The sequence below is a fragment of the Chrysemys picta genome, chromosome 3 (genome assembly GCF_011386835.1).
Source record: "Chrysemys picta bellii isolate R12L10 chromosome 3, ASM1138683v2, whole genome shotgun sequence".
In the NCBI taxonomy this organism is placed as follows: domain Eukaryota; kingdom Metazoa; phylum Chordata; order Testudines; family Emydidae; genus Chrysemys; species Chrysemys picta.
Window position 1 is genome coordinate 94,402,905 of NC_088793.1, and position 144,179 is coordinate 94,547,083.

A 144,179-nucleotide genomic window follows, 5' to 3' on the forward strand; every position below is an offset into this window, starting at 1 on the left:
GGGGAGAAGGTGACCAGCCCTCTGTGGAGAAAGAAGTGGTTCAGGACTATTTAGAAAAACTGGACGAGCACAAGTCCATGGGTCTGGATGCACTGCATCCGAGGGTGCTAAAGGAGTTGGCGGATGTGACTGCAGAGCCATTGGCCATTATCTTTGAAAACTCATGGCGATTGGGGGAGGTCCCGGATGACTGGAAAAAGGCTAATGTAGTGCCCATCTTCAAAAAAGGGAAGGAGGAGGATCCGGGGAACTACAGGCCAGTCAGCCTCACCTCAGTTCCTGGAAAAATCATAGAGCAGGTCCTCAAGGAATCAATTCTGAAGCACTTCGAGGAGAGGAAAGTGATCAGAAACAGTCAGCATGGATTCACCAAGGGCAAGTCATGCCTGACTAACCTAATTGCCTTCTATGAGGAGATAACTGGGTCTGTGGATGAGGGGAAAGCAGTGGATGGGTTATTCCTTGAATTTAGCAAACCTTTTGATACGGTCTCCCACAGTATTCTTGCTGGCAAGTTAAAGACGTATGGGCTGGATGAATGGACTGTAAGGTGGATAGAAATCTGGCTAGATCGTTGGGCTCAACAAGGAGTGATCAATGGCTCCATATCTAGTTGGCAGCTGGTTTCAAGCGGAGTGCCCCAAGGATCGGTCCTGGGGCCTGTTTTGTTCAATATCTTCATTAATGATCTGGAGGATGGTGTGGACTGCACTCTCAGCAAGTTTGCAGATTACACTAAACTGGGAGAAGTGGTAGATACGCTGGAGGGTAGGGCATCGCTATAGCTGAAAATGCCACAACTTTAAATCTCGTATCTTATGACTCTGGAAGCTTAAGTCTGTGCTATTAGAAAGGGGACATTCCCAGCTTTCTTGATGTAGCACAGGAAGGTCCCAAAATAATGGACTTTAAAGTTGTAACATTTTTAGGTATTAGAAAAAGCTATTTTAAAGTTATTGTAGTAGGCTTTATGGTTCCCTCTTAGCCATCTACATTTGGATTAATCATCATAAAGACACTATTTACAAGTGGAAGGGTATGAAAAAAATGTGTCAAGAGAATTAGTAAAAATTCTCTAAAAAAACATTCCTACAATCAGGTATTAATAACCTGTGTTCCATATACAATTCTGTGGTGGGGTATGATATTTAGAACTTAATATTACAGTACCATAATCCAGTTTTGTCTTTGCCAGGTCTGAGCCGTGCAGGTCCAGCATCTACACAGGGGAAGGGGCAGAGACTAGGAAGGCCAGGGGGAAGAATAAGAGGGTTGGAAGTGGTTCTAGGTGGATCGGGGTGGGACTGGGTGAACACATCCCTCTTCCCACCCTGTTGAGGATCCCAGGGGAGGAAAAGAAATGATATGCTGGCTATAATCAGAGAAGCCCCACATACCACATTCAGACAAAGCTCCTATGGAAGGGTTTGCTCTGCACCAGAGAGACATCTTACTGTCCAAATAATTTTCAATTAAAAAAAATTGGGGGGAGGGTGTTTAATTACATCACTCAGTGATTATTTTGCAGTGCTAATCCTCTTTTATCAAGATTTTTAATCTGATAAAGCTAGTTCAGTTCTCATAATCTTTATCTTATGGTTCAGATTTGCTTAAGGTTATGAACTACACACAGCCAAAGCATTCCACAGCAAAGGAAAAATATCACCACAGTTATTTCATAATAGTCTCTTTTCCTGCTATGCCAGGTTATTAGAAAATAAACTGTTAAAGCGAATGTAGTAACATCAGCCAGTACATTCTGTTCACTTACCCTTTAATCCTTCTCTTGTAAAGCTAGTGCAATAATTGATACTAATTGTTTTCATAAGACAATAATTCTGTATGTTCTGGACAGAGCAGTTCAGTCAACAGGAAAGAAATATAACATACTGCTACTATTCTTTGGATTTGATCATTTTAAGGCAAAAGTCTTTCCATTCACTGAGATTTTTGCAAGACTAGATATATTTTACTGCACTAGTGGATAACAACCATCTCCAATGTTCTATTAGGGAGTCACAGTTTTATGCAAGAAGCTTTCCTTTGCAAAATACATATGCAAACCTAAAGGGACGCTGTCAGATTTGGTTAAAAGCCCCGACTCTGACTTGCCTGTCAGTCAGAGTCCATTCCCCAGTGATACTGTCTTCCCCTACAGCCGTCCAAGCCTTCTCCTTGTATCTCTTCCCCTACAGCCCAGTTTCTTGACCCCTTTCCAGGGACTGAGGTGAGGCTGACTGGCCTCCCCGGTCCACCTCCTCCTCTTCCACCCAGAAGCCTACCAATATAATAGCCATCCAGCCCTCTCCAGCTGGGTCTCATCCCAAAATTGGTCCTAACCCATCATCTAGATGCAACCGGATGCACTTATTGAGCTCTCCAGATCCTTTTAGCCCCTTCAGTGCTGATGTGGGGCTTACATCCCATCACAGAACACAGGAGCCCACATCCACCATTCTCAGGGTAGGACTGTGGCATTATGCTGGTGTAATTAAGAGGCGAATCCTGTTCATGATTTAACCCACCAATGTCCCCAGTTTAGCAAAACGCTTAAGCACATCTTTAACTTTGAGCAATGTATTTAAGTGCTGTGCTGAATCAGAGCCAATGTCCCTTAAAGGTAGAAGCTGTTCTTTCCATTGAGCTTTGAACTACCAGTATTTCCTTTAGTTACTCATGTTTGTATAAAATTTTCTAGAGAATAGGGGGCATGCTTCTCAGTTATACATAGGCCTTTTTCACGCCCATTTTAAGGCCTCTTCACATTGGTGGTGCCTGTTTCTCAATTATTTGTCCGTACATCAAAATGCATTCTTACAGGACAGTTTTCCATATTTTATTTCGATAACCACTTCCCTATTGATTCATGGCTACAGTTTCTGCACTGTGGCAGCACTCCAATGATATTCCAGCATTTCACTGAAAAAAAATGATCCACTTTTAACATCAAACTGAACATCTAGAGCATTCAGAAGCATTCCATATACATGGAAGAGCAATGGTGTGGAAATGCTGTGCACTGTTAAAAATCTTCCTTAACTAGTTACTTCCTTAACTCTTAGTCTTTTAAAACTAAGTTAACTGTTTAAATAAGAGTAACTATGATTAACTGGTTAAGCAAGGAGTGGCATTAAGATGAGCACTTTATTTGTTTTCACCTTGGAAAGCTCAACTTCTAGATGGGAAGGGATTTCCAGAAAAGAGTAAAAAAAAATATATTCTAATACTATCAGGATGGCTCAGAAATTCCTGCAAATTAATTTATTTACTCCTGGTAAATGCTCTGCCTAAAGCATGCCTCTTCCCCAGACTTGGTCCTCCCAGGACACATGCAGAGAACAAAAATGTGCAGACTTTCACAACAACTGGATGTGTTTCATAAGGGCTATTCTCACGTCTTAAGTACAGTGAAGTGCTTTCTTAAAGAAAGACTTTTTTCTGGAGTATATATAAAAGAAAAATCATGTATACACAAAGCAATGTGCTATTAACATTTAACCATTGACACTCTATTGTCCCTGTTATTATTTTGGATATTTGTGTTTAAGATCCTTCTCCCTGCATGCCCAGCTTCTCCCTTTTAATTCTGTGTATGTGACAGTGAATGTGATGTCACAGAGACAAAAATCAGAAATAACTTATCCCAAGTGACACAGAGGAAGGTCTATGGCTTGGGACATTTAAATCTGGACTGGATGGTTGTAGAAAACAATCCAACAATGGCAGAAAGATTGGTTAGATGATTAACGAATCTTTTTCTGCCTGTAACGAGGATACTAGAGATGGACCCACACCATGGAGTTTTGATCCAGGATCAGATCTGAATCCAAACTTGATAAATATGTTCAGTGTGATTAGGATTGACTGTTCGGGTTTGGCCCATTACAGGATAGAAATTAGGCACAAGCTCTGAGGTGGGCATCCAAATATGGATCAGATCCAAACATCCTCAAAGTCTGAAGATTTTTAGTTACAGTCTGGGCCTGCCTGGGTGATGTGCCTGCAAATATCAGTGTAAATTAAATAAAGCAGAGAATGTTATCACAGTATTGATAGAGACTCAATGAGCTCAATTGTAAAACATGGGCAAACTAAGGCAGGCAGGCAGAAAGGACTGCAACTGTACTCAGAGTATGTTCCTGTCACATCTCAAACTGAGCTAAGTCTGTGTCTAGCAGAAGACCATGAACAACTCAGGAAGAAGTATTGGAGAAATCATAGATAGCACTAATCCTTCTGGCTCTGAACTGGAGCAATATCTGAGAATGGGTTTAGAGGCATTGTGCTGTTGCTATTGCTGTCTAGTGGATGAGATATATAAAACTGAAGTCTTTACTGGCTGTGGTCATTAAAACATCCCATGACATTTTTATAAGGGTAGATCTGTAAGCTCTGTTGCCCTGGTGGAATTCCAATTTGGGTAATTACCATATATTCTGCCAACCTAAATCTGTTCCTGTAGTTTCATTTGGTGATGGTATTATTCATTCCTGTCCTGAGATGCTGTGTAGTGCTGCTGTGCACAATTGAGTATTTCCTCAGTAGCATCTTCAATTTAGCAGTGCACAGATTACCACCAATACATAGAATACTAACCTTAACACTAAGGATAAGGATCTGCTACCACAAATTCCCGTGCCCATGCAAAGCTGACACCACACAGGCACAGAACTCCACAATAGCGAATCTGATGTATGACTGGAGCCATAATCTGTAAAGTATCCTGTGAGCCTTCTGGATGATAAGTATTAAATGTAAGATCATTTTAATAAGGAGACTTGGTGCCCAGATGCTGACAAGGTTTTGGGTAGCCAAAATAAGCTAAATCTCTGCCAACACTAGATTTTTTTAAAAAAGAAGATCTCCCCTCATTATACTACCATCAGTGCAGCTCCACCAAGGGCTGCAATGGTGGGATTTTTAGTTGAGGACCTGGTCAGCTTTATTTTCACATCTAGTCTGTCTGCCACGCCACCCCCCAAAACACACACAGCAATTTTACAGAAGAAAGAAGAGAGACATTTGCTAATCAAAGGTAAACTTTTTGTTTAAGCAAACTGGTGGCAATTTGTAAATTGTTCCAGGTGTGCCATTTTACCATTTTTTTCCTCTTAAAAAAAATTGTGTAGAAACCAGACAGTACTACCACTAGTTAAATTCTCAGAAAGGCAGTTTTCACCACTGAAATTTCACAAAATGAAAATGGATAGTCTGTACAGCTTCCTAGTCTTCAAATATATAGGTATGTCTAAAGTTTCACAAAATAGATTAAGCGATACAAGCCTGCTTCTCCATACACACTAGTTTTACACCTGCACAACCTCATTGATTTCTGCTGAGTTGCTCATTTACAGCAGTGCAAGTGAATAGAGAATCAAGCCATCAATTTTTATCATAAAGAAAATATGCTTCAATAAGTGAAAATGTTGGCTATTAAAATTATTTTAAGTGTGTCACCTTTATACCAGACCAATACAGCTATAACAGAAAAAATCCAAAATTGAGAGATTACCTTTTCTTTTTAAACAACTCAGTTATTCTATTTTCACATTTTCTAGTGAGCTGAAATTGACCTTCATTGTCTCTTTAGTCAATCTATCTTAGAATCAAGGAGCAAGTTAATTATCATCATTTAAAAATTAACATTTGAAGCCTTTTGATGTAATATCACATTCATTTCTCATTAACTGTACATATGTCTTGCTGAGTTATCAAATAACTCTTGATATCTGTCAGCGTAAAACCTTAACAAAAGCACAGACACTTCAGGATAAAGATTAGACAATCGTTATACAAAGAAGGAACAGAAAGCATTACGGGACAGAGTGAGAAATCTCAACTCAACAGTTACTACTGCAGTTAGAGCTTTTTGAAACAAGGCTACTACTACATAGTGGCTTAGTGCCCTGAAATGCTCAGCTGTCAGTTTCATTTTTGTAAGTTAAAATTGCATAGAAGTAGCACTAGATGGGTCTTCTCAGGGCCCTTTAAGTCAGGTTTTAGTTTGGTATAAACTAGTTTTGTTTTTTTGTGGACATATACTGCCCTCTATCCTAGAGCTTGATCATCAAATCAATGGGAGTTTTTCCAGTGACTTCAATGAGCTGACAAGGCCTCAAAGAAACAACCCCTCCGATATCAACTGAACAGTGCAAACTTCCTACAGTGAAGTTTTTACATAGAACAGCTTCATTATGAGTGGAGCTTAATTTTGTAACTGGAATTGCAGTAAGCATTTTGCAATATACTAGAACAGTTTGGGACTTTAATTCTGCCTTCACCTTTAAAATGATGTTTCATTTTTTCTTAGTCCACCAAGGGACCCTTCTTCGGCTCCTTACTCTGAAGGGAATTCTTCTTGAATAAGGACTTCAGGACTGGGCCCTAGAATCAGCTTTCTCCACATCACATCCTTGATATGGTACTCAGGTTAAGTGGTAGTTCTCTTGAAATAAAACTGATAGAAATAACAAGTCATAATTTCTATCACCCTATGTGCTCTTTATTCTTTGAAAATCTTTGGCAGATCTGATGTAATGCAGAAAATGATGGAAGGTGTATGTGTATGCATATGCATATAACTAGACCAGGGGTCAGCAACGTTTGGCACGTGGCTCGCCAGGGTAAGCACCCTGGCGGGCTGGGCCAGTTTTATTTACCTGCTGACGCGGCAGGTTTGGCCGATCGCGGCCCCCACTGGCTGCAGTTTGCAGTCCCGGGCCAATGGGGGCGGCGAGAAGCCGCGGCCAGCACATCGCTTGCCCGCGCCACTTCCCACCGCCCCCATTGACCCGAGACGGTGAACCGCGGCCAGTGGGGACCGCGATCGGCCGAACCTGCCCCGTCAGCAGGTAAATAAAACTGGCCCGGCCCGCCAGGGTGCTTACCACGGTGAGCTGTGTGCCAAACGTTGCTGACCCCTGAACTAGACCATGTATCAGAAAATTAGACAAAATATAGAAGCACTGTGGGGTTGTTCTGTGAGGTAGCAAATGTTCCATTTATAAAGACTCATCACACATAGCAGCTTGATTCAATAATGGCAAAGCTAGTTTTCCTGTAGCTGTGGTGACCATTTTTAATTGCTCAGATAAATCCATTTAACTATAATGCCATGAAAAGCCTCTTCAAGCTTCTGAAGATATACTTCTTAACGCTGTTCTAATCAACAAAACTACATAAACAGAAAGGCAGAAAGATTGAATGGTTTCTACAGATTTGGGGGGTATATAGTGCAACCCAATCTATCTGAGAAGATCTGGGGATGTCCAAAACAGTAGTGACACAGAGGTTCGGATAATCCGATAAGTTACGTTTTACCAGTAAGTGATTTTTTGTTGGGGAACTAAACCAAGATTCAGATAAGAAGTTGTTTAAGAAATATAAGTAAATGACATATCGTTGACACCACTGGATCTTTGTCCACTTCGTTTCTCCAGGATTTCAAGCCTCCTATGGTAGGCCTTTAAGTGAATACAGGCAGACTGAGGGCTAGTCTACACTGGCAATGCTAAAGCGCTGCCATGGCAGCGCTTTAAGATGGCGTGTGTGGTTGTGGCAGAGCGCTGGGAGAGAGCTCTCCCAGCGCTCTAAGAAAAATCCACCTCCATGAGGGGCGTAGCTCCCAACACTGGTGCACTGTCTACGCCGCGCTTTACAGCGCTGAAACTTGCAGCACTCCAGGGTGTGTTTTTTCACACCCCTGAGCGAGAAAGTTGCAGCACTGTAAATTGTCAGTGTAGACAAGCCCTGAGTGATAGCCTCTGAGTGGAAAAGTTGGCTTGTCTTTTTCCTTCATAGCTTATGATTAGCGTATGACCATATTCATACAAAGTCAATGAAAAAGTACAAAAAGCCAGTTTAACCCAGAAGCTTAGTTGCTGTTTAAGGCAGGTGATGTTCTGGAGTTGCTGAGTTGACTTCAATTAAGTGCTGATGATTTACACCAGCTGAGGATCTGACCCTAAATTTCTTGAGTGCAGGAGTACCAGAAAAGGAAGTAGATGCTGAAGAAACAGAGGTTACTGTAGCATAAGAAATTGAAGGTCCTTTCCCTTTCCTGACACAGAACTGGCATAAAAAAAAAAAAAAAAAAAAGTAGTACATGTAGGCTGTGCTCCAGGAGATGGCTCACAGAGTAAGGGCAGCCTACGGCTGTGAATCAAGATGTTCGCTGTTGTGAGCTTTGTAGGTCTGCACATGTGCAGAACGGACTCCTGGCCTGAGTTACACAGGACTCAGAAGCTTGCTTATTGTTATTATTCACCCAACAACAGTTCTTGACTGGTTAATCAGGTTACCTAACAAAAGCTTAGGCTGCATACTGATTGGTTACACATTGTACATGTGTGTGTGTGTGTGTATATATATATATATGTTGTTACCAGTTCTTTGGAGCTCTCTGCTGGTCCGGTTAGGCCACCATGACTTTGCTTGAAGTAGAACTTCTTGCATCTTTAATTAAGAATTTGTTGAATACTTACCTGATTTTCAAGTAATCAGTACCCAGATGGACCAAGATGTAGCAGGCAGACCCCAAGAGCATTACCACGAAGAGGAAGGATAGGGAGGTTGCTAGACGGATAGCCCCCAATAGTATATATACCCAGCATGAGTCAGGAATTATATACCTGTGCAACACATGAATATCTTCTATCAGCCACTAAAGTCACAGTGCATCTGCTTATACCAGGGCTGAATTTGACCTAAAAAGGAAGAACTGCACTTGTCTGAACGTGTGTGTGTGTGTGTGTGTGTGTGTGTCAGAAAAACCATGAAAGATTCAATTCGCTATTCTATTATTCCAGACTGATGCCAGTGTAACTATTGAAAATAATGGAGTTACACAGCTGTAAGACAAGAATAACATGGTCAGTCAAGTCTAAAGTATGTGTCATGATGTATCCCATAAGGCTTTATGGAAATATGCTTATGAATATATATGACATAACTGGAATATATTCTGTGCTACATATGCCATGTAACATATCTATGTAAAGGTTATGATTTATTGAATCTATTAATCCTATTTGTATGCATGTATCATTTTTGTACTCAAAGTTATGAATATTGGCCATGTACTGGCTTGATTTCTAAATAACCTTAGAAGAGCATTTGGTCAGTTCCTGGAGAAAGGAATTTGCAAAGTTAAGTGCCCAATCAGGAAGCACTTAAGGAACAATGCATCTTGGAATGCACCAATCCACATAAGGAGTCTTCCTGGAGACATTCAAGATACCATGTGGGCAATGGCTTCTGCCTGTAAAAACTGAGTCATGCATGGACATGTGACTTGCCCAGGTGACTCCAGAACTCCATCTTGAAGCTGAACTTTGCATAGGAGAGAGCAGGGGGTCTCCACCCACAAGAGAAAGTCTATTTCAGCCTGTGGGAGACCCCTCCATTTGGTCTTCAGCTGGCTAAAGAGAAAGCCTTTCCACCCCCAAAGATACCTGAAAGAAACTGGAACAAAGGACAGTGACTGCATGGGGTGTGAGTGATTGCTGGACCCAGACTAAAAGGAGATTAGTCTGTAAAAGGAAGCATTCTGGAACTGGTGAGGATCTTACCTGTATTCAGTTTCTTACTGTATTAGACATAGATTTGCGTGTTTTGTTTTATTTTACTTAGTAATTCACTTTGTTCTGTCTGTTACTATTTGGAACCACTTAAATCCTACTTTCTGTATTTAATAAAATCACTTTTTACTTATTAATATATACTCTGGGTTAATTAATATCTGGGGGTGGGGAAAACAGCTGTGCATACCTCTCTATCAGTGTTATAGAGGGCGAACAATTCATGAGTTTACCCTGTATAAAGTTTATACAGGGTAAAACAGATTTATTTGGTTTTAGACCCCATTGGGAGTTGAGCATCTGAGTGTTAAAGACAAGAACACTTCTGTAAGCTACTTTCAGTTAAGTCTGCAGCTTTGGGGCAAGTAATTCAGACCCTGGGTCTGTGTTGGAGCAGACAGGCGTGTCTGGCTCAGTAAGACAGGGTGATGGGGTCCCGAGCTGGCAGGGAAAGCAGGAGCAGAGGTAGTTTTGGCACATCAGATGGCAGCTCCCAAGGGGGGTTCTGTGATCTAATCAGTCATAGTATGTTTTTCAGTTCAACCTCCCTGGCAAGCATTCACTTTATACCAAATAATGGGGTCTTTTATTGTACTAACTCAACAGGCACAATATTTGCTTCCACGTCATTAACTTTCAAGTCCCATTGAAAAATTGTGAACAAACTTACTATTGCCAATGTCTGGAAAGAATTAAACAGCAGTACATCTGTTTCATAGTTTTGTAGCCAGTTAGACTTAAAATAAAAAGCATATAGTTAACCACAAAAATTAGCTTTGTCCTCATAAAATCTTTCCAAAAACATTGAGGGGGAAATTATGTCACTGAAAATATTCTGCATTCAAATGTTTTTGTTCCTCATCATGGCCAGTCATCATAACAGCACTTTAGATTTATATAGTGTTTTTCATCTTGAATGAACATAAAAACACTTTCCAAACAGGAATCTGTTCACCACTGAAATGCAGCCAGTTAGACATGGAAGGAAAGAGCAAACCAAACAACTGGGACATTGTAAGGCTACACAATTGTGAGGTACAGAGGAATGTTGCCAAAATTTTGCAAACCTATACACCTGCAAAGTGTGGCAAAGGGACTTTAATTATCCTCAGAACACTGTTTTAGAGTTTCTGCCGAAAGAGACCCACACAATGGAATTAAGTTTGTGAAAGACACAGTGTTGGGATTTGAAGTGGTGGGTCCAAGGACACTAGATATTTGAAATCTGATGCTTTCATCCACTTTTGTGCTTCCTTGGACCAGTCAGAGTCCCTTTGGCCCTCAGTTGAAGGCAGAGCTGCCGTTCTCTCTCTTGCACCGAATATAACACCAGCCAGGGATGATCAGCATGCAGCACTGTTTTGGCCACTCCCCTAACACAGCCATGTCCTCAGAACACACCCTATGCCTGGTGACTGGATAGGATGGTGTTAGCTTCTCCTAGCCCCAGCTGGCCTGATCTGCAGGCTTATGGCTTTTTTCCACTCTTCCAGCACAAAGAAGCTGGAGCCATAACCCTGGCTGCTGGTCCACAACCTATTCACTTAGAGAAATATATGGGCTTCATTTGGATCTCACTTCCACCAGCTTTAGACTAGTGCCTTCAGTGGAATTGCTCCTGCTTTATATCAATAGGAAAGGAGAAGCAGGCGCATTACACACACAAGAGGGCTGGATACTCAAAACCCAATCACATCAGTGATTTGTGGTCAACTTACTGAGCAAATGAAGGCTGTAAACTCCTCTGCATGCTACCACATTACATTCTGTTGAAATATTCACAGCTGAAGCCAAAGGATCAGCAGCTTTCATGATCAGGAACTATCTGCACAGAAACAAGTTCTATGCAAAAAAAAAAACCGCAACAACGTATTATGAAAACCTAGATTGCGAGGATGGGGGATGTCATTTTGGATTTTCTGCCCTAATGGAGATGAATTTACCTAGATTATTCTTTATATTCAGTATAAGTTGCTAGCCAATGTGATTGAGAACCTAGAGAAAGAGAAATAGTTGAGTACTAAAGACCACTGTACTCCTTGAATGAAATCCTGGCCCCTTGAAGTCAGACATTTTGATATTGACTTCACTGGGCCCAGGATCTCACCCCGACTCCTGTTTCTGGGGGCCCCAGTTACAATGGTCAAATCCAGAAATAACTCCTCTGAAGTCAATGGAGTTATACCACTGCAAAACCAGCATGATAGGAGAATCAGCCATCATGTCTTCTCAACAATGAGCCAGGGCTTTTCAAAACCAGACAATGAAGTCAAATCACCCACCTGTGGTGCAGGGAGGTACAAACTGCCCCTCAGTGAGCCAGTAAATAATACTGTGACCCAGAGGGGATGCACCCCTGGGAGAGGGGTTTCTGCTCCATAAGGACAACTTTAATTAGCCACCGAGGCTCCACAAGAGTCCCTGCAGCAGGGACTGGCTGCTTTTGATAGGTCTCCTCTTCAGCCAGTCCTTTATACTTCTGAGACTGTATTGTCTAACTTCGGACCCACCAGTGGAAAGGAACTTGTGCCACAGCATCCCCTACTCTAGGCCAGGGCTGGCTCTAAGTGTTTAAAAGGGGCCAGGGGCATTAGCAGGCCCCGGCCCCATGCGCTGCCCTCCCCGCGGAGCCTTCCGCCCCCCGGCCCACCATGGGCATATGCGGCACGCGGTGGATCCGAGTGGGGGCAGTGCAGAGCGAGCAGGAGCCGGGTGGGCGGCAGGGGCCGAATCCCCTCTGCTGCCAGGGACGTCTGGTCACCCTACCTGCAAATTTGCCACCCCAAGCAACTGCTTGCTTTGCTCGTGCCTAGAGCCGGCCCTGCTCTAGGCAGGTGTTCCACTGCTCAAAGACCTGGGTTGAGTCAGAGAATGCTAACATAAACCAGGACGAATCAAGCTTGATGTCTTAACCTCAACAAATGAGAAAACTGCAGCATAATACAGAAGTTGTCCATTGTATTATCTTTGTTTTTCTAAAGGGATATAAAAAAGTTTACATCTGAGCTTCAAGATACCTCCAAAAAGGAAACAGTATGCATGAGTTACCAGTCAGCTTCTTTATTATTCCATCATTAACCTATAATCCTCTTTTCTGCTTCCTCTGTATCTGAGTGTCATACATACCAATTCAAGGTAAACTCTGTATAACACTAGTGCCCTCTGCAGTATGTATCTAAAATAATGACAATAAACCCCTAAAGAAAGACAATTTTCCCCAAACAAAATCACTGAAGAAGTTCAGATGTGGTTCTAACTTTTGAAGGTGATCACTAGGTCTATAAGGGGTGGAACCACACAACAGGCCTGAACTTTGCAGTTCTCACTTCTAAAAACAAACAGGATATTACAATTCCCTCCCCTGCATTTGAAGACTAATTAAAACAAACAGTTTTGTTGACAATTACATATTTCATCTTTGGCTCTTATTTGCATGTAACTGCCATGGACCTTGGAAGAGGAGAGCCTTTTGTTTCTACTCAATTAAACAGAGAATGTTGTTACAATTCTTATTTGTAGTGTCTAGAGACCCCAAACCAAAATCATGGCCCCATGTGGCTTGATATAGCAAGAGACAGTCCCTGCCTGGAAGAGCATACAGACAAGACAGATAGGGGAGAGGAAGAGGAAAAGAGGCACAGAAGGGTGACGTAACTTGTTCAAGTTCACACGGCAGGTCAGTGGCAAAGTTGAGAATAAAACCAGCAATTCTAGTGCCTTAGCTATTGGATCACATTGCCTTTCCCATTATGCCTCATATGTCTTATGTTGTTATTTTATGCAAGATAGAAGAAAGATTAGCAAACTGTTCTAATTAGTGCAAGGGCATCTTTTCTTGGTTAGTAAAAAACAAAGTCACTGATGTCCAGGAATGTTTGGACAAATCACTGTTGTGTTCCAGCTGCCACCACAAGCTGTAACTGATTGTTCTTCTGTGTGACGTGCTGGCTGCTTAGTTTTTATTTTTGAGTTTCCTGTTTCTTGTTCATTGTGCTACCTAAAATACATAAGAAATATATGTTGCTATTCAACCTTTTAAAGTTTTCTATTAAGGTAACTGTGTGACTCATGAAGACTTCTACTTTAGACGCACAGATGGCATGGGCCATGTCTATTTTGAGGAATTTTACAAAAAAAAATTCTCTCTGAACCAGTTAATATTAGTAGGAGCCATAATGTAGTCAAGGCTCTCATGGACAGAATAATTTTTACTGCTGTTATAGTTAACCTTACCAAACAACAACTAATGGCAATAGCAGCTTCAGCATTGCCTACAATACAGCTCTCACCTGAACCAGTGTTAAAACCCATAGGATTTTTTTTAAGTAAATTTACCCTGTGTAGATGGGGCCACAGACACTTAGTATCTTATTGTGATCTTAGTTACAATGGTGTAAGCATGCAGTAACTCCACTGTGGCACTGAGATCTCAGTCTAGCTACTGATGTAAATACACACACACCTATGGTACATACACAAATAGTAAAGGCATCAAATGACCACATATATACTCTAGCTCAACCAAAAGCAATGGGCTTGATGAAGGAATTACTGAGTGAAAGGCCAAGACTATAACAGGGTTCAAAAAAGAACTAGATAAATTCATGGAGGATAGGTCCATCAATGGCTATTAGCTAGGATGGACAAGGAATGGATCACTTGATGATTACCTGTTCTGTTCATTCCCTCTGGGGCACCTGGCATTGGCCACTGTCAGAAGACAGGATACTGTGCTAGATGGACCTTTGGTCTGACCCAGTATGGCCATTCTTATGTTCTTAAATGTTATGGCCTGTTATGCAGGAGGTCAGACCAGATGACTATAATGGTCCCTTCTGCCCTTAAAAATCTGTGATAAAGGCGACCAGCCCATGCCCTTCAGCACAGCATTCCACCAAATGTCCTGAACCCTGAAAGTTGGATGAGAACCTTAATTACATACTAGAGGTCAGAAATCATGACAGTGACATAGCTGCTCTGAAAATATTAGTAGTACTTCCCAGACAAAAGAAAAGAAAAATAATCAAGTTGATGAACCATTTAACACAGCACTCAACAAAAACTGTACCATAACATGGGCACACTGGATACTTCATCCCTACATTGTGTAGGATGAGGCTCATAGTAGAATACATTCAAAGATATCAAATGAACTCCACATTTCAGCCTGAGCAAATGAGGAAAATGTTTGCTAGCACTGGAAATGGATAATTACACCCTTCACAATTCAAGCTAGTAAGGAAGTCTTCAAGCTAACAAGGAATAATCACATGTATTCTAAATTGATAACTTTAAGCTTCTTTTCCTCCCAAAAAAGAATAAGAATGCAAGAACATAAGAATGGCCATACTAGGTCAGACCAAAGGTCCATTTAGCCCAGTATCCTGTCTTCTGATAGTGGCCAATGCCAGGTGCCCCAGAAGGAATGAATAGAACAGGTAATCAAGTGATCTATCCCGTCGCCCATTCCCAGCTACTGGCACACAGAGGCTAGGAACACCATCCTTGCCTATCCTGGCTAATAGCCATTGATGAACTAGATAATTTCATGGAGGATAAGTCCTTCTTTGAACCCTGTTATAGTCTTGGCCTTCGCAACATCCTCTGGCAAAGAGTTCCACAGGTTGATGGTGCGTTGTATGAAGAAATACTTCCTTTGTTTGTTGTAAACCTGCTGCCTATTAATTTCATTTGGAGAGCCCTAGTTCTTGTGTTATGAGAAGGAGTAAATAACACTTCCTTATTTACTTTTTCCACACCAATCATGATTTTATAGACCTCTATGATTACCCCACCCCCCGCAGTTGTCTCTTTTCCAAGCTGAAAAGTCCCATGGCAGCCATTCCATACCCCTAATCATTTTTGTCACCCTTTTCTGAACCTTTTCCAAGTCCTATATATCTTTTTTGAGATGGGACGAACACATCTGCATGAAGTATTCAAGGTATGGGCATACCATGGATTTACATAGAGGCAATATGATATTTTCTGTCTTATTATCTATCCCTTTCTTGATGATTCCCAACATTCTATTCGCTTTTTTGACTGCCCATGCACATTGATTGAATGTTTTCAGAGAACTATCCACAATTACTCCAAGATCTCTTTCTTGAGTGGTAACAGCTAATTTAGATCCCCATCATTTTATATGTACAATTCGGATTATATTTTCCAATGTGCATTATTTTGCATTTATCAACATTTAATTTCATCTGCCATTTTGTTGCCCAGTCACCCAGTTTTGAGAGATCCTTTTGTAGCTCTTTGCAGTCTGCCTGGGACTGAACTATCTTGAGTAGTTTTGTATCATCTGCAAATTTTGCCACCTCACTGTTTATCCCTTTTTCCAGATCATTTATGAATATGTTGAATAGGACTCGGTCCAGTACAGACCCCTAGGGCACACCACTATTTTCCTCTCTCCATTCTGAAAACTGACCATTTATTCTTATCCTTTGTTTCCTATCTTTTAACCAGTTACCAATCTACGAGAGAATCTTCCTTCCTGTAATGGGGTGCTATGCTGTATGATACTGTTCATTTAACAATGGTATTTTACACGCGGTGCCACGTAGGCTCAATCGCAGCCATACCTGGCAGAGCACTAAAGGATTTTATGATGAACATATCTGGTGTGTACAAGCAAACTCTGACCAGTCCATATCTGGTACAGAAGAACAAATGCAGAAAAGGGTCAAATATTTAGCCTAGCATTCACAATGAGCCCTTTCTGAACCCACAAAATGCAAATGCAAATAACTGTGGGTGCAAGTTTATGCCCAGTTTCCACCATCCACCTATGATGGAATCAAATTGTGAGTGAAATTTTGGTCTCATATTATATTTGGAAATTCCTCTGATACTAAATGGAAGACATGTAGTGTTCGATTCTGCATCTTTACTGAACAGTGGTTTCAAAATATGAACAAGTATTTTTGCAGTAAGATAACTTTTTCAATTTTTTCCCCTAAGATTAGTGATATTGACCAGATTGACTTTATAAAAAGCTGTTGGCACTCAGTGGACAATGTCAGAACTCAAATACATTTAGCATCACACTCATCAAGTCTCTGATGTACCCAAATTGGAATCTGGGTAGTACACACCCATTTCAAAACTGAAATTTGCCCCAGACGCTTTGGCTAATGTTACCAAATCCTGTTAAACCGCCTCAAAATATTTAGTGACCACAGAGGTCAGGAAGAATATTTTTTCCCCCGGATGGATCAGTGATCTGATGTAGCCCAACAAATCCCATTCTTGTCTGCCTCATCCCACTATAAAAGTTTTAGAAATGGGAATCTTTAGAAAGGAATCTTTCATCTTATGTGGTGTATCTATTGCCCCTGTCTAATTATTTATTGCCACACTCACCATTAGAGCATCTGGCAGTTTTAAAAGATAAATCCTCACATTTTTCATTTTGAGAGTGAGATTCTTGCTGAGTGAAAGAGTAAAACTATTATTTAAGCAATGGTGTATGCCATATACTGTAGTGCTATTCTAATATGTCTAAGATATTTTACTACACAAATCCAAGGCTAGGATTTTCAAAGCAGCTTGAGGGAGTTGGGTACCCAACTCGCACTGAATTTTAGTGGGATTTGGGTGTCCAACTCACTTAGTTTCTTTTGCAAACCTCCTCAGAAATACAACATTCAACTACAGTAGAACCTCAGTTATGAGCACCTTGGGAATGGAAGTTGTTTGTAACTCTGAACAAAACATTATGGTTGTTCTTTCAAAAGTTTACAAATGAACATTGATGTTAAGATAGGAAAAATTTGGAAAAAACTTCTTAAGATTAGTGATATTGACTTTATTGATTTTATTAAAAGCCATTAGCGCTCATTGGACAATGTCAGAACTCAACTACAGCTTTGAAACTTTACTATGTAGAAGAAAGATGCTGCTTTTAACCATCTTAATTTAAATGAAACAAGCACAGAAACAGTTACCTTACCAAATTTTTTTTTTAAACTTTCCATTTTTTTAGTAGTTTAACACTGTACTGTATTTGCCGCCTTTTTTGGGGGGGGGGGGGGGTCTCTGCTGCAACCTGATTACATACATCAGGTTCCAAATGAGGTATGTAGTTGACTGGTCAGTTCGTAACTCTGGTGTTCGTAACTCTGATGTTCTACTGTAGTCGTTTTGCCATTTTGAAGGGGAATACATTTTTTTTTTTAAATTCAAATAACTTCTATATTTATTGCCACTCATATGCCGTTACAAAGTTCCATACACATAGTGGGGGGGAGGGGCAGGGTGGGAAGAGAGAAGTCATTTAATAAACTAACTTAATTTATAATGATTTGCATTTATATAGTACTTTTCCATCCTGAAGGATCACAAAGTGCCTTAAAAATAATATGTACCCAAATCACTTTGCCTATCATTGAAATGCATCTCTATCTCGGTGGTAAGCCACTAACAGCTCAAACAATACACAGCCATGCAAAATCTTACCAAAGGAAATAAAGAAAAAAATCCAATTCAAGTTAAATTGCAAGTGGAGTAGGCAGAACACATAACTATGAGTACTGAGGAACACCTATGAATTTGGTTCAAAATGGATTTGTGGGGTATTGTTTGTTTGTTACTGAAGCTGATTTTGATAAATTAATAATCCCTGAAGTTCAAAAGTCTGGTTTGAAGTGCTAAAAGTTTGAGGCTGAAGAAAACTAGTTTTCCCCCAACTGACTGTTGTGAATTGCTAAGCAAGATTTTGGCCTGATGGATTTACACTCATTCACAGACGTTAGCTGGAACTAGACATGGTGGTCCAGAACTCAGGTCAGATTGTAGGGATATTAAAGAAGGTACTAACAGTGATTCCCCCAAGAGACAGTGACCCCCTCATAATTTGGCCCCCACACTTTAAAATCCAACAGTTTCACCAAGTACAAAAATCTCTTGGGTCTTCTGTTAAAACTTGTAAGCTACTGTCTGTAGAAACCATTGATTATATCTATCCTGTGACTACTATGTAAAACTTACAAACAAGTTAACTGACTTTGTTATACAATGTAAACAAACACTATAAGCTGTTAAGTGTCTTTCACTTCATTCAACTGCTCCTAGATCAGACCCCCACCCTCTGTGATTAAAGGGCCGGGAGTCTCAAATGAATTAGCACACACTCTGAAAGTGGTGGAGACAGTAAATTAAAATATGGTTAAGGGATGGAATGTATGCTGATGAATGCTTGATATACATGGATGGTTAGGGAGGTGCCAGCCTAGAAAAGGAGTATCCATCGGCCGAAGAATGTGTCAAGTGGATGACCAGAAACCCCCGGAGGGTAAACTGGGACCCACCCCATCACCTGGAAGGATGAGAAACACAAACTTTGGACAGTGTGGAGCCACCAGGAATGTGCCACTTTGGACAGAAATGTGCCATCTGCTGATTGAGTCAGCAACAGCAGGATGAAACAGCTCCCATAGACTAACATAGGAATTAATTCCTATAAGAAGGGACTCTAAAGACTGATGACTTTGAGTCTCTGGTTCTGCTGCCAGCCTCCAGGAGCATCAGGTGCACCTGACACAGACTCGGCTCCATCCTCATGACCAAGATACCTGGCCAGTAAGTTGGCATGAGCAACTTCTAGGCTGGTAACTATAACACCTATACAGAACTTGAATGAATGATTGTGTGAATGAATCTCTCTCTCTCTCTCTCTCTCTCTATATATATATATATATATATGTATGTGTGTATGTATAAGAAATAAGTAGTCAAACAACGTTGTTTACTTTTATCTTTTGCTTTATCAGTATATTTACAATAAATGTGGCATCTTTGCCTTATCCCTCTTAATAAGATCCTGCTGGTTTTTATTCTATTGGTATAACATTTTGGTGGAGAATTGCGAAAGGGGGGAATATTGGTAAAAAAGCCTCAGGTATTGTAAATATTGGTGTGCACACAGCCGGCTCTATAGAGAGCGGTTCTATTTTTGGTTAACCAAAGCCTACTGACCTCCGGTGGGTAGAGGCTTCATAAAAGAGCTCATAGAAACTTTAAGCTACAATTAATCTTATCCAAAGTGTTCACTGAGAAATCAGGGGTAACAAGAGCCTATAGGGCAAGGTAAAGCTGCTCGCTGAACGAGATCAGGGGTAGCAGGATAAGATCATTTAGGCTGTGTCACTCGCTGCAAGGGTTCAGGGGTGACAAAGGAAACTATACACGTGTTAAAAAAATGTTTAAGAAAAGACAAGGGAGAACAGTCTCAGAGACAGGAATGGAGTTTGAAGGAGCTCCAACCTCACCTTTTGTAAAAGAAATAACACCCTTTAAACAAATCCTTCAGAGATATGGGCACAGTCCTTGGACTGAACAAGCCCTTGCAGATGCTTGCTCTATTTCAGATCTAGAGGATAGATTGGCTCACTATATCCTCATATGTAAACCCCGAAATGCAGCAAAAAGAGACGCTGCAGGGATCTGGCTGCTGTGGGAGGCTTGTAATGACAGCTACCTCCGCCTAACAGCCTGTACAGAGGAAAACTTACTGTTTCTCGCTCTGATCCTGGGAAGGATTTTTATATTTGGTGGATGAACCCTCGGTGGTAAAAGCCCGAGCAATACAGAGGGAAGCTTAGCGTCTCTCCCTCTGGCCCAAAGTGGGTTAAAATCATAAGATACAAATCTTGTTCTGTTAAACCAAACTCTGAAGAATATAGGAGTTTGGGCAGTGTAGTGTGGTTTATGTTTGTTTGTTTGTTTTGCTTTGTTTTGTTTTTCTTGTGAGTGATATTGTGGTCATTTCACAATATTGAAAGAAATGTTTAAGGAAAGGGACCAGGAAGGGTGGGGGCTGGTTGAGAAGCCCACCCTCCTTGCTAAATTGGTAGTGGAACAAAGCTTGTGCCCATGGAAAGGAAAGGTTCTTTGGAAAAAGCAGGATCAGGCCCAGACAAGCAGGCAAGAAATTGGTTGGAAGCCTTAAGGGCATAGTGGCAGGAGTAAGAAAGCAATAAGTGCAGGCATGAATCCCTGGAACAATACTTAAAATGGTAAAATCTAATTGATAAAGGTGTCATTTTGGGAGATAAACAGTAATTTAAGGAAAGACCCTGAAAAGTTAACTCTACAGAGGCTGAACAGAATTAAGCAGTTAAACTTTGTGAAAATGCTAAAAAGTACCATGTTAAAGAGAAAAGGAATTCTTGGTTTCTTTGCAGCCATTCTGAAGGAAAAATGGGCCCTTTTCCAAAGGAATGTCTGTAAATAATCCAGGTATTTGAAATAATTTGACTATGAACAATTTAGTCAAATTTGTTAAAAACATGAGGGGATTCTATTGAAACTTAACTGACCCAAATGTATGAAGGGAATATAATCTATGTACAGCTATGTAAAAACAGCAATGTAGAAAAGATGTTAAGGGAAAGAAAATGTGTATGTATCTATTTGTCTGTGGAAATATGTAAAGTTCTAAGAACCTAAACCAACACATCTGGTTTGTAAAACTCCTGTTTTGTAGGTTTAAGATAAATTACTTTTGTTTTGTTTTTAATGTGTAACAAAATAGCAAATGAGAGCTGTAGTAAAAGAATAAGAAATTAACAGTGCCCCTCTGAAGCAACAGCAGGGGTGAGGTGCACAAAACAAAAAGAAGCACTGCTAGAAACACTGAGCCTTAAGATGGCTCTGTGTAATCAGACTGTCACTTTGACGAGGGTACATGAAAACTCTGTAAAAACAAAAGGAAGCAGCTGCAGTTTGGCTTCTATGGAAGACCTGTAACAAGGTATTCCTTCAATTGGCTACATGCAAAAATAAAAAACTGCACCAAGATTTACAAGCCTCTGCTGCAAAAGCAGAGAAATAAAATGTATGTCCAGCAGTCACACTAGAACAGAGGATAGCACAAGCCCAAGCACCCCCCCCCCCCGGAAGAATTGGATACCATGGGTCAGGAGAGACATATTTGGTACACCGATGGCAGTTCCATGGTGGTGCACGGTAAAAAGAGAATCAGATATGCAGCCATCATTTTAGAAGAGGAGGTACTAAAGGGGTATTTGGATCATGGCTCAGCACAACATGCTGAACTCCATGCCATATACCCAGTCCTAAACCAGTATGAAACAGAGAACTGCCCCAAGACTGTATACATTTATGCTGACAGCAATTACTGTGTAAATGGGGTGCAATATTGGATGTTTGATTGGCAGAGGAACAATTGGAAAGCTGCAGATGGGAAAAAAATAGCATATATAGATGAATGGAAATGGATTTATGCCTGGGTTACCTCTCATCCCAACCAGCTTAAAATCAAACATGTCAAGGCACATGGAAAAGGCTCTGCAGCTGAAACAGTATGAAATAACTGTGCTGATGCCATAGCCAGAGATTATGAAGGGATAGCAGCGGTGACCCGAAGGCAGGAAAAGAAGGTATTAGAAGCAGTCCACGTCCCAGGAAGGATTGAAAGGCAGGAACTGGTTATAGCTCATCAGTTCATGCATGAAGGAGTGGAAGGGACGCTGGGAAGGTTAAAGCAAGTGGCAGAATGGAAGGGGATGAGAGATGATGTGGATACATGGGTCAGGAATTGTATACAGTGTGCCAAAGATAAAGCTTGTCCTCCACACCAGCCTCAGATGCTACATCAAAGAAGGCTGGGACCCTGGCATAGAATCCAAATTGACTTCATTGATAAATTGCCAAGGAGTAAAGAAGGATTTCGATATCTACTTGTAATCACAGATTCCTTTTCAGGTTGGGTGGAAGCTTTCCCTACTAGGAACAATAGCGCCTGCACAGCCGCTAAGAAACTATTCTCTGAAGTGGTTTGCAGATATGGGACTCCCAAGATTATCGACTCAGACAAGGGAGGATCCTTTGTGGGAGACATATTTACTCTACTGCTTAAAGCATTAGGGGTTTCACACAAACTCCATGTCCCATACAGACCGCAGTCTTCAGGACAAGTATCTCCAGGCCATGGCAAAATGGCTGGAGATTTTAAAACAGAAATTTTTTTCTAGATGGAGTGTTAACGCCCTTTTACTGAGAGAAAGGGAGGATTTACACTCACAAGAAATGCACCACTTAATTAGCATTTGTGCAGCCCCAAATACCAAACACACTGTGGCAGAGACCAAGCAGGTTCTGCCAGGGTGAAAGCACTGTGCTAATTTGTTTCCAAGCTTCTATCTTTCAGGCTCTGAACCAGAACATCAGGAGAGCTGGTACCAGCTGAAGAGTTATAAAAGACCATGGTTATAGTGTCGCGACAAATTCTGTGTTCAGTGTTGCATGTTCTGTGTCTGTCTCTAGTGGTGTCCTGTGATAGCATTGGGTCCAGAGAAAAAGGGGATACTACACTAGACAAGACAAATGTCTTTTCTTCTACTTCCCCCATATCCATCCAACTTATCAATCACCACTTGTGTCCAAAAGACTTTGGTCCCCAGTGCATCAGGTTTATTTTTTGTTAGGTTCTCTGATAGTCATTTTGTTGTTAATTTTTGTTATTGATACATTTGTATTGTTAGTTACATTTGCTTGTACTGTTAATTCCACACTTTCCTCTATGCACTCTGTATTCTACTTCCCCAAGCCCTGAAGGGTAGTTCTTGGGCCCCCATAACCTGTAAAACCTTAGCCCATGATTGCAGGGCCCCATCTTTCAGGTCCCCAGAAACCTCTTAAGAACAACTGTTAGAAATAGGGGATTCTGCATTAAAAAGGTCCTAACCTCAGTAACTTTTATTGTTTGATGACTATTGCAGCATCAAACTTGGACCTCATTTTATTTGTCAATGTACCTAATTATTGTAATGGTTTCAGGTTTTATTGTATTCCCAATTATTATACTTAATTGTTTGCATTTCTGTTTATATTATATCTGGTGTTTGGTCAATTGTAATGATTTTAGTTATACTCACCTGCTTATAATTGTTTGGTTTGTTTACAACAGATCACCTGTGCCCTACAACGACAACTACTGTACTGTAATGATCATAGATCCAGGGGCGGAGTGTTGTAGGAGCAGCACTGATCTGTATGTACCAATATGACTGGATGCAGTATGTTTCCAGCACTGTGAAATCAGACTTGTTAATTGGGAAAATAATTGTAAAAATAGCACACCAACAGTCTCTGGAGGCAAAGGTATGGAAGGTTAGCCCACTCCCCATATTACACATGGGATCATTCTGGCTGCCTCGGACCTCGAGCCAGTGGGCTGGGGAGGGAGGAAAACTATTGGACACTAGAGGTTGTACCGAATGGACTCCTCAAAAGTAGGTATGCCTCACCTTACCTGTTGCCCCAGAGCCTTGTAGTAAAGATGTTTCATTGGAATCATGTATGTGGGATGAATTGGATAATGACACCAAAGTATTGTACAATGGACAATGTGTCTGTATCCACTCATGGGAGGAAGTATTTTGGGAGGATGGGAGTGTTAGCAACCCCCCCAGTAGATGAATGTAAATGATTCTCTGGATGGTCCCCGACTACCCCTGGCATCCTATCAGTAAAGCTACACCCCTTGATAGTAGTCTTGATATTAAATTGTATTTGTATAATTGGTATGTATGGCATGTGTTTTCAGATAAACAGAATGTATGCTAAATTGGAATCACAAACACATGTTGCCTCACAGTACCTTCTCTCAAACAGGTTAAAAAGAAAGTGACACTAACTATTATATAAATATCGTAGTGTCAAAAGGGGGATTATGTAGGGATATTAAAGAAGGTACTAACAGTGATTCCCCCAAGAGACAGTGACCCCCTCATAATTTGGCCCCCACACTTTAAAATCCAACAGTTTCACCAAGTACAAAAATCTCTTGGGTCTTCTGTTAAAACTTGTAAGCTACTGTCTGTAGAAACCATTGATTATATCTATCCTGTGACTACTATGTAAAACTTACAAACAAGTTAACTGACTTTGTTATACAATGTAAACAAACACTATAAGCTGTTAAGTGTCTTTCACTTCATTCAACTGCTCCTAGATCAGACCCCCACCCTCTGTGATTAAAGGGCCGGGAGTCTCAAATGAATTAGCACACACTCTGAAAGTGGTGGAGACAGTAAATTAAAATATGGTTAAGGGATGGAATGTATGCTGATGAATGCTTGATATACATGGATGGTTAGGGAGGTGCCAGCCTAGAAAAGGAGTATCCATCGGCCGAAGAATGTGTCAAGTGGATGACCAGAAACCCCCGGAGGGTAAACTGGGACCCACCCCATCACCTGGAAGGATGAGAAACACAAACTTTGGACAGTGTGGAGCCACCAGGAATGTGCCACTTTGGACAGAAATGTGCCATCTGCTGATTGAGTCAGCAACAGCAGGATGAAACAGCTCCCATAGACTAACATAGGAATTAATTCCTATAAGAAGGGACTCTAAAGACTGATGACTTTGAGTCTCTGGTTCTGCTGCCAGCCTCCAGGAGCATCAGGTGCACCTGACACAGACTCGGCTCCATCCTCATGACCAAGATACCTGGCCAGTAAGTTGGCATGAGCAACTTCTAGGCTGGTAACTATAACACCTATACAGAACTTGAATGAATGATTGTGTGAATGAATCTCTCTCTCTCTCTCTCTATATATATATATATATATATATATGTATGTGTGTATGTATAAGAAATAAGTAGTCAAACAACGTTGTTTACTTTTATCTTTTGCTTTATCAGTATATTTACAATAAATGTGGCATCTTTGCCTTATCCCTCTTAATAAGATCCTGCTGGTTTTTATTCTATTGGTATAACAAGATGCAACCACAGAACTTTGATGATAGGGAAACAAGTTTCACTATGTAAAAGAGGGATACAACTATGTGAGCCAAAATATAAATAAATAATAATAATGAAATAGCATGTGAAGACTCCCTTACTTTTGCAAAAAAATGCTATGGGATCTTTAAAGACCAGAAGTAATCAGGATCCCAGTTTTAATCTCATCTAAAATTTATTCTGGTACTAAAACCTAAATCAAGAAAAAGTATCTCAGTCTCAAAAGCATACTACTGATTTTTTACTTCATTTGGTGGGGTCTCTCTCGTTTTTTGAGATGACAGGTGGCATCCAAGTGGAAGGAAGGGCGGCTTAGGGTTTTTTGGCTTTTATCTCGTACATACAAAAACATCATGCTGGGATAGGCTGTGATCTGACAAAGTGAGGTACAGTTAAAAAAAAAAAAAAAAAAAAAAAAAAAACACAATGTTTCTTTCAGCTTCAATAATTCCTGACATTTCAGAAAACCACCACATGGCAAAATGATCTGTGAATAATTAGCAAGTTAATTACCCATAAACCATGGGTAATCTGGGTGACCTATGTGGTTAGCTCACCAGACCAGAATCCATGTTTCCCGCACATGTCCGACTTGCCTTGCAAATTAATCAATCAATCCACGGAGGCACTGCACATCCTCAATTCCCATTGATGCACAGCATCTCACAGGTTTGAGCCGTAAGGGACAACAGACATATTATGAACTACAGATTGCATACCCTAGGACAGTTTGCATTAGGGACACTGGGCAGTAAATCAGACACAGAGGTGTGGGGAAGGAGAAAGATTAAGTAACTAACCCTCACCAGACAGCAATAAACTAGTTCTGGGAGGGATAGCTCAGTGGTTTGAGCATTGGCCTACTAAACCCAGGGTTGTGAGCTCAATCCTTGAGGGGGCCATTTAGGGAACTGGGGTAAAAATCTGTCTGGGGATTGGTCCGCAGGGGGGTGGATTAGATGACCTCCTGAGGTCCCTTCCAAACCCTGATATTCTATGTTTAATGATAGTGACTTGTATTAACTTTCTATTCTGCTAAAACAGGACAAAATGACTCTAAGTGGTTAAATCCATTTTTGTATCTGGTCCCTTCAACAGAAAATTTGCAGTTTTCCCCTGAAGTAGAGATCTTCAGCTGAATTCAGTGGATGCAATCCTGGGAGTTTTGCCATTGTCTCCAATAGGACCAGGATTTCACCCACGGTCACTGTGTGTATGCAAGTCCTGTATATTACCACAGATGAGACTTGAATGGCAACAGATGTGATCCATACAGAATATCTCTACCAGGTGACAGAGCAGCCCACCCTCTGGGCCTAACCTCAGATGGACGTCTCTATCCTGCAAGACAGAAATGTTCTAGTCAGAAACAATGGCCCAGAGGAGAGCTGAGTTAAGATTTTTCCATATCTGAAAGCCAATACTGATCAACCGTGAGCAGCAGTGCCCATTGGTGCCCAAAATGAAGGAGGGTTGGGCAAGGAGGGGAACCCTTCCTGGAATATATCAAAAGTCCTATATGGCATACTATTTAAAAGCAGAGTGGATAAAGTAAACAACAGTTACTGGTAACTGTATAACAACAAGTAGAAAACACCGTTTCACACCTGATATGAAACAATGCCATTTCGCCAACTCTGTACTAACATCTATACACAAAAAGAACAGGAGTACTTGTGGCACCTTAGAGACTAACAAATTTATTAGAGCATAAGCTTTCGTGGACTACAGCCCACTTCTTCGGATGCAGCTATATGCATCCGAAGAAGTGGGCTGTAGTCCACGAAAGCTTATGCTCTAATAAATTTGTTAGTCTCTAAGGTGCCACAAGTACTCCTGTTCTTTTTGCGGATACAGATTAACACGGCTGCTACTCTGAAATCTATACACAAAGTTATTTTAATACAATAAATTCTGGTTTGTTTTGCTGACCAGGATAACCTCTTAAGAGAAAACATCTTGTTTCCAGGAGGGCATCAGGGAAACACCAGGTAAGCATAAATGCTTTGCATAGATAATAGTACAGAAACAGGCACATCACATACAACATGGTTTACATATGTGAAATATTTTTTGCACAATTCTATTATAAAAATAAGCTTTATGCATTTTTATATGATAGACTAATGGCTTGGAAAGAGGGAGCTCCAGCTAGTGGGTAGATTACATCCAACATGTGCCACAATCCTTATATTCAACATTTCCTTAAGCATAGCGTTTTAGCCCTAATTGTAACATACTGGCTCCTGTTCGTTTAAATCAAAACTTTAAGTGTTATGTGAACATAGATTTTGGGCTGGTTCACTCAATGGAAATTATAGTCATGAGGCCTTCTTGTATACAAACCATCAACATAAGGTATGTTGAATAAACCTGTCTCACTGTATTCAAAAACTACAAGCAGAATGTTTTTATCATCATTTGAAGCATTACTTACAACTATGATTTTGGACACTGGAATAACTCTAGCACCATCTAGAGGCAAATATTAAAACCAGACTTTTATTTTACCTACTGAAGAAATAAATTTGTAAGTTGTCATACATTATATCTTTTTAATTTTAATAATTATAATCAGGCTCCACTTTAGCATGTGGGGTTTGGAGGATCCTTCTGATATAAAAGTGCACCAACAGCTTCAAACAGGTATTTTTTAATTGCAATACAATACACTTCCTTTTGCATAAAAAAAACAGAAATCCTACTGATAGAAAGTCAATTGTAAGAAAACAAAAAGTTCTTCATTTCAGATATATAACTACAGTGGGCAAAGGGAGACTTCCCCTCAACAAGGTAAGATGAGACACAGAGCAAAGATAGCAACATCAATACCTTCTAAATAATTTTTAAGCATGTATATTGATTTCCTATTTAAAATAGCTCTTTCAGGCTTTTCTAGGAAATCGAACCGGACATTCACAATATTCCATTTTAGTAAGATTAAATACCATATTAACTATGAAGACTCCCTCAATTAAAATACGTTTGCCTTTTATTATTGCATCACTTTATCATATTAATAATTACTAGTCTAAAACTGTTAGTAATTTAAATACTTTGCTATTAAAAATGAAATTTGATCTGTAGTAAGAGTTATGCTCCTTAGTGAACGTGTGACTTCTAAGATGTGTGTCCAATATTGTGTCGTTGAAAATTACATTATCCACACTAACCTCAACTAGTTAAGATGTTTCTCTCCAGAGTTCTGCTCAAGATTCCATCAACCAAAAGAACAGTGAAGCTCAGCTGCCATTGTAAGGAAAGATTGACAAAAAATTGACCTAATTCCATCCCTAAAACCTCTAGCTGGAATTTTCTTCTCAAGCCTCCTTTACGCTCTCTCTCTCTCATTCTAGCCCATATGCCTTTTGACAGGTGAATACCCATTCAGACAATTAATTTGAGCTGACACTACAAAAAAATGTGGGGGAACTATCAAGTCTCCCTAGCCATCCTGAAAATGGGCAACTGGCTGGATGTCACAACACAGATCCATATGGTGATAACCATGCTGTAGCCAACCACCTATTAGCATAAGAACAAGGGGTCAAATACTTACTGTTGCACATGTCGTGTTAATGCAGAGACAAAAAAAATACTTGTGGCAGACCTCTTCAAGCCAGCACAGCTCAGCAGAATATTCTTTCTTCAGCTTAGGGGCTTTAATACAAACAGTTGCTGGTGGTTCTCACCCATTCAGTTAATGAGAGAGTCCTTTTGAATTATGCAGCTGCCCTACTCAATTGGCATTCAATAACAGCAGATTTTTTAAGAAAATGCTACCACCACACTCCTATGCTATCCAGGTGTTTGTTTCTATGTGTAGGGAGGGAACTACTTCTTCTGAGCCAGTGTCATTGCATTCTTTCACTACTATTTAACTAGATAGCAACATCCATCAGGTAGTTAACTCCCTAACTAGGCATAATCAGCAGTTCCCCATTTATTATGTGATGATTTTTGGCTTTGGAATTTGCTGTGGAACCCACAGCAGAATTGTGTTCCAGAATCTAAACTTCCATTTTTAAAAATATTTATTTCTAGACTTCATGGTTGCAAAGAACATCCTGAAAACAAAACAACTGTAAAGGATGCAGTGTTGTCTTACTGAGTCTGCAGACAATCTGAAGCATTACATTCTGAGAGCAAACTGCTCCATTCACCTCAACAGGTTAAGTCAGAAGCCTAAGCAAGACAATGTAAATGCCAACACTTTTATCTATATTACTGCTGATTATTTTATCAAGAAACACCCACTTAATTAGTTATGTCTCCGCTTGTCATAAAAACCCCACCTGTCCCAATACAGCTGACAAAATCTCTACCTTCATCCTCCGACAACTTCTACAGTGAAATTATGCATTGTCATGACAAATATCTATGGAATATTGAAAAGTGAAAATGTAGTGACAGAACTGTAAGATAAATATGAAATTAAAGACTTAGGGTTAACGTATGTCTGGCTAAGGAAATATGTGTTGTAAAGAAAAGCCTTGAAAATAGTGACTTATAATGCCACAAAGAATGAAGTAGGGAGAATGTCTGCTTCAAAGAATAACTAAGGAAATAAGGGAGGGTTTCTAAAATGAAGGCATCTGACCAATAGGGGTGACTGCAGATGGTTTTAAATAAGACAAAGAGATTCTGTCTTAATACCTTCTTGTATACAAGAAGAGATAAGGAAAAAAGGCTTTGGGTAGAAAGGAGATTGTAAATCTTATCTGGATCAAGACTGGAAATAAGGGTGAATTGTGTCAAATTGTTTTTTAGCTGAAGTTAGTAATTGGCAATGACATCACCTGTTTGTTAAAGTGTATACAAAATAAATGCTTAAAAGGTTCATTGCTAATATCTGCCTCACCATGGTAGAGCTAACCAATATGGATCTAAGCACCCTGAGTTTAGCCTGTTTGTAAGTATCTTGAGCCAATGTTTATAAATGTTTTGTTACTATTTGGATGTAGTAAATTGCTTATTATTTAGGCTTTTTAGGCATGTTTAGAGCAATTGTATAAATACTATTTGGCTTTTGGATTTAATAAAGGAATTTATTGTTAAATTAGGGTCATGATAATGCCCTGCATAATTATTCCAACAAGCACAAAATAAATTTAATATTAAAAATAAACAATTCAGGACCCTTTGGAATGATTGCATTATTCTTTTCATATTATGTCATTTAATTAAAAACAATCTAACATTTTAAATTAAGTTACTACTTCAGAATTTCCAGTCTGCTGCACAATCCAGGAACCCTGCAGCAGACATTAGTTCCAAGTTACCACAGAGTAAACAGAAACCTAATTGCAGGCACACCTATTCTAAAATATCTGATCCCAGGATACCAAAGCACATTTAATCACAGACCCAGCCACTATCCTATTTACTATCCTAGCCCATCTAGCAAACATTTTCCTAACTAATTTTACCTAACCTAATACCCACTTATCTTCACTCTACATGGAAAAACAAACAAAACATTTCTCAAAACAGACTATACCTCCCTCACAGCCCTGTATCTTTTAGCTACATCTGGCCCCTACCAGCCACAGCATGTCTCTGACTAGTTCCCAGTTTTCCAGGTCCAGTTCTCCCACGCTATGGGGCAGCTCCTCAATGAAGGGGCGAGACAAGGGAGCCCAGCCCCAAGCACCTTTGCTAGCAAACGATAGTAGTCTCTTGGGGGATGAGGAGGAGAGGTCCTGTCCAATCTCTCCAGTGGGAGGGAAGAGATCCCAGGTGTCCTCAGTACTTCCCAAGCCACCATCTCCTCCTAATGCTGCCTCCTCCATCCGTTCCACTTCCAGGCCTGCTTCAGAAGGAGAGAGGGCAGCTTGATGAGGACACAAGCGATGGGAATCCCATGCATTTGTGCGTGCCTCTCAGAATGCAACACACGCATAAAGTGGGATCCCACCCGTGAGAAATTTGGGAATGTAGCACATGCTGTGACATCTGCTCCTTGGCAGGTAAACTTGGTCCCCTCCTTAGGAAAATTCTGGCTGTACCCCTACTACTTGCTGTCTGGCCTTCCCTCCCCAGCTGACTCCCAGGCTGCTGCTCCTACTTACAGGCAGCCTCTGACTTCTTTCCTTAAACCAGTCCCCCTTCCATTTAGAGCAGTCTCTAGTCTGTTAATTGCACTTTCCTAACTCGCAAGGGTATTGTGGGGAATAAATATTAAAGACTGGGAGGTGCCCAGCTACTACAGTAATAGGAGACATATAAGCATCCTAAGATAGATAGAAAGTTCCTCCAGAAAGACTGTTAAGGAAACTAAGTAGTCATGAGAGAAAGAAGAGCTCTGTGTAAGCTCAAAAATTTGTCTCTCTCACTGACAGAAGTTGGTTCAGTAAAAGATAAGTTTGGTATACAGAGATTTTTAGCCTCCTTAGTACTATGACAAACACACTATTCAAATTAATTTAGCCTTTTATTACAGATACAGAAAAAGAAAGAAAAACAGTTAAAGCTTTTGAAGTGTAAAGTATTAAGGCTTTCATTTTAACAACATTCCTTGTTCCCTTTAGCTGTAGAGTGTTTATTTTTTTAAAAACTCTTGATTGATTTTTATCTAGTATTAGAGATGGCAATAACTGCCCTTTTTGCAGAAAAGAAAATAAGTTAGGTGAGCTGGGCAGGAGTTGTTGTTAAAGTGTGATCCCATTTCCTAGAAGACAAAACAAGACAAACCCACACAAGAAGAAAAAGAAAAGAACAGCGAAAATAGAAAATGCAATTCCTGTTTCTGGTGTTAACCCCGTGTGTTTCCTGCAAGCAAGGCATATGGTTATACTAGTCACTCAAAGACCTGACAACTTAGACAAGCATCAAGCTGTTTTGGGCATTGTTTTCAGCTGCCTTTCTCATCACAGGCTTACAGAAGTGTTGCAAAATATACAGTCGTGGCCAGATAAACCAGACTCTTATTAAACAGAAGAAATAAGGCAGGGAAGGAAAAGGACACATGGGGATTGGAGCAGCAGGGAACAACAAAGTCTCACATCCCAGGTGGTGCTTGGTTCTTAGCCAGAGCTGGCAGAAGTGGCAATGTCATATGGGTCCCTCTCTTTGGTTTGGTCTGGTCAGGACACCTCTCAGGATGAAGGCCCAATGGTGTCATAGTGGATTCTAGGGTACCAGGGAACAGTGGGGGGTGGCAGCCATGATGATGGTCCCTGCAGCAATTGCGGAGAAACAGCTTCTGCTTCCAATCAAAACTTATTGGATTCGCTTCCCAATTTCCCCTCAACAGTCTTTTCAAAATGGGGTAACGGGCAAAATCCAATACACCAGTTAAGATCCATCCATTTCTGGTTCCATGCTTCTCTTGTTTACCAGATATGTTCTGAACACAGGCCTTGACTTAGATCAATAGGCCTTCTTGTTTGTACTAATTCAGCTTTTCTGTCTTGCTTTTGCACCTTTTCCTATCAATATTTATTATTACAGGTTGTTGTGACATTTTATGAACTTTCACTCACTTCTTACAATTGAGCTTACAATTAGGGTAAATGTATAGGCCCGATCATTACACACGCCCTAACAAAGCTAGGTGAATAGGCGGTATGATGGCAGGTTAAATTCATTGTTGACCAATGAAAAATAATACTCAGCTGAAGAAATAATATGAACTACTCACACATCTTAATGAGTTCTAAATTAGTTTCATAGTGCCATAGATTATTAAGCCAGAAGGGACCACTGTGATTAAATAGTCTGACATCCTGCATAGCACAGGCCATAGAACTTCTCTGAATTAATTCCAGTTTGAACCGGAGCATATCTTTTAATAAAACATCCAATCCTGATTTAAGCATTGCCAGGGATGCTCCAATGGTTAATTACCCTCATGGCTAAAAATCTGCACCTTATTTCCAGTTTGAATTAGTCTAGCTTCAGCTTCCAGAAGTAACATTAAACACTCAGGAAAAAATATTTTGCCTTTATAGAGGGCTTACTGTGACTTCACAGTTAAGGTTGTGTTGAGTTTTATAAATTGGTCCATGTTACACCCTCACCTAGAACACTAGATTTAGTTCTGGTGACCCCATCTAAAGAGCTATTTCAAAAATAAGAAGGGTCCAGATTTAGGCAACAGAATGACAGTGGTCTGGAGAAATGTCTATAAAAATAGAGGTTGAAAAGATTGGGACTGCTTAATTCAGAAAAGAGGTAAATGAGAGGGGATATAAGATTTACCCAGAATAATGAATGATACAGAGAAGGTATGTTTGTTGGCACAGGGTTTACTTTCTCTCATGATATATGAATAAGTACATGCATTGAAATTGAAAGGCAACACATTTAAAACTGATAGGTCTGTTATGCATTATGCAAAGTAAAGACTATGGAACTCACTGCCAGAATATATCACTGGGTCCAAGAGCTTTGCAGGATTCAAAAAAAGATTGGGCATGTATGTGGATAATGAAAACATCCAGATTTACACTATATGGGATAAAAATATATAATGAGCATATACTGGACCTTCAAGCTTCTGGGTATAAGACAACCAAACAATACATATGATAATTGGTAGTTGGTTAAGAAAACATTACTATAGATGTCCAAAAATCACAATTCTGCAATCAAAAAAAGCCTTAGTCAGTTAAAAATCCATCCTGGTTAAGAAAAGAAAAGAAAGCAACAATTATATATATGGAAAAAAGGGAAAGTTAATAGCAATGACTATACATTAGCAGTCATGAAATGCAGACTATTAATAAGGAAAGCTAAAGGTATCAATGCAAAAATTATGGCCAGTAGAGTTAAGAACAACAACAAAGAATTCTTTAAATATGTCAGGCCATTTGCTGCTAGCCACTGCTAGGCGCAGGCCACTATTCTGCCCAGAACAGGACCAACACACACCTTGGCTCCCAGTCCCAGCCCGCTTGTGCGGCCAGAGGGAGACCATGAGACCAGGTCATGTGACTCTCTATTCACCCACTTGTCCGCCATCCTTACTAAGGGAAACGGGAATGGTAATGTATGTTGAGAAACACTTCCACCCTCATCAAAGATGGCTACCCCACCTCATTTTGTAGTGGCAGCAGAGTTTTTATAAGGGATCAAGAAGAGTCTGACCCCTGAACGGCACTCTAGCTGCTGCTCCGCTGTGTGTCTGTGGTGCTGGAGGCTGGTCTGGAGCACTGTCATTTTCCTGAGTGGGGATGGAGCCTTGATTTGTTTTGGGGCATGCTGAAAAGCCCAACTTTCCTTCTGAGCTTTTGATCAGAAGGTTGATTTAGAGAAAGTTGGAGATATCCAAATGCAGATGTGAGCAGGTAAAGGGAGATGGATGGGGTCTTTTATCTGGGGGTTTTTCCTCAATTTTTTTTTGCATTAGAAATTCAGTCTTGTTTACTGTGGAAGACTTTATCTTAACAGAAAAACTAGTAAAAGGATAACGTCATGAGTCCTTTCACTAGCTCAAGACAGTTCAGTACAGCAGTTCTTAGCCTAATGTAATTTTTGGTTGCTAGTTTAACTCTCTATAAAATGGAGAGGGTGAGGTGAGGAAAGGGGTTATTCTATATAATCTTGCAGGTGGCCAAATTTCAGTTACCAAAGCTGACACTTTGAAATCCCAAAAGTAAGTCTGGTGCTGAGATATGCTAACTGTTTCATTACACTGGTCTACAATTTTTGAGAAGTCGTCTGCTTCAGAGATAAAATGTGCTATTTATTATGTATTTTGATGTACTGAATTCAAATATGACAATTAAAACAACTGATTGGCTACTGTTTCTAAGATATTTAAGTTTTTACATTTTATGTCTATCTATATTTTGTAGATAATAGAGTTTTAATCATAAATTGTAAACCTAGGTCTTTTCATGTGTTTATGGTTGCTTTACATGATAATATGTCACCTGTCCTGTTTATATAACACTTTAAAAATCAGCAAAAGGGTTATATAAATAAAATTTATTATGACACAAAAGGCAAAAAACTATTATGTACATAGTTTAGTCCTATTCAGTGTCTACTCGGTGCTTCTTGGCTTGTCTCTTGTATTCATTAAATGGAGCATCTCTTGTCACTGTCCAGCAATAGTCTGCAAGCATTGATGGGCTCCATTTGCCCTGATAGCATTTCTCCATTGTTGCAATGTCCTGGTGAAATCGCTCGCCATGCTCGTCGCTCACTGCTCCGCAGTTTGGTGGAAAAAAATCTAGATGAGAGTGCAAAAAATGTATCTTTAGTGACATGTTGCAACCAAGGCTTTTGTATGCCTTGAGGAGGTTTTCCACCAACAACCTGTAGTTGTCTGCCTTGTTGTTTCCGAGAAAATTTATTGCCACTAACTGGAAGGCTTTCCATGCCGTTTTTTCCTTGCCACGCAGTGCATGGTCAAATGCATCATCTCGAAGAAGTTCACGAATCTGAGGACCAACAAAGACACCTTCCTTTATCTTAGCTTCACTTAACCTTGGAAATTTTCCACGGAGGTACTTGAAAGCTGCTTGTGTTTTGTCACTGGCCTTGACAAAGTTCTTCATCAGACCCAGCTTGATGTGTAAGGGTGGTAACAAAATCTTCCTTGATTCAACAAGTGGTGGATGCTGAACACTTTTCCTCCCAGGCTCCAATGACTGTCGGAGTGGCCAATCTTTCTTGATGTATTGGGAATCTCTTGCACGACTATCCCATTCGCAGAGAAAACAGCAGTACTTTGTGTATCCAGTCTGATGACCATGCAAGAGAGCAACAACCTTCAAATCGCCACAAAGCTGCCACTGATGTTGGTCATAGTTTATGCACCTCAAAAGTTGTTTCATGTTGTCATAGGTTTCCTTCACATGGACTGCATGACCAACTGGAATTGATGGCAAAACATTGCCATTATGCAGTAAAACAGCTTTAAGACTCGTCTTCGATGAATCAATGAACAGTCTCCACTCATCTGGATCGTGAACGATGTTGAGGGCTGCCATCACACCATCGATATTGTTGCAGGCTACAAGATCACCTTCCATGAAGAAGAATGGGACAAGATCCTTTTGACGGTCACGGAACATGGAAACCCTAACATCACCTGCCAGGAGATTCCACTGCTGTAGTCTGGAGCCCAACAGCTCTGCTGCACTCTTGGGTAGTTCCAAATCCCTGACAAGGTCATTCAGTTCACCTTGTGTTATGAGGTGTGGTTCAGAGGAGGATGGGAGAAAATGTGGGTCCTGTGACATTGATGGTTCAGACCCAGAAGTTTCATCCTCTTCCTCGTCTGACTCAAGTGAGAATGATTCTGGTGCATCAGGAACTGGCAGTCCTTCTCCGTGGGGTACTGGGCGTATAGCTGATGGAATGTTTGGATAATGCACAGTCCACTTTTTCTTCTTTGACACACCTTTCCCAACTGGTGGCACCATGCAGAAGTAACAATTGCTGGTATGATCTGTTGGCTCTCTCCAAATCATTGGCACTGCAAAAGGCATAGATTTCCTTTTCGTGTTCAACCACTGGCGAAGATTTGTTGCACAAGTGTTGCAGCATATATGTAGGGCCCACCTCTTGTCCTGATCTCCAATTTTGCAGCCAAAATAAAGGTGATAAGTTTTCTTAACCATAGTGGTTATACTGCGCTTTTGTGATGCAAAAGTCACTTCACCACAAACATAGCAGAAGTTATCTGCACTGTTCACACGAGGCATCTCTGCTCACTTTGGCTAAACAGAAACGTGTCCCTTTGCAAAATCAAACACTGACAAATAAGAGAGCATGACACTGTATGATTTCTAGAGCTGATCTCAGGCAATTTGTTCAGCAGAGTGATGTAAGCTTCGTTATGATTGCATCATCCATGACTTCTAGGAATAACATGATGCAATTCATACCATATATGACGCAATACCAGCTTCAGATTGTATCATTCATTGTTTTGCCTAAAAAGCAAGTACTGTCCAAACCCAGTCATAGATTTATTCATAGATCCAGTCAACGATGTATTTTAGTCATTTCTGGTTTAAATTGAGATCCCTTCCCTTTATAACTCACTTATCCTCCGCCATTCCCAAGTCAAGGGTTGTATATACTGACCCAATAGCATATCTTGAAAACTAGAGCCAATCAACAATTTTAAGCATCGTTTTTGTTCTCAGTGACCCAGAATTAGTAAAGTTTGACTACATTTATTTCAGAAGCATTTTGGCTGTAGAGCACTGTTATGGGGAAGAAAAGTTTCTACTCTTTATCAACCATCATGTATTATACAGCAGAACCCTGTTAATCTGATCCAACTGGGACCAGGGCCAGATCAGATAATCAAAAAATCAGATAAGCTAGAGAATGGGAAAGTGTGAGGCTGTAGTGCCATCTAGTAGCCACTGGAGAGATCACCCACTTCTGGACCTGTGTGTGCCGGTTATTTCATTAATATGGGCAGCTGGATAATGAAAAGTCAGATAATCAGGGTTACTCTAGCTCTATAAGTCTGCCACATTTACATTACAGCTTTTGTGTGTTGTGAAAACAGAGTCAAAAGTGACTGTGGTTGATTGATTTTTTTAAAGGCTGTTTTTTTTCTGAATTGCTGATGAAAACCACTCTGACCAAAGAGTTTTTCATGGATCACTGCCATTTCAGACTTTAAGAGGTATTTAATTTGAAAAGACTGTTCTGAGCATTAAAACACTTTTATGTAAATGTATGCAGGGTCTGAATGAATTCTTCCCTGACAGCTAGCTGGAAAGGGTAGAGACTTTGGAAAGGGTGTTTATGTAAATACAGTTTGCTCCTGCTCTGCTTAGATATCCAGCAGGGAGAGTAGTTTTTTGCTCAAAGTAATCAACTTTGGCTGGTGTTGGGTTACAAATCACTTTAGTACTGAATGCAGGGGTAGTGAAATGCTGTTACCAATGTTGTAATTATTGCAGGAATACAGGGAAGCAGGACTGTGCTTAACCTGTCCCAAATGATGGGGTCACCCTCAGCTGAAAGAACCTCGTTAAGCAGGGGCTCAAATGCCAGAGCCCTGTGAAAGTAAGAGGGGGTGAGCGACAGGTGTCTTAGCCAGGAGGTGTGAGCTATCCCCCAAGGGTCCTTCCTGGACTGGTTTAACCTTTCTTTCTCCCCCCCCCCCCAGTTCAAAGGAAGAGTTAAATAGGCTTTCTTAGGAGCCTCTTTATTATTTTAAATGTTCATTGAAAAGCTGAAACCTCTTGTGGTAAGAATGTATTTCTACCCTTCCTGCTAAGAGCTAAACAATCATTAAGAGCTGAAATCACTTGAAATGGGGCAGTGTTTCTGTCCAGCCTTCAACAAGCTGAAAATTGCTGTGACCTCTGCATGTAGAGAGGCAGGTGGCAGAAGGTAACTGATAGCTGGTGAACAAGTAGGTGGTGAGTAGCCAGTGGGGCGGCTGGCAGAGAGGCATGACAGGAATGGTGAGCAGGCGGCCGGTGGGAGCAGCCAGTGACTGGCCAGCAGGGAGTCTGGCAGAGAGGTGCAGCGATCGGGTAGCTAGCAGAGAGGGGAAGCGAGCGAACGTCCCAGTAGTGGAGCAAGTAAGGTGCCTCTTAACCCTCCCCTCCACCCAGGGTGGAAGTTGAATTCTGCATACGCATCTCTGAACCCTGGGTCTGCACTGACCAAGAACCACAACCATGAGTGTGGTGCAGAGAAGTATAGGGCATGTGAAAGGGACTTTTGGGTTGCTGGACTTAAGAACCTGAGGGGAAAAGGACACAGCCCAACTTACATGAGGGTGGTCTTTTGCTCATAATTTATGTTTATGAACCCTGTTTGAGGTGTTTTTCCAAACTAATTCTGAGTTACTTCTCTCCTTTTATTAAAAGTTTATTTTCTACACTCAGATTCTGTGCTTGTGAGTGGGGAAGTATTGCTTCTCAGAGGCACCCAGGGGTGGTGTGTAATTTTCCCAGGTTACTGGGTGGGGGCTGAAGTGGTCGTGTGTTGTATGGATGGGAAGGAACCCCTAGATATTGAACCCAGCAGCCCTGGTTGCTGTCGGCTCCACCTGGCAGAAGGGTTACATAAAGAACAGGCGCATTTGACTTTCTGAAAACTGAATTTTATTTCCTGGAACTCTAATAAATTGAAGGAATATCTCAGAAAAAGAATTGAATAAAAATAAAAAAAATTAAACTCTAACTTTAAAATGTTATTTGGGATTTTTCCACCACAAGAAGAACAAAGGAAATTAGAAGTGTTGCATATTCATTAAACAGACTCCATATTCAGAAGCTGAAGGTGTCACCTAAGCTAGCCTCCAACAGTATGGAGCCAGTGAAAAGTTGACAGTGACCAATTTTGAATCTAAACATTCCCAGGAATGGCCGAGCCATTACAGACATTGAATCATCTCCCCTTGTAAGTATTCTCACACTTCTTATCAAACTGTCTGTACTGGGCTATCTTGATTATCACTTCAAAAGTGTTTTTTTTCCTCTTACTTAATTGGCCTCTCAGAGTTGGTAAGACAACTCCCACCTGTTTATGCTCTCTGTATGTGTGTATATATATCTCCTCAATATTTATTCCACTCTATATGCATCCGAAGAAGTGAAAGCTTATGCTCTAATAAATTTGTTAGTCTCTAAGGTGCCACAAGTACTCCTGTTCTTTTTGCGGATACAGACTAACACGGCTGCTACTCTGAAACCACTTGTAATAATTTATTGAGATATGGAAATATTATTGTAGATTAAAACATTAACTGTTTCTCTTGTTAATCACCACATAGTTAGATCATGCGTTTCTGCAGAGGAGATGGGGGGTAAACTTTGGTAAACAAAGAAACAGTGTGATTTAATTGGATTCAAGAGTCTTAATGTTAGTGACTGGCCTATCACAAGACAGCCCTTTAAATGGCTTCTTTCTTCTAAGTAACTGATCAAAATGTTTTCTTCATTTTCATAGGATCTAGTTAAGATTGTTTACATTGCCCAATTCTGAACTGGTTACTAATAACTAGATGGGTTTCACCTGCCCTTAAATTATTTGCCCAAAAACATCTTAAGTATTGAACAAAATAATAAGCTGGGCTCACAATAAATTTGGGAAACAATATACTTTGGTCTTAACTTGTCCAACAAAGAATACCTCCAGAGACAGTCTACTCAAAATTGTAATCTCTACTGAAGTTCTCCACAGAGAGACATACAGCAGAGATTGTAACAGAAGTAATCAGTTAAGCAATAAGAACAGGAGTACTTGTGGCACCTTAGAGACTAACAAATTTATTTGAGCATAAGCTTTCATGGGCTGTCATTGGTGTTGTTTTGTTCAATGTTTTCTTTTCCTTTCTTTAATAAGATAGCCATGGTTGTTAATTCTGCTTGATTTTAATCAGGGCATCCCCTAAGGTGTGTAAGAAAACCCCTGTGACTAAAACAGTGGAGCCACATTCCTGAGTTGGCATTACAAGAAACAATTAGTAAGAGCTGGCCTACCATTTCCTGGTTCTCTAAACTAAATATTTTTTGTAATTTAAAATAAAATTACTTGCAATTCAGCAATTTAAATTGCAAACATGGGAGACCAGAATTGCATTCAGTATTCCACATGAGGTCTCACCAGTGCCTTGTACAATGGTAATAACACTTCCCTATCTCTACGGAAATCCCTTGCCTGATGCATCCAAGGGATTAAATTAGCCTTTTTCACAGCTGCATCTGCTGCATCACATGGGCAGCTCAGTCATCAACCAATACACCTAGGTCTTACTCCTCCTCTGTCACTTCCAACTGATAAGTCCCCATGACCTTTCACTTTGCACTAGGGCTGTCAATTAAGGATTAAATTCACAGCACAAGTAACATGTTAATTTTTTAAATGTATTAATCACACTCCAGAGGCAATGTGGGGATTGGAGCCCTGAGCCCCACACCCGCAGAGGGGCTGGAGCCCAGAGTCCTGTATCCCAAGTGGGGTGGAAGTCTGGAGCACTGGAGGTGGCAGGGGAACTGAAGAATTGAGTCCTGCGGAGGGCCGAAGGCTGCAGCCCCATGCCCCAAAGGGGGCTGAAGGTTGGAGCCCCACAAGGCTGAAAGTAGGGGATCATAGTTTTTTCTAGTGGGCAGGTCATGATTTTTTAAGTCCAAATGGAGTTGCCAGCATAAAAAGTTTGAGAAACACTGCTCTAAAGTTTTACATTGTGTAATTTTTGAGTGCAATTATGTAAAAAAAATTAACATTTGTAAGTTGTACTTTCACGATAAAGAGAATGCAATACAGTACTTGTATAAGGTGAATTGAAATACTTTGGTTTTTTTTACAGTGCAAATATTTGAAATAAAAATATAAAGCGAACATTGTACATTTGGTATTCTGTGTTGTAATTGTAATCAATACATTTGAAAATGTAGAAAACATAAAAAAAATTAAATAAATGGCATGCTATTATTTAAGTGATTAAAACTGTGATTAATAATTAATTTTTTTTAATCTCGTGATTAATTTTTTAAATCGCTTGACAGCCCTAATATAATTGTAACAATTTAGGTTTGCTGCTGGCAAAATGAAACTTGATTTTTCTATAAGTTGCTTTTTAAATGTAATTGTGTAAAATCTCACTGAATTATACCTGTGAAGAGGTGATTATACGTATAGAAAGTTCTCAGTAGTAGAGCCTGTGTAAATTGGTCCAATTTTGATTTATATTCCCAGTAGTGTGTTTGTTGGTGCAGTTACAGAAAAGGCTGGGGCAGCATGTCCACTGCAAAACACAGAATGGGGCTAGATTTCTCTTTTGGAGTGTGCATAGGAACAGGCACCAGTTAGAATTTCACAATTCAGATTAGAAGAGATATAGCATATAGGTTTTATTTGCTGGGTTTTGGACAGTATAATTTTCTGTTTCCTACTTTTCCCATATGTTTATCATGGCAACCCTGAAGTAACTATTTAAAAGCTGAAATTTCAATAAAGACAGATTTGGATGAGGGATGTTCTGTATTAAATAAAAAAGATTGGGAAGTTAATCCTCCTTTTGGAAAAAAAACATAAAAATAAGCACACTTTTCACATCAGTTATATCAACATGATTTTTCTCCAACAGAGCTTGTATTTTATGTGGTCTTTGTTTATAGGGTAATTTTAAAATTTTAATAGTTATTCACAAGACTCCATCCTTGGTGTCAACATAAGTAGCGAACAGGGTTTTGCTGTCAAAACAGCTATCTGCTGTACATTCAGCAAAGAAATAAGAGATTTTATGGAAGATCTCGATAAAGATTTAAAATGTCAAGTTTATTTTTGTGGTGAATTTAAAAATAGTATTTAGTTTCCAGGATGTTTTCCCATTTGTTTGAGTATTAAAGTTTCTCCTGAACTATCTGAGCCCTGATTTCAATTTTACATTTTTATATCATATCATCTGCTAAGATAAAGCTTTCATAATGTGAATTAAAAACTACAGTTTTGCACAGTGAACTAAAATCTATTTCAAATCACGTACAAGCAGAAAAAGCTCCCTGTATTGGACATGGCAAAATCCTGTTTCCCAAAGCCCTCTACACTGGACAATAGATTTTAATCTTTTAGGCCAATGCAGTGACCATCTGGCACAATCATTTCCAAGAAGTTAATGGATAGAAGCTTTGTATAATCAGCACAAAAATTAAAGTGATTACATTAGTAAAGGTTGCTTGTTTCACTGTGTTGGGGGCAAGTTGACAGTTTGGCTGCAAGTCTGTGATGCAGTGTTCTAAAAACAAAAATAATTCAGATGAATTTGAGAATAGACTACTTCAAAGTTATTTTAAAATGCATTGAGTTCATTAATTGTATCATTGATTTCTCACATTCCAATTTCAATCTAGTTCTTACCACAAAACAAAAGCCAGTAATATATGACATCTGTTTTTCTCTTAACGAAACCTTAATGACAGTAACCCCAGCACCTCAAGAGGGCATTAATTATAATAAATCTCTTTCTTGCGGCAATATTCTTCAGATTGAAACTAGGAGCTAGGTTAGCCTGGAAAACCAGACTAAAACTGAACACGGAGGGAAATTGAAATAAGAGGATAATCGTTGGTATCCAGAGAATGAAGGCTCATCTAGCAGGCTTCTACATGTAACCGTGGAAAAAGCAATGTACCATTTCCAAAATTCACAATCAAAATATGCAATTTTAGAGGGAGGGATAGCTCAGTGGTTTGAGCATTGGCCTACTAAACCCAGGGTTGTGAGTTCAATCCTTGAGGGGGCCACTTAGGGATCTGGGGCAAAATCAGTACTTGGTCCTGCTAGTGAAGGCAGGGGGCTGGACTCGATGACCTTTCAAGGTCCCTTCCAGTTCTAGGAGATGGGATATCTCCATTAATAAAAAAAAAGAGGAGAACAAAAACATAGCCATAAAGGGGCATTAAGTACAGTACCAGTATTTTATTGATTATTTGAAGGTGGAGGCCAGATTCCACTATTCTTATGTGTATGCTGTTGTCAAGGTTCCTTCCCCACTCTGAACTTTAGAGTACAGATATGGGGGCCTGCATGTGAACCCCTAAATTGAACTACCAGCTTAGATCTGGTTTTGCTGCCACCACTCCCAAGTGCTAACTCCCTTCCCTGGGTAGCCTAGAGAACTTCTTCACCAATTTCCTGTTGAACACCGATCCAAACCCTTGGATCTTAACACGAGAATTTAACCATCCCCCCTCCTTTCCCCCACCAATTCCTGGTGAGTCCAGATCCAATCCCCTTGGATCTTAACACAAGGAAAAATCAATCAGGTTCTTAAAAAGAAGGCTTTTAATTAAAGAAAGAAAAGTAAGAATCATCTCTGTAAAATCAGGATGGAAAATAACTTTACAGGGTAATCAGATTCAAAGAGCCCAGAGGAACCCCCTCTAGCCTTAGGTTCAACGTTACAGCAACCAGAGGTAAACCCTCTAGTAAAAGGAACATTTACAAGTTGAGAAAACAAAGACAAAACTAACACGCCTTGCCTGGCTATTACTTACAAGTTTGAAATATGAGAGACTTGTTCAGAAAGATTTGGAGAGCATGAATTGATGTCTGGTCCCTCTCAGTCCCAAGAGTGAACAACCCCCAAAACAAAGAGCACAAACAAAAGCCTTTCCCCCACTAAGATTTGAAAGTATCTTGTCCCCTTATTGGTCCTTTGGGTCAGGTGTCAGCCAGGTTACCTGAGCTGCTTAATCCTTTACAGGTAAAAAGATTTTGGTGTCTCTGGCCAGGAAGGATTTTATAGTATTGTACACAGGAGGGCTGTTACCCTTCCCTTTATAGTTATGACAGTTGTAAAATTGATAGTAGATTGTAAGGATACCAAAGAAAATGTAAATATGCCAAAATGTGCTGTTTCTCCTCTAAGTGATACTTAACTTTGAAGGACTGGAAGCCATTCATTACACCATCAAATTAGAAATTAATTACAGCATGGCATACTGCTGGAAATAAAGCTAGAATTATCCTGTCAGCAGCAATAGGGCAGCTAAATATGGTCAGTGGAGGTTACCCCATGATAGAGCTGATGGTAACTATTCTAAAAATATTTATCCTGCTAGACAGAGGGAGCAAGATGGAAGATGGCAGGGGAAGAAAGAGGGGATAGGAATTTTTAGGGGAAAATGGCAGGAAAGAACTAAAGATATAATTTGTTTGGCACTCCCCTTCTATGAAATTCTAGACATAGTCCCTGTATTCTCTTTAAACAGAGAAATCTTGTTAATCTGTTTGGTGTTTGCAATCAGTCTATTATACACCATGACATTCCCTACTCAGAACACTAAAAATGTATTTACATGCTGCACTGAAATTTTCCAGAGTCACCATGCCGGTCCATTGCATCAACCAATGATGTGCCCGTAACACCAGCTTTAAAAATATATATATATAGAAAAAAAACTGCAACTACTTTAGTTAACTAAACTGTAGGATAAATGCAGTAGATATCCCCAGTTGATGAGGCTAATGAACATCCACTAAATAATGAACTTGTTTTCTAAAGTAATTTATGAAATGTTATGTATATCAGTTACTGTAGCAAGTTGAGTCACGGATGACCTAATTTATTTGTAGAGAACTTTTAGTGTCAAATTTACTGATTTCAACTGATTGAATACAATAGACAATGCTAGCTGTCGGCCTTATATGCTGGTTGCTTTCTTACGGTCAGCTCATTAGCACAGATAATTAGCCTGGCTTAACCAATTAGTTTCCAGACATTACCATAATTGCTATTTCTCTCTATCTCTCCCCTCTTACATCATCCTATCTTTAGATAGCAAAGCTCCTCCCCTGATGCCATTTTGGGTAGAGCGCCTTCCTCTAACATCATATTTAGCCTTAGCTCCTCCCCTTGAGGTCTTGGGAGTAATGCTGAATCATTCCCTATTAGTTGACCGAATTTTCCATACCCTAATCCAATGTCTTTCATAGAGGATTATTGAGTTCACCATTTTGGATTTCTAACTCTAAACTATAACTAATTACTATTTATCTAAAGCCTTAATCTTAAAACTAACTGCTGTTTTATGCAAGTCAAAGTGTCCTGATATTGTCACCACCATAATTATATCAATTGGGAGAAGTGAAATTTTTACAATATTTAAACCCCTTTTTCAGTTTCTCTTCAAGGTTGCAAAGTCTTTTAGAGCATCTAAAAGCAAAATCCTTCATTACAATCCCTTCCTTGCTGGGTTCTAAACTTGTTTACAAATCAAACATTTCATAATTTGGTGAGTCCAAGGAGTGTGTGGTCTTGTCCAGTGCTGGCTCAAGGCTTTTCCCTTCAGGACACTGAGCCCACATTTCTTCATGCTGGCACAATTCCTCACTACTCGTGATTCTCACCTTGGTCACACCTGCCTGATGAGAGATCCCTCCTTGTTAACCCAGGCATCCTTGATGTCTTGGATAACCAACCAACCACTATATTCTTATTTAAGGGTCCCATAGACGTTCCCAAAGCCCTAACCCATTGAGGGGTATATGGTCTTTCTTCTACTCTTTCTTCTTGACCTCTCTGGTTTCCTTTCACAGTGGTTTTAGCTCCAATTATTACTGCCACAGTAACTAAGGGAGGTGGCCTCTGCAATTCTTCCAGCTCCTTGTTTAATGGTTTGTAGAGTTCCAGAAAGTGTTCTTTGGAGTAATCTTCATAACCAGGAGGACCTAAGTTCTCTTCATCCAATTCCTCCTCTTCATTATTTCCAGCTTTTATTGTAGCTATTATTCCTTTGCTTGCTCTTAATTCCTCCTTTAATGCGCAGTTCTGTCTTTTACAAACGGCATGATTTATTTATTTCTTTTCTTCTCTGTCTGAGAGTACCACTCTCATTGCAGCTTGTCTGTCCATCACTTTCTGCTTCCATTTTATAACTTCTTTCATTTATTTGTTTATTTTATTTAACTCATTTTGTGACTCAACAATCTGTACTTTTTGAGTCAACAGTTGCTCTTAATATATCAGCTTCTGCTTTTAAATTAGCTAATTCTTTGTTCTTCATCTTTTCCCCCCGTCTTTAGGTCTTGTATTTTGTTTATTAATCTATCTATTTCTTCATCAGTAGTACAGGCCACAAGCTGTAACCCTTGTAAAGCTGCTTGTTTTTAATTCTTTTTGCTTAGTTCTCCTGAGAAAAAAACATTTCTCTTGGGTTGAATCCATTGTTCCCATTGCCTGCACAGTTGCTGGTAAGCACCAGGCCCAACAAATGCATTCTCCTTCCAAGGATCATGTCCTACCTTTTTAACAAAATCTTCTAAGCTGTTTCCCAGCATTATTTCTAAACTATTATAATGCCTTGTTTTTCCTTTTGTCATCATGCTGACGCTACCCGCTTGGCCAGGTAATGCTCTCTAATGTATAATTACAACCCCGGTCCCCCGGGTTTGTAAGCTTCCTCAAAGCTCACAAACTGCTGCCAATCTTACCGACCAGGTAATGGTTTCCGGGTACAACTTTGGCCATACCTGAGTGGTAAGTTGTTCGCAAACTTACACACCACTCCCAGTCCTTCAAAACCTTACTTGCCAAGTAATGGTCTTGGGCATAGAATAATCCCGGCCACACCTGAATCGTAAGTTCTTTAACAAATTTACGTACTGCTGCAAGCGGCTAGCCAAATATTGACCCAAGTTCCTACCTTTTTCACTTACTACAATCGTAGTTAATCGGCAAGTTAGCTCTGCCTCTTAGGCACCAATCCTTACACAGGCTGTGATCGCCTGTTACTTGGACAACCACTTTTGGCCTCTTATACCACCAATCTTATCCTTGCTCAGGACTAGGACTCCAGTGATCTCAGCAATGAGTTTCTACAATTCCCTTGGAATAAAGTCTGCCTCCTTCCAGCTTCTGCTGTTGGTGCTTGACTTTATCTGAGTTTGTGGGATAAAGTCTGCCTCCCAAGACCTTCCTATCCTTGGTGCCTGACCCCAGAATCTGCCTCCCTTAGATCTTAGCTGCCCAATTTTGTCTCCTTTAGCTGAATTGTCATTCTTTTGGCCTAACTATCTTTATTCAAGCTACTCTGCCAGATGAAAATCTCGGTTGCGATCCTTGATTTGCACTTGCAATTTTATCTTTTACACTTAACCTACAACACTATACTGACCCTTCCACCAGCCCTAATTATTCTAAGCTCCCTGATTTATTGGGGTAATTTGCTCCAGCGTCAATTGCACTGCTGACCCTTCCATCAGCCTAAAACATTTACCTGGGCTTCCTAATACTATTAGGATTGCAGCGCCAGCATCAGTATAATCAACAACTATTCCTAATAGGTACCTTTCAAATCCTACAATAAAAGTCCTAAGCTTATCTTATAACTGTAGGAATGCATAGCTCCCAAATTGCCAGCCCATGGTTACGGCACACTGTTTCCATGGCTACAAGGCAGGAGTGGCCTTCACCCCAGCGTCTGTGTTTTGGGAAACTTCTTGGCTGGCCTGTTTGTCTCCCTCGCAGCTGGCTTTCACGTGCACAAGATATGGGTTTGCTATCTTATGTTGTTGTACACTGTATGCTTTTCCTATGCGCAAGAATGTAACTAGTTAGAAGTGTTGTAAGCAGAGAGGTAGAAAGAATAAAAACCCCAGGAAAGTTTTCCTGGGAGGTTTTTCGGCTTGAGGCTTTTAAGGCTTTCTGGCTACCACAGACCTGGCGTTCTGTTTCCTTTCCTCTGTCGTTGCCACATATAACTATATTCACTTACCTTCAATGTACTTCATCGAAAAACTGGTTGTTCTTAGAACAATCATGAAACAAACAACAGAGAAAAGAAAACAGAAAGAAAGGAAAGAAAGAAGAGAAAAAAAAATCCTGCTTGGTATCAATTTCCTCATATCCGATAGGGGGCACTGTAACCTCTAGACCTTAAAATAATGCTTTCAAGCCTTAGGGTTTTAAATAGTGCCTCAAGCCCACCAATTCAGGGATGCCAATTTGTTAGCTCTCAAACTGGCATGGGACAGTACAACTAGCTCCAGGATTCAAACAGTGCCTCGAGCCCACCCTTTCAGGGACACCAATTTGGTACCCCAGAATATGGACCTCAAGCACTCCAATAATGGTTTGCCTAAGACTATGCAATTTGCTTTATCCAAAGGGGTGATAAGATGGTGGTTCACCCTAGAAGAATTGCCAGGGTGTTACCAGGGGGCTTGTCTCCATCCCACAAAGGGCTCCCCAGAGCAAGCTAATCTTGCTAACCCTTGAAAGGACCTGGATACAGCCTTCTGCTCAAGGATGGACACACAAGCAGTAACTCTTTGAAAACAAAATAATATTTATTTAAAAGAAATCTGCTACTCAGCACGAACAACCCATTCAACCTTCTCTACCACAACTGCTTTGTTATAACCTTTATGAAGTTGGATTACACTATGCGTTACGCTATAAGGATACATTTGTCATTCCAGTAGTGACACTGAAAAGATATCCCATAAAACTGATGATAATCAGGACATCTCTTTTCACAAGGAAGCTAATGGCTGAAAAAGTGGTCTGCTAAAGAATTGTGTGGACTGCTGAAATTGCCTGCTATTTAAAGAGGGCAACTGCATGATACAGCTTGAAATCAATGTCCATTTCTTTAGCATAAAATTTGTGCAGTGGAAAGGAAACGATTTTTAAAGTAATAGATCTTAAATACTCTTTTCCATGGTATTGCCTTGTATATCAGATGGGTTTCAATCTTAGTGGAAATAGCATCAAGATGACCTTGTTAGTCTTTGTTTTAGGAAGACTGTAAAATTTGACTTTCTTTTTTCTGACACCTGTTGACTAAACAACCATCAATAGTAACATTGCCATTCGCTGATTTTGTTGGATCTGGGTATTGTGGCACTAAAATGTTACATGAAAATACCCAGACACATACATGGGTGAGTTAAACACAAAATAGCTTCTTAAACACCAATTTCATTGTAAATATCAGTTTTAAGTTCTCCTCTGTATTTTTTAAAGGTTTGTTTAATGTAGAGAAGGAAATGGGTTCTAGTAGAGCATTTCGTTATTCTTCAGACCAGTTGTTTAAGAAGGAACGAAGGATTTAGAAAACTAGCTTCTTTAAAGGTGATCTGAGAACAATAGTGTGTGGTGAAACTGGGGTTGTTGCTACAGTTGCCAACCCTTCAGGATTGGCCTGGTGTCTCCACGTATTAAAGATTAATCTTTAATTAAAGATTATGTCATGCAAAGAAACCTCTAGGAACACGTCCAACCAAATCTGGCAACCCTAGTCGTTGCTTTCTTTATGATGAAGTCTGAGTAAAAGCTGTTCAGCCTCTCCTTGAGATTCATTTCCAGTTTGACTTTTTTAATAGCTCCATTATTAAAGGTCTGAAGTTTAGAAGTTGCTATTTGACTAGGAAATAGATCTCCTTGACAGATGCATGACTTTGTTCTGGAGAAAATTGGCTTCAATATAATCAAGGTATGCATGTTTTAAAACTGAATACTGATTACACTTAGAGGAGAGGGTTTTTTTTTTTTTTTTTTTTTTTTTTTGCTTTTGCTAAGCTCATTATAGGTGTGCATGAAGAACAATGTACTAGGCATGCCTATGTTTTCAGCAAATTGGCTGTTTCCTCCAATGTCTTGAAACTAGGCTGGAGAACTTTTCTGGAAACCTAAAACTCTGTAAAAGGGAGCCTCCTTCCTCTCCCCTTGAAAGTGACCTGTTAGCATTTGAGAGACATGGTTGGTGAGGTAATACCTTTTATTGGACCAACTTCTGTTGATGAGAGAGAGAAGTTTTTGAGCTTACAAAGACCTGCTCTTCAAGTCTGAAAAGCTACCACTACAGCATGAAAGCACTTAATACAAATTGTTGTTTCAGAATTTGTTCAACATGGTGCCCTATTAATTCTTTGTACTGACGTACACAGCTCCTGTATACTTCCAATTGACCAACAGACATTCATGTTATCTCACTCAGTTACAGGTAGAACAGAATTATTCTTTATGAACTAGAAAGCTGAGGCTATTTGTTTTGTGCCACTAGTTAGCTTGAATTAAGGTACTTAAAGTACTGCATATTTCATCTGAAAACTTGTTTAAGCGAATGTGGTTTTTTTAATTAAAAAACACGCTTACAAAAGTCAGTTAGCATAGATAACATTTCTTTATCAAAGCAGATGGTTCCAGATATAAAAAAATAATCTTTTGTAATCTTATACTAAGAGAAGGGAGGCAAGTGTCTTCTTTGTTTTTATAAGGAATAAAAATTCCTTCTCTCTCCTTTGTGCTGTGTGATGACGACTCCCACTGAAGTAGTTACTACAGAATTAGAGTCAACTGAATAAATGTGTTTTGTTCCTACTTCACCAGAAAAAAATAAAGCCCAGTTTGGGTCTTGATTGCCCTCTAAATTATCTATTTAAACAAAGTGGTGTGAAAAGCCAAGATATGAAAATAAAGAAAATATTCAGTCTTATAACCCCGTCAGTGCACTGAATTATTCAGTCCCATTGTCCACAAGACCACAAGTATGAGACTCGGGATAGTTTTTGTGTGTCTACAATACCAAGTATTTGACAACAGTAAAAAAGTATAAGTCTAACTTGGCATATACTGTCTATGATGTACAATTTCTTAGACAGTTGTTTGAATGTATTTTTGTGAAGGAGGATGGAAAAGATGCTTTAGATTCCACCAAACTAAGTTGCAAAAAAAAAAAATAAATAAATAAAAAAGCACGCACGAGGATATCAAAATGATATTCTAAATAGTTCATTTTGATGATTATACAGAGAGTCTGTTATGCTAGTTATGCAAGAATGGCATATCGGTGTCCACAGGTGCAGAAGCAAGTTCACATAAATATTTTGCTTTGTCATTTATTGGACCAACTTCTGTTTGTCAGAGAGACAGCCATTGGTCCAATAAATGACACTTTGTCTCTTTATCAGTCCCCATCTACCCTCCTCACTGCAAAAATGTTACTGTACCTTTTTACAACAAACACCAACCATTGCTGATTTATTCAAAAGGAAAAACTAAAGCATGGAGACAGTCCATCAGCAGTGATACTACAGCACCAATGTGATGTGTCTTAGCGAAAAGAATGTGTGGACATCTGAGCCCCTAGTGCCAGTGAAATTAGGGGAAAAGAAGGGGGATTAAAATATGCTGTCTGCATCTGAACGTATAAGTGAAATAGTGTAGCCAAGATTAAGAACCAGTCCAGTAGCAATGCTGACTGCAAGGTATAAGGCAGGGGTGGGCAATAATTTTTGCAGGGGGGCCACTCCATAACTTTTGGTAAGTCATCACGGGCCGCACATTTCTGCTATATTAATGGAGATGGTGCGGGTTTCTGGGAGGGAGTTTGAGTGCAGGAGGGAGCTCCAGGATGGTGCTGAGTGGTGGGCTGCAGGAGACGGTGAGGGGTGTGAGCTCTGGGAGGGAGTTTGAATGCAGGATGGGGGTTCTGACTTGGGACGGGGTGTCAGAAGGGGTGCGAGGTGCAGGCGCTAGCTAGGTAGGAGGTGCTTACCACACTGCTCCTAGAAGCAGCTGCTGCTGGCACATCTCTGCGCACACCTTGGGAGGAAAGGGTCAGTGGGTCTCTGTGCCCCGCAATCCCCGCCCCTACAGCACCCATTGGCCATTTTCCGGTCAATGGGAGCTGTGAGGATGGTGCTGGGGACATGGGCAGCACACAGAGCTGCTTCCCCTGCAGGGGCGCACAGAGACATACCAGCAGCAGCTGCCCACTTCCAGGAGTGGCATGGGTCCATGGCATGCAGGCAGCCTCCCTGAGCACCCTGCTGTGCCGCTAGAGTCATGGCAGGCCAGACAGAAATGTTAGACGGGCTGGATCTGACCTGCGGGACATATTTTGCCACCCCTGGTATAAGGGCACAATTATGGCTGCATCACCTCCTGCAAGCAGTCTATCCAGTGTTCATTTATTGACTCTTCAGATAGGTAGTTTCTTGATCGGGACAGGGAAGAGCAGGTTCCTTCCCTAATCCTGCCAGCCCCTGCAGCTGCTCCTCACCCCCGCGCCTTTGTCCCGCGAGGCCAGACCCCGTCCACTCCTGGTCTAGGCTGCTCCCCCCGCCTTGTCTCTCACGTGCACAACACTCACGTTCACCCGGCCCTGCAGAAAGTCACTTCCCGATTGGCTGGGGCGACTCGTCATTTACATAGAATCTCAGGTTGAGGCTCCGCCCTCCCGCTGAGGGTCGCAAAGATTCCCTGCGCCGTTCCGCGTTCCGTCCAATAGGAACGCTGGGCTGGCACTGTTGTTGCACGTGAGGGCGGTGCACGTGGACCTGTTATGTAAAGGGCGTGTGGCAGTATAGGGGAACGCCACACGCGCGCAGGCGTGTGAGGTCAGTGTTCTGCGGAGGTAGGTGCGCATGCGCGCACGCGGCCCGTCCACGCCAGCCTAGCTCCGTCCTGGTCCTACTACAACGACAATGAAGCAGCAGCAGCAGCAGCTGGCGGCCGCGAGTGCGGGTGTCCCGGCCTTCCTGAGCAAACTGTGGGCGCTGCTGGGGGAGGCGCCCAGCAACCAGCTCATCACCTGGAGCCAGGTAGGGCCCCCGCCCACGGAGACTGGGAACCCCCCCCCCACCGGGCAAGAGACGCGTCTTTCTCGCCCGCTCCCCCCCTCCCACGGGAAGATGAGGGCGGACTGAGCTGGGGAGACGGGCCCGCAGAGGAGAGGAGCCGCTCGGGGCGGCCGCGCCTCTCTCCCCATAGCTTGAGGCAAGAGGGGCCTGACGCCCCCCCCAGGGCCTTGTGCCCCCCCGCGGGCCTAGTGCGTCCTGCACTGAGGGGGGGCAGGGCCGCCGCCCCCCAGGAGTAGCTGCACTGAGAGCCCCCGCCCCGAGCACAGAGGGGCCCGCAGCGCCTTGCCCGCTCGCGGGGGGAAGGACAAACCCGGAACTTCCTTCAAGCCAGGTCCCTTCCTTTCCTGTCGGTGACCCAGAAACTCCTCGTGCGTGTCCGCTCCCCCTCCCCGGCCCCGAGCTGCCGCCGCTCGGCAGGGGACGGGCGGGGGTTTCTTGGTTTTGGGCACCGACCTGGCCTTGTTCAGGGAGCAGATTTACACCGCGTGTGCGTTGGAGAGTCCCGCTCCGCAGCGGGTTCAGCCTCCTGCCCGCACCCCACAGGCTAAAGTTTTGGTGGGGGTGCGGGGCTGTAGACGAAAGGGCTGCTTACCCCAGATCAGCAGGTTCCCGCTTTCAGGGGTGGCTTTTAGAGGAGATTGTGTGGCCTTGTTTTGGGGTGGATAGGTGGTGGTGGGGCACAACTGGAGTCTGAAGGTGATTTGGTTTCTTAAAATGTTTTAGTGAGAGACTTTCAGCTGGAACTTAGAGAGTTTCCAGGTTTCTGTCTTTCTCTCTCCGTGTCCCTACTCCATAGCCGTTTTAGTTTTATTATATGATGATGCTTATTCACATCGTTGTTTCCAGTTGCAAGGGTAGGCCCACAGGAGGAGAGGTTGCCTATGCAAACTTACTGAATATCTATTCTTATAAAATGTTTTTCTCCTTAGCTTGATAAGGATGTAGGAATTAGTTGTCCTATCTCTTCCACATGTAAAACATAATAGTCAACTCTAAAAAGCAATAGAGGGTCCTGTGGCACCTTTAAGACTAACAGAAGTATTGGAGCATAGGCTTTCGTGGGTGAATGCCCACTTCTTCAGATGCAAGTAATGGAAATTTCCAGAGGCAGGTATAAATCAGTATGGAGATAACAAGGTTAGTTCAATCAGGGAGGGTGAGGTGCTCTGCTAGCAGTTGAGGTGTGAACACCAAGGGAGGAGAAACTGCTTCTGTAGTTGGATAGCCATTCACAGTCTTTGTTTAATCCTGATCTGATGGTGTCAAATTTGCAAATGAACTGGAGCTCAGCAGTTTCTTTTTGGAGTCTGGTCCTGAAGTTTTTTTGCAGTAAGATGACTACCTTTACTTCTGCTATAGTGTGGCCAGGGAGGTTGAAGTGTCTCCTACAGGTTTTTGTATATTGCCATTCCTGATATCTGACTTGTGTCCATTTATCCTCTTGCGTAGTGACTGTCCAGTTTGGCCAATGTACATAGCAGATGGCATATATAACATTGTTGGACGTGCAGGTGAATGAGCCGGTGATGTTGTAGCTGATCTGGTTAGGTCCTGTGATGGTGTTGCTGGTGTAGATATGTGGGTAGAGTTGGCATAGAGGTTTGTTGCATGGGTTGGTTCCTGAGTTAGAGTTGTTATGGTGCGGTGCGTGGTTGCTGGTGAGAATATGCTTAAGGTTGGCGGGATACAACCTCATCTGCTCCAACCCTTCAGACAGAGACCAACACCTACAAGATCTTCACCAAGCATTCTCAAAACTACGATACCCACACAAGGAAATAAAGAAACAAATCAACAGAGACAGACGTGTACCCAGAAGCCTCCTGCTACAAGACAGGCCCAAAAAAGAAACCAACAGAACTCCACTGGCCATCACCTACAGTCCTCAGCTTAAACGTCTCCAACGCATCATCAGTGATCTACAACCCATCCTGGACAATGATCCCTCACTTTCACAGACCTGGGGAGGCAGGCCAGGCCTCGCCCACAGACAACCCGCCAACCTTAAGCGGCAGTATCCCCCCGGGGTCGTGTAGTAATTTTTGTTGTCAGAAGGGGGTCACAGTGCAATTAAGTTTGAGAACCCCTGAGTTAAAGGCGTGTTAAGGGACCAGTAAGCACTTTTATTCTCAAGTTCTTTTACATTTTGCCAGTCCTACCACTAAGGCCTTGGCTACACTTGCAGATGTACAGCGCTCTGAGTTAAACCTGACTTCGTGCAGCTGAGTAGGGAAAGTGCTGCAGTCTGTCCACGCTGACAGCTGCCCAGCGCACTGTCGTGGCCACATTTGCAGCAATTGCAGCGCTGTTGGGAGCGGTGTATTATGGGCAGCTATCCCACAGAGCACCTCTTCCCATTCTGGCGCCGTGGGTTGTGGGAAGGGGGCGTAGGTACAGGGCATGCTGGGTCCTGTCCCAACGCCCCATGATGCATCGCTTCGCATCCCAGAAATCCTTTGTTTCCATCCACCTTTGGCGCCATCTTTCAACGGTTTCTGTGCAGCGCGATGTCTGCAGGAAATGGAGCCCGAACTGATGAGACGTATGCTGACTTATCTCGCCAGCACGTCACGTTTGGCTGTCGAACTATTCCTTAAGATCCAAAGTGACAGTGAGAGTGGGGAGTCCGACAATGCTATCGAGACGCGTAATGCGTACGACACGAAATTGCTTGTGGCATTCATGGACATGCTCGGCACCATGGAACGCCGCTTTTGGGCTCGGGAAACAAGCACTGAGTGGTGGGATCACATCGTCATGGAAGCCTGGGATGATGAGCAGTGGCTGCAGAACTTTCAGATGAGAAAAGCCACTTTCATGGGACTGTGTGAGGAGCTTGCCCCCACCCTGCGGCGCAAGGACACAAGATTGAGAGCTGCCCTGCCAGTGGAGAAGCAGGTGGCTATTGCAATCTGGAAGCTGGCAACTCCAGACAGCTACCGGTTGGTTGCAAACCAGTTTGGAGTGGGAAAGTCGACCGTTGGAATTGTTGATGCAAGTTTGCAAGGCCATTAATCGCATCCTACTCAGAAGAACCGTGACTCTGGGTAACGTGCAGGACATAGTGGATGGCTTTGCACAAATGGGGTTCCCTACCTGTGTGGAGGGGTGATAGATGGGACACACATTCCTATTCTGGCACCACCCCACCTAGGATCAGAGTACGTTAATCGGAAGGGGTATTTCTCTGATTCTCCAGGCGCTTGTGGATCACCGTGGGCGTTTTATTGACATTAACACAGGCTGGCCCGGAAAGGTGCATGACGCACGCATCTTTCGGAACACTTGGCTGTTCCGGCCTGCATCTTCCTGGACTTTTTTCCCCAGAGCGGAAGATCACGGTAGGGGAAGTTGAAATGCCCATTGTGATCCTTGGAGATCCCGCTTACCCATTAATGCCGTGGCTCATGAAACCCTACACAGGGAGCCTTGACAGCAGCAAGGAACGGTTCAACTACAGGCTGAGCTGGTGCCGAATGACTGTGGCGTGTGCCTTTGGCCGTTTAAAGGCCCGCTGGCGGTCTCTGTATGGGAAGCTGGACTTGGCCGAAAACCGCATCCCCGCAGTTATATCTGCATGCTGTGCCCTCCATAATATTTGTGAAGGGAAGGGTGAAAGCTTCACTCAGGCATGGACCTCTGAGGTTCAACACCTGGAGACTGAATTTGCACAGCCAGAGAGCAGGGCTATTACAGGGGCCCAGCGCGGGGCTGCAAGGATTAGGGATGCCTTGAGGGAGCAATTTGAGGCTGAAAACCAGCAGTGATATCTGGTGCCCTGCACGGGAGTGATGTGCAGTAGTTCCAATCTTTAGGAATCAGTGTTTGCTAAGCAGACAAGCAGACTTGCAGTGCCTGTTTATTTCTTGGGCTAAGGAGTCTCTTACTTTATGCAATAATAAAGAATGTTTTCAAAGCCAAAAAAATCCATTTATTGAAAAGAAACAAGGGGGTGGAGTGGGGAACAGTACAATCACAGTTTCATGTATGTCCTGTCTGGTGTGCAGTGAGTGCTGCACTTCAGGATAGCTATACTGCATGGTGATGGGGGTTGAGTGCAGAGGGTAAGGGTCGTGCTTTTCAGGGCTGGGTGGTGAAGATACTGGTGTTGGAGGCAGCGGGTGGCATGAAGAACACGGAAGTTGGGGAAAGTGGGTTGGAGGTGACAGTGGGGCACAACGGAAAGAGTTTTGGGACAAGGGGTGGGAGGTGGCGTTTGCGGTACTGCACCTCTTTCTGCATGGCTACGAGCTCCTGGATAGCGTCTGCTTGGCGCTCCCGGATGCTTATGAGCCGATCAGTGCTTTGCTGCTGGTGCACGGTGCTTTGCCGCCGGTGCGATGCATTTTCCTGGTGGATCCTGCTTTCTCTCTCCCTCCAGTTCTGTGCTTTCTCATTCTCTTTAATAGATTGCTGCATCACTTCTTGCATGTCGTCTTTGCTTTTTCGTGGTCTTTTCCTGAGTCTTTGCAGTCGATAAGAGGGACGGCTGAGGTCTCAAGGTTGATGCAGCTGTATAGGCAAAATGCAACATTTAACAGAGGCAGCATTGTTTATACCAGACAGAGTAATGATTCCCCCCGCACTTAAGGAGTAGAAAACACACAGGGTCTACACAATAGCATAATTTTCCCGTCCGAAACAGAGCACACATATCCCATGGGAGCCTCAAAATGGTGAGTAAGGGGGACTGATTATTTCAGGGCTGCACTGTCCTCTGGGTTTCTGTGCCTTGGAGAGAGCCAGCAGCTTCAGGGGACACCTACACTGAACACTGTCTCAACATTTTCCACGGGAGTTCGTCCTGGACGATATCTCGCTGCTGTTGGTGACCTGGGAAGCAAGGGAGGGTTTTCTACTGCAATGCGGCTTCCGCCCTGGCCCATATGCAGCTTGCCTGTGTGCAGCAATGGTCCCCCCCACCCCTTGTGGCACAGTGGCGCAGACATGTTAGCCTGGCTGGGACAAGGACCACGGTGGCTCTCCCGATAAACCTGCGCAAGCGCATTGCACACGTTCTGGATGAGACATTCGAGGAGATTACCGAGGCCGATTACCGCAATGTGATAAACCACATCAATGCACTATTCCGCATCTAGGCATGCATGCAACCCTCCTCTCCCAAAGAGCCCGCACTGAAAAAATTCCTTCCCGGGGGGGGGAAACCCCCTTACCAGGAACTTGCTCTTCTGTTTGTACTCCACCAAGAACTGGCCGCTGTGACTGGCTACCTTCCTCCTGGCTCGAGAAGAGCTCCTGGCTGCATGGCTCCAGGGATTCTTGGGTGTCTCCATCCGGCCCACCATCATCACTCCCGTTTTCTTTCTCCTCCCCCCCCCCACACCAGCTCTGAAGTTTCCATGGTGGTGCTCAGAGTGGAGGTGGGGTTGACCCCAAGTATCACATCCAACTCTTTGTAGAATCGGCAGGTCGCAGGGGGAGCAGCCGTTTGTGTTGCGGGATTTGCGGTAGGCAGTCCGCAGCTCCTTCACTTTAATTCTGCACTGCAGGGCGTCCCGGTCATGGCCCCTTTCCATCATGTCCTTTGATACCTTCCCGAAGGTATCGTAATTTCTACGGCTGGAGTGCAGCTGGGACTGTACAGCTTCCTCCCCGCAAACACTGATGAGGTCCAGCAACTCGCCAGTGCTCCATGCTGGGGCTCGCTTGGCGCGTGGAGGCATGGTCACCTGGAAAGATTCACTGATAGCACTCCACACCACGCCGGGCTGAGCAAACAGGAAGGGGATTTTTAAAATTCCTGGGAGATGTAAAGGGTGGGTCACATGGTTGGTTACCTGAGGCCAGGGCAGTAGAGTTTGAATTGATGACCAGAGTGGCTAGAACAAGCATTGTAGGATACTGCCGAATAATTCTGGAGGCCATTCACAGTGCATTGGGTGGCCACACTGGCGCCGCAATGCTGCAGCGGCAACACAATACTTGCTATTTCTCTCAGAGAGGTGGAGTACATGCTGCGCTGCAACCACAGAGATCACACTGGCAAGGCATTTGCAGTGCTGTGACAGGGAGTGAGTTACAGCGCTGGGGGCGGCGTTACAGCGCTGTAACTCGCAGGTGTAGCCAAGGCCTAAGACTCATTGGACCAGCTCTTTTAACATTACCATATGGATTTTTTCTAGGAGATGGTTTGTTTTCAGTAGGAACAATTTGGGACAGGTGAACTTATAGCATGAGCAAACTAGTGATGACAGAGAAAGCAAGAAATGCTGTTTAAAAATACTCACTACTGGTTAGCAACCGCTCAAGAAAGAGATCTTGGAGTTATCATGGATAGTTCTCTAAAGACATCTGCTCAATGTGCAGCAGCAGTTGGAAAAGCTAATAGTGCTAGGAACTATTAGGAGAGGAATAGATAGGACAGAAAATATAATACCACTAAATAAATTCGTGGTACTCCCACACCTTGAATATTGTGAGTACTGGTCACCTAACCTCAAAAAAGTATATTAGAATTAGAAAAGGTACAGAGAGAGGCAACAAAAATGAGTTGGGGTATGGAACAGCTTCCCTGTGAGGAGAGATTTAAAATGCCTGGGACTGTTCAGCTTAGAAAAGAGATGACTAAGGTGGGTTATGATAGAGGTCTATAAAATTGTGAGTGGCATTGAGAAAATGACGTGGAAGTGTATTATGTGAAGAGGTAATTAACAAGAACCCAGTAAAATTACAGGTCTGTCACATCTTACGCGCATTTAACATGTGCGAATTCAGCTTTACGTTGTTGACGAAAACAAAAAAAAGAAAAATAACAATTTAAATACTGTTCCTGCAGTGCGGGTGATTCCGCCTGCCATTACACTCAATGTAATTTTGACTATACGCGGTTTTCGCTTTACGCGCTGACGGCAGAAAACCTCAGCGTAAGATGAGACAGACCTGTAATAGGCAGCAAGATTAAAACTACTAAGTTCTACTTCACACAACACACAGTCAACCTGTGGAACTCATTGCCAGGGGATGTTGTGAAGGCCAAAGGTATAACTGGGTTCAAAAAAGGATTAGATAAGTTCATGGAGGATAGGTCCATCAATGTCTATTGACCATGATGGTCACACAGAGGACACAACCCCATGCTCTGTGTGTCCCTAAATCTGACTGCCAGAAGCTGGGACTGAATGACAGGATGGATGACCTGATAAATTGCCTTGTTCTGTTCATTCCCTCTGAAGCATCTGGCACTGGACCCAGTTGGAGGACAGGATACTACCGGGCTAGACCGATAATGGCTATACTGGGTCAGACCAATGCTTATTTTCTTATGCTCTAATGTAATATGACAAGCATTTCTCCTCTGCTAGAGGAATGGGGCGGCAACTGTATTGTGCTTCACTAAATTTCTTTCCACTGTGGATCATAAAGTTAAGTAATGTTTTGCATTTACATAGCATTTTCAATCTATAGAGTTTAAAGCACTTTACAAAGATAGGTAAATGTCAGTTTTAAAGAGGGGATAACAGTCACAGAGGTTAAGATGCCATTCTTACAAATGAGTTTGTTTTGTTGTCTTATTTAAGTAAGTTGAAGCACTCTGGAAGATTAGAACCCAATTGACTTGTCCATGGTCATATTTACTAGTTTATGATGCAACCGAGGGCAGGCTCTCTGCATTTAAAATTTAAATGTTTCTGTTCTGTAATTTTCTGTTAAGCCAACTGTTAAGCAAATATTTTAACTTAGGTCACCTCTGCGTTGTAAACTTAAGTTATATCAGCATACAGCCGCTGCAGTTAGTATGTGGCTTGTGCACATGCATACTTTGCTCCTTGTGTTGACAGTGCACATACTCATGAGAGTGCTTGTATCGATGCGGAGTGCGGTGCACCCTGGGTAGGTATACCATTGTGCAATTAGCCATCATCCAGCGTGCATCTTTTGGGAAGCTTTGGCAATGCATGATGGGGACGAAACAAGTTGTGCAGGGGTGACTGGCATGGGGTGGCCTGCTAAACCCAGGGTTGAGAGTTCAATCCTTGAGGTGGCCACTTAAGGATCTGGTGCAAAATCAGTACTTGGTCCTGCTAGTGAAGGCAGGGGGCTGCACTCAATGACCTTTCAAGATCCCTTCCAGTTCTAAGAGATAGGATAGCTCCATTAACTTATTTATTTATTAATTTATAACTTCCCAGTTTTCAGCTGTCTCCATTGCATAATGTTGTGTGTCCCACAGTTTTTTGTACCTTTTTTTCAAAATCCCACAAACCCGTGTGTCCCTTCTCCTTGTTCATCATCTCTGACAGAATCGTGGAGCCTGCACAGCTCTTCACTGTTGTCATGAGGATTGCAAGCACACGGCACACAATCCTGGAGTCTTTGCAGAGCCACAAGAACCAAATCCGTGAGGAACATGATGATTCCCTTGAAGGATAGATTGCTGTGGGAGATAGCGAGAACCAGTTCAAGGTTGTTGGTGGCATTCACTTAGCAGCTGCAGGTGGTGGAGCACTGTTTCTCGCCCTGAGAAACAAGCACTGACTGGTGGGATCATGTGGTAATGCAGGTTTGGGAAGACTATCAGTGGCTGCAGAACTTTTGGTTTCTCAGGGCCACATTCCTGGATCTGTATGCCAAGCTTGCCGCAGTGCTCCAGCAGTGGGACACGAAAATGAGCTGCTTGGACAGTGGAGAAGCAAATGGCTATCATACTATAGACACTTGCAATGCCAGATTGCCACCAGTCAGTCAGAAATCAGTTTGGTGTTAGGAAATCCACCGTGGGAGCTGTTGTGATGTAAGTCTGCAGGGTAATTAATCACTTCCTGCTAAGCAGGACTGTAAGTGGCAATGTGCAGGACATAGTAGATGGATTTGTAGCAGTGGGGTTCCTGAACTGCAGTGGAGTGATAGATGGGATGCATATCCCTATTTTGACACCAGACCACCTTGCCACAGAGTACTTCAATAGAAAGAGCTACTTTTCTATGATTATGCAACCACTGATGGATCGCAGGGGACCTCTTCACTGACATCAGTGTGGGCTGCTCAGGGAAGGTGCCTGATGCTTACAGCTTTAAGAACACAGGACTGTTACAAAAAGCTACAAGTATAGACTTCCTTTCCTGACCGCCAGATTACTATTGGGAATGTTGAATTGTCAATAGTTATCCTGGGAGACCCAGCTTACCCTTTACCCCCTTGGCTCATGAAGCTGATAGCATCAGGGAATGATTCAACTATCAGCTCAGTGGGTGTAGAATGACAGTTGAATGTGCTTTTGGTCATTTGAAAGGTCGCTGATATTGCTTACTTACAAGATTGGACCTCAATGAGAAAAACATCCAAATGGGGTTATTGCTGCTTGCTATATCCTGCATAATGTATGTGAAGCAAGGGGCAGAGGGGGGAGTTTCTGCCAAGGTGGAACAGCTATCTGCGGAATTTGAACATCCAGATACAAGGGCTATTAGAAGAGCTCAGGGAGGCTTTGAAAAACCATTTTAAGAGTGAGCAAGAATAGTGTGGGGTGTTGTATGCTCTACCTGGCCCTGCTCTTTTGTGGCCTCAGAGGAGTCCTGTGGTGGTTACTGTGAAGGAATATAACATCGACAGTGCATCTGTTCAGGTTGTTTGTGAATGATCCTATGAGTTGTATGACATTGTGCAGTAACAGGTAATTGGTTGCTTTTAGAACTGCTGAGCACTCCACAGCTTATGTTTTGAACTAATAAATTCTATTGTTTGGAAAAAGCAACAAAGAGTCCTGTGACACCTTATAGACTAATAGATGTATTGGAGCATAAGCTTTCGTGGGTGAATACCCATTTCGTCAGACGCATGTGAGACGAAGTGGGTATTCACCCACGAAAGCTTATGCTCCAATACATCTATAGTCTATAAGGTGCCACAGGACTCTTTGTTGCATTTTACAGATCCAAACTAACACGGCTACCCCTCTGATATTGTTTGGAAATACTTAATTTTTTGTTCTGTAACGATCAGTGCAAAAAAAACCCTGTGCAATTTTAAAATAAATACAGTATATTAAAAACTTAATACATTAAGAACAGAAATTATGAAGGGGAAAGAATTTTCATGTCCATTTCAGCTATGCATACATCAACCATGGCTTTCACAAGTCTGTGTGGGTCAAACTGAGATTGTCTGTAACATCCCCCAGGGTGGAGTAGTAGGGGTACTGCAGCCACATGGAATGATGCATGGTGGGCGGGCAGTGTAGGGAGGTTCTGATATTGAGTTCTCAGTGGTCTGCAGAGGAAGGTAAGCTCAGGATTATTGAACCTGCAGGTCTACCAGACTGCAGCATCTGTGCTGATTGCCTGAGAAGCCCCATTATATGCTGGTGCATCTCCCTCTCCTTTTCCTGCTTGGACTCTTGGGCCTTTCTCCTCTCTGCTCTTTCCTTCTCCAGTCTGTCTGCAGTGTTCCTCCTTCAGACCCTGTGCTCATGGTCCTATGCAGCGCTGGCTGGCAGGATCTCCTGGAACATATTATCCCAAGTAGTCTTCTTTTTTCTCTTTGTCTGGCTCGAGTGTTCTGTGGGTGTGGAGGGGCAGACCCCGAATGCTACAATGGCAGCAGCTGAACGTAAAACACACATAGGTACCATTTCACTACAGAAAGCAAGACTTCAGAATCTTAAATTACTCCCCTTGCTGTCCACAAGCAATCCCAAGCAGAAGTGAGAATGTAGTGTTTAAAATAGATGGGGAGCATCAGTCACTGCCCCAGCTGTGGTGAGTATGGCCCACTGGGAGAAGGGAAATAAGGGAATTGCTCGGTTGCATGATTCCAGTAGTATAGGGCAATGGCACTTAATAATGCCACCCCAGTCATGATTTTATAGACCTCTATCATATCCCCCCCCCCACACACACACACACACACCTTAGTCATCCCTTTTCCAAGCTGAAAATTCCCAGTCTTATTAGTCTCTCTTCCTATGGAAGCCATTCCATACCCCTAATAGTTTTTGTTGCCCTTTTCTGAACCTTTTCCAATTCCAAATACTTTTTTTTTGAGATGGGGGCGCCCACATCTGCAGATGTGGACGTACCATGGATTTCTATGTAGGCAATATATTTTCTGTCTATCCCTTTCTTAATGATCCCCAATATTGTAAGCTTTTTTGACTGCTGCTGCGCATTGAGTGGATGTTTTCAGAGAGCTAGACTCAATGACTCCAAGATCTTTCTTGAGTTATAACAGCTAATTTAGACCCCATCATTTTGTATGTATAGTTGGGATTGTTTTCCAATGTGCATTACTTTGCATTTATCAACATTGAATTTTATCTGCCATTTTGTTGCCCAGTCACCCAGTTCTGAGAGATCCTTTTGTAGCTCTTCACAGTCTACTTTGGACTTAAAACTACTCAAGATAGTTATGTCATCTGCAAATTTTGCTACCTCACTGTTTACCCCTTTTTTCCAGATCATTTATGAAAATGTTGAGTAGTACCGACCCCTGGGGGACACCACTATTTACCTCTCTCCATTCTGAAAATTGAGCATTTATTCCTACCCTTTGTTTCCTCTCTTTTAACCAGGTCCTGATCCATGAGAGGACCTTCCTTCTTTTCCTGTGACATCTTACTTTGCCTAAGAGCCTTTGGTGAGGGGCCTTGTCAAAGGCTTTCTGAAAATCTAAGTATACTACATCCACTGGATTCCCCCTTGTCCACATGCTTGTTGACCCCCTCAAAGAATTCTAGCAGATTGGTGAGGCATTATTTCCCTTGACTAGTCCCCAACAAATTATGTTCATCTATGTGACTGACAATTCTGTCCTTTACTTTAGTTTCAGCCAGTTTGCCCAGTACTGAAGTCAGGCTTAACGGCCTGTAATTGCTGGGATCACCTCTGGAGCCCTCTTTAAAAATTGGCCTCACATTGGCTATCCTCCAGTCATCTGGTACAGAAGCCAATTTGAATGGTTACAAACTACAGTTAGTAGTTCTCTAATTTCACATATGAGTTCCTACAGAACTCTTTGGAACAGATCGTATTCACCCAAAACCTCCAGTAATGACACCTCAATCTAAGACAAGTCCTCAGATTCTTTTTAGGTGACAAATGGCTCAGGTTTGGGAATCTCCCTCACAACCTCAGCCAGGAAGACAGAGGCAAAGAATTCATTTAGTTTCCCCGCAATGGCCTTACCATCCTTGAGTGTTCCTTTAGCATCTTGATCGTCCAGTGGCCCCACTGGTTGTTTAGCAGGCTTCCTGCTTCTGAAGTACTTTAAAAAAAAAATGCTATTAATTTTTGAGTCTTTGCCTAGCTGTTTTTTTTCAAATTCTTCTTGGCCTTCCTAATGATATTTTTACACTACGTAAATTGCTCAGCATCCCCTCTCCCTGTCTAGAGGGCAATGAAAAGTAGATAGCAGCTCTAGCGCTCGGTTGTAGCACTAGCTCTCGTAGCATGAATAAATTAATGGAAAATCAAAAGATTATGTCCTGCTACTTTGGGGGGTGCCATCCCTGAAATTGAAAATGTATCTACACATTTACCTGAAGTTCCTTCCCCTGCATCGGGCTTGCTGGCTGAACTGTGGTGAAGTCAAAAACCGGTCCTGGTTTGCTGCACAGCTGAGTCCCTCAGTCACCTGTCCCCCATATACCACCTCCTTGCTGTTCACAGCTGGGGCTTGTGACTTGGGCTTCTCGGAGGTATACTCAGTTCTGCTGGGGTTGGATTTTGGGGGGGGGCGTCTGCGCTGATTATGGCATGCCACTCTTCGCAAAAGCGGCAGGTTTGCGGCTTGCCACTGGATCATTTGTTGCCCTCCCCGGCTGTCTGCTATGCCTGCCACATGAAAAGCAAGGAGCAGTGGCACTGCTGCTTGTTCTTGTAGCCCTTCTGCATCCCCTGAACAATCTGCTTGTACATGTTGAATTTTCTAAGGCTGGATTGGAGCTGTGCCTGCACAGCCTTTTCTTTCCACAGGCCCAGGAGAGCCAATATTTCCTGTCTTCTCCAGGTGGAAGTGTGTCTGGAGCATGCAGCTGGCGTGTTCAGCTGAGCAGTTGCACTTAACTATGGAGAGCTGCTAGGTGTGCTCGCCAAGCTGGGCAATCAGGAAAAGGAATTTCGAAAACTTGCAGGGCTTTAGAAGGGGGGCTTCTGGTCTCTGTAACCCCTGGCCGGAGGAATTAAAAATGGTGTCCAGAGAGGTCAGTTGTGGGACAGTTGTTGGAGGACAGTTAGGGTTGAAATAAGTAATGCAGAGTCTGCATTCCCATCAACCTAAGTATATCAATCATGTCTGTACATGGAGGTGGTGTTACTATGTCGGCGTAATGGGGAATTTACAGTGGTGGGAGAGCAATTTGAGCATAGACACGTGCACAACTAGGTTGATGTAAGCTGCCTTGCATCGACCTAACCATGTAGTGTAGACCAGGCCTCAAACTTTCCAGTGCTTTCTGAAAGGGAAGCTGATCCAGCTAGTCCTAGTTATATGGGCCCTCTCTGAAGTATTACGGTGTCATTTCCCACTGAGATACAAGTCCTATTCACGATAGAGCGCTGTAGGCACTTGTACTGTGTCAGAAACATCTTTAAACAATGTTGATTTTTAGTATATAGTTTGCTGTGGTATTATATGAATCACCGATCGTCTCCACCAGAACTTCCAGTAGGAGAAACAGGAGTTGGAGATCCCACCTGGTGTGAATTGATTTTTTTTTTTTTGGTTAATTTGCTTTTTGTTTAATATTAGTTTCCCTTATTTGAGAATGGAAACTCTCTCTAAATGCTTTAACTGACCACTCAGTGTTGTTTAGTTTTAATTTAACTTAGGGACCTCTGTTCTTAGCAGAAATACTGTTGTGACACTTTACATTCATAATGGATGTTTTATCTAGGAGGATTCCAAATGCGGTACGACTCATCCCTAAAACATTACATACAATACTTCCGTCTCTTAAATGGATACACAATAGCTGGTGTAAGATAACACTGCATTAGTTATTTTTTCCTGGAAGTGAAGAATAATTTGTTCATTTGTAACTGTTTAGGGCAGTTTGTCAAAGCAGAAACTAATGATCAGTTTTGGAATTTGATCAAAAAGACATTGGGATATAAGTAGTCAGACCTTTGGTTTAATGTCACATTTTACAGCACTAATAGTTGTGAATTTCAACAGATACCTGTTCCCCTTATTGTAACAATGGAAGAACAACATTGTTGCACTTGTGTTAACCTCTGGTTCTGACTATTTTCATTGATATGATGTAGGGATATCGATCTGTAGAGAATAAAATCTGGTATACTGTGTTTCAGGCTTTGATATTTGCATCACTTTTCTTTTGAGGTACAGTGGGTTCAATGGGATTTGGAAAATTTTCCAGAAACCTAACAACTGGGTACTAAAGAAGGCCTGTTCTACACAGGAGAAATTTACCTGTCTAAGCACTAATTGTTCCCATCATTTCAAGTGTGCTTTTCATCCAAATCAAAAGCTCTTTAAATGATTCAGGGGAACAACTATTGGTGGAAGTAACCCTGGAATTTGTAGAGGCAGATCTGAATTGTGGTTCAATCAGCTGACTCTCAGATTGAGTGCCACCATAGACACCGTTCCTGTTAGTCAGTGTAATCTTTAACAGCTCTCTCAGGTAGTGAACCTCCTTAGTTACACCAGCTAAGAGTCCTTTCTCTGTCCCTTTCAGCCAAACCCCCTCCTGCCCCGAGTGTCTCTTCTCATGGTCTGTTCCTCAGGTCCACTGCCAGTGATGACGCTGTGCTTTGCCTTCTGCCATACCCTTGCAAAGTGTCCCCTGCCCCTCAGCCGTGCCCCCAAATTTGAGCTCTGTGACTTCTTAGATGGGGAACCTCTCGTGATTTGCCAATTGTAAATCCCATTCTGAGGAACCACATATGGTAAATGATATTCCTAATGGTCTCTCAATTCTCCCTATTAAGCTAGGACGGACCCTGGCTGCAGAGATTTTTGTGTTGAGAAGTGGAGGCTTGTCATCTGGAGCTTTCATCAATGACATCTGTCAAAGATGACAGTCCGCATCTTAAATTGAGGGCAAGCCTGATGTATGCAAGGGCAAAATAAACCAACTAAGGTAATCAGTTGGGATGTATTCAGTCATTGTGCGTCACTTGGTGCAATACAGTTATTTGAAGTACAAACCGCTGAATGCTCTACTATAGACAAGGTCTGACAGTGACAGCAAAGTCTTCATCAAAGTTCAGGATCAGTGTACTGGTGAGAAAACTAGCCTCCCTCACACCCAGCTGCATGGAAATGATGAGTGCAGAGATTGCTACCAAACTGCTGTTCCTGGACTTAACAGCTTCATCTTGTACATTAGTCTCTGGCTAACTGGTATTTGATAAACTTGAAATTCCTACCCTTTTCTAGCTACTAGAGGGGAGAAAGAGTTCTCGGTCTCTTTTCTTTCCATCCAGAACCTCTTGGCTGCTATGAGGAAGAGGGTCCCTAAGACTTCACTCCTTCCCAGACCTTTCCCAAGCAGCAAATGAAACTGACAGGATTCTATACAGTTACACTGAACCATATTGGAGCAATGCAACTGATAAATCATAGTAATTTGTTCTCCTGTGCTTGAGGAAGCTATGAGCAACAGCAGAAACAATGGAGATAACTGTCTGTGCACTCAGGAAGATGTCACTTTAGATTCTATTCATATTCAGCAGGTGTCAGAGATCCAGCTGGGCACATGTTGCTGGCCACCCATTGGCCTGCTGTAAAGGAAATCCAAGCCTCTGTGTCCATGGATCACCAAGTGTTTTAACCTCCAGAGCCTTAATGATGTCTAGCCACTGCCCCAATCTCAGAGTCCATTGGCAAACCTGCACTCCAACAATTCCTTCTGAGAACTGGAACCCACTGCCAGCTGTCTAGTCCCCTTGGATTCAGTGGTAATCCTGTACCTAAACACAACCTCTCCCAGAACTCCACGCCAGAGGAGTGAAAGCTTCTGGTAACCATTTCTCTCTCTCTCTCTCTCTCTCTCTGTGGATGCACACAGTGATTGTGATGCAGTTATTGCACTCTGGCACTTCGCCCAAGTCTAACACATTTTTTTTACTCATGGGGCAATTCTGTGCACATGCAGAATTCAGGGCCCCTGCAGATTGTTTTTTCTCTACAGAATACAGATTCTGCTGGAGAGGTGCTGCAGTTACACCTTTCCCCGACCAGGAGCTCCTGTTGGACCAGAAAAGAGGGCAGCTAGCTGGGGAGGCTGTGTTCCTTACAGCGGGGCCAGGAGAGGCAGCACCGGCACATGGGGTTGCTTGGGGGGGGCGGGGTGTGTGTGTCACAGACTGGGGTTCAGAGGGGCTAGTGGAGGGGACAAACTGGGATGTGGGCTCAGGAGCTAGAGGTGGGGCTGCAGGGCCACACAGGGACAGAGGCAGATGTGCCTAGCTGAATGGGAGAGATTAGGGGTCAGCCAAGGTCTGTATGGGGGAGACTCCCTAACAATCTCTCTTCTCCCTCCCCCCTCAAAAAACCCCACCCTGTTCCATACTACTTCCAACCACCCTCCAGATTCCTTCCCTCTCCCTCAGTTCTTCCATTACCCCTGACTCCCCCAGGCCTTTTGCACTGCTTCTGAGGGGTGCAGGAAATGTATTTTTGTATCGTATTTTAAATGAATTACTTAGAGCTCTGTACTAACATGCCTTGTAAGGAATCTGTTTGTTTGCCAAAAAAAACCATTTCCTGAATCTTTCTTTTTGTCTGTATTGTTACAGACATACACGCTGACAGGTATCTTGAAATAAATTACCAAAAAACCTGAAACTGGGGTGATTATATTATTGTTTTGACAAAGAAAATATGCAGAATTTTAAAATATTGTGCACAGAATTTATAACTTTTTTTGGTGCAGAATTCCCTCAGGAGTAATTTTTGCAGTTTATATTTAATCATATGAAGCATGAGAGAGTACAAATTAAATAGAAAACAACAAACATCCTTAACACAGTGCGTCTTGCTAGCTCGCTCTTTTTTGGGGAACTATTGCTGTCTAGGCAAGCAGGGTGTTCCCTGCCTCAGGCAGGCTGTTGCATGCTGATCGGTCTCTCCCTCATGCAGTCACTTCTCCAGTTTTGTGTGACTTTTCTCTTTCCACCTTTTCCTGTCTGGCTCCCTCTGTTTCTGTGGTTTACTATTTAAACCTCGCCTTTTTCCTTGGCCTCTTTTGTCCTGTTCCTATCTTCCCCCATTCCCTCCAGAGGGGTAAGATTACACTAGTTTTCCAAATATGTAGCTGCTTTTTTTTTTAAGCATAACTTGTATGGTCTAAGTACTATCATTAATCTTAAGTATTCCCCATTGTCCTTGAGTGGTGTGAGGCTGCTACAGGTCCTATCAGCAGTGGTGGATCCATATACATAGAGGCAGTCATGATTAAGGCTCTCATTTAGTCACGGATGGTGGGCAGTCCTGGAATCCGTGACTTCCAGCGGCCTCCGTGACTTCAGCCTACGGTGGTCGGGAGCTGCAGAGTTCCCCACCGCTAGGGCAGGAAGCTGTGGGTATCCCTGCCACCTCTGCCAGGACCAACCCCAGAGCGCCCTACTGCTTTGGGCTGCTACGGGTGGTGCGCAGCTCCAAGCTGCTGTGGAGGAACCCAAGCTCCTGGCCCCCATAGACAGCAGGAACCCCCGGAGCTCTCAGCCCCTGTGAGCAGCGGGGGATGCCAGGAACTGCAGGCTGCAGGGGTACCCCGCACCCCCAGCTGGTACAGGCAGCTCCTAGTCTCTGCAGTTGCCCCACTTGAAGTAGCGTGGGGATTCACAGATCCCCATTTTGTCAGGGATATTTTACGTAAAAGTTAGGGACAGGTCACGGCTTCCATTAATGTTTCTGTTTTGCCTGTGATCTGTCTGACTTTTATTAAAAATATCTGTGACAAAATCTTAGCCTTACTCATGATGCAGCAGTTTGCATAGTAAAGTTCGTAGTGTCATGTGGGGAAAAGGATATCCTCTCATAAGATGTTATGTATCTATTGTGCCCCTTTATAAAAACAGATTTTTAAAAATTAAATACAAGATGTGCTCTTCGTTTTAGAATGGCCAGAGTTTCCTGGTGTTGGATGAACAAAGATTTGCAAAAGAGATTCTTCCTAAGTACTTCAAGCACAACAACATGGCGAGCTTTGTGAGACAGCTAAATATGTGTAAGTTTTTTAGCATAGCTATCTTTCTTAAAACTATTTAAGAATATCCTACTTTTTTTTTTTTTTTTAACCCAACCCTTAAAAATGGGTTTGGGGGTTGCGGCAGTAAAGTTCTGAATTCTGTAGTGTTTTCTTTTCTTCATGGTTAAACTGTTTTTCAGATGGCTTCCGTAAAGTAGTCCATGTTGACTCTGGCATTGTCAAATTGGAACGGGATGGTCCTGTGGAGTTCCAGCACCCATACTTTAAGCAGGGCCGTGATGACTTGTTGGAGCATATTAAAAGGAAGGTGAGTGAAAGGTCGTACAAAACACATGGAGCATTGACTGCTTTTAGTTAGTCTTGTGAACAGATGGGGTGGGCATGTCAGTCAGGCACAACTGGCTACTGTTGACACAGAGGCCTGCAGTCATAAAGGAATTTTGGATTTTACTTTTAAAGAGAAAATGAAATGAATTGCACTTCCAAGTAATCCCCCTTTTTGTTTTTATTTATTTTTTTTATGTCATTCACTGTTTGTTTATCCTTAACTATTATTCATTATAATAAATCAGCAGCCCACCGAAGGGGTGAGAAAATTACAAAACAAATGTATTCTTAATTTTTTATAAAACAGTTGCCTTTTTTTTGTTGTTGTTCCAATTACAAATCGTACTATTTTGATCTTGCATTCACTAATATAAATATATAGCACAGTTTACTTAACTTTTTAAAAAACCATGCAGCGCTTCCCCTGGGGAGAGGATGTTATGTATGTCACTTAATATGATACTGGAAGGTGCTATGTAAGAACCTCTCTAGAGTAGAATAGAACTGTGTGTTTATAAACCTTTGACTTTTTTTAAATACAAGTCAAGTATGATAAAAGGGAGAATACTGTAGATATATAGTAATTTTACAATTTTAACTTTCAACATGCCCAGTTATGTAGAAATTATTAAAATATATATGATGACATTGCAGGATAAATAAAAGAGAATGATTTCTAGTGCCGGTTATTCAGCCTGTTTTATAAATACCAATTTCTTTTGAGTAGTAGGAGAGAAATCACATTTAGCATTCAGAATTTCATATTGCATCAGGGGGTTATTTTACTTTTAAAGGTTTCCTCTTCAAGACCTGAAGAAAATAAAATCCGTCAGGAAGACCTGTCTAAAATCATAAGCAGTGCTCAGAAGGTGCAAATTAAACACGAGACCATTGAATCCAGGCTGTCTGCCTTAAAGAGGTAAATATTACTTTGTGAGAGAACTGTTAACTTGCATTAGTAGTCACAAATAGCACTAAGTGCAATGAATTTGATCTGTTTGAAGTTGCAAATATAGTAAGAAAGACATTGGTGTTTAAAGTCTACTCTTTGCATGTGTCACTGGGGCTTGATTGTGAGACTGCTGCAGTGTATAAAAGTTCTGTTTTTTGCAAAAAGATCAGATTTAATTTTAAATATTTCTCATGTTTGGGAAGGAGAGTTTAAATGGAAATAGAATTTTTACCGAAATAAAATGTACACAGCTTATTAGCCATGTGAGTTGGTGGTTGAGCAGTTGTCTGGGAGTGGCAATTAAACAACTTGATGATTACAGTTTTAAAATACTTAGGATGAATAATCAGACTTTCCCTTCAAAATAAAAGATTTGAAAATTAGTGTTATGAAGTTTTATATTGTAGGTAGTGATTCTGGTGCTCCAGTTTGGGAGACAGAACAAAATTTTTGTGGTACAGTCCTACCAGTTATTTGAACGTGATTTATTTAATTTTTTTATTTCACTCCCCCACTGTTAAATTCCCAGAAAGATGTGCTCTACTGATGATTTAAAAAAAAAAAAAAAAAAAAGTTTGACTCGGAACACCCTTCTGAAGTTTTTCTGAGACCCCTAGTATCATGCTGGAAATTTGGATACTACGGTTTAAACAGTTCAGAAGTTTCAGCTACTTGTTGAGCAATAGTAAAGCTTTTCACTCTAAATAGACTAGTCATTGGTGCTTCTGTTAATTTCTACAGAGATTAAAATAGATTAGAATTACTAAACCCCTAGCAACCATGAGTGGGAATACTATAGTTCTTAATACCTGATATTTACACTCTAAAAATTATTGGCAAAAGTAATTTGGATAGCTCTGTTTGGAATTAAGAAAATAAGACTGGCTATACTGGGTCAGACAAATGGTCCATCGAACCCAGTATCCTGTCTTCAGACAGTGGCCAGTGCCAGATACTGCAGAGGGAATTAACGGGGCAATTATCGAGTGATCCATCCCCTGTCATCTAGAGTCCCAGCTTCTAGCAGTCTGAGGCTTGGGGATATCCAGAGTATGGTGTTGCATCCCTGACCATCTTTCCTGATAGCCATTAGTGGACCTGTCGTCCATGAACTTATCTAATTCTTTTTTGAACCCAGTTATGCTTTTGGCCTTCACAACATCCCCTGGCAACAAGTTCTACAGCTTGATTGTGCGTTGTGTGAAGAAGTTCTTCCTTATGTTTTATTTAAACCTGCCACCTATTAATGTCAGTGAGTGACACCTCTCTGGAGTGGCTCATCACTGAGAGTGACTATCTCAGGACAGACTGTCAGAAAACAAGGGCAGACTTTCCAAACTGGTGGTATGTTCTATAATTAGATTTCACCAATCTACAAATATGCACTCCTGGATCACTATACCCGTCTTACCATGGAGTCACAGACAGTCCCCTTGGGCTCTCCAGCCTTGCCACCCAGACAAACTGGACTTAGTGATAATAGTTACATAAACCAAAAATCACACCTCATCAGGTTACCCAATTACAAAGGATCAGTCACTTACCCCAAATTAGTTGGTATGTCAGATCTTACACCAAAGACACTGCTGGCAGCCAATTCTGTAGTAAACTAACTATAGGTATATTAGCTTTTTTTTTTTTTTTTAAGAATGAGTTATTGAGAGGTTAAAGCAGATAAGATAGAATAACAGGTGAGTCAAAGTTCATAAATCCAGAAAGATAGCAGAGATGTAGTTTTTTGCCAGTTTCCCAAAAGTCTTTTCAGGGCTGCCCAGAATAATTCTGGGGATCTGTCGTCTTCAGTTATTCTACCCTGTTAGAATCCAAACAGTCCAGAGATAAAGGATCATTTCTTGAAATCAATTTTACAGCTGCTTTTTACAGATAACAATCTGACAAGGGCTTTTATTCACTCCATGGCCACTTAGGGCTGGTCCACACTAACCCCCCAGTTCGAACTAAAATATGCAACTTCAGCTGCGTGAATAACGTAGCTGAAGTCGAAGTACCTTAGTTCGAACTTAAAGGTACTTACCAAAGGTCCACACATGGAAGGCAGGCTCCCCTGTCGACTCCGTGTACTCCTCTCACAGAGCAGGAGTACCGGCGTAGACGGCGAGCACTTCCGGGATCGATTTATCGCGTCTAGACAAGACGCGATAAATCGATCCCAGAAGATCGATTGCTTACCGCCGAAGCCAGAGGTAAGTATAGACATACCCTTAGTTTGAAATTAGCATTTCCTGTTACCATCCTTAAGTACTTGATTAGCATTTCACACGATCTCTGAGTAATTTAGTTAGTTATACAAACATTTGCATGTATGTAATAGCAAACAATAGGATATTTCACTAGCTCTTATTAATTGAACACCTGAATACATTTTTATATTAACACACACTTTAATCTAGGGTTAGCTAATTACTGGAGTATACATAATGTAAACGTAATTACAGGGGTATATGCAATGTAATACTATAGCTCTTACATAGAGGATATATATAGTGAAAACACTAACATTAGCATCTCTTTTGATCTCTATTAGTTATTTAATAGTTAAAAAAATTAATCGCGATTAATCGCCGTTTTAATCACACTGTTAAACAGTAGAATACCAATTGAGATGTATTAAATATTTTTCTACATTTTTAAATATATGGATTTCAATTACAACACAGAATACAGAATGTACAGTGCTCTTATTTTTATTACAAATATTTGTACTGTAAAAATGATAAAAGAAATAGTATTTTTCAGTTCACCTCATACAAGTACTGTAGTATAATCTCTTTATCGTGAAAGTGCAATTTACATATGTAGATTTTTTTTGTTACATAACTGCATTAAAAAACAAAACTGTGTTAAACTTTAGAGCCTGCAAGTCCACTCAGTCCTACTTCTTGTTCAGCCAATCACTAAGAGAAACAAGTTTGTTTACGTTTATGGGAGATAATGCTGTCCTCTTCTTATTTACGTCACCTGAAAGTGATAACGCATTCACATTCTACTTTTGTAGCTGGCATTGCAAGGTATTTACATGTCAGATAGGCTAAACATTTGTATACCTCTTCATGCTTTGGCCACCATTCCAGAGGACATGCTTCCATGCTGACGACGCTCGTTCAAAAAATAATGCATTAATTAAATCTATGGCTGAACTCCTTGGGGTAGAATTGTATGTTTCCTGTTGTTTTACATATATTTCATGTTATAGCAGTCTCAGATGGTGACCCAGCACATGTTCTTTATTTTAAGAACACTTTCACTTCCGATTTGACAAAATGCAAAGAAGGTACCAATGTGAAATTTCTAAAGATCACTACAGCTACCCAAGGCTTAAGAATCTGAAGTGCCTTCCAAAATCTGAGAGGAACAAAGTGTGGAGCACGCTTTCAAAAATCTTAAAAGCGCAACACTCTGATGCGGAAACTACAGAACCCGAACCACCAAAAAGGAAACTCAACCTTTTGCTGCTGGCATCTGAGTCAGATGATGAAGATGAACGTGGGTCGGTCTGCACTGTTTTGGATTGTTATCTAGCTGAACCCGTCATCAGCATGGACACACGTCCTCTGGAATCGTGGTTGAAGCATGAAGGGACATGTGAATCTTTATCTGGCACGTAAATAACTTGCTACACCCCCATTCTCACTTTCAGATGACATTGTAAATAAGAAGTGGGCAGCATTATTTCCTGCAAATGTAAACAAACTTGTTTGAGTGATTGGCTGTACAAGAAGTAGGACTGAGGGGACCTTCTAGGATCTAGTTTTACATTGTTTTATTTTTGAATGCAGTTATTTTTTGTACATAATTCTAATTTGTAAGTTTAACTTTCATGATAGAGATTGCACTACAATACTTGTATTAGGTGAATTGAAAAATACTGTTTTTTGTTTTACAAAGCAAATATTTAAAAAAAATAAATATAAAGTTAGCACTGTACACTTTATATTCTGTGTTGTAATTGAAATAAAAATATTTGAAAATGTAGAAAATACCGAAAAATATTTAAATAAATGGTTTTCTATTGTTTAACAGTGCGATTGTTTGTTTTAGCTGGGAGCTGCAAGGACATGCGGAGCTGGGTAGGGAGCCCTTGCCAGCCTGCCAATGCCCCCCATCCCCCCGCAATCACCAGTGGGGGTTCCGGGCCAGCACCCGCGGGAGTCCCAGACAGTTTCTCTCCCCGCTCCCTCCCCCCAAGCACCCCTGGTCTCCAGTCCAAGTTTTAGTTAGGGGTACATAATAAGTCATGGACAGGTCACAGGCTCTGAATATAAAAGTCCAGTCGGCAAACTGGCAATTTGAGATAGACAGCTGCTTATATTCATGTGGGCTCATATTCCCTTTGACTACTGTCTATGCCCCCAGAAATTTTTTTTTTTTTTTTTAAATCTTTTGAAGAGCTACTTAATTTAGAGAGATTACACTATAGAATAATAACTGAAGGGAATGAAGGCACTCAGATAATTTGATGAGGGAGGATATCTGTTTTTGGTTCACTGGTAGTTCGAAAGAAGAAATAAAGGGTTGAACAGAAACTGAAAATTCCCAGAAAAACTTGGGCAAATTGAAAAACTCAGCAAATTTTGTTTGGAGTTGAACAAAACATTGTTTGTCCTGAAATGAACCATTTTGTTTCCAGGCAGCTTTTAGCATAAAAACAAAGGAATAGAAGGGCTAGAATGACAGGAGGAAGGTGGTATTGCCTCTCATAACCTTTAGCTGTCAGTGGCTAGGGCACTCACCTAAGATTGGGAGACATGGGTTCATTTCCCCTTCAGCCTGATATGGAAAAGCAATTTGAAACTGGGTCTTGGGTATTGCAGGAGAGTGCTCTATCACTAGGCTATTGCATATTCTGTTGTGGATCTGTCTGTCCTGTTGAAGCTATTTCACAGTGTATAAATTCATTATTGGATCAGGGACATATACGTGGTCTCCCGTCAATGTGAGTGCCCTGACCTCCAGGCTAAAGAATACTCACTCTGTCTCTGGCCCGGTGATTGTTCAGGTATCTTATACAAAGTGGAACAGCTTTGACAAGAGAGTTGAGACATGCCCACTCCATGTTGTCCAGTATCCCAGGGGTTAGGGCACTCTCCTCTGGTCTTCCACACCGCAGTTCAAATTCCTAATCCACATCAGGCAGAAAGGGGAACTGAACTGGAGGAGTCTCCAATAGCCCAGACAAGTGCCCTAACTGCTAGGCTAAAATTTACAGGAGAGGCATCGGTGCCACCCATGCTTCTGGCTGAAATTATTTAGGTAATTTGCATCAGAATTGTGAATAGCTTCGTGTTGACCGAAATAGCATTTTCTGGCAAATTATTTTTTCAAATTTTGCCCAGCTCTAATCAGACCATTCCCATGGGCTGCTTTGGGTTCTGTGTAGGGTGACCAGATGTCCCTATAAAATCGGGACAGTCCCAATTTTTGGGTCTTTTTCTTATATAGGCTCCTATTACCTCCCACCCCGTCCTGATTTTTCACACTTGCTGTGTGGTCACCCTAGTTCTGTGCTATGTGACTTTCTTCCAAGGTTACTGCCAATGGTACTTCATAGGAAGGATGTATAGCTTTGTGAAATGTCTTTATGAGCCTGTATTACATTAATACTGTTTCACAAAAAATAAGGGCTTCTTAAGTTTGAGTTTAGCTTTCTAAATCACTTTTGTTGAAACAGGGAAAATGAATCTCTTTGGAGGGAAGTGGCAGAATTGAGAGCAAAACACTTGCAGCAGCAACAGGTTATTCGAAAGGTAAGACTTCATTTGTGGATTATACAGCTGCTTCTGTCTGATTAGATCTATTTTATGTGCACATATGACTTATGTTGTCCTTACTCTGACTACCTCAGTACTATGCTATGTGAAATCTAGTTTTCTTCAAAATAGCCAGATCTTTTAATCTTTGTAAAATGAGCATTAACTCAGCATGTGGCAGTCTATAAAGACACGGAAGGATTACAGGGATGACATCATGTTTGCCTCTTTACTTTCCTAGGAAAACCCTCTCCAGTGCAACTCTAAATTGGCTTCCTTCCTTCCCTCCCTCCCCAGTTTTGGAGATGGCCTCCATTGGCAGAATTCCCCAGCAGAATTCTGTGTGAATAACTTGCTGCACTAGCAGCATTTCAAGTGATTAAATTCTAAAATACATTTTAGGAACAAAGTAATGTTTTTGGTCACTTATTAGCTGATGTCAACATGACATGGTTTGTTGATGCTCAAAATGAAATACAATTAAAAAGTTAATTTGAATTAAGCCATATAGTACGTAGTTAAAGATTTAAAGATATAGTTGTCAACTGAAAAAGCTACAATGGTGGACAGGATTTTCCAAGGTCTCAGGGAATAGGGTTTTTGCTTTTGTAGAGGAAGATCAGTAGATTTGGTGGTAGGTAGGATATAGAAGCAAATACTTTATTGAACTTTTATTTTAAAATATTTAATTACAAAATTAGTTTTAAAATACATTAATCCTCTCTTATCAAAGTATTTTGTTTGACTGTTTTTACAGCATATCAGTTGCCTAACTGTAGTCTGTAACCTATCATTTTAATCAGCTTCTGTACCAGATGACTGTAGGATAGCTAATGTGATGCCAATTTTTAAAAAGGGCTCCAGAGGTGATCCTGGCAATTACAGGCCTGTAAACCTGACTTCAGTACTGGGCTAACTGGTAGAAACTATAATAAAGAACAATATTGTCAGACATATAGATGAACATAATTTTGTTGGGGGAAGAGTCAACATGATTTTTAGTAAAGGGAAATCATGCCTCACCAATCTTCTAGAATTCTTTGAGGGGGTCAACAAGCATGTGGACCAAGGGGATCCAGTGGATATAGTGTACTTAGATTTTCAGAAAGCATTTGACAAGGTCCCTCAACAAAGACTCTTACGTTTGTGGAAGATTTAGATTAAATCTTAGGAAAAAATTCCTAACTGTAAGAACAGTAAGACAATGAAATAGACTGCCTAGGGAGGTTGTAGAAGCTCCTTCACTGGAGGTTTTCAAAAGGAGGCTCGATAGCCATCTGTCTTGGATGGTTTAGGCACAAATCCTGCATCTTGGCAGGGGGTTAGGCTAGGTGACCTTTGCAGTCCCTCCTAAGTCTGTGATTCTAAGTATGGTAAACTTTGTAGTTTGTACTGCTGTGGGCTACCATTGTTTTTTGTTTTGTTTTTGTTTTTTGACAAAACCTGGCATGGTAGTGTTTACTTATCTTCCTTGTCTTGTAGATTGTACAGTTCATTGTTACTCTGGTGCAGAATAACCAGCTAGTGAGTCTAAAACGCAAACGGTAAGTACAGAATTGAGGGGGTGGGGGGAGGAATGTTGTAAATGTTAACCAGCTAATACAGGTTTCTTTTGCTGGGCTGTTTTTCTCTTTAGAAACCTTATTCATGCTTTAGTAGTGTTCATGCAACTGACTTTCTCTCCCCCACCCCCCTTTGATTTAGGCCACTACTTCTGAATACCAATGGACCTCCAAAGTCCACTATGTTTCAGCAGATCGTCAAAGAATCAGCTGACAAAAACCATCATGTAAGTTCATTTTGAAGTGGACATTATTTGTTCATGTGGCAACTGGAGGGATGGAAAAAGGTAAACAAGTATTAACAGGAGTGCCCTATAGTGGCTGTAGTTGTGCTGTATTTATCAGCTAAAAGTGAGGCAAAAGGGGGAGAGAAGAGTGTTCTGAAGTGAATAGCAGCTGCATGCCAATGAACTACTTTCATGGCAGATTAGGATTCATAGTTAAACTGTTTCCATTGTAATGTGTGTGTAAATTTCCAGCTCTTGTTGTGACACTGTTCTTGTGGATTTACAGTGCTGATATATTTTTGTATCACTCTCCAAGGTTTTTGGCTTATTTTGTTTTACACTGTCTGATCCTTGGTTGGATTATAACTGTTATAATCATCTTTAACTACTTTCCCAAAATAAATTCATCACTCAGCAAAATTTACAGCTATATGCCTAATTGTTTAAATGTTCTGTTACAAAATTATTTATGCCAAATAATTAAAATATGAATAAAAATCTGTGTGGAAAAAGTGTCGTGTGTCTTAAGGGTTTTCCTAGGATATCTAGAACTTTTTTTAAAAATTAGGTATTCAGTTAAGGCTCTTAATTGAAGTGTTATATTTGGGTCTGATTTTTAGTTTGGAAATTTGGTTCTTTTTCTTTATAGTAGTTGTGCTTTTATAATTCTCAGGTACCACTCAGCAGAACTGAGGGACTGGAGCAGAGGGAGCAGATTTCAGATGACATAATTATTTATGATGTCACTGATGATATTGGTGAGGAAGAAAATACTATGGGTGAAGAAGAAAGTGCTCCCATTACTCCAGAAACAAATGAGGATGCTACGTCAGACTCTTCCAAGTAAGAAATGTTTGTATGAGTGCAGAAGGCACTCAGCAGTTCAGTATAGACAGGGAAATCCTAACCTTAAAATCTAATTCAGATCTACATAATACAGTTGAGATATATCTTGTATAATTCAATTTCAGTAAAGGAAGCAAGTTACTGAAAGTTACTATACATATGCAAATCCTTTGCATTCCAGGCCTGGCTTCACAGGACAATTTAGCAGTTGTAGCTTAGTGTGGCTAGGATGAGAATTCAGCTAAAATAAAATATTTTAAAAATGAAGGATCACTGGGGCACATACTACTTTTCTAGAAGTGCCATCTGTATGCTATTCTCATTTCTTGGTCTTTACTTCCTTAGCACAAGCTTGGAACCCCCCTAGTTTAATGTTTTTTATGCTGTTGAAGGTAGCTGTCCTGCTATCTCTGCCAAGTGTAAATGTTGCCCTCTGAACATTTCAGGCATTTTTTGCTGACTGCAAGCCGCCACCATCATTGATTTCTTTTAGAGACTGGAAGTCCTCCAGCCTTCTCAGTTCTATAGTTGAAGAGGAGTCTTGTGTGCATTCTCCCCATTTTACTCCTTAATTCTGTGCTATATATGTTACCTGTTGTCCACACCTATGTTTATAGTACACTCTCAGGTACAAGCAGGTGATCATCCCAGTCCTTCTGGCTCAAGGATTGTCTCCCAATGTTACCCTTGGTTTACACTGCATAATAGTGTATATTTTATGCTTTATGGATTTGAAATCCAGATTTTGTTGTCTGAGACTTAAACCACTGATTTGGTTTTGGCAAATTGATGCTTACTCCTCCCCTCACTCCCCACAGAAAAATGACATTAAGTGGGAGTATACATCAGTAATTTAAGGGTTTAAACTACAACAATAAGATTTTTTTATATATATTTAAAAAGAGCATTAGAAATTCAGTAAGTTTAGAGTGAAGATTAGTTTTTAAAAAAATACCCATTTAAAAGTGTGGCATTTCCTTAATACTTTAAACACTTGTGAAAGTTGTGTTTTCTCCCTGGCATCATGGAGGGAAATGATGCTTCATTGTCTGTGACCTGCTGCATAATAATGAGTTGTGGGTGCTAGAAGGACATTGTGAGAATTGTGGGGCAGGGTTTTTTCATTTCTGGGATCCTTTGCATAGGGCCAGGAGAGCATCAGAATGCAGTAAAAGGGGAGAAGAGTACACTTCCCAGGATTCTATTAGCCCTTGCATCTGTGAGACTTAAATGCTTAAACTGCCCAATGAGCCTAATTAAGCTCATCAGCCATGACAAGATTGGCTTTTCTTCACCAGCCCCTTCAGTTCCCATTCTTAATACCCACCTTCTCTCATAACCACCTACTGGCATTCCTCTCAGTATTTTTTTGTTTTGTTTTTCTCCTGGTCCTGTAAAACTTAATCCTCCAGAATCAGAAAATAGTAGCAAACAGGCATGACTCAAAATAAAACTGGCTTTGTCTAGCCTGATACCTTCAGCCTTTCTAGTTCCAGTCCAGAAGAATTAAGATTCCATAATGATTTTGAAGTATTTAATCCCTGGAAAATGCCCTATAACTGTCCCCTAACAAGCTTCATCTGAATGTGAAGCTTGGAATTGTCCTTCTAACCTACTTTGCTGAGAAAGTTGTATTAAAATGTAAAACAACAGGGAAACTTTAAAACCAAGTATTTTTGATTAAAGATGGTTGTTAGCTTCTTAATCTTCATTTTTCCAATTTCTTGATTCTTTTTACTGTATCTTAAACATGTTTTTGTTACTGCCATCAAAATTTGAGGAGATGGTGAGAGGTTAAAATGGGCCTTAAACTGGAAATCTAGACTCCCTTAACTAAAGAGTTAGCCACTATTTACATATTCAAAGTGCTTTGCAGCTATTTAATCCTTACAGCAGGACTTTGAAGGAGGTAGTTGTTGCCTCTTCAGAGTTTAACCCGTTTATTGTCTGTTTTATGTATTGCAGCTGTAGTCATTCTCCTGATATTGTAATTGTAGAAGATGATAATGAGGATGACAACATCCCTGTAATTCAAGGGGATAAAAATATCGAACCAATCACTATCCCAGCCAGTGATCCCCTCAGTCCTGTCAGTGACAGTGCAAGCCCCCTCATGTCTAGTGCTGTTCAACTGAACAACCAGTCAACTCTAACTGCAGAAGACCCTGTCTCAATGATGGATTCCATACTCAGTGAGAATGGTGTAATTTCACAGAACATCAACCTTCTTGGAAAGTGAGTAGCTTTGATGCTTTTAAAACAATTGACTAAATTAAAGTTGATACCTTCATATCAGCTGCCTCTTTAACTGTTTTCACTGAAAGACTCTTAGAGGCCCTGCAATGGATTCTTCAAAGTTTGTGCTCTTTTGCTGCTTTATGGCATATAAATAGTGTTCCACATTTTTCAGGTTTGTTTGTTTGTTTTTTGATTTTAAAAACACTCCAGGAATTTTGGGTGTTTATTTTCCAAACATTAAAACAGAGATGAAATTGTTTTTTAAAAACAATAACAAAAAAATCTGGAGAAAGGGAAAAACAAAAAAAACCTTTCATAATATGCACATTTTACTACAGTATAACTGAAACTTTTTTTATGTACAAAGATGCTTTTTGCTTTTCTCAGAGCTAGTAGTTTTTCCAGAAATCCTGGGTTAGGTATGCTCGCATAATTTTCTTCGAAGTATCCTCACTCATGTGGAGCCTCTTCCTGTCTTGGAGGTAGGCCAACTTTGCAAATGAGCACTCTTCACCAATATATCCAGGGGGCACACTCAAAGCTTACCGTGCCACTTTGCTGAAGTTGGGAAGTGTCTTGATGACTTTTCCAAAAAGCCAGTACATCCAGTTTCACACTGTCAGGGTTAGGCACATTTATGTCAGTAGTAAAGTCCCCTTTCAGATTTGAAATGTCATCTTTAGAAGCAAATGGCTGGAACACTCTCTGGCATAATGGTCGTAGTCTATTGCAAAATTAACCTTGAGAAAGGGGGGGCAACACCTGTATGACATTCCAAAAAGAATCTTTGGCACCAAACACTTCAGGGTTCAAATTATGGCCACGGTCGTCTCCCAGTTCTCGCTGAGTACTGTGAAGGCTTTGAACTGTTTTTTTTATTTTTCTCAGGTTCCAGAATCAGAAGGATTTCCAGAAACAGCAGGGTTTTCTCACCGTATGTTTCTCCTGCAGCTTTTGTGCTCAATTCAGCTGAGATTTTGATCATCAGGATCTAGTAAACATCTGTATTAGCAAACACGTTGGCAGTAGTCGCAGAAAACTCCAGTGTTTTCTGAGTGTTCCACAGTGATTCCAAGTTTTCAACAACAAACATTGCCTGGGTGCACAGAATCTGGTGTCAGAGTAGCAGCCGTGTTAGTCTCTATCCGCAAAAAGAAGAACAGGAGTACTTGTGGCACCTTAGAGACTAACAAATTTATTAGAGCATAAGCTTTCGTGGACTACAGCCCACTTCTAGAATCTGGTGGTCATTTTGGTTGTCAGTTTTTTCAGTGTGTCTGCTTTAGAACCAACAAACTCAGGATAATCTAGAGACACATTAGCACAGTTCACACATTATTTACATGACAAGCAGTGAAGTACAAGCTCATTCACCGATGTGGCACAGCAGGAGTAGGTAATCCGCAGTCAGCTCTGCACTCATTTCGCACTATGTAAAGCAAAGTCTTCAGCTTGTTCGCATTTTTGAAAATGGCCCCAAATCCAGTGATCTAAGATTTCACGTCCTTCATTTCTTCTGTAGCAGTAGCTGCTGACAGAACAACGGTAGTCAGATGAGCAGGACAGGTAATACGTAGCTGCTCCGGTTTCCGATTGAGTTTAATCTCCCATGCAAACTTAGCCATGTCGGAAGCAGAATCTGTGTTTATTGTGGCCACATTTTCCAACATTTGTTGGTACATTTCAAACATGTCAGTGAAATAAAAAAAAACAAAAACAAAAGGCCAAGAATTGGATAGGCCAAAGCATCAGACTTGTCAAAAATCAATGTAGACACCACGTTTCCATCAATTCATTCCATGTGTTTATACACTAAAGCATTGTCATTTTTCTTTTAGATACTTATGAGTGAGGTTGTCTGCATTAGGAAGGGTTTTTGCTGCTGTGGACAGTATTGTCACATAGTCACCAGCAGGCCCCTCTGCAATTAACAGCGGTTGTCCAGTGAAACAAAGAGCATGCACAAATTCATTGACATAATTGTGCTGTCTCTTTTCTCTTTCATGGAAGCCTTGGTGAAAGCTCCTGATATTGACTGTTTATCCGGACGCTCACTTCCTTTAAGCTTCTTGTCGTTCGCTTTCAACATGCTCCTTTATTCTGTCAGCATGAACCCTGACCTCAGTACTGTAGTCCTTGCAGCACAATGCATCCTCTTCCCTTCCATCTTTACTCTTCTTGAAAATTTCTAAGCACTGATTTTCTTGTTGATATTCAGGCATATATTTGTGTTTTTACCCCATGTTTACCTTTTTTACCTTCTCTTTATCTGTGGAGGATAGATGGTTTAAACTTCGTGCCGCACTAAATAGAAGCAAAGAAATAGGCAGGCAACATCTTAGCACAATATTAACATTGTTTTTTTCTGACCTTCACTGTGTGCGTGCTGTGTTTTACCCTGCAGAACTGCTTCAATCTCAGAGCTGTAGGACATAACAATCGTGTAAAGCATTAGTGTTTAACAAAAATAAGTACTGGAGGGAGGGAGAATTGAGTGGATTGGATTGATACATGTGTTAATCAGTAAAACCTGAACTCCTTTAATTAAAAAAAAAAAAAAAAAAAAAAAGTAACTTGGTGAAAATGGGTTTAAAAACTGAAAATGCGGAATACTATATATAAAGAAGTTCTGAACAATATTTTTAAATATTGTCCTACATGTGTTTGATCATAGAAATATCAGGAATCCTGGTCTTCCCTGTTTTTGCTGGAGGGCTGCTCTTGGGAGGTCTTAAAAATATTTACCTCTTGCACCTTAATTTGAACAGTGGAGGTATTTGTTAAAATTAAAGACTTCCTTTATCCAAAATGTTACTTCAGTTAAATAGGTGACATTTTAAAATTTTTATTTGTTTATTAGTCTAAGATTCCCTTTTTACAAATGCTATATTTGCACTTTCTTTACTTTTGTGATGAGGGTATTTTACTGGTTCTCTGGTCATAGACTTCCAGCCTAGATAGACACAATCTGAATCTTAAATTTGAAACGTCTTTGTAATGTGTATTTTGCTCTTTCAGGCCCTCTTTAGGTATCATAAAAAATCAAACAAGGGCACAAAATCAGTCCCTCCCTCCCTGCAAGGTCACCTTAAGGATGGTGGTTTTTTTTTTTTTTTTTTTTCTTTAAAGCCTCTGACAGACCTTTATTATTGCACTCTAAAGGTGTGATGGTTTTTTTTTTTTAATGGTTTAAGTTAAAACAAGCTAAAGGCTACTACATTTTGTCTTTAGGATATATATTGTATAGCAGAGGAAATAACTTATTTACAATGTTAGTTGCAATCAGCACTTGCTGGTGGAATTTTTTTTTAATTGTCTTATGAATCATTTGTGCATTCTTCCGTTTAATCCCCATATGCAAACACTTTGTACTGTTACCTTGTAATATAAAAGGATCTACTTCCAGCTTTAAAAATAATTCTAATTAACTGAAAGTGAATTCTGCTCTTCTTTATTGTGGAGACAGCAGCTTTGCGAATGGGTCACAGCCTGTTGCCTTCCTGTGCTGTCACAATGTAAAAAATTGATTTGTGAATGTCAGATGTATAAATTGACAATCCTGTCAGACATTCTTAACTGTTTGACACCAGGCAGAGAGAAATATCCTGTCAGCACTTGCCAGTGCAGTTTTAAACAAGCAGTGATGATGGTACTGTTGCATATATCTATTCCAACGGGTGATTTTTTTTCACCTTGTCAGTAGAAGTGTCATGGCTATTTCAGAACACAAAATCCTCTTTCTTTTCTATCTTCCAGAGTTGAGCTATTGGATTATCTTGACAGTATTGATTGCAGTTTAGAGGACTTCCAAGCCATGCTGTCAGGACGACAGTTCAGCATAGACCCAGATCTTCTGGTTGATGTATGTATTTCTAGTAACTTCCTCTGTTTTTTTTATTTTGTAATGAACAAGATCATTGAGGATGCAAATACACATTTCTCAAGAGGATATCTTAAAGCTTAATTTAAAATGTTAATTCAAAAAAGTTCATGCACCTTTTTATAAAGCCTGCACAATTATAAAATTTAAAATCAGAAGACTCAAACATTTCTAGAGTTATAATTTAGTCTTATTGCTCATCCTGTATATTGCATACTAAAAATGTTAACACACAGTCTTTATAACAAGGAAACCACTATGCAAAGGTTCGGTCTTCAAAATAGCAGAATTAATATTACTGTAGAAATCTCTTGTATTTCCTGATGCTTATTTCTTTAGCTGTGCCACATGGACAAATGTGGTAGTTAATTTTGTTCCCTTTTTATATTATAAAAAAAAAAAAAAAAAGTGGGAGTGGGGGAGGAAGGAAACACAGAGTAGTGCATGCTTCAGTACTGGTGTAGTGCTTCAAATGCCCCTGAAGTGCTTGCTCTTTTAACTGCTACACCAATTTATGTATGTTTAGTAGAAGAACTGGTGCTGTTGACTAGAACTGCATGTGTACTTCCATGAAGTTGGCCAAAAGTGGATAAGGGAACAAAAGTTTGGCTTCAGGCCTGATCCATGAGGTAGATTTTTCTAGCACAGTGGTTTTCAAAGTTTGGGTCGCAACCCAATACTGGGTCGTGGAATGCAAGGCAGTGGATCACCTTGCTCAGCACCCAGGGACCCTGGCAGCCGGCCAGTAAAAACTAGTAGTTCCTACCTGTTCTGACCCCACACTGCACCCCAGAAGTGGCCAGCAGCAGGTCCAGGTCGTAGGCAGGGCCACAGAGCTTCATGCGCTGCCCTTGCCCTGAGCACTGACTCCGGCCAATGGGAGCTGGGGGGGCAGTGTTTGCAGGCAAGAGCTGCGTGGAGCCACTTGCGTGCCTCCGTCTAAGAGCCAGACCTGCTGGCCGCTTCTGGGGCGCAGCGCGGTTCGCGGTGCCAGGACAGGCAGGAAGCCTGCCACTGCATGCTGGCTGCGCCGCTGACCGGGAGCCGCCAGAGGTAAGCCCTTGGCCCAATCCCCAGCCCCAGCCCTGAGCACCCCCCCCCCCAACCTGGAGCCCTTTCCTGCACCCAAACCCCCTCATCCCTGGACCCACCCCCAGAGCTTGCAGCCCAGAGCCCTGACCCCCTCCTGCACCCCAATCTCCTGACCCAACCCTCATCCCCAGCTCCGTTGGGTCGTGGGCATCAACAATTTTCTTCAACTGGGTTGCCAGAAAAAAAGCTTGAAAACCACTGTTCTAGGACCCGCTTCGTAAATGGGGAAGCAGGGACTCTGATCTGAGTCTTTATCAGACTCTCAAGGGCCAAGTGTATACTGGGCCACAAAATTTTGAACTGAGTATGTATTCTAGTGGTTCCGAATTGTGCCTGAAAATGACACACTTGGAGAGGAGGAAACAGAAGGGAATAAGGTGACTGGAGATCCAGTTTTAGTGGCTGGTGTCCGCCCGTATATATTGAAAAGTGTGCTGTTCAGGGAAAAACCTATGCATGCCCAGGCAGACGTTGTACAATTGTGAATTCTATGTTAGTGTTCATAGGTTTAATTTCCAAATGAAAAGTTTCAAAGTTAAGCAGCGGGGTAGAGAAGAGTGGAATTTTTTTGCCACATTCATAATTCAAATGAATGAGGTGACTGCAGTTTCAGTCCACCGGTCCTTAGTTCTCTTACCTATTATTCCTTTTCAGAGTAGCAGCTGTGTTAGTCTGTAACTGCAAAAAGAACAGGAGTACTTGTGGCACCTTAGAGACTAACAAATTTCACGAAAGCTTATGCTCTAATAAATTTGTTAGTCTCTAAGATGCCACAAGTATTCCTGTTCTTTTTATTATTCCTTTGTATCATTCCTCTCTAACTGGTCAGCTGTTTGGCAGTTCACACTTTTCTGAATATGATGTTTCTGAAACTGGAGGACTAACATACAGCAATGTTCTGAGCTAGATATGGTACAGACGTTGCCATGGTGTGGGCGTTACCAGTGCCCTGCAGTCTCAAAACATAGCAGTTCTACTCCACAATTAGGCTTTTCCTTAGCAAACGTTTTGCACAAAATGGCAAACTTTTAAAAGGGGACCCAGTCCTGCTCAGATTCTATAATATAAACAATTAATAAAGTATAGTAAAATATTTACACCCATATATTTAGTGACCTATACTTAATATATACCAACATTTGGAATTTTAAAACTGTGTTTTGTCTTGTTCAGCTTTTTACAAGCTCCGTGCAGATGAATCCCACAGATCATATCAGTAATACAAAAGTAAGTTCCAAAGCCCACAGTAGCGAGAAATACAAATACAGGGTATGCTACACTTGCAGCTGTACAGCGCTGTGAGTTAAACCCACCTTTGTACAGCTGAGTAGGGAAAGCGCTGCAGTCTGTCCATGCTGACCACTGCCAGCGCACTGGCGTGGCCACATTTGCAGCGTTTGCAGCTGCATTGGGAGCGGTGCATTATGGGCAGCTATCCGAGCATTCATGTGGCTGCAACGTGCTTTTCAAAAGGGGGGGGGGTGGAGTGTGACAGGGAGTGTGGGGAGAGTGTCAGCACGCTGCCTTGCAAGTTCTGACCCCCCCCCCCCCCCCCCCGCTCCCCCTGCTTCTCATTCACTCACTCAAAGCAAACCGCAAAATGTTTGCTTTTTCTCTCTGGCATGGAGCTTTGAAACGGCACTTCCACAGATCGCAACAATGAAAAGAGTGGCCACTTGATAAGGGGATTATCACAGTGCAGCAAGTTAACTCCTCGTTCACACTGACACCAGGGAGTTGTAGCCACTACTCTGCATCTCTCATTCCTCTCGGGGAGGTGGAGTACCTGCAGCGCTGTAGCCAGGGAGATACAGCGCTGTACGTGCCTTGCCAGTGTGGACAGAGAGTGAGGTACAGCGCTGTGGGCTGCTTTATTGCGCTGTAACTCGCAAGTGTAGCCAAGGCCACAGTTGGAGGTTGGTGAACAACTTGTCCTTTAGCTGTGTCCATTACTGAAGTGAACAAACATTTTCATATTTTGTTAATAAAACCTCTAATTTGGATGCAAAAACTACAGTTGAACTTATTCCTATTCTGCTTTGTAGCTGGAAGGGAAAAACAGCACAAATTGGGGGAAGGAGTGGATGGATAAAAGTTTATACCATGCTCATCACCATGGTATCTAGGGGAAACATTTTTAAAGATGAGGAAAGTGAAACTAGCGCCTATAGCAGAACCAAGAAGAGAAGCTAATGCTCCTCCGATTTGAGGTCTAACTGTAGAACAGTAATCCTCCCTAAATGTTAATCTGTCTCAGTTCCTACTTGGATGGTACCACTGTTTCACTTCATGTTATTTTCTAGACCAGCATCCATTAAGCCACATGAATAGTTGCCATACAGTTGTAACATCATGTTTTTACAGGCTAGTGCAGGTTATTTTAATAGTTAGTTAGACTTTGTCAAGATTCGTCAGTTGTTACCTTTTTGTTACTTATGCAGACTGGGTTTTTTAAAGCCTGTTTCAGATTAAGTTTTGACTTCAATTTCTTTTTTCATTTGGAGACAAAAGGAATAGAAACTACAAAGAGTAATGGACCTCAGCCTGCTTCACAGGACACACAGAGTTCTAAGCCCAAATCAGGTTAGTACAGCGAATGGCATGGCTTTCTTTGCAGGAAGAGCTTCATAGTTGTTCAGCTGAAAAGATGTAAGAGGAAAAATTGTGAAGTTCTTGTTAAAACAAAGATCCTGCTTAGTCAGGTCTTATCTGCTTGATTGCTTCATGCTGATAACTATTTTGGTTCTTGTCATGTTAACTGTGAAGAATTTGCATTGCACCAGATGCAAAGACAAAACTGATTAAATGTTGGTGTTTCCGACAAATCTGAACAATACATTGTTTACTTTGTTTCTTGCAACACTTCAATAGTATGCCCAATTTTTTTAAAAAGTAACCATTTTTGTTCAAAATTTTTTATAATGTGGTTTGCTTTGTAAAAAGTACACTAACATTTTTGGAATTAGGACTGTGCATATAAACTAATAGTGAGTTTCTGAAGTATTATTTTTCTTCCCTTGTAGATAAACAGCTCATTCAATATACTGCCTTTCCACTCCTTGCATTCCTTGATGGGAGTCCAGGTGCAACTGTTGAGGGTGGAAATTCCACATCTGAAACAATGTCCTCCCTAGACAAACCCTTAGAAGTGGATGAGCTTCTGGAAAGCAGCCTGGACCCTGAACCAACTCAAAGCAAGTTAGTGCGGCTGGAGCCACTGACTGAGGCGGAAGCAAGTGAAGCCACACTGTTTTATTTATGTGAACTTGCTCCTGCCCCCATGGACACAGATATGCCATTCTTGGATAACTAACATAGCAGGAACTTTGTATATATTCATCAAAACAAACTATTTATTTAGGATATCATTTGGTATCTTTCTGGGTTTTTTGGTAAATTCTTTGGTTATTATAACCAGCTATTGTGGAATCTCTCTCCTATCCTTCTCCCCACAAACTGCTCTTTGAATATGTGTAAGTAGTTGTGTACTTATACAAGACATCATAGACCATAGTATGACTTGGTATATGCGACTAAGTTACCAACCTTTTTTAATTTGTCAAATATTTGGTATTTATAGAGAATACAAAATATCCCAAGTAATGAAAATTCATGTCAGAATGACTGTTTTACACTTAGACTTTTTGGTTCTATGTATGATTGAGTAGAATAACTCTGTATTGTGTAGAACTCTGAATGTTTTCTGTATTTTGGTTTTCTATTTTTACAACCTTTTGTTTAAAAAATGTTTTTTGGGGGGTGGGGTGCATCAAGACCTGAGTTGAGCTGTATTTTTTTCTGGTTGAATTGGGAACAAAGTGTCTGTTACCTAGTTGACTCTTTGGTTCTGCCTTAGTTTTTTCAGTGAGTGTAATCATACATGACAGAAGAGAAATGGAAGTTTTTATTTATTAAGACAGGAGCCACTTGCATGCATGAGTTCTAACCTGAACCATCCACTTTGATAAAATAAATGTTATCTAGGTGTGACACTTGTTAGAGGTCATCTTTTACATTGTCTACACTTTGAGTCAGTGCTTAGAACATATTTTCAGATGAACTACTGTACATGAAATAACTTTAATCCATGCTAGTGTATGCCACAAAAGACAGTCTGTTTTCAGTTTCAGAACAATTTTTTTTTAAACCAGTAATTGGGTAGGATAAATTTCAAGGTCAGGTCAGACTCTACCTGAGCTATGTATTAAGTGAAAGATGTACACTTTGCTGAGATAGTAATAAAAATAGGTTGTTTTGATACCATTGAGCATGAAATATGCTGTTTTTATATATAGATAATACTGTGTTCACTGTTAGGGATCTTGTAGCATGTGAGTTAAACACCTGTTTTCGAGCTACTTGAATCAGGCAGAAAAAAAATCTCCTTCTCACCAGTTTCTGTGCATTGACTCATCTTCTCCATCACCAGTAAACAAATGTATTGTAGATGTAGGGTACATCTGCTCAAGGATAAAATAGCATGGCTGGAGTTGGCTCAGGTCAGTGGACTTGAACTCATAGGGCTAAAAATTGGGCTTGGACTGGAGCCTATGCTCTGGGACCTTTCACTCTGAGCCTGAGCCAGCCAGCCATGGGGAGGGGGGTTATCCCTGTGTAGATGTAACCATAGTAACTGAGTATATTTTCATTAATGGAATTTGTAAAATGTATTTAGAAAGCTACTACTGTATACTCATTCAGAAGGCACTATCCTATTCAAACAAGTACCTTTTGGCAAGCATAGCAGTAAGTGCTCTTAATACATTAAGACCTACTGGTAAGTAAAAGTTCATATAGCACTTATTTTTTGACTAGCTGAGAGGAAACAGTCAACTAACATGGAAGCAGCTCAGTATATAGCACTCCTCACTATCAGAGGCCCCTGGCTTCACCTGTTGAGGGTGCCTCTATTTGGTATATGTACTGTTGTACCACAGGAGGACTCACCTTGTAAACAATTTTGATGTTGTGGCATGAAAAGATGTGCTATTTAAACATTCTTAATGGGTTAGCTGAGTTGCTAGTTTATCAAGTTAATTTCACTAAATATTGCTTAGAGCAGAGGTTCTCAGACTGGGGGTCGGGACCCCTCAGACGGTCACAAGCTGTCAGCCTCCACCCCAAACCCATGATGTCAATGGATATTTGCCTGAGTAGAGAACTGAGTCTCTTGCTCTGGCAAGAGACCTGCATTTGAGTTAACAATGGGTGTTTGTAATACTATGAGACTCTATATGAAGCCAGTATGCACATGAAAGTTTTCAGCCTCCACTGAAATACAGCCACCTCTGGGTTTGAAGGAAGTAGCTCTTCAACAGCACACAACATTCCACTTTGCATCCAGCATTTATAATTGTGTGAAATATTAGTATTTAATTTATAAGGGGGGATGTACTCAGGCTTACTATGTGAAAGGGATCACCAGTACAAAAGTTTGAGAACCACTGGCTTAGAGTATCTAACAGAAGGCAGACCTAAAAGAAACAATTGAATGGAAAGGTATATTGATGGAGGTTAGACCATTTAAGAGATTTGTTTTAATTACACATATTCCCCTCCTCCAAATATGGTAGCACCACACCTGCAGTGTTCATTACAACCCAGAGACTAGGCCTAGCATGTTGAAGAGCTGCATGTGCTTAGTAGTTTTCACAGTGTTCAGGCTGTTCACTGCTCCTGTATAAGGTCACCTAACTTTAGGTGAGTTTATTCTATCCCTTCTATTTAAAGAAGGGAGTTCACAAACCATAAGAAGTGGTTAAAACCAAAGTTTGGTCACCTGTCCTCAGGGGGATGATGTACAAGACTACATTTAATTTGAATGTAGTGAAGGTACAGACAGCTGGCTGAAATGCAACTTAGGTGTTCTCTTCCTGTCCTTAATATTACTCAATGTATAACTAAAAAGCTTGAGGTAACTAGTGCAGTGAAGAAAACCCTTAGCTAATTAAGCTAGGTAGGAGTATAGAACCTGGAAGCAGTAAAAGTCATTCCAAATTAAAGTGAGCACTGCCCCTTTCTTGCTACTGCTAATTGTACTAGATGGAACCAAATGAGCCCAATAAGTGTAGTCAAGACATATTTGCTTCTGTTTTCAGTGGCTCAGGACTTAAAGCCTGTCCCTCAATCATACAATGCTCCATTTATCCTTCCTTTAATCAGCAGCCTAGTTTGTTGCCACTATTTAATGTTAATAAAGTATGTGATTCAAGCTACAATTATAAACCAAGTGTCAGATGGTGTCATCTACCTATAGCCTTATCTGGGGTAGGAAGTTAACCACCTATGCAAATGTTGAGTGCAGGCAATTTGCACTATAGCAGTTTATCTCCATTGGGTGCAAGTCACACTACACTGGGGGCAGAAAGGGGTGGAACCCCTCATGAACCCTGCTGTTGAAAAAGCTCTTCATGTAATATGAACTTTTTAAACACCAGTTTGTAGCACTTTTTACTCTAGTAGTTTAGTCTTCAATACAAACTGCATCCCTGACTAATTTGTAGCCATCAGAAAATAAAACCACATCTTTATCTGAAGTTGTTTATTGATAGGTAATATGTTCAAAATGACTGTACACAGTATTGGCTTCAGCTGCCTCCAAATGTCACTGGCTCTGACTAACAAGTCAGTCTTACTTAGCCTATGCCAATGTGTTTGAGCAATTTAAAATAACACTCTTATATGAGATAAGAATTAGCTACATGAGACAGCAGTAGAAACACCATATGGTAGTTTATATGATGACTGCTGAAGTACAGCTCTGGGTTCACTCCCACTGAGATTGTCAGTCTCAACATAACCACCAGCAGAGCATGCACACATACATACACACACCACAGCTTATTTAATTACAAAGCAGCAAGCACAATAGCATTTAAAATTTTCAAGAACTGCACAAAACTGTACAAGTTGGGTTTTTTTTTAAATCAGCCCAACTAGTTAACTTGATGCCCACATCTATTTTCCAGGCACATGTCCACACCAGCAGAAACAGGTACCATAAGATATTAAAACAGATCAATTTCTAATACCCTGAACTTAAAGATTAAATAATTTTGTAGAAGCCAGCTATAAAATGCAAGTCTCTAATGACTAACTTCAGTACTCCTTTTTCTCCAAACTTCTGATCATAAGCATGTGCTGTCACACCCAGCCAGTGACACATTATCCTTTGCGAACAGGTTTGCTACTTTCCTTGCAACCTCTCAGCTTGATTAGAGTCAGAGTATAACTTAGCAATATATAAAGTATTTTTTAAATACTTTAAGACAGGTTTACAATATACATCTTTGACTCCTGGGGCCAAACCTTCACACCATATTTATTTTTTCTGTGTCCTTTTGTCAGGAATAGGGCACGTCTAATACACTAGCTCCGAAGAGAATGTTCAGAGAAGTGTAGGTTCAAATTCCTTCCATTTAGGACTCAAGCTAAATACATTAACATAATATTACGTGGTGAAAACAAGACATAGCCAAAAGGCTGCAAGATATCAGACAGAAGTGTAACATGCACCTTTTGAATTGACCTAAATGCTCAAAACTTACTGAAGGCTGACTTTGAAAACAAGGCAACATGAATTGTCAAAAGTAGCCCTAATTTGCTTAAAATTCCTCCTATAAAACCTGTTTTTAACTCCATCTAATTAAATAAAGTTCCAACCCAATTGTTCTTGTACCCTTTGCTACTCGCAGCATTGGGGGAGGGAGGGGAATACAACAAACTGACTGATTTTACATCTACCTCACCCACAGCACTAAACCTAAAGTACTCCTATGAAAACCAATGGCATAGTAATTAATCACTGAGCTTGGCTAGAAAAGTCATTTAGTGAAATGGCAAGAGGACATGATCTAATGGTAATCATGCAGAACAAGGCACGGTCTATTACATGGGCAGCAAGCACGCACATATTTACAACTACATTTTAGTCTGGAATACTGTTAATTTCAACAAATGGTGAAATGAACTGAAGCGTTCAAAGGAGAAGCACAGCTCAGTCGAAGTCACGGTTTGTAAGAACCAGCGGAGCCACCAGAGTCCACACATACAGCACAATGCCAATCCAGCTGGAAGATATCTTCACCCAGACAGATGGCCATTTACTAATCATAGTCTCATAGGAAGAGTCAGGACTGAAAAAGAAAAAAAAAAAAAAAAGATAGTTACAGGGAGAGTCACTTACCTGTGATTTTTGTTCTCTGAAGGTAAACTGGTGTAATAGATTACCACTGTGCCTCAGGCTCATTATACGTTGGGTTTGATTTAGCTCAAAGTTTTAAACCTCTATAATACCTTCCCTGTTCTTCAGGAAGCACAAGCAAGCCTGCATGACAATTCCATTATCAATAACTGCTTTTTCCCTGTTCCTTTCAAACGTAGACTGATTCATTAGTGGTTATTGATTATTACTGATCTACAGAACTGGGGGATTGTAAGATTTAGTTCAAGAATCAGCACAATAGAATCAAGGTTATTACATTCAATGTCTATTTGGGAACCTGGGTGTGCACACTGGAGATAAAGCTTTGCTATGCCCACAGTGTAACTACTTTTATTAGCTCATTAGCAAAGACAAAAAAGCGCCAAACCACATCAAAAGATAGCAGAAATATAATTAAAAGTGATATCTTAACCATTCCTCACACATAAGATCATATATTTACACCCTTCCTTGGGGATCTGGTGGTAAGAGGCAAGGGTCCAGCCCTCTAACCTGGCATACCAAACAAGTCTGATGGTCCAGGTCTCCCTCTTACATGGTGGTCTCACCTATTATGGGACCGAGGGGCTGTCATGAATAGTCATACAAATGCCCAGCCTCCCTTGTCCATATTTAACTAATAATGTTGGAGTATCTTTACCCTATAGGTTAGCATATTATTAATTTCAACTCATTATAGAAGTCAATTCCTTGCCAAAGCAAATTCGCAGATAAAGGATTTGCGAACATATCCTAAAAGCCTAGTATCAGTTCAATGTTCTTGTGGTTACCTAGTATAAACTTTCCCCTTAAATAACTTTCTCTATGTGCCAAATGTGATACCTTACCATTACTGTAATGAACAATAGGCATAGTCTCAGATTAAGATGTCTCAAAAATAAAGAATCTGATCCCTGTAATTATAAAAAAAAACTACAAATAAACTTCAAAACGTCAACTGCGCACAGAGCTCTATTTGGCTTCCCTACAAATCTCCTGAATGGGAAGAGATCTGAGGCTAACAACCATCTTCTGACTGAGTTTGCCATTACACCATCTTGGAGTTGTAGACCTGAAGAACTATTATGAGGGATATGATCATCCAGTTATTTAAATACAGTTCTCTGACATTTTCTCAACAACAAAATGTCAAAAAAACCCTGTTTGCTGGAACATTCAGGGGCTAGGTGCACAACAGTTAATCAGAGAAGTGTTTTTACATCAACATTTATGGTGAAGAGTTTCAACAGCACAGACATGAAAAAATTAACGGAATGATTAGAGTGAAATTCTGAAAAATCCTCGTGGCAAGAGTCTATGATAACTATAAACCCACTTTATTATGAAGTCACTATTGCAGGTAGTTAGAGGTTTTTGAGACCACCAATTGAAAAAGATGGGTACACCTTCTGGGTGGTAACATCTAACCGCAAGGTCCAGGGATGCCAAACAGACAGTGAAATTGGATAATACTTTCTCTACTTTTCCTCTCATTAGAAGGTTGGGAAGAACACCCATCAGCTACACTCAGTACTTTGGAAGTGGCAGTCTGCTGTATTCAGAGTGCAATCCTACACCCGCACCATCTGGTCTATGATTAGATAAAGGAGCTTGGATATCAGATCCTCGAGGATCAAAGTTACAAGAAACCCCATGATACCCACCCTAGAGTTATTTGACCTTTCCAATTCCTATGAGAATCTTAGAATTCCTATGGAAAAAAGTGGGAACCTTAAGCCCCCTGAAGATGGGTCAGCTTTTTCTTCCTTCTCCTTTGTGCAGAAAGAGAAATAGTACCCGAGGAGTACCTCCAGATTCTACTTTGATTTCCTATGTAGCAAGAATCAGCTGTCTCGGTATCCCATTCAGAGGGATTCCTCTTAAGAATAGCATTCCAATGCCTCAAGGCACTACAAGCCTGTTTTAAACAGACCACTTAATGGGAAGCTCTTGATAACTCATATTAAGCTAGTCTCCCTTACTCTTCAAAACACTCAGTGCCAACTTTGATTTACTGAAAAAACTTCAAGGGAAGACAGCAAAGTGCTTGCCCAAGGTATTGACAGCCTGGGACAACATCTTCATGTGTACTTTCTATCATCCTCAAGATGCAAATAATACCAATTATGTTGGTCAGGTACAGATATTTTCAAATTGTACACTGAGCTACGTTTTGAAACCCTTCAGAAGCTTTCCTAAATTAAAAAATTCCAAAGAAACAAGACACAATACAAAACAACCAGCAACAGTAAAAAATAGAAAATCAACAGAAGCAGTGCATCAGTCTAGACACTTGGGGCAAACATAGCCCAGCTTTCAAATCTAAGTTAAGAAAATTAGAAATAAAATTGAAGAATGTCAGTGGAGTGTAAGATAACACAACAGGCTAGTCAAACAACTGCAAAAATGAACCAGGCACAAAAGCAAATGTAGCTGCAAGGAACTTGTGGACAGACAAGACCTGAATGGTATTTACTGGCTATGAAACAACAATCATGTAGGATGACTTTTGCCCTTTTCAAAAGGTGTTCCAAAGATGCTGAACACTTTGGGGTAAGTCAAATCAAACCAATAATGACTCAGAAGCAACAGATCCAGAGTGGGACTATACTGCAAATTATTTTCTTTAGAATTTTTTTTTTTTTTTTTGAAGTTTCTCTTTGCTGTTCTTGCACAATCTTAGTTATTGCTTCTACATTATATTGGCCGATCCCGTTGATGGAATTACTGCCCCATAATTCACAATTATATTTATATAAATAGAAAAGTGTATATATACACACACACACACAAATATATATATGCATCTTTTGCAATGAAATTTCAGAATACATACAATTATTTCACTGTGCAGATATCTATAATCTTCCTGATTCTGTCGGTCTCTTTTCCTACTCTTTTCCCTAGCATTAAATTTATGTTTGTGTATGTTTGTGTTTTTTCTTTTTAAACACTCACACCCACCCACACCTTTTTGAGTTCTGAGTATTCTGTGAAACCCAAGACAAACATTTAGCCATAATCCCACAACGGTCTACAATTTAATTGGTTTGTTTTTAAACAAAAAATTCCTTTTGTTCAAAATAGACCCTTTAATAGTTTCCTATATGTTATAATGAACTCTCAGTGAGTTGGTCACAAGTTAAATGTGGCTCTACCATCCTTATTCAGGTAGTACCTTACTCCAATAGAAGTTTCATTGATCTAATGGGACTACTCCACTTAACTGAGGTTGGCAGAACCTCACCCTTAACAATGATGACCATTGCCATTAAAAAAGAGCTTAGTTTTTAACTACAAATTCATTTCATACATAGCAATAAATGCTACCCCTTGAGAATTCCTGTCACACCGGTACGTATACTAAAGAATGCATCTCTTTTGAGACATCTGAAAATATAACTTGAATCCCAAAAACTGTAGTATCTTGTGCATTCATTACTAGTACAACATCTCAAGTGTGTGTACCTGTACCAGTTGGTGAGGGTCATCATGATATACAATGAGGCCAGGAAAAGCATGAAGTGAAAGAAGGAATAACTGTAAGTAACTCCATCCCTTTCATTATCTACAGCACGGTGGCTATCATCTCCATCATCCAAAGAGCCATCACTTCTGGGTACCCCATCTTCTATCAGTGTTGATTCATCATTGGTTAGCGTCAGTTTGTTAACCTGGCTGTTACTGGATGTCCGGATGCTGTATTTCAGGGGAATGAAGACAAATAAAAATAAAATTGTAGTAATCTGATCATTAGCAGTAGCACAAGTCACTTAAATCCCAATTAATTCATCTCACCTTGAATACAGAACACACAGCAAAAACAGAATAAGTCCTACAATTCCTTGTGCATCCCACCACTGGACAACCTGACCTTGGCTTGGAATGGTGGTGATGTTGTAGCCAATTATGCGCAGCAAGCTTGGATTGCACTTCCTTTCTGAGTTGGGAAGGAGATTACATTAGAAATTAAACAAAACAAGAACAGGGTAAATGGTTATGGAAAATATTTTTATTTCCACACTGAACACACAGTAATACAAGGAATTTTCATGTCCAACGTAAATGCAAAAGTTTTGAAAGTTCAGAACTTCGTGAAACAGAAAGATGACTTAAAGATCATGGATAGGACAAAAAAAGTAAAGCAAGCTAGTGATAATTATGTCACGTCAATACAAGATAGGTGTTAGAGGAGACAAGGAAATATTCTGAAGTTAACGTTTCTTCATTTAAAAGATGCATGAAGTGTTTTACTGATCCTGTTCCATTCCTTTACTGAACTGTGGCAAAAATACACTGCATTTTCTTCAGAATTCCTAAAATTTTACACCACCAGCAGCCAAACATGACAGTCATTTAGGGGTTGTTTACACAGAGCAGCAATATTCATATATGCTAAGGGGATGCGATTTCTGAAGTGCAAGAACATTAATAGATCTGTGTAGACCCTCCTGACATGCATTAAAAGTTCCCTAGTGCACTTTAACATGTTTACACTATGTCACACTATGTTAAAATGCACTAGGGAACTTTTAATACATGCCAGTAGGGTCTATGCAGATCTATTTGTGCGCTTTAGAAATCACACTTTCGTGATGCGCATTCCTGCTCTGTTTAGACTAGCCCTTAGACTACACAGTAAGTACTAACCAGTATTACCTCAAATACACTCATTTTGAAGATTTAAGCTACGTGAAAGAATGCTATAAATGTTTTTAAAAGCTCAACTATATATACACTAACTTACTAAACTGCAGTGAGCTCTGATAAAACACAGAAGAGAGAAACCTAAGTGAATATGTGCTCCTACTTTCCTGTAATTATTGCAGTTATAGCCCATGGCTAGCGTCTCCGAATGGCATCAGCATAGGTGAAGCATAAAGTAATACCTATAGTTAAGGATGCATAAGCCTTACATTCTAAAAAAGTCATGTTTTTTTTGGTTTGTTTTTTACCCTGAAGGCTAATATTTGGCAGATTTTCAAATCTGTTTTCTGCAGTGGAATATCTGAATGTTTGAGCAAAGAGTTCAGTTGTTTCAAACTGAAAAGAGCATAAACCCCCTGCATTTATCCATTAATATAAAAAACTTCTTTTAAACGGCTGTAGCACCCAAGTAGGAACTTAAAAATTTACCAGGGAGAGAGGCCAGCTACTGTTCTTGTAAAATTTTGCAATTTATGTAATTTCTAGAGGTCTGGGTTTGTTTTTAAAAGAATTTTCCTATGTACACAAACGATGTCATATGATCTCTTAACAGTTAGCCAAAAATCTGTTTTTTTGAGAAAGAATATGAACATCTGTAGTGAGTCTTCATCCTTCCATACAATAAAGCATAGATACATATGAAAGAAGACAAACTGAAGAAAATAAGACTCCTTCGGAGCTAAGGTATAGAAAGTTGTGCATAGACTGAGACAAGGGTCCTGCCTCTGACTATACATATTGCACAATACTGCGTTTTAATGCTATCTAGCAAACAGTTGAACATGGTGGAATTTTTGTTTCTTGTTTTTCTTTTAAGAACACTAGGAAATTCCATACATACTCTCCCTTCCTTCACATCACATTAAAAGAACATTAAGGTTGCAAAATGAAGTTCCGGGAAGTTGAGAAATGAAAAAGCCCTGAACAATCTTAACTGCCCTTATGCATGATAGTCTTTCATTACATTTTCACATACTATTTTATCCACAAGGCAACATATGTACTTACTTTGCAGCAAAGGAGATTCAGTTTTAGGAAAAGCTTTCTAACTGTAAAGGATAGTTAAGTATTAGAAAAAGTTACCTAGAGCGGTCCAAGACTCCCTATTTATGAATATGTTAGAAAAACACCTGAGAGGGCTGGTGTAGGTATATTTTATCCTACTTCAGTGCAGAGGGATGGACCCATTCTAATCTTACATTTCTATGAAATAGGTCCCCCAAATATATGAGAAATATAAGTTAAGGTTTTTGATGTATGTAGGCAGGAAGAGAAGACTATGATAGAGAGTATTTTCTTCTTAGTCTAGAATTTTCTTCCTGTCATTTACCATTTTGAACAGCTTTACAAAGAAGCTACTTTATCTTTACAAAGAATATAACCTTTTTTTAAAAAAAAATTAAGTCTGCCAAGCTTACCTGGTTCATTGGTCATAGCTGACCAGGTTAGATACATTGTATAAATTGTGATCACTGAGGACTGCAACAAACCAGATCTTGGCTGAGATTCCTATATGCAAGAAACATGGAGAAAACTAAATTGGGCAGCTGACAAAATGTCCACGGTTAAAATGTTAGCTAGAGAGATGCTTCTGGGTTAAAAAAACCAAACATTCACTGAATAACATAGCATACCTGGATCTTAGGCAGAATTGACATTACAGAGGCGCCAATACACAGCAACATATTAACACTGATGAATGCCTTATTTTCGGAGCAGTCTTCTGGACGAGTGTAATAAACATAAAACAAGACAACAGCAACCAGAGACAGCAGGTAATTCAGAGCCGTAGCTGACAGCAGAGCTGTGAAGGGAGACAAACAAGACAGTTAAATTTGCTTAAAAGAAGTATACATTATTAGCTTTAAAGAATATTTTATGATTGTGCTGCTATATTAAGAATCCACAAAATTGTATCAGATAATGGTTATGGACACATTTAAAACACTGAAACTTAAAGAAAAATGTTTTAAAAATTTAAATTAGATACATTCTTTAGGGTAGGGATATTTTTTTACATTGTTTGAATAGCACCTAGCACAATGGGGCCCCAATTCTGCCTGATGCCTCAAGGCGCTATCATAAAGACAAATACCACCACCAATGGGAAACTTGAGGCTTTAGTTATGCTCCAACACTTCAACTGGGTATTTGTACAGGCTTCTTTACCAAGGAGTTGGTTAAAGCAAGATAGGCAAACCAGTAGCAATGTATCTACATTTAATTTAATTAACAGCACTGTCCCCAAATAAAATCAGTAAAATCTGGACCTGTTGAGAGGAATTTATAAGTAGCTTATTTCTCAATATACTTATTCAACATATCTTTTGTAGAATTATGTAGGCTTATAAGAATCTGTTAAATCACATTTTCAAAAAGCAGACTTGCCAGGCAAACAGAAAACTAGCTAACTAGGCCATTTTTGCCTCCTGAAATAAACTAAAGCGTAAGTTTTATGATCACCTATTACGATCTCATTACTCCAGTGCAGTGATTTTAACTGTCTTCCTCTATTTTGCCCCACTCACCATACATACCTAAAGAGGAAAGGTCTTACAGAAAAAAAATTAGTTGTGATAATTAGGGTGACCATATTTCTCTATGCTGAATACAGGACACCTGGTAAAATTACTCATATTGAAGTGATATCAATGGTAATCAATCAAAACTACGCAGTACAAACGTTCAAATTAACATCAAGTTGACTGAGCCCGTGTTAAAAAGAAATACTGCATAGTTGGATTTTTTTTATTTACCTTATCTTTAAGGCCTTAGGGTTCACACAGGGAGGGGTCACCCTCCCCACCCCACCCCCGACACATGAGGAGAAGTGACACACCCACACTCCCGGACACCTCTCTGGGGGATGGGGAGGGGTGGGCGGCACCACACAGAGTCACATGCCCCCCTCTAGATTTCTGCTAGAGTTCACACCAGAATATGGCCAGCAGCAGCCTTTTGGCAATGTGCGGGAGGGAAGGAACACTGCTTCCAGCCACAGGGGAGCAGGGGAGGGATGACCTGGCCTGCGTTTGCAGAGCTCATCTCTTCCTCCCTCCCACCTCTCCACCCCGCTCCCCTGTGGCTGGAAGCAGCTTGTCCCTTCCTGCCCACATAAAAATGGGATATCTCGTCACCCTAATGATAATGTTTATCATCAATAGGGAGCAGCTATAGCCTGCTTTATTTTTATAGTCACTAAACAGAACAGTGAAGTGTTGAAAGTCAAGGTTTGTGAATTAAAAAAGCACTATAAAGTTTCATAGTTAACATTAACCTCTGCAACAATGTAGATTTATTTTAGGTTACATTTGATTACCGAGAAGTTTTTTGGTATCAGGTAAAAATACAGATATAGCATAAACAATAGGGCTGGAATTTATGGAATGAGAGAAAATGCTGTTTATGAAAGCAGGATCTCTTCTGTACATTACATTCCTGGCAAAATGGCATTATATACTACACTGGTACATCTCACCTCCACTAGGTTTTCAAAATGCACACCGAAATGGTATAAAAGTTCTGTTACCTGCATACCAACATCTTGAATTTCCTTCCTCCATTTTTTCAACCCAAGATTCATTCCAAGAGTGAGCAAAGTCAATAAGCAAGACCAGCTGAATAAGAATGAAGCAGAAGGCCCCAGCCATGCCGACATAAAACCACACTGTAAAGAAAAATCAGATGCAATCCAGTCAGAACAATGGAAGTTTTACCGCTCAAACTTATGGGTAGGGGGAAAAAAACAATAGTGAGAAAGAGGGTTTGCAGCTACATTTAAAGAGGTTTATTTTAAAGTAAGTTATACTGCATCACATGCAATAAGATGTAATTCAGTGTTATCTTACCAGTCGTAAAGGGTCCCTCTGGGATGAAAAAAGCTCCAACATTAATTGCTACTGCTATAGCAAATTTGAAGAACCAGAATCTAAAGAAGAAATCAAAAACAAAAAGACATCAAGGGATTTAGGGTAAAAAAAACTTTAATCTGTGTTTGTGCTCACATAACTGATGTATTTTATAAGCATTCAAAAGAGGACAATTTAGATGAAAGTTAATGATTTGAAATGACAGGATTTAAAGTTTGCCTATTTTAGCTTTCATTTCAAATACATAATCTTTGCTTCTTTGTTTGTGCATATCTGAGAAATGTATTCATTAACTACTCCTGCAAAACACAGGAGATACTGCTCACTAAATTAAAATATCTTTGTAGTGAGGCAAAGAGAAGCATCAAGAAGAGAAAAGTTTAGACTAGGCAGTTTTTGTTCTTACTCCCGAGTGTACACACACAGCTTCTGAGTGATGTCAGTTCAAACTCCTGTTCTGATGCCCCACCCATAGTACCATACAGTTGAATCCAGGGTGCATAAAAATTACAATGTTTTTAATTAAAAAAAAAAATCCACTTTTATTTGATTCCCTTTTTTAAGTTTTTTTTTTATTTATTTACACATTGCTAGGGGGTGCAGGGACGGGGGGTTAACACTGCCTTGCCATTTTAGAATCTTAAATTGCTAAAGTGGATTTTTGTACTTGTTTCCTAGACTCCTAATCTAGACAGTTCTATTCTACCCCATAGGCTCCATGTTGGCGGCCCACTCCCACAACCCCCACCCACTCCCACTGACGGTCTCCCTCTCTAGGCTTCTCATCCCAATCCCCTCCACCCTGTTCAGACTCCTTCACCCAATCTCCCTGACCAACCAGTTCCAATCGTCCTCTCACTCCACCTCGTGAAATCTGTCTTCACCCGAAATGGCCCTTAATTCCAGTTCCCTTCCCCTTTTGGCTCCCAGGACAGAAAGTCTACCTGCTCTCAGTTTCTGTGCCCACAACCAGCAATAGCAACTGTAGGGAGAGTTCTTCTCAGCCCCTGCAGACCTGGAGTGGAAGGGAGCATGCTCAGTGCAGATGGAATCTGAAAAATTTAGCTACCAAACCAGCAAGTGTCTCCTGAGCATAGACAGGCAGATTTTTGAAAGGCTTGTAATTTAGCTATACTTTGGTATTTCCCCTCCACAGGTATAGCAAAAGGAACATCTAATCACATAGAAAACTGCCCTCCAAATTCCAAGCCCCTACTCCAAAGCAAGGAGGGACTAGATCTTCTCAACAAAATGGCTGTAACACATTGTTTTGCCTGTGTGTGTGGGTATTTCCCTAATCTTGTTCTCAGAACTGGTGGACCACTTTTGCTTAATTTTCTTTAAAAATTCAGCCTCAGGTAGACACCCAGCATGGAAAATTTCAGTCTGAATAGTCAAAGCTGGGCAAAGTTATAAAATCCTGTCTCCAGTTTGTTATAATAGGAAGTGTTCGGCAACCTTAACTATAGGTGGTACTACCAGTTCCATCTATAAAAAATTAATATAGCTCAAAAGACAAAGCAAAATAATAGGGTCCTGGTCCACGCCTAGGGTTCTTAAGTAGTATGGTAACATAAATAATAATAATACAGAGGTATATGTCCAGTAACACATACAAAGCAACAAGCAATGACATCAGAGGTAAAAATCTAGTTGAGTGGTTCTTCACCTTTCCATGATGAGATTCTCCGACACCCCAGCTTGAGAGAACATGATCCAGTTCTATAGAGGAATAAATTTCAATTTGGGGGGATTTTTTTTAACATTATCAAACTGAGTGGGGGAGGAGCACATAGAAGGAGAGGGGCTCTATTTGAGTTTTAAAAGCAAGCAAAGCTTATTTTAAAATCTGGATGGTTCAGTGCACTAATCACACAATCTATAATGCATTAATTCCAGTTTCTGTATCCATGTGAGGAGTTTGATTTCCTCCTCATCAACTTGGAAGAATAACCTTGATAAACTAAGAGTAGGTCCAAGCTTTGCATAAATAACATGCTTAATTCCAGATCCTTTTCAGATTACCTAAAAGTTTAGAATACCTATGTGTACCTACCTGGTTTAACTTTGGGGAAGAATACTATATTCCTACAATCTAAAATTGCTAAGCATTCCAAGGATTACTGCTGGAGTTCTGTAGGCTTTTCATAGAATCATAGAATATTAGGGTTGGAAGGGACCTTGGGAGGTCATCTAGTCCAACCCCCTGCTCAAAGCAGGACCAATCCCCAGACAGATTTTTAACCCAGAATCTTGCTAGACTAACTCTGACAGGCTACCACGAGGAGTAAATTCCAGGGGTAGGACTGAAACAGGACAGCAATTGATCTGACAGTTCAGCCTCAGGAGCAGACAACATGAGCCTCCAGGACAAAGACATCTGCCACAACAGGTTATTTGAGAAGTGGTCTCTTAGGTTAAAAGGTTTCACACCATGCAAAATTTGTATATATTTTTAATAAGAAAAGTGCCTTAAAAAATGCACTGTTAAAAGGTGTCCTTTTCAATTTCATCCATGCCAGAAGATGATATATGTGCAAGGAAGATGACAGCTCAAGGGATGCAAAAAGGTGTTGGTACTCCTAAGTACCTATACCACAGTGTGAGTTTGCCATAATTAGTATGCAAAATCAAAGATGCTAAATCATCTCCTGGCATGGTGGATACTTCCTCCTCTTGCTTATATAAAAGGCATGCTGAAAAGCCATTTATTTTAGAAAGGTTTGAGGGTATGGTCCAAGAATGATGGGAAGTAGAAAGGAGATTCTTGTACATGGCTGGCTTAGTTGAATTATTGTTCATGTCTCATTGTTGTTCATATCTGCTTTTTAATGCAGAGGGTATTACTCTGACCATTGCATCTACAATATAGAACCTAGAACCTGTATAGGTGTCTTTTTATTATTTAAATCTAAAGAAACAAAAAAAAAGTAAATAAAGCATAGTTGGCTGTCGTGGTCTGTCTAAACTGATTTTCCCCCTGCAACATGGGAATGCAATTCTGTACAGCTTTATTAATTTCAGGAGATTTATACAATGAAGTCCAAATTGTCAAAGTGAGCTCAGTAGAACCCAAGCAGCTAATCCCTGGAGATTGCCTCGTCTTTCCTATTTTAATGAATCACTCTTTCCATATTATGCGGTTGTTTGTGGGTAACAGCAGGTGAATCTTCATCTTCTGCGATATAAACATCTTGAAAACACTCTGTTCAGCAGCTATCACTATGGGTGCTAAGAGTTTGCACTGTAGAAACTGTCTTATGTGTTTTGAGCCATGTTCTAATGACAGCAATTTGGATTCCACTGTTTTAACAACTATACTGTGCACAAGCGGAGCCATGGAAAGACCTCCAATAGAATCAGTCAGCTTCTCAAAGAACTAGTATTTTACCATTATGTTTGGTTAGGTTATCCTAGATATGAATATAATAAAATACGGGGGGAAAACCATCTGGAAGTTCAAAAAGTACAAAATAATTTCTCTCTACCAAAAAAAGAAAGAAGGGGAAGAATAACAGACTTGTTATTGAATGGGGTGGAAATAACTATAATTTCAAGATGACTTTGAACAGACTCATAGAATATCAGGGTTGGAAGGGACCTCAGGAGGTCATCTAGTCCAACCCCCTGCTCAAAGCAGGACCAATCCCCAGACAGATTTTTGCCCCAGATCCCTAAATGGCCCCCTCAAGGATTAAACTCACAACCCTGGGTTTAACAGGCCAATACTCAAACCACTGAGCTATCCCTCACCTTCAGATCTTCCATAACTGTAATTCAAATTCTGATAGTAAGCTGTTACAACTGAAGGGGTGTGTTCATGTTCATCTCCCTCCTCCCTCACTTCCTTAAAATATTTGATTTGGCCTGAACTATACTTCCATCTGCTAAAGAATTCCTTTTTCATCTCACAGTCGATCTCACTGGAGTGTTTACCTAATAGTTATTTTCACAAATAGCTATATCATACATACACACCAAACAGTCACAGTTGTTGTTCTCGTATCTTACCCATTGTGCACTGCTGCTCTTGGATCATTGCTGCTCTTTACTTTGATCATCAACAAGGAGAACAGAAGGAAGAACATGGCCATACCAAAGCACACACGGTACACCGCTTTGTATCCGACTAAGACATCACAATTCACATGACCATGCACACCAGGAATGGTTGTTCCAATCCCTCCATCACAAAATCCAGGAATCTATGATTAACACAAAATGTTTCAATGATCTCTTAGATGCTTCTGATGAAGAAATACATATTTTTATTTTATTAATAAAAATATACATCACTTAATTCTGTAAAATTATTTACACCACAATACATCACTTAAAAATACAAACATTGCATAGCTGCATGAATTATGCAAACAGACAGTCCACTAAACAGATTAGGTTTGCTTTAAAAACAATTAATTTAATGTGTGAGTTAGAATTATAAAACAAACTTACTAAAAATCACACACACACACATCCACCCCCAAGAGAATTCAAACAACACAACTGAGCCACCATCAATCTTTTGGGACTCACAAGGTAACTTAAGTTCCATTTGCTGGTCTGAAACAACACTAATAACAGCCCCAGAGTTGCGTACATTTCTGATGACAACAACTATTCTGATGGTAATGAAACAAAACAAAAGGCAGACATTCTTAGGTCTATTTGGACACAAGAAAAATAAAAGCCTCCAAAAAGGCACTGCAGTCAATTAAGAGCAAAGTACCAGGGACAACTACAAAAATATAGCTGATAGTAGCTGTTTCTGTCCATATCAGGATATTAGCCACAACTCTTTAAAGTCTGATGTACTGTAAACCACACTTTACAAGGCCATACTATATATCTTTCCCAAGTGGTTAAAATGGCTTTCCCCAAGTTCTAAAGTGGTTACTCTCCCATAGCATAAAGAGCATTTACAAACACTTTGATTTTAACAAAGGACGAGACCACAAGATACACTCCTTAACCCACATCAGATGTGTAACATTTAATTGGGAAAATTAAGATTCAACAAAATTAAGGATACTAGGATCGATTAAGTATTTAAATGGACAGTGGTCCCCAAACTTTTGAGGGTCATGCCCCCCTTACTCCTATCCGCAACATGGATGAAGTAAGGGGGCTGAGGCTGGGGTTGCAGCTGGGGGTGGGTCTGGGGCCACAGCCAAGGCTGGGGACAGGGACAGGTGCAGGGCCGGGAGCCAGAGGCGGGGCTGAATGGTGCTCCCTCCCCAATTACCGGTGGGGGCTGGCCCAGACCCCACCATGCCCCCAGATGTTCCTTCACATGCACCCCGGAGCGGGGGGAGGGATGCCCCAGTTTGGGGACCTCTGATGTAATTACAGCAGTCTGTTCAATACATGACTAGCAAGCCATATTAGAAAAGTCACAATTATTTTAATCAGTTGAATTAATTGCAGTACAAATTACTTATTACCATTAGAAAAATGTGTCACTAAGAAAAATGATTTCACCTTATATATTCCCAGATTTAAAAGCTAAAATTTAGCAAGTAGAACACAATGAAATCAGAAAATGTATTATTCTACATACAAATGTGTTGTGTTGGAGCAGCTCTTGGACCTAAGTAGTAATTCAAGAGACTAAACTTTACTTCTGAAGGCTGCTGCTTATATGACAACTGCATACCAATTAACTTTGCCCTTCTTCCAAGATTCAGTTGCTTATACTTAAACAGAACTTTTAAGATTATCTGATGACTCCAAATAATATTACAAGCATGTTTACTAGTAGCAATGCAAGTACTTCACAGCATGAAGCATGACAACATGAAAGTATGTGACTCTTAACTATTTTGCAACATCTGTTCTACCAAAACATGAAAGCAGAAAAATAATGACCTTCTTCAGCTGTTCCTCCATTCCTGGCATTAGCATGACACAGGCAACACTCACTCCAAGGAGCAAGATGAAAGCATAAATCAGCCTAGTTATGGTGGAGTTGTTTCCACTGGGGCAGCATCGGCACAGCAGACATGGGGCACTGCCACATAAACATGGTATCTGGAGGAAAGATAGATTATAGAACAGTTTACTTTAAACAATTATGAGCTGTTTATTACGTTATTCAAAGATTTACGCAGGATGTGTGGATTTTTAGTGATGGAAAAATCTAGCCCACCTCCTTAACAATGCAAGATCATTCCCTATAGCATGTTACATTGTTTTATCTAGCCCAGTGAATGTTCCAAGGAATTAGGTTTCTACACTAAAACCTATCATTGCAAATGTTAAAGTCTGCATCAATGCACAAGGCAGATTACTTCTGTTTTTCCAAGGACACTAGTTAACTTCTTTGGGGGAAAGTTCACAGGTTTGGGGTTATTTTGGTGCAGAGGGGGCCCTAAATGTTGCACCATGGTCAGTTCTTATTTAGCTAAGGAAATCTCTGCCTGTGAAATCTGTTTAACATTTTGCTGTTCTAGGGGTTTTTTATTTATATACTCAGATATTTTAGGGAAGGACTGTCAGTTTCTATATGCCTGTACATTAACGTTTAAGGGCTATTCATGCCAGTTACTTAGCTTTCTCAGCACCTCTGTAATAGAAATAAAATGGTCCAATCCTTCTGTTAAAAAAATATTGCTTATTGACAGAGTTTGGTAGCTATTCAAACCAAGACACATCAGGTAATTCCCAATTACTTGATTAATTTGCACAATATAGAAAGGATTCAAAAATCCAAGAGTAAAACAAAAATGGAACACACACATAATTAGTTCATATCTAGCAAGTATTTTCAGTTGCACGGTATTCCTTTCTACTACCTTTGCAGATATCTTGAGAAAAAGTGTTATATTTGAGGACAAAATAACTCACTCATTGCTCTAGCACATCTGGATGCAGTTTGCTCTTAAATAGGAAAATATATATTATTTCATTGTAAACCTATAACGTTTTATCTCTTAGCAGGGTTCTCCCACCCACAGATTGCATTAAATGTGGTTGGGACTGCACAAGTGAATGTCAATCAGATAACAATTGAAAGGAATATCTAGGAATATGGATCACCCCAAGATATTTTCTTTTTAAATGTAGTTTTCTTCATAATTTAGTTAAAAGGGAATAACATTGTTTTATTCTATGGTAGGTAGTGCGGGCGGGTAATTAAATATCTAAACTTTGGTGGTCATGTAGTTTCCAGTGGAAATGTTAGGTTACCCATATCAGAATCACTCAATGCTAGCTCAGTGTTTCCTGTGGTCTTGTAGTCATCCCCAATCTTTTTTACCCTCTTCATCTGTATTTGCTGTTCTTCAAGGTTGGAGCAGCCAAGAGCTATCACAGTACTCTACTAGAGAAACACCTTTCAGAGAGTATAAATAAAGCCACAGAAGGAGAGTTACAGCACTTAGAGAGCACAATCCTAGTCCATTTCCCCTCCACTTCCGCACATAAAAGGCTGCAATAATCTTTTGCTTCTGCTATTGATTTTTCCACTAAAAGCTACATCTCAAGATGTGTTTGGGCAGATGGCAGGCAACAGACTGGTAATGTGATAGGGTATGACAAACACTGGTTTAAGCTATATAGCCAACACTTGATGCTCTAACATAGATCTTAACCTTTCCCTACATGATGCTCCAAAACCAACTTGTTCCTCAAGCAACACCCATAACCCAGATTATTTTTTCCACATCTGAGTCATTTGCACCGAATCCTTTTTCCAAGATTTTTGGCTGCTGTTGGGCTGAATGGGGGCTTGGCAGAGAAGGAATTGCTTCACCAGCTTCTGCTAGGGACCATCTGTGCAAGAATCACTGCTCTGATGAAGCCCTGGGTCATAAGCAGGGATCCTAGAAATCAATTTTCCATGGAAAAAAGTGGAATTTGTGTTTGTACAGAGATCTTTAGTTTTCACATTTTGTGAAAAAATAAAAACATTAACGATTAACTAAATTTTACTGAAAGTACCAGTGTCACTTATTCAATGTGTGCAACCTCCACTTCTTGTGGTTGATTTTTGAATGCGCTTTAAATTTACAGTGGAACCCCATTTAGCTGATCTAATTGGAACTGGGGCCAGATCAGATAATCAAAAATTGAGATAATCAGGAGAATTGGCAAAGAGCTTTCTTTCCCTTATTTTACGATGGGAGGGGGCTCCGACTGACTGCCCGAGCCCCAGATACTGCCAGCTCTATGCGGCTGATGTTTCAGTTAATACAGAGAGATGGATAATGGACATTTGGATAAATGGAGTTCTACTATATACCAAGAAACATTGCGTTCAACCGATAACTATACATATTGTGGCACGGGGAACTAAAGTTCAGCTATTCATTTTAATCACAGGAAAACATGAATTTTAATGGATTTTTTTAATTGGAGAATTTTGGGCTTTTTATCACAGAAAACTAGGATCCTTTGTCATAAGTCACTCACTCAGTGCTCAAGTGACTGCTGCAGCTTGCTCCTAACTAAGAATGCAAAAGTGTAAAGCAGTAGCATAAATAAAGAACAATTTTCTCCTTGTCCCTGGGTCCCAATGCCTGACTATCACACAGGCAGATGCTTTCTTTTTTTAAAATCGTGACTTTTGGCCACAACCTCACTCTGAAAAATCACGTCCTGACATTGTTCATGCTTGCGTAAATAGCAATTACACATGCACATCACAGAACAAGAGATTCCTAGGCACACTACTCATACACATTACAGTAGAACCTCAGAGTTACGAGCACCTTGGGAATGGATATTTTCATAACTCTGAAATGTTCATGAAAGAACAACCAAAACATTTTGTTCAAAGTTAAGACGTTTACAACTGAACATTAACTTAATACAGCTTTACTATGCAGAGGAAAAATGCTGCTTTCCCTTTTTTAGTTGTTTACATTTAACACAGTACTGTACTTGCTTGGGGGGGAAGGGAAGGGAAGCGGGGAGTGTCTCTGCTGCTGCCTGATTGCATACTTCTGGTTCCAAATGAGGTGTGTGGTTGACTGGTCAGTTCACAACTCTGTGTTCGTAACTTTTAGGTTCTACTGTATTTATTGTTGTAGCATCACAGTTCCTGTGAAACCCAGCCATGAACTAGGACTACACTGTGCTAGGTACTGTATAAACAGAACAAAAAGACTGTCCCTACCTCAAAGAACTTACAATCTATGTATAAGACAAGAGACTCCGTATGGATACAGACAAACCAACGGGGGAATACAAGGAAACAGAGAGACAATAGTGGTCAGCATAATAGGCAGTGGTCTCAGCATACCAGCAGCCTAAGCATTGTCAAGTTTTTTGCAGGCACCACGGTAAAGGAGAATTTTAAGAAGGGATTTGAAGAGGGATAATGAGTTAGTTTTGCAGCCATTTACAGGGAGTTCGTTCCAAGCGTGAAAGGGAGCATGGGAGAAAATATGAAGGTGCTTGTTTGAAAATTTAACAAGCAGGCAATGGAGGTTGGCATCATTGGTCAATTAGCAGTGGGAGCTGACCTTTTGAAACTGAATAAGAGGAGACAGGGAGGGTAGGGATAGGCTGTGAAGGGCCTTGAAAGTGAAGACATGCAAATTATGTGTTTATAATAGAGATCATATTACAATTGCTTCTTGAGGCCACTCTGTTTTCAGGGAAATACAGCAAAAAAGAATTCATTGGCCATTAGCAGTTTTTAGAAAGTAAATGTGTTTGTGCAAATTGAGCAGGCAAAGTATGTGCTTCATGTTCTGAATTCCACTCATATCTGGGAAGAACGTATCAACAAATGAGCTAACTTGTTATCATTTGCATTATTTTATGATATGTAGTAAGAATGCCCTAAATTTAGGATTTAAAGAATTTTTGTCCATGGCACACAGCTATGATTCATTCTGCAATTACCATACTTCAAGTGAACTCATCAGCCACATAGTCATTGTGGTGGACATGGAGCTGCTCTGTAACAATTTATGTATGCTGTATGTTGATCTGGTTATTGGAATGTTACCATATGACAATATTCGGTTAAATATGCATCCGAAGAAGTGGGCTGTAGTCCACGAAAGCTTATGCTCTAATAAATTTGTTAGTCTCTAAGGTGCCACAAGTACTCCTGTTCTTCTTTTTGGTTAAATATTGGGATGTTTACTATATGACTATCTGGGTTAAATCAACAGGGCTGTTGCGAAACTAACAGGAAAGCGAAACAATGACTGTCCCTCAGCAAACACAGAGGGTTATTCCAGGACAATGGGAGAGCCATTGGCCAGGCAACTGAACTGACCTCCCATTCAGGCCCACCAAACTGGTTTAGGACAGCAGGGCCAAAAAGCCCAGGAACTAAGAGACCAAAGAACTCTGGATGGATAAAAAGTGATTCTCTAAGGAGGAAGGCAACTGTTGGGGAGCTGTTCAGAGGAACAAAAACAAACATCCAGGACCTGCTGAAGTATCTGAAGAAGTTAGGTCTTGAACCCACCAGAGGATGGTATGGCTTTAAGTAACAGACATATATGCAGACTGCTTACTGTTTTAAAAGTCTTTTCTTCTTGTTATGCTTTGTTCCTACAGTTAAGATTGAACAATACGTTGGTTTAAAAGGCAGTCTGGTTAACCTATTCACATACTCCTGAAGGAGAGAACCTCACGTTCTTACTCAGGCCTTGTCTACACTACTGCGGAAAGTTGACCTATGTTACTTTACTCCAGCTACGTGAATAACGTAGCTGGAGTTGACGTAGCTTAGGTCGACTTACTGCAGTGTCTACTGCGTCAAAGGGAGATGCTCTCCCGTCGACTCTACTGGGACAAGAAGATTAAGGTGAGTACCAGAGTAGACCAGAGAGCGCTCTGCGGTCAATTCAGTGGGTCTTCATTAGACCGGCTAAATCGACCCCTGCTGCATCAATCACAGCAGAGTCAATCTAAGTGTAGACATGGCCTCAGTCAGACATGCTGGGTCAGCAGGTTGATTCACAGGGTACAGTAGCCCAAGACTTGGTCTAAAAGTGGGAGAAATTTGTGATTCTACCGCAGGAGAGGAAAAAGCAAGAGGGCAAGACATCAAAAGGTCTCACAGAGACCAGAGAGAGGTACAGCTAACTCTGTAACTTTAACAAGACATCATACACTGCATGCAGAGAGTGCACAAGGGTCACTTTCTACATACACTTATCTAAATATCCTGGCCTTGTTAGAGCTAGAATTCAGAGGTCAGAAAGGCTGAGTCTACACTGTGAAAATAAGTTATGTTAGCAAATGTGAATTAAAGCATGATTTATGTTAGTAACACCATTAGCGGCTAATATAGTCATTTTAAAAAGTGTTACCCAAGCAGGACCAAGTAGCATATTTTTAAACATGACTATGTCTAATCATGCACCATCTCTAAGCTGTTTAGCACATTAACACGTGAGTTAACATATTTTCTAACACTTCATTTTTCTACTGCACACACTTAAAAAGGATCTGTGCCTTATTAGAGATATATAACATCTATATAATATAACAAATATATTTACACCTACATCAGCAAGAAAGCTTACATTTATTAATTTAACAATTCTATGATTACCATATCAATTTAACAAGAAATTAGAAAATTCAAGTTTCTACTTTCCTTAACTAATCCTGAATAAGGGAGACCCACTGTTGATTTTTGCATCATGATAGTGTGCTGCGCATGCAAGCATGAGTGAGAAAATTAATGGCAGATCAGTTAATTGTAAATGGATTTTACTAAACAACCAACAACAAATGTCCTACAAGAACCTCATTACAGTTACTGTATTTCCCTCACTTCACTTTCACTAGTTTTATTTCTAAACTTAGCACATATATTTACTTTTTTCAGAAGACAGAAAGAAATGGAATTCTGTACATCACATTTTTGTTTTTAAACCAATGGTATTTCATTCAAAACAAGGTGCAAAAAAATTTTTAAATGCACCCAAGTTACTCAGGACACTAAGTCCCATTGATTTTTTTAAAAAAATATTTACCCAAGATCTCCAAAACTGATCCTTTTCCCTATTCTTCCTATTTGCACAGCAACTAAATTGCAGTGGTACACAGCATGACTTCAAGATAATTAGCAAGCCGGTAATATCTTAAGGGAAAAAAAAAATCTTTCCCACACAGAGGAGTCGTAATAGTTCATATATTTTTCCACTGAGTTTTTAAGTCTTAAATAGAGCTGTTTTTAAGTAGCATATTTTTAAGTAATCAGGATTAATTTCTGGCACCTAACAATGCTCAGTGTGATGGTGACATCATTGTAGACTGTGCTGCAGTAACCGAAGAGTCTTGGTGAGAGAGAAGATGCTACAGAGGATGCAGCTGCTGCTAAGTGAGCCATGAGGAAAGACTAGACATGTCTAATTTCAATAAGATGGAGGTAGCATTTTTGCAGGGTACCCACAGTAAGGGTGAAGAACACTGTGAAACTCAATACTGGGATCAGGTACAGTTTCACTATTTTTGCAGATCTGAAGAAAAGCCAGCACATTTTCCTGGGCAGTAAATGCCCCTATTTCCTGACGAGCGGCATCACCAGCCAGGGCAGTTAGGCTGAGACCCAAGCCGACGGAGTCGGCATGTGGCCAGCCTGACACGCCGAGTTAAGCCGTTTCCCTGTGTTGAGGGCGGCAGCGAGGGAGACGATCCGGAGTCCGAGGAGGACTGAAGGGGAAGTGTAACGGCGGAGCAGGGAGCTCGGCCCTGCAGAGACATGCGGCTCCGCTGGGGCGGCAGCGCCGCTTTCGGGAATTAAATCCCGCCTGGGCAAAGCCCCGGCAAAGGCTCCGTGAGGACCATTGGGCGGGAGCTCGGGGCCAGGCGCAGCTCACGGAGGCCCCCGCAGAGCCCGGGGATTACCGCGCCCCGCGCCGGGGCCCAGACACCGCGCTCTACCCGCCCCCACGTTACCCAGCTCGCCATGGAGCACAGGCCCAGGACGCCCCCCATCTCCCAGGCGGGCGGCGGACTCCGGCGCGTTAAAGATGGAGGCGAGTCCCGCAGCTTCTTCCTTAGTCAGCTTGTTGTTTACCCTCCAGACGGGCACTTCCGGCCTCTTTGACGCTGGCGCATTCGTCACTTCTGGAAGGCGTCACCCACTAAAAACGAGCGGCGCCGCGGAAGGAGAAATCTCACTGCGCAGGCGTTGAGGGGGCATCGCGTGCAGAGCCGGGAGGGGCGCCGCAAGGAGGTGGGACTTCAGAGGAGTGGGTGGGGGAGTGTGCCGGGCTTCAGAGTAGAACTAACCCCAGCGAGGGGCGGAGTTTTGTGCAGGGCGGGGCTTCAGAGCAAGGTATAGCGAGGGGCGGTGCTTGGGCAGAGGGGAGGAGCTCTAGGAGGAGGTTGGGGCTCCAGGAGGAGGGTGGGCTGTGATATGGGGGGAACTTGGGGTGAGGATCCCAGACAACCATGAACTGCAGCTGAGAGTTCCTGCCCTTGGCACAGCTCTGTGCTGTCTCCTACACGTGCCCAGCAGCCCTGCTCTAGCTGGTTATTCCCTACCTTCAGGTACCAGAGGTGACATTGTCCCTTCTCCCTAAGCTGCCACTAATCTAGCAGCTACTACCAGGTGAGAAATTAATTGATAATAATGGAAAAGAAAATTGCCCAAAGTGAGAAGCCTGATTTCAGACAACATGAGAAGTTCTTGTTATGGGAAAATGAAAACAGGTTCCAGTCTTGCAGTGTGCACCACATGTGCCCAGAAATCCACCACTGTCGAACGCACTGTAGGATCAAGGCCCAACTGTGTGTATGCTTTGTTTGTTCACCTCAGAGTTAAATACTTGGTTACCATAAATTTGATGTTACATGCACCTGCAAATGACCAACCCTTGTATTTGTCAAATGTCTTTGATTATTGATAAGTCAAATCTGTCCTACTTAATTGTTAAAAATGTTGAGAAGGAATTATCTTTTAGTTTTTAATAGAGTATCTAGAAACACGGAGTACTGAACTGTATAGGGAATAAACATTGTGTGACTTGGTTTTTCCCCAAAATAAAAAAAAATTGATTACTGAATAGTTGCATGTTTCTCTAGACAAAACTAACAAATAAAAAGTATTGGGTGAGGTTCTATGGCCTGTGTTATGCAGGAGGTCATTATGGTCCTTTCTGGTGTTAAAAATCTGAGAATATTGTTTAATATGTCACCTGTATTGCCTGGCCCCTCAACTTTCTGGATGGCATTGTCATCTCCCCCGTCCTGTTCCTGCTGCCCTCTTTTATGAGAATCTGCCAATTAAGTTCCAGCTCATTTCTCTGATTCAGCAGGTGAGGCTAATCAGCCAGCCAACTGCAGGCCTCTGGCTCCAGAAAAATGGTATCCCTTATACTTTCACCCATCTTGAATGGGCCTGCTAGGGCACTTACCACATATAGGTGGTGTCTCAGCGCCTCTACAGCCCAGTGTATACAGGCATTCCTTCTCGAGGACAGAGTACCAGGTTTCCTGGTCTAAGAGTTTTCTACTTATTAAGGATAGCGTGCTCTTATACATGGAAGGTTTGGGATAGCACGGCATCCATGGCACCGTGCGAGGTATCTGTAGGATGAATTCTTGAGAGAAATCGGGGCTGTGCAATACTACTTTTTTCAACGCTTAGCCAGACAGTGCGATCGTTTGCCATTTGGTCCATTCCTGCACAAACACAAAGGTTTTTTTGATGGCCTGAGAGTCCAACATCGGAACAGACTTGATGAACCCATGTAATAGGGGATCTGTCTCTGGGCCACCTCCACCCTTACCTTGGTGGAATTTTATCCCAGATGTTACAAGCCACCTGGAGAACGGCATTCGCTGGAATGTCTTGTGGCATCCTTGTAACATGTCCAAAAAGCATACTGCACCGCCTGCAGACAATGGCCCTAATAGTCTGTAGACCTAAGCGACCATAAACATCTGCATTACAGATGAAGTCATTCCACTTTATGCCCAATATATGAAGTGGACATTTTGTCTCCAGCTTTGTCCAGTCTGAGCGGTGTAGTGTCCATGTTTCACAACTGTACAACTGTATGGGAAGGATACATCTCGAATAAATCCTGAACTTGGTTGTCATACTAAGATGATGTTGATTCCATACCTGTTGTAAATGGATCATGGCAGATGCTGCAATGCCAATCCGATGAAGAGCCTCCATGTGAGAATTGGAGGAGCTGGTAAGTATAGAACCCAGATAGCAAAAGCTGGAAACTGGTTTGACGGTTTCACTGTTCAAAGAGACTGGAGTCACGGATGGACCTGGTCCTAGATTTTGCAGTTTTGTCTTTGACCATGAAACATGGAGACCAGTCTTAGCTGACTCCTCCTCCATATGCTGGAGTGCCTCACGAAACCTGTTGGGGCTCTGTACTAAAAGAGCAACATCAGCAGCATAGTTAAGGTCTGTGAGCGAGAGATCACCGATCTCGCTGCCTATGGATTGTTACCAGATTTGCCCATTACTTTGGGGTGTGCTCATTTATTCAGATTACTTTTCTGGGGCGGGCGGGTTCTGTAATTCTATCAATGTACTGCTTGTCTCTTCATATGGAGCTCTGCTTCTCCCTTCTGCAAGTCCCCTCCCAACGGAGCTATCCTGTAGGACCTAGGTTCCCTAGGGCTAGGTTTCTCCAACCCCAGAGCCGGATGAACACATACACACACACACATTAACAGAGCAAGTCTGAGAGGACCGGGTCAATCAGAATTGTCAGGCTAACCCCTTATATGTCTTTGGGCTCACCGGGCTGGAGGAAGCAGCACTTTCAATCTGCCTCTCCTTATATGCCCCTGGGCTCCATGGACTGGGTCAAGCAGCACTTTCAAGCTGTTACCCTTATGAGTCCCAGATTCAGCACGTCCCTATTCCCACTCTCACATCACAATTGTACTGGCAGTAACCTACTTGGTGAGCAAACCCCACAGTATTTTGGGTGCTGCAGGGATCTTTAACATAGGTAAAAGAAGTGTTGCTGTAGAGTGAATGGGGGAAGCTAAAAACACAAAAGAGTAAAGTTCAGCAAGAGAGAGAGAAGCAACCAACTTAACCATACAAGTTATTTATTGAATAATAGTGATAACTACACAAGGAGGGCTAAACCAACATAACATACATTATTAAAGGTTAATACCTAAGGTAGAAAGGAAAACAGAGAGAGAGAAACAGGGGGATCTCACCCACTCCATGAGGCGTGAACTGGTCGGGATTTCCAGGTGATGGTGGTAGCGAAGGGTCGTGAGTGCTGGAGACAGGCCAGAGCCCCCAGCATGATCAGTCAGGATGAGATGGAGTCCCAGTGGAACTAATGCATAGTTTGGATCTAAGCATCAGAACGCTTACTGGAGGGTGAGTAAGGATTTTTGTAGAAAAAAATACAGTGGTTCAAGGGAAAACACTAGATTTGTTTATAGGTAAACTGATGACTCAAGGCTAGACAATAGGAGCTGATCTCTCTTGGCTATGGGTGGTTTCTTCCAGAGAGCTCACAATGCAACTAGGCTGCTTCAGTATTTGGATATCAATTAAGGATGATAAGCAAAAATCATATACTTCTTTATCTATCCCTGACCAAAATAATTGGGCCAACAATCTTTTTCAGGTTTTCACCTTAGGTAAGTGTCTGGACATGGCAAGAGCATGGGCTAGCTGTAGGAGCTCCCAACAGGCAGGCCTGGGGACTAGGAGTAGATAAACTGGGTTCTTTAATTTTGGGATGTCTCTCTTCTTGGTTAAAAAAATAAAATCTAATCCCATAATTCAAAGTGGGGAAACTGGTGAGTGTACAGATATGACCACCTTGTTGACTGTGGTGAATTGGTTGAAACATTCCCAGAGCATCTGACTGTCAGGTTGAGCTGCTACAACATCAAAGCAGTTGCTCAGGATGCTGTAGTCTAGGATGGGAAGAGGCTCTGCAGTGTCCTTGGGTGGGGGATAATCTACCAATTGCTGGGATGTTCCCTCCCTAGAGTCTACCCTTTCAGAAGATTTTTCTCCTGGCTCCATGGAGTTGCCTCCGGCATGCATAGGCTTGTCCTCCCTTCCAAGGTTTCTTTGGCTGTTTTTGTGAGCCCTGGTACCCTCATGAGACTTCTAAGGCCTGGTCCACACTAACCCCCCGCTTCAGACTAAGGTACGCAAATTCAGCTACGTTAATAATGTAACTGAATTCGAAGTACCTTAGTCCGAACTTACCGCGGGTCCAGACGCGGCAGGCAGGCTCCCCCGTCGATGCCGCGTACTCCTCTCGCTGAGCTGGAGTACCGGCGTCGACAGCAAGCACTTCCGGGATCGATTTATCGCGTCTAGACAAGACGCGATAAATCGATCCCAGAAGATCGATCGCTTACATCCGGACCAGGAAGTAAGTATAGACGTACCCTAAAAGATCAGACTGAGTGATGGGGAGGCATTTTTGGGGGAGGGGTTCTTTTCTTGCATCTGAACAGGGTCTGGGAATGGAGGGAACTGATTCTCGTGCCAGGAGCATCCAAAGATGTTTCCAGTTGCATCCCAGGGTCACTGGCCAGGATAGGTGATCTGCCACTCCTACTCAGAGGTGCCCTATCTGATCTGCTATCTGTAAAATGGCAGAAGCCATTGGGTATGTAGAAGTTTATCCACAAATGCAGGAAATCTGAATGGCTCTCTCTGGATCCAGGGCTGTGAGTGAGTCTAAGTCCTGGTGAAGTAGAATTTACCCACACCTCGAGTCTATCAATCCCTCTGTGTTTGGCCCTATTTTTAGACAGGACCACAAAGGGTCTCAGGGTCAGTTCTGTTGGTTGGTTTGGGTTCTCCACAATTTGGTCAAAGGCATCCTAAGTAGTAATATTCCAACATAGGGCATTCCTGTTGGATATGCCCAGGTTGCCCACAGCAATAATATACTACTGGCCTTTCACCATAGGACGGTGATGATCCCTTGAAAGTCTGGGACTTTAGGGCCCCTGTTCTTTGTCGATGGGCCTCTGATGAGGGTAAAGTTTCAGTTGCTCAAGGATGACCATTACAACAACCCTCACTGGGTTGGTAGGTTGTCTCTCATCAACATTCTAAGTGTGGCCAGCCTACCATGACACTAGCTTTCCCACTCCTAGGTAATTCAGCCTCCAAGAACCTCTCAGTTGTCTCAGCTGCCTCCTCAGTGGATGTGGGACAAAACCATTGAACCCAGGTTTATAACACCATAGGGGAAATGTGCAGGTTTTTTTTCTAGGACAATATTGTCCATGACCTCCACCACTGTCTTAGCCTCTAGGTTTAACCATTGAGTAGCCAGGTCCCAGCTCTGCTGAGCTACCGCCCAGGGGCATGCCGCCTTAAGGAATGGCTCTGACTGAAATTTCTTTCATTAAGCCTTTAAAAAGGCCAAGGTGGTCCATGATGATGGCCTTTAACATTGTATAGACTTGTGCCTGATTCACACTCAAGGCCTGGTCAGCTGGTTGGACCTCTCCAGTGAAGTACTAGGCTAGTAGCACCACCCCAAGACCTCCTCTCCCAGCCCACTGTGGTGGTGACATGCTCGCACGTGGTCAGGTAAGCTTCTGGGTCAATAATGCTACCCACCTTGGTCAAGGTAAGACTGGGTAAAGCTCCAGAGCAGGCCTCCCTTCCGTGGTTGTTCCCATATCCCAGTGGTTGCTGTGAGAGCAAGTAGGCCATTTCTACTTGGAACTGTCCTGGTCATACTTGGCCAGTTGGGCTTCCTGCAGGTGCTGCTGCATGCCCAAGAGTGCCACCTGGAACTGGTGGTTCCTTTCATTCTCCACCTGCAGGAGATAGTATGCATCCGAAGAAGTGGGTTGTAGTCCATGAAAGCTTATGCTCTAATAAATTTGTTAGTCTCTAAGGTGCCACAAGTACTCCTGTTCTTTTTACCATTAGTCAGAGTATCTCCTCTCTAGCTTTTCTTGATGGAAGAGTTCAGGCCACGTCCCTATTCAGGCACCATCTGTGAAAAACTGGGACCTATCTTATAGTGCCCTCCTCCTCTTGCTGAGCCAGCTCACTCCCTGGGGTGATTCTGCCTGAAGCTCTCTCGTAGAGCCCAGAGAAGCAGTTTCCAACAGGGTTAGTTTTTATTTTAAGCCTTCTTAACAAAAGATATCAAAACCTCACAGATTCCTCCCTCAAAGTCGGTGTAGGCTGAGTAGTCCCTTCTCCAAGTCTGTCCCTCACACCAGTAAGTTCAGCAACCCAAAACGTCCTAACTCTTACCTCAGAGCTTCAGTAATAAAAGGACTTGTCTTCACACCATCCCCCTGATGTCCATTTGGTTTCTGGAGCAATTCCTCACTGCAGTTGCTCCACTAGCAGTCCACTGGGTACCCAGCCCCCTCAGCTTTCCAGAGGGCATTACTATCTCCCACCTTCACTTCCTGTTGCCCTCTTTTATGAGAATCAGCCAATTAATTTCCAGCTCTTTTCTCAAGTGCAGCAGATGGGTCTAATCGGCCAGGTGCAGGCCTCTGACCCCAGAGGAATGGTGTCCTTGATACTTTCACAGTTGGTCAGGATGGATCAATACATGGAAACCCTGAAGGGAGAGGCTAGCGATTCGCCGGAGTTGCTTTCTTTCTGCACCTTCTCATTAGGACATATGGCCCTTAAATGTTAAAAAAGCCATCATTTCCTTATAATTTACATAAGAAGTTTGTTGCCGGCCCCGAGGGACCCAAGGGGGCAACAGGGTTCGTTGCCCGGTGTGCATCACACTAATAGACACACCAGGGTGGAGAAGCAAACCAAATTTATTCAAGATCTCGAAAAGGCACTCAGGAGACCAGCATGTCTCAAATCAGAAGCGCAGCAAATACAAGCAAGTTTTCCCTTTTATATTCCAAGCTGTTTTGAGTAAGCCTTTGTTCTGTATCAGAGGGGTAGCCGTGTTAGTCTGAATCTGTAAAAAGCAACAGAGGGTCCTGTGGCACCTTTAAGACTAACAGAAGTATTGGGAGCATAAGCTTTCGTGGGTAAGAACCTCACTTCTTCAGATACAAGTCTTAGAAAGAAAGCTTATGCTCCCAATACTTCTGTTAGTCTTAAAGGCGCCACAGGACCCTCTGTTCCTTTGTTCTGGTTTCTTCCTCCTACCCCTCCCATCCCGAGCAGTTACAGCAGGTACACATTGTGGCTTGTTAGAAAAATTCCCATTCGCATGCTTATCTTCGGCCTTGCAAGCTCTACGTAATAGGCCTTTCCCTCCTCCTTTCTTCCCCGTCCTTATCACTACGTTTGCTAGTGTGAGCGAAACTGCAGCTGTCTGCTAAAAAGCTAACCATTACATATTCTGCTTCAGCATTAGGCTGCTAGCATGGCGGCTGTTGAAAGTTCACAAGATGGAGTTACTGTGGCTCACTTAGACCCAGAGCAGGGAAGTTTCATCGGCACTTATGTCCTTCCACTTCCCTGAGTTACCTGGTAGCTATGCCTAGTGGCACCAACAAGTTGATATATGTATTAATTGGTTCCTGCCCTCAGCAGCTGAGTTCTCAGACTTCATTAATTTGTTGTTTTAAGTGGCAAGAGGCTTAGTGGCTGAGGTAATTATACAACATTTCTCTTACATCCAGATAAAAACAGTGTCTGTGTCTGAGATGGAAAAAATTACTCTCCCTGACTCCAAACCTGATGAATAAGGAGTAAAGCTTTTACAATGCTATTCTATATTATATGTATAAAAAATAGCCTCTGAAATATATCAGAGGATGGTGTCCCCTAGAGGTCAGTGTAAACTAACAAATGGAAACATCTACAAGATCCAGAACTATGATGACAGCATTTAAATTGCAATTGCCAATTTGAAGATGGGATTTTTCACTTTAAGCAATCCATAAGTACATATTCCCTAGGATAAATTTGTGTGTACAATACTCTTGTATATTTCACTTACTTATATTTAAACCACATTTAAGTGAACCTTCCTTGTCTGCAACTCATTTCCTTTTGCTTGATCCTGTATTGAAGACTCATCCCAGCATTTGTAATATTTCAATAATTTCCATGACAACAGATTGATATGCAGGATTAAGCCTTCATAGTGGGAGGAGGAGTGGATTATAAGAGACTAAAGCTCTTGTTTCAAGTAGAGCATACAAGAAATCATGATGCAAATTTATAGAGTTAAAACGAGTTCAAATGCTGTGTTTTTAAAGTCTGACCTAGAATTACATTAGTATTGAAAGAAATGCCTGTTAGAAGAAATGGGGGAGGGAGGTAATGTAACTAAAGAAACTTCTCTCTGATTAAACTTCTTTTGTTTTACGAATGCTCTTTTGAACATTTTCTAGGATTTATAGTAAGTACATCAAATGCTCAGAGTTACGAACTGACTGGTCAACCGCACCCCTCATTTGGAACCTGAAGTACACAATCAGGCAGCAGCAGAGATAAGATCAAAAAAACAGCAACAACAAAAGGAAAAACCCCACACAAATACAGGACAGTACTGTGTTAAACTTAAGTTTACAAAAAAAAATTGACAAGATAAAGAAACTGTTTCTGTGCTTGTTTCATTTAAATTAAGATTGTTTTTTTCTACATAGTAAAGTTTCAAGCTGTACTAAGTCAATGTTCAATTATAAACTTTTGAAAGGAACATAACATTTTATTCAGAATTACAAACATTTCAGAGTTATGAACAACCTCCATTCCCGAGGTGTTCGTAACTGAGGTTCTACTGTATATGCAATTCTATGATGAAATTTTAAGGCTGAATGTTTAATGGTCATGCCTTTCATGACAAACTATGACATCATCATGGTGCCCCATTTACTTGAATGTGATTCAATGCTGGCACAACTCTGCTATTAAAAGCAATGTTAATTCATACTATCATTTTTTAGCCAAGCCAAACCACTGGTTTTAATAATATTTTGCATTTCTGCAGCAATCGTAAGGATGGTCTAGTGGATAGGGACATCATCTGTGGCAGTTCCCATTTTGCTTTGCTACTGGTTTAACAATCTGAACATTTGTGTTTATATTATTCATCCTTGGTGTAAATCTACTGATGCCAGTGAAATTATACCAGGAATGAATTTGACCTGTTATTTAATGTCAACAGGAGAGATTTTCAAGGGCATAACTCCAATTTGTGCTTTGAGAATCCAATAAATTATCAGGACCATACCTACAATTGATGGAAACTGTTTTTTCAGTCTGTTATATTGGGCTTCCACCCATCACAAAACATGCCGTTTTTTCAGCAAGATAGATGTTGCCAGCAAGAGGTTCTGAAAGGAAATTTTAATTAAACATCATTTGAAATATATTTCACAGCATGATGTTCTTCTCAACTGGCAAAATATCAGACTGTTCTGCCATGCTAAATCAGTACTATATAGCTTTCTCTTAGCCTTGGAACCATTGTTTTCATCTTGATGCTGTAGATATTCAGTTGTTTCCCAAGTTCTCCCCTTCTCCTTCCTGTTAAGTGAAGGCAGAATCTGGCCCTTCATATGTGCACTATAAATGACTTCCTAGTTCTCACTTTTGTGGGGTTTGAGAGACACAGACTACCCCATGTTCAGGACCCAACAAATTCACGGTCCATTTTGGTCAATTTCATGGTCATAGGATTTTAAAAATTGTAAATTTCATGATTTCAGCTATTTAAATCAGAAATTTCACAGTGTTGTAATTGTAGGGGTCCTGACCCAAAAAGGATTTGGGGTCCCACAAGGTTATTGTAGGGAGGGGACTACTGCCCTTACTTCTGTACTGCTGCTGGTGGCGGCGCTGCCTTCAGAGCTGGGCAGCTGGAGAGCAGCAGCTACTGCCAAGATCCCAGCTCTGAAAGCAGAGCTGCTGCCAGCAGCAGTGCAGAAGTAAGGATGGCATAGTATGGTATTGCCACCCTTACGTCTGCATTCCTGATGCTGGTGTGGTGCTGCCTTTAGAGCTGGGTGTCCGACCAACAGCTGCTGCTCTCCAGCCACCCAGGTCTGAAGGCAGCACAGAAGTAAGGGTGGCAATAGTGCAACCCCCCAAAAATAACTTTGTGACCCCTCTGTAACTTCCTTTAGGGTCAGACTCCCAGTTTGAGAAACGCAGGTCTCCCCCATGAAATCTGTATAATATAGGGTAAAAGCACACAAAAGACCAGATTTCGTGGTCCATGATGCATTTTTCATGGCCATGAATTTGGTAGGGCCCTACCATGTGACACCTGTACCCCAGGTTCACCACTTTTATATGGTGATATATTTTGTTCAAAGTATGCCTTGTGATGTATCATTTGAAAACAATCTACTGAACATCACTGTCTTTTTAAAATGTGTGTCTCAACATTGTATATGGAGCTATGTGATTTTATTATATGATTGTTACTGAAATATGCTGTAATTCTGGGTCACCATTGGGTCACAAATGAGACCATTTTCTCAAAGACAAAGGTACACTGACATGCCAGCTAGGTGCTAAAAGACCATTACCGGCCTAATCAGAAATTCACCAGCATTACCATTTTTTGGAATGACAAACTAATTTATGAGCTTGTAGGGTCCAGTGGGCTAGTGAACGGTGCAAGATGCACATTTCTGGGGAGCAAAGCTGTGACTGAGGGATATTCGGGTGTAACCCTGTATCTATTCATGGATGACTGGGTGTAGCATTAATGTACTCAGCTGGGAAAACTTTGACTTTGCATGATGGCGACTGAGTGACCAGCACCTGAAGAGGTTTGTTGTTCACTAGCAAAGCAATGTAAAAAGTGTCCCAGGCTAGAGAGCTAAGGGGACACAGCAGCTAAGGCTTCTCCCTGGGGAATGTCACGGGGGAAGGGGGGGGGGGGCGTACATCAAGTATGGTTGCACTCGTGTTTGTTCTCTATGCATGTCGTAGTGAGCAAGTTTACTGGCAGGAATGTAGGCAATGAGCTAGATGTACATTTTTAAGTAGAAAATTTGCCAAAACAGAAAATCTTCAGTCAATACTGCAGAATATTTATAGAGTGAATTTCAAATTTATACTCATATTTGCTCTGGAAACCCAATTTGATGAGTTACTCCCATCCAATCAGGTAACTGAAATGCATCACAAATATTGATTATTCAACAGTGCTTGCAGAGTACACTTTGCAAGCAATCCATATGCTGATTAATGGTTGCATGACACATTCAGTTTCTAACAGTGAGCAAATTTGTGTAAATCAAAATGGAAAATACTGAATTGGTCATTTCAAATTGTTAGCTCAGCAGTGATGTTAAAGAGGTGTGTGTATGTGTACAAGGCACACACACAGTTTGCATTAGTGCAAATTGACATAACTTTATTGAAATCAGTGGAGCTACATATGCCAATTTACACCAGCTGAGAATCTGGCATTTGGTATGCAGTAGGCAGCATGTACCGTGAGATCAGTTGTATCTTTTATAGAAATTAGCTCTTTATTTGACAAAAAATATGCAGTTAAATGTCTCATCTAAAAATAGGCCGGGGAATCTGGCTATTTTTAGCCATGGATTAATAGGCCAGTTGCAAAGGAGACAGTTTAATACTAAATGGCCTTGCAGTTTTGCATCTCTTAATTAAGACCTAGGTTATATGCAAGCAGCAGGACCAGATGGTGCTTGAGTTAATCTGTTTTCTGGATAGTAGATTACTGAGCCAGTTGATTATTAAAACTGGGTTCTTACAGTAGACCTTGAAAAATGCATACACAAACACAAAACTGTTACAGAGAGTCCAAGCATTTATAAAGAAGAGGACAGCATCTTGGGTCAGATCTTCAGCTGGTGTAACTCAGCATAACTATCAGAGTCAGTGGAGCTAAGCCAATTTACACCAGCAGAGGTCTGGCCTCTGTTTATATTTTCATTTCATTTTTCAGAGGTCCTGAAGAAAATATTTTGCCATCAACTGCTGTAGCTGTTTTGGGTGAAGTGACATGGCACCAAAGGTTAGGGACCATTCTACTGTAATGGGTGAAGAGGAAGTTCTCAGAGGGTTTATTAGATTAATGTGTGTTAAATGTATAAATACATTCTTGGCATTAATGCTATAAAAATATATTTTACTTTGTTTTTAAATGCTAAAAGGGAATTTCTTTAAGTAACTTAATAACTTTGTTGTTTAACAATACCATCCAATATTCTCTTGTATAGCATGTTTCATTGGAGGATACCAAAGCTTTTCACAGGCATTAAGGGTTCCAAGTGTTACATTACAGCAGAACTAATAGTAGGGGGCAATGTGGAGTTACATTGCCTGTATCTTCAGGAAGGCAAAATGCCTACAGGAGCAGATAGGAACATCGCTTCTGTACCACTACTGCAGTTTGGCTCTGTGAGGGCCTGCTCTGCACAGCTCTAGCAAGGCTAGCAGTAGTAGTGAATCTGGAGCAATCCTTGAGTACAAGGGCTGCTGTTCTGCCAGGGAAGAGGGAGTGATTCCTTGCATCCTCTCCCCATTGCAGATCAGGGCTGGGAACAATTGAGCCTTAGGGAAGTCTACACTGGCAAAGTTACAGCGCCGGCAGTTACAGCACCGCTCAGAGAGTGCAGAAGGAAAAGCGCTGTTGTGTGTTCACACTGACAGCTGCCTGTGCAATAGTGTGTTCAAACTTGCAGCGCTATGTGGAGCAATGCGCTCTGGGCAACTATCCCACAGAACACCTCTTTCTCTTTTGCCGCTAAGACATGGAGTGGTTTGCGGGGCATCCTGGGTCCAGGCCCAATGCCCTGTGATGCATTGCTTTGCATGCCAGCAATCCCTGTGCTTCTGTCCACATTTGGCACCATCTTTCAATGGTTTGTGTACTGCACGCCTCTTTCGGGCTGCAGGAATGGATCCCAAACTGCTAACGAGTATGGTGGGAAGAGGCAAGGCAGGGGCGGGGCCAAGGGCAGCGCGGGGGAGGTGTCAGTAATGCAGCCCTCGGGCCAATGTACTAATCCTCATGTGGCCCTTGTGGTCATTTGAGTTTGAGACCCCTGGTCTATAAGGTGCCACAGGACTCTTTGTTGCTTTTTACAGATCCAGATTAACACGGCTACCCCTCTGATACATGATGCAAGAAGTGGACTTAACATAATAGTATGTTGCTTTGCAGTGCTCTTTTTGCTTTCACATAATAGAATAAAGATTGCTTTCAAGCAAACAATTCTTTTATTAAAAGACAACAATCAGAGGAGAGAGTCAAATGAAAAACATCATCAGCAGGGAGGGGGATGGGGAAGGGAAGGTCTAAAGAGGAGGAAGGGTCTCGGGACAGCTACAGATTTGTGTATGTCTAGGGATCATACCCAACCTTCTCCTTCGGAGTACAATGCAGCGGGTGCTGTACTTCAGCAGGGCCAGACTGCAGAGGGATGGGTGTTGAGTGCAGTGGGAGTACACAGTGCTGGACTGTGAGGAGGGAGGAGTGGAATGCTGTGGGTAGAGTGTGGAGCCAGGAGGTTGATAACAGCGTGTTGGCGGTGTGTGTGTGTGTGTGGGGGGGAGTTTTGCAACAGCGGCTGCAGGGGAGAGAGGTGTGGAGCTGTTTGGTTTGAAGAGCTAGTATCGCCTGGAGTGTGTCCACTTGGTGCTCCATAATGTTTAAGAGCCGCTCCGTGGCTTCTTTCTGGTGTGCCGCGTTCTCCTTTCAGTCCCTCTTCTCACTGTCCCACCACTCCTTCAACTCTTGTTTCTTGGCGGTGGAATGCATCATAACCTCATGCAGAGAGCCCTCCTTAGTTCTTCTTGGCCACTTTCTAATTCTGCGCAGCCGTTCTGCCGCCTATAACAAAGAGGGAGGCTGGGCTCCCAAGATCATCTCTGTGAAGTTTAAATGTAACATTTTACAGAAGCAGTATTGATTGCAACACAGACAACACTGATTCAGTGCTTTAAAGCACAGCCAGTATTCACACACATGTCACTAACTGGCTGACCCCAGGCAAGCACACATGAGCCACAAGACCCCCAAAATGGTGAGTAGCCGCAGGGGCAGGATAAATCACTCTTCCCAGACCCTGCTGTACACTGGGCATGTGGCTCTTGGGAAGAGCTAGCACTGTAGTGGGGGCCTGATAATCATTCCTGTCCCCACACTTTCCACAGGATGTGATCATGGTGGGGAGGGATAGCTCAGTGGTTTGAGCATTGGCCTACTAAACCCAGGGTTGTGAGCTCAATCCTTGATAGGGTGACCAGATCACCCAAGACAAATATCGGGGGGGGGGCGTGGCGGGGAGCGGGGCCAAAAAAAAAAAAAAACCCTTCCTCCGCAAGCGCTGGAGGGAGGCCCGGGAGACTCAGGGGAAGCGCGGGGCCGGGGTGAGTAACAGTCCGGCCTGGTCCCCAGCAGGCAGGACTCAGTTGGGTGGTAGGGCGAGGAGGGGGACGGCCCGCGGGGCCAGGCGGTGGCTGTTCTCACCCCCGGCCAGCGGGACTCAGGAGCAGCCGCTGCTGCAGCTCCCACTGCCGCGGGGGCAGGATGCGGCCATGGCGCTCCGCGGCTGCAGCTCTGGCGCCCCCGAACCCCCCGAGCCGGGGCCTGCTGCGGGGACCCAGCAGCGCGTACGCTGCGCCCAGCCCCTAGCCAGCGTCTGGGCTGCTGCCCAGCTGGTGCTATCCCGCGGCGGCCCCGGAGTGGGGGCAGCAGGCCCCAGCCCCCCCGTCCCGCAGGGGAACGAATGGGGCTGGGCTGCCGACGCCTCCGCCCCGGGGCCGCCGCGGGATAGCACCAGCTGGGCAGCAGCCCAGACGCGACTGGCCAGGGGCTGGGTGCAGCGTACGCGCTGCTGGGTCCCCGCAGCAGGCCCCGGCTCGGGGGGTTCGGAGGCGCCGCAGCCGCAGAGCGCCATGGCCGCTTCCTCCCCCGCGGCAGTGGGAGCTGCAGCAGCGGCTGCTCCCGAGTCCCGCTGCCCGGGGGGACAACAACAGCCGCCGCCTGGCCCCGCGGGTCGCCTCCCAACCACCCAACTGAGTCCTGCCTGCTCGGGGCCAGGCCGGACTGTTACTCACCCCGGCCCCGCGCTTCCCCTGCGTCTCCCGGGCCTCCTGCCAGCGCTTGTGGAGGGAGGGGGAATGGTGAGCCCGGGGAAGAGGCGGGGATTCGGGGAGGGAGCCAATCGGAGGAGGAGGGGGCGGAGTCGGGGCGGGGGGGGGGGTGCGAGCACTTCCGGGCTCTAGGCTCCGGGGCATTTCCTTGTTTGTCCAGTGTCCCGACCGCATGTCAGTCGGGACGCGGGACAAACAAGGAAATATCGGGACAGTCCCGATAAAATCGGGACGTCTGGTCACCCTAATCCTTGAGGAGGTCACTTAACGATCTGGGGCAAAATCAGTACTTAGTCCTGCTAGTAAAGGTAGGGGGCTGGACTCAATGACCTTTCGAGGGCCCTTCCAGTTATAGGAGATAGGATATCTCCATATATTATTATGGAAGATCTCACTGCAGAAGGTGAACAGGGAATCAAGGGAGGGTCTTCTCCAAGCCTTCCGCCCTGGCCCCTATGCGGCTCGACCGTGTGCAACAATGGTCGCCTCCCCCCCGCATGATGGCACAGTGGCGTAGGAAGGTTACCGTTAATGGGGCAAGAAACAAAGCAGCTCTGCTGAGGAACCTGTGGCAGCGGATCGCTCAGTATCTCCACAAGAGTTTCCTGGAGATCTCTGAGGGCAATTCCCGTGAAGTGAGGGAGTCTATCAACAGCCTGTTCTGCCGCTCAGAATAGGCATGCGGTGGGAGGCAGGCCTGCTTTCTGCAACCCTCCTGCCCCTTTCTATCATGCATCGTGAAATCTGTCCATAGGTATCATAATTCCTACGGCTGGAGTGCAGCTGGAACTGCACAGCCTCCTCTTCCCAAATGCCAATGAGGTCCAGCAGCTCGGAATTGTTCCAAGAGGGGAATCGCTTGGTGCATGGAGCAGGCATGGCCACCTGGAAAGATGCGGAGAGACCACTTCACACATCAGCGAGCAAACAGGAAGGTGACTTTCAAATTTGCAAAGGAATGTACAGGGTAGGGATGACGGTTGGTCACCTGGGGGCAGGGCAGTAGAGTTCAAACCGATGACCAGATTGCTAAGAACAGGAATTGTGGGACACCTCCCAGAGGCCAATCACAGCACTATAATTGCCATGGTGTCTACACTGGCACCACAGTGCTGTAGCCCCGGCGCAGAAAGCTCTACACCTCTTGTCGGGGTGTTCTTTTTAATAGCGCTACAACTGTGCACTTTTTGCACATTAAGTGGCTTAGCAGTATGTACACCTCAGGAGTTACAGTGCAGAAAGCTGCTTTACTGTGCAGAAACTTGCCAGTGTAGACGGGGCCTTAGTTAAACCTCAACTAGAGAAACCAAAACATGTAATCCCCACTAAACTTGGCTAAAGTTTGGATGCAACTCCAACCTTTGTTTCTGTACCAAACACTCCTGTGAGAGAGGAAAGTATTATTCCAGTTTTTCTAGAAAAAAGGGGAAAACTTACGCAAAACAAAACATTTTTCCCCAAAGTCACGAACTGTGTAGCCAGGTATAGAACCAGAGTCCTGCCTCAGACAAAATTACTAAGAGAAATGTTTTAAAACTATGTACTAAATGGAAAAAATGATGTCAGACTATTAAGCTGTCAGCATTTTCTCTGTTTGGGCAAAACATAATGGTTCATTGTCATCTCTTATAGTAGAACAAATTGTTCTTGTGAAATCTAATAGTAATAGAGTCCACAGGCAAACTGATCAATATATTCAAGGAAGAAACTCAGTGTTTATTTTCAGAATCTATTGTCTTCTTAAGGAACCATTGTTCTTAAGTATGTTGGAGACATTAGGTCCAACATAGTCAAACATGGGTGCTTAAAATTAGGCACATAAAAAAAAGTGGTCTGATTTTCAGGGGTGCTGATAGACTAGTTGTTTCAATTGACTTCAGTGGAATTTGTTGGTGCTTTGGATCTCCAGAAATTAGGTGATCAGATTATGCACCTGATTTAAGGTACCCATATTTTAAAACATTAGCCTAAGAATCCAGTTCTGACCTGGTTTACACCCTATGAAACTTGACTGGAAAGTGGAGTTGTGTAAAACAGAATTTGACCCTAAAAGTTAACTATCAGGTAAGAGAGGAGCTTTCCTAGCTCATTTCAAAGTTAAACTGATTTGATACGAAGGAAGAGAAGAAAAAAAAAAGCATACAGAAGCATGCACACTTCCACCTTCCTTTTCATATCAGTGGCTTAACAAGCTGGTTTGAACAGCGTTTTTGCACTGTTAAATCATTCCTGGTATTCGGCACTGGAGCAATGGTAGTGACATGATAGCATTATAATGATGGAATAGCCACAGGGTAGAAAAAGCCTCCAAGAACATATTTCTAAGAGGGCTTTGGAATATCTCTATCTATAATTTATTATACATAAAAAGAAAAAACTGAGCAGAGCAAATCTATTTTAGTGTGATTAACCATTCTACATACTGAAGTTTATTATAATGAAAGAAATCAGAACCTCAAATTATCCTTCTTTATTTAACAGGGATATTTTGAAAAGAATGTCACAAATTATCTGACTGTTTTAGTGCTACAGAAGCACCAGCTCAGGACATTTTTCAGGACCAGCAGAAAGACTCACCTGGCTGGTGTTGGTGGAAGCCATAACAGTGATGATCAAGTTTCAATCTCCCTGCTGTGCTCCAAGCTCACTGCCATGCTTAGTAGCTTGCCAGAGTAGAGTTCAAAACAGTAGTGGCCTAATGAAGTACTAAAATGTGACCTATGGTTGCCTTATCCTTCTAATTGCACGGGGAGGACCAAGCTGATTGGGTCAAGTTCTGACCTCAGTTACACCCAGGGAACAGATTTATCAAAGAAGATACAAGTACAAGCAAATATTAGAGTTATTTTAAAACATTTGTATATATTTAAATGCAAATTAGCTTCTGTTCTTTTGTCTGCTGTTAATGTGATCTTCAGCTGAACTCCTCGAACCTACAGGAAATTTATCTTGCCGAATTCAGAGTATACCTTCAACAGATTGTGGGTCCATCAAGTGTTCTGGACAACCTACATAATACATCCCCACGAAGACAGAAGTTAACTTTCTTCAGTTTCAAGAAGTAATTGTTTGAAAGTAATCCTTTTTCTCTGCCCCATTAGTTGTTGCAAGCTTTATTTTTGGATTGCATTCTTCATCTACTTATATTTCTGTAACTTTGCCAAATAATGGGATTTCTCCTTGCAGCATTAATTGTGAACAGGGACATCATCATCATCAGATATTTGACCAATGTCCCTGTTCACAATTTATATATAAAGTGCTGATATTTGAAAGCAACTGACAGGGTTATGTAAATAGGAATTGTAGACAATAACAGCCCCACGGTACACCTAATTCAGTATCCTGTGGGTGGTAATATTTAGACAATTGTCCAATATGCTACAGAGAGAAATTTCTTCATAGTCATAGCTGGAGATCAGTTCTGATGTAAAGCATGAGGCTGGATCATCTTTGTAATGTCATGCAGTAACAGCAGTTGCTATCATTTCATATTAATGTAACTGGATTTGAATCTTTGCTGCTTGCCTCTGTCCTACACAAGTGAGTTACAAGGACTGATTAATTATTTATGTAAGGACTGATTATTTAAATATCAACTGAGTAAAATAATATCTTATTTGTTTTAAATTTGTTTTCTTAGCTTTGCTGAGTGCCTTTCTAGCCTATTATTGTGAGACAAGGTGAAAAGGAGCATCTGCTTGGCCGTTTTTCTGTATACCATTTATTTTTTATATGTGAATGTGATGGAGTGTCCACCCCACACAGGTGTAAAAGAGATGAATCATTCCCCTATCCCAGAGTGGAGCAGTGGAGGTGAGTCCTCCAAGCAGTCTAGAGGGGCTGGTGGGGAGCAGCCTATCAGGGAGAAGCTGTAAGGAACAGCCAATCAGGACCCAGTGGGCCCATATCAAAGGAGCTGCAAGGCCTGAGTCAGTTAGTGGTGGCTGGGTGCTCAGGGAGAGAGAACTGTAAATACCTTGGACATAGCAGCTGTTAGCAGGGGAGCAGGAGGGAGCTCCTGGCTGGCTGTTGGGACTAAGCATCTGAGTGCCCTGAAGTAAGGGCAAAAGAGGAACTGGGGCCATGGGGAAGTGGCCCAGGGAATCCTAGCAACATTGAAGGAAGTTAGAGGCACAGCAGGAGGCTGCTATCAAGGAGTCTTGGGTTGGGACATGGAGTAGTGGATTGGCCCGGGTCCCCACTTGCCACTGAGGATGTGGCTGGACTATTGGACAGTGATACTCAGCCTCGGAAGGGGGAAACACAAATGGCAACCTAGTCGGGGGGCTGAGACATGAAGAGGATGCGGTGATTTCTGAGGTCAAGAGCGGGCTGTGGGCTGGATCAAGAGCCAGAACCAAAAGGTGTCCAAACTGTGGATGGGGGCATCAATCTCAGGCTAATCCCCAGAGTGCCCAGAGGGAGGGACCAGCCCAGTGGTGAGTGATGCACCCTGTGACAAAGTACTCTTTCACTTCCAAATGAAATAGACTAGTTGAAGGAGATAGCTCACTGAGAGAAACAGTAGGAAGGCTCTATTTCATCCTACTAAGCCTTTGGCTCCAGTGACAGCTTGTGGCAATGATTTCTCCAGTCAATTATGCACGGTGTAAGAAATATTTCTTTAAAGAAAACATATTGCCTGTTCTCCTACTCTTGGGTCTGAGCAGTAGCCCAAGGTGGGTTGGAATTCCTCTCACACTCAAAGAGTTCATAGACTCCAAGGCCAGAAGGGACCATTGGAATCATCTAGTCTGACCTCCTGTATAACACAGGTCATAGAACTTCCCCAAAATAATTCCTAGAGTATATCTTTTAAAAAAACATCCAATCTTGATTTAAACAATTGCCAGTGATGAAGAATCTGGCTCTTTGAAGCTTGAGCAGGACAACCTAATTCTGAGATCAAATGCCAGGACCACCGTGCTCCCTCCAAGAGAATCCCGCTTTAGCTCCTTTCCAACCATGGTCAGCTAAGGAACTCCCCCATCTACACTTAGGGCAGTGGTGGGCAACCTGTGGTCCATCAGGGTAATCTGCTGGTGGGCCGCCAGATAGTTTAAGTTTGCATAGCCACCTACCTGCAGCTCCCAGTGGCTGTGGTTTGCCAGATAGCTATGCCTCTCCTGGCATCACCCCTTCAACGCTAGGCCAGATTGAGGCACTGTCCCTAATTATCTTGACTCATGGGCCTAGTAATCAGACCTGGTTCATGCCATCTGCTAGATGGGCCTGGCTCTCTATGCTCTAGCAGTGTGGCCTAGTAGTTAGCATGCTGGAGTGAGACTCAGGTGACCTGGGTTCCATTCCTGACTCTGCCAATGGTCTGCTGGGTGACGAGGGCAAGTCACTTTGCTGCTCCATGCCTCAGTTTCCCCATTTGTAAAATGGGGATAATGATACTGACCTCCTTTTGTAAAACACTTTGAGATCAAGTGATTTGCTCCAGCTGGCTTCTCTGTGAGTCTATCTCCCAGTCCTGGTCTTAGAGTGTTTGGGCCAGCTGATTGATCATGAGCTGCCCAGGTGGTCTATATCCAGTTTGCCATTCTAAAGGAGGTGCTCAGTCCTGCTTTCACTGCCTCCAATAAGAGGAGGGTGGGATTTCTTGCCAGCTCTCTAACCAAAAAGGGGCTTGGGGTAAAGAGATCATCTTCTCTCTTCTGCCCATGCCATAAACAATTAAGGTTTGGGAGAGAGGGTTGGCCCCTTCCAAAATGGTAATTAGCCACCTCAGTGAAGACTTCATACAGGCAGCTCTGTTTTTTTGCTGCCCCAAGCACGGCAGTCAGGCAGCCTTCGGTGGTGTTTCTGCAGGAGGTCCGCCCCAGTCACACGGATTCGGCAGCGGTTCTGCGGGTGCTCTGCCGGTCCTGCGCCGGCATACCCGTCGCTGAATTGACACCAAAACCGGAGGACCTCCCGCAGAAATGCCGCCAAAGGCGGCCTGACTGCTGCCCTCACAGTGACCAGCAGGCCGCCCCCCCCCCCGCGGCTTGCCGCCCCAGGCACGCGCTGCACTGGTGCCTGGAGCCACCCCTGACTCCTTGTCACTCCCCCCACACACAGCTGCTAAGCACTGTCGGTAATAATTTTCTGTTTGATTTCCTAGCTCCAGCCAAGGTTTGTCTCTCACACCCAGCTGGGGAGAGAGCAGGGTTTCCCTTAAGTGGTATTGGGAACCACCCTGCTGCTGCTGGCAACTGCTGTGGCACTAGGACAGAAGACAGGGAGACTTTCTCCCAGAGCAGAACTGAGAATGGAGGAGAGAGAGGCTGTAGCACTCAGCTGTCTGACAGTCTTGTTAATAGCATGGTGAGGATGACGGAATTGAGGGCTGGGGTTTGAGAAAACAGACTCACAAGGGAACAGGCTGGGAGGACAGAAGGTCAAGGAGGGAAAAGGCAGGTCACTCTCCAGTTTCAGTTACTCATTCTGGTTGCACAGAAACAAGCTCAGTCATGAAACAAGTCAAGGTAAAGGCTATTCTAACTGCATATATTAATATTTCATTAATAGTTAATATATATTAATTGTCCCTAGCACACTTGAAGTTAAGGACTGAGCTCATTCCATTTGGGAAAAAAAATGGGGCATGATGGTAAAGAGTTTGAGAACCACTGTTCTGAACTACTCTACTTCTCTCTCTCTCTCACTCACACACACACACACACACACACACACACACACACACACACACACACACAACTATACAATTCCCCTTCATTATAGCCTTCATTTTTTAATCTCTCCCCACCCTTGTCTATTAGAGCTTTTTAAACTTTAGCAGAATTGCATTTTAATTCTTGTTAATTTCCCTTGTGCCCAGAGGCATTTGAAATACATCAGTGGAAACTGGACACTTTTCAGTCTCTGCAGCTTTTAGAAACTTAGCAGTAGCAGAGGCTCTGGAGCTGTGCATTTGCAGAGTGAGGCAGATGTGTCTGCACTGGATTGCATTAAAATCATGCTTGGAAAGTTATCTTTGCAAACAAAAGGGATAGAGCCATGGGGGCTTTTGGGGGGGGGGGGTGGGCCATTATGAAAAACTAGATTCTGCAGAAAATGATGACATGGGCCCAAGAATGTTTCCTACTCACCCTGGGCAAATGCTTGTGTGGATTTTTGAAAGCCTGACTTTGGATAGGAAAGGGATGATGATTGAATGAAGGTGGGAAAAATTTAGAGCATTTAGAAAAAAACTGAAGAATGAAATTGAAACATGTTCAGATATATGAACGGACGTGTCATGGGGTGCTCTCACGGATGGTGGCATCTCCTGCTGGCTGTCCTGGGAATTAGCTCTGCCAGGCATTGAGCTCCCTCTCTGGCAGTGTCTTCCCCCATGCAGTCTCTCCCTGCAACCCTCTCGCTCAAGGGACTGCAGTCTCCTCTTCATGGCACATCACTAAGGTCCTCCCCGTCTAGGGAACTCCAAGTCCTTCCAGACTCACTGGCTGGCCTCTCCAACACTCTCTGCCACTCACAAGAGGTTGGTAGGGAAACCCAGATCTGTCCTGTACAATGGATTCCAGCCCAGGGACCTATAACAAGCAGCTAAGGCTCTGTAGGTCCCAGCCCTTGCTGCTGTTTCCCTGGGCTTCTTCCTACATAACTAACTTCCCTTCTCCCTGAATTCACCAGCCTTGCAACTCCCTCCACTCGGAATGACTGCAGCTTGCCTTCCTGCACTGCCTCTTTGCTGCTCACTGATCCTGAGTCTTAGTAAGCCTACTTCTAATCAGTGGCTTTGAATCATAGCATGCTCACATGCTCCTCCTCCAGCTGCATCCAGTGGAGTTCTTATTGAAGGCCTGGCCCCCATAACACCTTTCAACCCTGTGTAAGGAAGATGCTCTATAGTTATAAAGCAGTGGGGACTTGGCAAGGCAAGAATGCAGGTGGGCTGCTGAAGTGAAAAATGAAGAGGAAAGAAAGGTAAAATTAAGTTTATATACACAGCTTGTATTGATATTACTGAACCATATTCTTCATACACTAGAAAACTAAATGGTTGCACCTGAATATAGGGCCTGAAGTACTTGACAGCACTCTTCTAAAGACACAAACCTTTCAGTCCCCTCCAAAATGTGTTCTTTTAAACAAAATATTACAGCAATTATCAGCAGGTTTTATAACTTATTTACAAATGCATATTTGTATTTTTATTTGTATTGAGTTACTTGCGGACAACTATATTTGCCTGCCTGATAGATTATTATGACAGTCAGTTAATAGAATTTACACTTCCAGATGACTCTGGATGACAAACGCTAGAGAAGTGAACATTTTGATTCTTATTATTACAATAATGGCAAAACAGATAAAGCTTATGCTCAAATAAATTTGTTAGTCTCTAAGGTGCCACAAGTACTCCTGTTCTTGAAACAGATAAATTACACCTGTCTTTTTAAAAGTGCTTGTGCTGTGGCTCAACCTTAAGGGACTAGGAACTGCCTTAAAGATTACACTGGAGGGCTAGTTGTGTCAATAACTAACTATTCCAGACCTACTGGAAAAGCTTCTAAAGCTGCACACAGCAAAGCAAAAAGGTCACTCCTTGAAACACCTATACTGTAAGTGATCTCAAGAACTCCTCCTAGGGAGTGAACTATAGATTCTTTGCATTACTAAGCTGGCACATCAATGGCCCTCTATTTAGTAGTACCACTTCCCTTATGAACTATGTTTGATGTGGAATGGAAATAGATCAAAGAACCATATATAATGAATGTGGGGGAAAACAAAGTGCAAATAGGAATATATGTCTGATCTGCCCTGCCTAGCCTAGCTTCACCTAGTTTATATTGTGTGTAGTAGCAAGTACTATTTGCCCATGTTCCCTTCATGAAGATTTTGCACTTTGGCTTCCATGGCAGCAAATTAAATCTATTACTGCTTTCAGCATTAACTTTTCTTCTGTTACATGTATTAGTTACGAATTGAATCAAAGAATATCATGCATATTTAGTCAAGTCATGCAACTAAGATATACTGTAATTCAGATAGCTAAGATCAAAGTCCTATTTCTTGGATATGTGAAAGATTGGGTGATTAACACTTCAAGTAGCAAAATAATTACAATTGGTGAGAGCATTTAAAATGTCTTTCTTTATACATTTAAACAGGAACCCTTTAAAAATCATGTAACGAGATACCTTGTCATCAACTTCTTTCCTAAACGCATCTTCTGAATAGAAAGCTGTCAGTCTTCTTCTGTAGGTACTGGACTGTGCTACAGTATGCACAGAAAGTAAAGCTGTTCTGGAAATATTTTTTTTTTCCCCCATGCAAAGTTTCAACAAACTGAATTTTTTTTTGTCTTAAATTTTTCAGGTTTTCATCTAAAAACTGAAAACTGCAAAACTGAAGATTTTTCAAATAGTTTACATCATCTTTAGTTTTTCAACAAAAACTTGAAAATTTTAAACAAACATGGACTGTTTTGCCAAAAAAAAAAATCTCATGAAAACAGCATTTTCCATTAAAAATGCTTTAGTGGCAAATTTTCAATCCGGTCTAGGAACCAGTATCCAGTTTAGATTTTTTTTTTAATAAGCTCTTTGATCCATAGAACAAATGTTCCTCCCTTTCCACTTGATATAAAATTATTCTGCTTAACTGCCAGGGGGCAAATTTGTCACATACGCATGGAAGATATACAGCACAGCTATGTCTTAACTCAGGAAGTTCCTTCAAGAGGAAATGTAGCCAAACTCCAAACCTGGAGACAGTGGACCTTTCTGTGCCTGTGTCCTGCAGATAGCTAACTGCTTAGTTTGCAAAATAAGCAAGGAGGAGGGAGCAAGTAGATGGACAATAAGGGGTCATAAGAGGGGCAGATACATGTAACTTGCTAATTATGTATGGTAATGATGGCAAATTTTGGCCAATCATAAAGCAATAGATTATCATAGTCAACTGCATATAATGCTTTGGTGTAAGTGTTTTCTTTGTTCTTGCTGACTTATGAGCTCGAACCCAATTGCAATTGAAATAAACCGATCGCCCCTCCCGGGGCTCCTTGCATGGCTAGCTGTGTCCGTCTCTCCTTATTCCTCAGCTGGAACGGACAGAAATTTCTATGACACACTGAATAACCAGTAAAATGCACTTTGTGCAATCCAGGGCATTATTTTTCTGATAACATTATTGCATGCTATGACAATCAATAGTAGCAATTGTCAAACAATAGCAAAATTATTCATGAATAATTTGTCAAAATCCCAACAGTGGCTAAATTATTTACAAATAATAATTTGATCAACCCTAATGAACAGTCCAGTAGTTGCATCATCATCCTTCATTACAACTCATGGGTTGTTTATTTCTCTTTTAAATTATTTACAAATATGAAAGCACAGGACCATCTGTATCCCATGCCAGGGTCTACCAGTCAACAAAGAGATGAAACTTACATTCTAATAGACCAAAGGTTGTGTCTACACTGAGGATTATGAGTAAGTCTAGCATCAGTTCAGTTTCATCAGTGATAGCAACAGTACAGGTTCTAGTATAGACCAGGTGCAGATCTTTCTAATGTTCTTTTCACACAGAATCTCCCCTCCCAAGTGTTGACCATGGCTACTGTTGTTTCTCTTGTGAGAGGTGACAAAAGCATAGCAAAGGATGGGATGTTTGAAGGCTCTACTTCTGAATATTTCATTTCCGGCTATAATATTTTTTTTAATTTGACTCCATAGGACTCAATAAAACAGCATTTGTAGTAAAACTAGCAAGGAATTCATCACGTGACAGGTGGTAATCAATAAATCATGTGCTAGCTGTAGCTATCTTGTGTTTCAAGTCAACTTTCTACATTTCAGTGTCAAGACTGCTATGTGGTATTGCACTTGTAGCTTTCCAGCTCTGCGGTGCTGATTTAAAAATTGCTATTTCTTCTCTCATAATGCTTGTGAGAATCACATTCACTATCCGCAAAACTAAGGAAATGGAATAAAGGAGCCAACAGAGAATGCTGCTGGCTAATCGTCCCTTGTTTGCAATAGCCCACGTCTACGGCTTTTCAATG

General features: G+C 41.7%; 3 protein-coding genes across 24 annotated transcripts; 2 read left to right on the plus strand and 1 right to left on the minus strand.

Annotated features, from left to right (window-relative positions):
• Positions 1–21,502: 21,502 nt before the first annotated feature.
• LOC135982593 (ribonuclease H-like) lies at positions 21,503–21,919 on the plus strand. Its single transcript, XM_065589967.1, has one exon. The coding sequence runs from the start codon at positions 21,503–21,505 to the stop codon at positions 21,917–21,919; it is 417 nt and encodes a 138-aa protein (XP_065446039.1).
• A 31,144-nt stretch (positions 21,920–53,063) lies between these two features.
• Positions 53,064–92,687, plus strand: HSF2 (heat shock transcription factor 2). 20 transcript variants are annotated; one of them, XM_065588459.1, is made up of 15 exons: positions 53,064–53,355; positions 64,922–64,986; positions 68,304–68,455; positions 71,440–71,548; positions 71,710–71,837; positions 72,652–72,776; positions 78,499–78,574; positions 80,060–80,121; positions 80,282–80,366; positions 81,040–81,209; positions 83,178–83,447; positions 87,207–87,312; positions 89,596–89,649; positions 90,927–91,005; positions 91,446–92,687. In XM_065588459.1, exons 3-15 carry the CDS (start codon positions 68,429–68,431, stop codon positions 91,733–91,735), a joined length of 1,581 nt encoding a protein of 526 aa, XP_065444531.1. In that variant the 5' UTR covers positions 53,064–53,355; positions 64,922–64,986; positions 68,304–68,428; the 3' UTR covers positions 91,736–92,687. The 20 variants fall into 20 exon arrangements, with proteins under 20 accessions (XP_065444531.1, XP_005280233.2, XP_065444525.1 ...); XM_065588453.1 differs by lacking the exon at positions 68,304–68,455 and having other exon boundaries at positions 53,101–53,355; positions 64,922–65,093; positions 90,924–91,005; XM_065588454.1 differs by lacking the exon at positions 68,304–68,455 and having other exon boundaries at positions 53,101–53,355; positions 64,922–65,093.
• A 2,261-nt stretch (positions 92,688–94,948) lies between these two features.
• SERINC1 (serine incorporator 1) lies at positions 94,949–118,379 on the minus strand. 3 transcript variants are annotated; one of them, XM_065588470.1, is made up of 10 exons: positions 118,199–118,379; positions 111,070–111,231; positions 109,213–109,406; positions 105,181–105,260; positions 104,862–104,999; positions 102,967–103,136; positions 102,751–102,841; positions 100,424–100,565; positions 100,094–100,324; positions 94,949–96,557 (listed from the first exon to the last, which is right to left on the minus strand). In XM_065588470.1, exons 2-10 carry the CDS (start codon positions 111,103–111,105, stop codon positions 96,419–96,421), a joined length of 1,221 nt encoding a protein of 406 aa, XP_065444542.1. In that variant the 5' UTR covers positions 111,106–111,231; positions 118,199–118,379; the 3' UTR covers positions 94,949–96,418. The 3 variants fall into 3 exon arrangements, with proteins under 3 accessions (XP_065444542.1, XP_005280240.1, XP_065444541.1); XM_005280183.5 differs by having other exon boundaries at positions 118,078–118,349; XM_065588469.1 differs by lacking the exon at positions 118,199–118,379 and adding an exon at positions 112,390–112,534.
• Positions 118,380–144,179: the final 25,800 nt, after the last annotated feature.

Excerpts from the sequence above, each read along its gene's own strand:
- LOC135982593 (XM_065589967.1), top strand. The coding sequence starts at position 21,503 with ATGGGTCAGGAGAGACATATTTGGTACACCGATGGCAGTTCCATGGTG.
- HSF2 (XM_065588453.1), top strand. The coding sequence starts at position 64,932 with ATGAGAGGACCTTCCTTCTTTTCCTGTGACATCTTACTTTGCCTAAGA. Across the intron at positions 71,838-72,651 it reads TGGAGCATATTAAAAGGAAG|GTTTCCTCTTCAAGACCTGA; the intron begins GTGAGTGAAAGG and ends TTACTTTTAAAG. Across the intron at positions 80,367-81,039 it reads CAGCTGACAAAAACCATCAT|GTACCACTCAGCAGAACTGA; the intron begins GTAAGTTCATTT and ends TATAATTCTCAG.
- SERINC1 (XM_005280183.5), bottom strand. The coding sequence starts at position 118,116 with ATGGGGGGCGTCCTGGGCCTGTGCTCCATGGCGAGCTGG. Across the intron at positions 105,261-109,212 it reads AGAGCAGCAGTGCACAATGG|ATTCTGGTTCTTCAAATTTG; the intron begins GTAAGATACGAG and ends TTTCTTCTTTAG. Across the intron at positions 102,842-102,966 it reads CAATTCTGCCTAAGATCCAG|GAATCTCAGCCAAGATCTGG; the intron begins GTATGCTATGTT and ends TCTTGCATATAG.